The sequence below is a fragment of the Onychostruthus taczanowskii genome, unplaced genomic scaffold, assembly GCF_017590055.1.
Source record: "Onychostruthus taczanowskii isolate IOZ18803 unplaced genomic scaffold, ASM1759005v1 scaffold209, whole genome shotgun sequence".
In the NCBI taxonomy this organism is placed as follows: Eukaryota; Metazoa; Chordata; class Aves; order Passeriformes; family Passeridae; genus Onychostruthus; species Onychostruthus taczanowskii.
The window spans coordinates 158,687-302,865 of record NW_024499340.1 but is presented as its reverse complement, the minus strand read 5'-3'; the positions used below and the strand labels follow the sequence as shown (position 1 = coordinate 302,865).

General features: G+C 38.8%; 1 protein-coding gene across 2 annotated transcripts; it reads left to right on the top strand.

Moving 5' to 3' along the window:
* The first annotated feature begins 82,904 nt into the window (after positions 1–82,904).
* On the top strand, positions 82,905–135,543 carry SLC12A2 (solute carrier family 12 member 2). 2 transcript variants are annotated; one of them, XM_041404111.1, is made up of 27 exons: positions 82,905–83,742; positions 99,319–99,438; positions 100,482–100,557; positions 101,077–101,172; positions 102,739–102,878; positions 103,651–103,761; positions 106,665–106,773; positions 107,185–107,312; positions 107,409–107,493; positions 111,342–111,496; positions 114,745–114,852; positions 115,476–115,599; positions 116,772–116,873; positions 117,946–118,101; positions 118,860–118,959; positions 119,761–119,872; positions 122,155–122,295; positions 122,495–122,601; positions 124,394–124,473; positions 125,790–125,927; positions 126,605–126,652; positions 128,082–128,204; positions 128,365–128,476; positions 128,944–129,030; positions 130,856–130,991; positions 131,678–131,745; positions 132,478–135,543. In XM_041404111.1, the coding sequence occupies exons 1-27, from the start codon at positions 83,242–83,244 to the stop codon at positions 132,611–132,613; spliced, it is 3,399 nt and encodes a 1,132-aa protein (XP_041260045.1). In that variant the 5' UTR covers positions 82,905–83,241; the 3' UTR covers positions 132,614–135,543. The 2 variants fall into 2 exon arrangements, with proteins under 2 accessions (XP_041260045.1, XP_041260046.1); XM_041404112.1 differs by lacking the exon at positions 126,605–126,652.
* Positions 135,544–144,179: the final 8,636 nt, after the last annotated feature.

The window sequence follows — 144,179 nt, the reverse complement described above, 5'->3', positions numbered from 1 at the left end:
AAATTACAGAAAAGCCATCTGAGTTATCAGATTATATAATTTCCTCTGATGAAGTGCACTACAGTGTCTGCAACGTGATGCAGAGGTCCATTATTTAGTAAATTAGTAAGTTGATTATTTTGTGATTCTTTTTTTTTATTTATTTTTTTTTCTTTTGTGCCATTGAAGAGAGGGAAATTGTGGGAAAATCTGTTTTTCTGCATGATCTATCCTCTATCTTTACTGCACATTTGGCTGAGTTAAAGCAGATTCTTGCCATAGTATTGTACAGCCAGTGAGACAAGTTAGCCCAGTTTGCAGTGCCACTTCACCTGGATATGAGGGTTTTATTTGACAGTACAAAGACAAAAGGGCAGGACAATACCACCAGAATGAGAAAAGTATTCTCATAGCCTCTCCTGGGACCACAGATTACAATTGCTGTATTTGATATAGCAAACAAATATATTTGACATACCCTGCACCACAGCTGAGCAAACAGCGAGCACAGTAAAGAAGAAATCTTTATCAAGCAGCAGTTTTAACTACAGCTTTGGTTCTGCCAGTGCCAGGAAGGAAGATGGTGAAAGAAAACAATTGGCCAGCTATAGCTGCCACAGGTTTTGACACAAAATTAATTGCTGTGCAGATAGAGTGATGCTGAAGCCAATTTCTCTGGGACTGTAAAGGATATATATTGATTTATGTAAATGTGGGCACTTCACCTATGGCAAAGGCAAGCCCCATGTTACAGTGAAAAGCTAGAACTGAGCTTTGTTTGTGGAGGAGACTGCAGGAGAGTATGGTAAGATATTTGTGAGCTTTACAAAGTGTAAGGGTGGCTAAAAAAATATTTTTATATGTAACACCAAACATAGGGAGATTCTGATTTTTTAAATTTAACTTTGTGGTTATTACTCCAAGCAAACCAAGCCAGATATAACATCTCATGTGAGTGAGTTAATGTGCACAGGCCATAATCCCAACTGATTCATTCATGGTGGCTTTGATTAATCTCAGTCAGGTTCCTGCAGTGTTGCTGCAATATCTGATGTTCTGTCCCTAAGCACTGCTTTTTCTGTAAGGTTTCTCTTTGGCAAATACTCAATAGCACTGACAGGATCCCTGAAACTCTTCAAAAGCAACAAAATCATAGGAGGCAGCCTGAACTGATCCCATGGTGAAACAGCCCATCTAGGGGATTTTAAAAAAAAAAAAAAAAAAAAAAAAAAAAAAAAAAAAAAAAATCAAACTGTAACATTTCAGGGAAAATCTTGATCCTGATCCACTTAAAATCATTAAGGCTCTTCTGCAGATTGGAGGTAATTCGGAGGTAATTTGCTATCAGGAATAGATAATTAGAAGGGGTTTATTAAAAAAAAAATTGCCCAACTGCTAAATCACATGTCCCCTTTTATTCCCCCATTTTTTCTTGTGTTCCTTAATCCTTGTTCACTAAGTCCTATTATATAATTATTATATACTCAATTTTTGTCTGTTGCCCTTTTTTCAGTAGAGATGACCAGAACTTTGTGAATTATTTACTTAAGAATTCCTGTTTTCTATTCCCAAAACAAAATAATTCAATATGCTTTGAGCACAACTTCGTACCACAGTTAAAAGTGTACAGGAACTTGCATAGGGTATTTTTTAATAATGTTATGTCAACACTACTTGGATTGAAACCTTCTATTGCAAGCAAAAATATGTTTATTCAACCTACAGATATCTTTTTATGTGTAGTTTATATTAAACACATTCATGACATTTCCATGACTTTTGACTTTAGTGTGAGTGTGGCCTCTTTGCTGTTTGAGACCATCACACTTCTCTCTTTTTGCCAGCATGACAAATAACCAATATCTTCTCTACTCCAACTGGTGCATTCATGCCATCTGAAGAATGCAAGATCCATCAAATCAAACTATTTACCTTCTTAAAGTGCTACACGTGCTAAAGTGCTTTACTGCTTAGTGTGTGTAATTACCTTTGATCTCTGCTAACTTAAAGGGAAAAGCAAGGAATCTATCCCCCATGCATTCCAGAAAAAATAACCAAAAAACAACCAGCACTCTTCCATTTGAAACTGTTTGCTCCTGTTCCTTTTGTAGGAACAGGAATTTCTTTAGTCTGAAAGAAATCAGGAACAAATCAAATCAAAGCTCTTTTTTCCTTGTGACATTAGAATAAAACCCTGCCACTCACAAATTACTATGTGTTTTCATGAGTGCTTACTGTATGTAAAAGACTGCATTCAAACTTTTGTCAGTAGTCGGAAATCTGCAATGAAATTGTGAGGGAAATGGGTAAAATGGTAGTTTCTGTACCACTCTGCTCTATTCACCAAGATAAAAGACAGACAGAGTTGTACCTTTGTGGAAGGTTTGGGGAATCTGTTCTACACTTACATGGTTTAAGGCTTTTGTTATGTAACATTAACAAAAATTTGTGGTTTTCTGCTAAGCCAAGACCATTCTAAGATGGTTCTTTGTCACAGCAGAGCACTGCAATCCTTCCACTACTCTATTTCACACAGTGCGGTAAGACTCATCACAACAAAACAAACCCAAATAACATAGAAGTTCTTAATTAGCCACATTAATAGTAAAATCTAGGTGTCACTGAGAGGCTGCCTTAGGTGTGACTTGCTTGTCAGTCTGATGAGGAACTAGACTCTGAATTCTTTGAGCCTCAAGAAATCTTTAAAATGTCATGTAGATGGGAAAGGGTTACAGAGACAGTTGATATCCAACCCTTCTGCTCCTAAAAATTTAATCACTGTGAAGGAATTAGGTGAGGCTCGAAGAACTTGTTTGGCTGCAAAGTGTCATCAACACAGCCTGAATTGTTACTTTTTTGTGCTGGACCCAGACAAGCAGAGGTAGATGAAATCTTTCATTAGAACAGGAATGCATATAATTATGCAACAGCTTCTGTCAGTGACCTGACCTTTTCAGGTTGGTTTCTGTCTTCAGCTCAAAAGGTATTAGATGTTTTCAACCTATACATTAATGTAGTTGTGCCATTGTATACTCATGGCGGATCTTCATGCTGTTTGCCCTCTGGACAATTAATGTGGTGTCCTGGCTGTGGTCTGTGAGCACAGGGGAGTTTGAGGAAGAAACTGAATAAAAAATGATAGCTCTGGAGCTGGTCAGTTTATTATGAACTGAAGAGGTTAATTTATAGCCATTTTCTGTCCTTCCTCCTAAAAAAAGCCAAGTGAACAAAAAAGGAAAAAAATAACCAACCAACCAACCAACTAACCAACCAATAACAGCAACCCAACAAAAAACCAAACCAACAATCAAAAAGCCCAAAAAGCAACACTGAAAAACAAAACAAAAAAAACCCAACCAAATAAACCAACAAAACCCAAAAAACCCAAAAAACCAATCAAACATGAATCAGTTCTGGTTTATTTTCCCCCAATTCATCATTCACTGAGTTATTTCTTAACATTTTTTTCAGCAAAAAAATTCAATGATTCTTGGTTGTCTGAGTAAAACAGATTCAGCCCTGAGATTCACAGGGGTTCTGTCTCAAGAGTTGAAATTTTTGACACGACAGCCCCTCCACTTAGGTTTCAATTAATTTGAGCCACACTCATATCCCTCAACCAGTACAAAGTTTCCCAAGAAATTAAGATCCTATTGATGAAGGACTCTATGTTTCTAGGAAAAAAACCCACCACCTCCCTCATCACTGTAAGAAGCCTTACAGAAACTTCCTGGTGATGCCACAGTAATGGCCTGGAAGGACTGATTTACATGTGAAATGCTTTAGGTAACCCTCAAAATATTTTGCTAAATGAAAACAATATACTTTGCTGCCTGTAGGCTCTAAATCTGTGTAAATCATAGAAGAAAAGAGGAGCCACCCTGAGTGCTAAAATTTTGGAGGCCTTGATTCTTGCTCACTACCTTTGGGAAATACACAATTCCACAACTAATTCAGTATGAATTTCACTTTTTTTCTGAAGAGTTGTAGAAGTGGTTCAAATGTGTTACTGCAGCACAGCAGACAAATTGCCAGAAGCAGAAGAAATACTAAGTGTGCTAGTATTTGTAAAGATGCATTGGGTAGTCTCATATTAGAAATTATGTGGTTTCTCACAGATCTTACTATCAACTACGTTCCTACCCAGTGTTACTCTGTTTCGGCAATTTCTGTCATTTACACTGTCATTTAATCAATTAATCTACTACATAAATTGCTGCATTATGACTGTTTTGCTAGTGCTTAGTGCTTGCCCAAAATGGTATTGTTTCTTCACAGTAAAACTTCTAAAATTGGTGCCAAGTGTAACGTGTTGCTTGGTTCCACCTTTGTTTCATCTCCTCATTCTCCTTCTCCCATTGTACACCTGTAAACAAAATCCGCTATCCAAAGGGTTATTCCAGACCTATGAATTCATGCTTACCAGTTTGGTTAATAAATTGTCAGTTTCAAGATCTGGCCATTAAAAAAAAAAAAAAAAAAAAAAAAAAAAATTGAAGGACAACATGCATTTCTACAATTTTAGTTGCAGTTACAGTTCACAGTTCCCTTTTGGCAGGCTGATGAGGACCGAAGCTGACAGATTTCTTGCTTATTTTCCTTCCAAGAAAAAGTGAGGCATCTTGCCATAGTTGCCCCAAAAAAGCATGGATCTTAGGTGCCGAGTTTTTATTTTATGGAATATCACATCCTCTTCAGTTTTCATGCCACGGGGCTGCATTTGTTTCAGAAACACCACATTTTCTTTGCTTTTACTGAAAAGCTGGAATACCAGAAACGTTTTATTGGGCTGAAAGAGGAGCTGCATATTTGCTGAGGATTGTTTCACAGACTTTTCCCCAATACAGCGGTCTTCTTCCAAGCTTGAGGACTGAGTTTCCCATGTGGGTGTGGTGGTTTAAAAAGGTTCATTCAGCTGTTCCCTGCTCCACTCAACAGCTTCTTGGCCCTGAAATGCTGCTGCTTAATTTCTCAATTTCTTCTTTCTACCTTTATTAGGGTAATAAAATACTGTTTGGATAATTCTCTAAGCCTCCAAATTGAGTCTTCACCCTCAGGCCTACCACAGGAAGGCCTGGAAGCTGCCAGGTATTGACATTTTAAATACCAATAGTGCTGTCCACAAAGGTCTTCTGCTGTAATTACTGTCCTGAATGGTGGTTCATTCATCAAGCTTCTGATTCCACACACAGGAAATTAAAGTCATGACCATGTGCCACTGCTGTGGAAGAGAAAATTTAATAGACTCCTGTCAGAAACGGATGATGGGAAAGAATCTTTCAGAGTCTTTGTGTGCTGTAAGAACTGCACATGTGACATATATTTTAAACATTTCCATGGTGTTCAAGGTGTGCTTGGGAGAGAGGAAAAATTGTTTTCTTTCAGTGAGGTAAACTCCTGCAGAGTGCAGAGGGAATTGCTGTGTTTAACTCCTCGGGCAGCCAGGCAAGCCGACATTCCTGAGTGTTTGCTTCCTTCATTGTTTTGTGCCAGCAGTGATGCTGGAGGATGAGTGAGCCAGAAGGTGCCACAAACACAAAATCATTGTCAAAATGACAGAACTCTCAGGGTTGGAAATGACCTCTAGGACCACCAAGCCCAGCCATGAACCCAGCACAGCTGTGTTCACCTGTCCCCAAGGACCACATCCACACAGGTTTTGTTTTAAGATTTCCAGGGATAATAATCCCAGTGCTTCCCCAGACAGCATCTCCCAAAGCCTCACCATCATTTCAGAAAAGAAATTTCTCCTAGTGTTAAATCTAAATCTCCCCTGGCACAAGGCAAGGTTATTTCCTCTGATCCCTCATTCTGGTTCCATCAGGGAGCTGTGAAGAACCAAAAGTACCCCTCGAGCCTCCTTTTCTCCATGTCAGATAATGGGATGGGAGGAAAAAAAGGGCTCAAGACTTGCCAAGCATGATGCTGTCATTTTGCACTCCCCAGAACAGATTAAAACCACAGGGTAACTTTCTTTGCCCTGGTTTTCAGAAGATCTTTTGCTTTTTGCTACATACACCTTCAGAAACCTCCGAAAATATTTTTTCCCTAAGTGGAATGTTGATTTTGGAAAGAACCAGTGTGGGAGTATCCATTAAAAGTCTCTGCAATTTAGAGCTATATTTATATTTCTAATTGTGCTAAATTCTTGGCTAATAAAATAATTATGAAAATACAGCATACTCAAATATACTCTTGAATTAAATTACATAAGTAAACACACATTCATTATTACTTAATTTTCTTCTTCATCCAGCCAAACTCATCAGATAGCTTACAAAGACAAGACAAACAGAAAGCAGACTATATGGTGTAGACTTTACTTTTTTTTTTCACCTAAAACTGTTTATGGAATTACTCCTGAATAAAGTGGTGCTAAATGTTTTTACCTTTCATCATTTTAAATTAACAGCAAGCATCTTGAATTTAAATTCATTTGAATAATTTTTAATTACTGTAAAGCTCCTAAAAATTAACAGTGAAAAAATTGAAGTAAAACAGCCTCAAACCATAAATTTAAAGATATGAAAATTTCCCATACATGCAAGAAAATGTTTACTTGCAGTGTGAGACACAGGTGACATCTCTAGCATGTATTGCAACACTCAGTGAAGAAGAAAACATTTAATAAAGTCATTTAATGGTTTTTAATGTGATCATTTTAACTGCTATGGCTTTTCTGCTTATGTTATTTCTTTTTGATTAGACACCCTCATATAAAGGCTACCTCACCTAAATAACACCCTAATTAATGTCCTGTATTAATTAGATGGTAATTGAAGCACTCATTCTGAGTCATCTTTAGAATGATAGCAGCAATGACTTTTCTTTTTATCTTTTTTTTTTTTTTTTCCCAATAGGAAGTCCTTCAAGGTGAATATAAAATTTATAAAATTCTGGGGTTTTCCTCTCTCCTGCCATCATCTTCCCAGTGCATCAGTAAACAACTCTGCCGGAACAGAAATTGCAGCCAGGGAGATGGAAGAGCAAACAAGATTTAGTTGGGAAATTTCTTGAATGTGACAGGGACAAGTCCTGCTAAAAAAAAAAAAAAAAAAAAAATCACAAGCCATTCTATAGCATTTGTTCTTCACAGCAAATCACTCTGAATGTAAAATGAGCAGGAGAGGCCAGGAAAACTTCTCCACAAGGACAAAGTGACCTCACAGTGAATCTGCAGCAGAGAAAGAAAGGGCTCTCAGTTCCTCCTCATGTGCACACCCCCACCCAGAAGGTTCTTGTTAATCCTGATCTGACTTGATGCTGATTTACCACAGAAAGTTCAGTAAGGGTCTGGTGCACCCAGTTTGCAGTAAATGGCATCTTCAGCTGGCTGACAGTTCATATTTCACTGTACAGCTGAGGAACAGCCACGTTTTAAAATAGACCATAGGACTTCAAAATAGACTTTGCAGATTTTATCCCCATCATTTTCAAAATGGACCAACGTAACTTAGAAGTTTCTAGTACTGTAACTTTTAGCAAAAGAGGGGAAGCCTCCTTATCATTTGCTACTCACCAGGGTAAGGATCTAAGAACTGGGGTTTGGCCCCATTTTCTTGATTTTCATCCTTAAACAGTGCTGGTCCTTTCTAACAAAAAAAAAAATAAATCGTCAGAAGTTTGAATATCTTTGACTATATAAGCATGTGAGAATTAGTTTTAAGGATTTGGTCTACAGAGCAGGTAAGATAAATAAATAATACTTTTCTTAGCTGAGACCTCTTTTTTTTGTGTGTATAATAAGATGTGACAGATCTTGATAGCTAAGTGGAAAAATGCCTTTAAAGTTAACAAGAAGAAAAAGAATGAAAAGGGAAAATAACATCTGTGTGTTTCTGTGAATGGAATTTAAGCTGGTATGGGAAAGGATTCTATGGTGCTTGTGATGTTTTCTTTGGCTGCCATCACAGAAAATATTTCAGTGGTGAAACCAAAGGTTAAATGCAACCGGCAGGAAGTTATAAAGGTGAATTGCATAAGATGTTTCTGAATAACAGGAGTTTACAACTCCAGCTATTGCTTCTGTTCAGAGTGCTTGGAAGCACTGTTGTACAGTAGTAGGGGTATATAAAATGCAAATTTTAGGGCTTAAGGTGATAAGTTTTTCAGGTTGAGAAGGTACACATTTACAGGATTAAATTTAATTAATATAATAAATGTTATATGACACACTTATTATAATTATAAACACAATATACAATATAATTGTAATACACCATATAATTGTAATATAATTGTATATAATAATATAATTACTACCATATAAATGATGGCATTTCATCAGCTATAACAGTGAAGTATTATACGCTGCTTTTTCTTTTGCCAGACCTGCTTTTGAGTTCCTGCTGTTGAAGCAGTTTGGGAAGAAACCAAGGGAACCTGTATGTGGCTATTACACTTGTTTGGAACAGCAGAATGACATGGCAAAGCAAATTTATTGACACTACTCTACCTCTGCAGTTTCCATGGTGAACACACTGCAGTGCTGCTCCTTCTGCCCAAACCATTCCACTAATTCTACATCCCAAACCATTCCACCTGCCACTAATTTAACCACTCAGCTTTTGAAATGTGAGCAGCGCTTTGAAAACACCCAGGATCGTTGCTGTTATTAATGTAATAAATGCAGCAATGTGAGTTCAGGTGGGAGGCTTTTCTTCCAACATGCCCACGGGCAGAGTGCCCAGTGGGCTGAGAATTGTGACATTTAATGTGCATCCTTATTCAGGTTTTCCACACCGTCTGTATTCCATGCACCTCTGCCCGGCACATGTGATATTTCTGGGGGTGACCAAGGTGTCGAGCAGTGGAAGGATGAAAAGCCACATCTCTGAGCCTGTGAGAGGGGTATTCAGCTTGCATGACAAGGCAATTTTAAAAATAAATGAGACCCAGGAGCCGCACTGGTTGCAAGGAATGCCTTCCAACACCATGAAATGCAAAATTGCACGTGGGGAGGTGTGTGACAGACATTCAACCCCTTAAAGGAGTAAGGGAATATTTTCCCACTGAGGGAATTGGGAAGAGGGAATTTCCTTTGGTAGAGGGAATTCTATCAAGCAGATCCAGCTTATTTCCTGGCCATCTGTAAACATAAATAAATAAATAAATTATCAGCACATACTAGGTGATATGCACTGTAAAAGGCAAGGAAGTAGTTTTAACTCTCCAAAAATTTTTAACGTTTGGCTTAATTCTGACTATCATAGGCAGCTTTTCTCTGTTGTATTTAACACCTTTTCAATGCTAAGATTTTGCAGCTCTTCCAGGAGAAGAGTGAGAGAATCCTTCTTGGCATGACAGATCACACTGAAATTATACTGAGATTAATGAGGTGTAACCATGCAGATATCACATTTCCCATGGCATTTTTCTTTCAAATACAAGACCCACTGGGTTTTCTACTTTGCCCTGAGACTAACAGGGACTTGGCAAATTTTGGCCATCATTTTAAAATGAAGAAGTACAGGAAAACTCAAAAAAAAAAAAATCCATGCAAAAGCAATTGTAAATATTGCTTTTATATATTTATATTAAATACTGCTTTTATATATTTATTTATAAAATATTAAATTTTATATAAATATCAAAACCTGCCAATACATGGTTGCCTCACAAATGTTGGTTCAAGCACACCATAACTTTAAATATCCTTTGAGATATAAATTGATCTGTAGATATAGTTATAGATATATAAATTTCACATGGGCTGAATGAAAATGAGATTCTTGTCAGTTCTGGTGAGGATACTGGAATTCTGCACTGGCAGGAATTCCAATTTCAATCAGAAAGCTCAGATTCCAGAGAGGAACTTTTATCTAGAAATGACATGCTGGACAGGATTCTGTTTAGAATGCCACATTTGCCTCCTGATAGGATTATTTCCTATTAATTTATTTCAAGGTAAAAAAAGAAATGTTCTTTCTCCAGAGGATGCTGGAGCATTGCCCAGGCTCCCCAGGGAATGGCCACAGCCCCAAGGCTCCAGAGCTCCAGGAACCTTTGGACAATGCTCTCAGGGATGCACACGGTGGGATTTTGGGGTGTCTGTGCAGGGCCAGGAGATGGATCAATGATCCCTGTGGGTCCCATCCAGCTCAGGATATTCTGTGACTTAGTGGTTCCAGAAGAACTGCAGAAAGAATGCCCACAGCACCAGGCATTTTGCAATTAATATGGCACATGCAATGGAATAATTCTCAAGATGAAGTCACTGGGCCCTTTTTTTTTTTTCCCTACTAATTTTCATGTTCTATATGTGAAAATCATTGAGATGAATTTGCCCAGCTTTGTTCAGAATTTGGTTTGTCAACAGCCACTAACTAGAGGAGCTGGTTAATAAGTATTTGCCACAAAGCACTTTGCTTACATAGCACAGTGTGGCATGTGAAAATATAGTTTAACTAACCAAACAAAACTGGTATTTATCACATCATGTATTTGGCATACAAATAATATCTAAAATGGTTTTATTGTCTATTATAATTATAAGGCGTTGTTCTTTACTGTGTTTTATTCCATTATCAACTGACAACTGCCTTTTAGTTTTATATGAAATAATAGCTCATTTTACCATGTGAAGCTGTGAAAATGCACATTTTTTTCATTTAGCTCTGGAAGCATTGTCAGGGAGAATGGCTTTCAAGCTGTTCATTAGATAGATGATGCTTATTACTACTTCTAATTTGGACCACAGCAAAGCAGGGAATTAGTTTAAAGCAGCACCAAGCAACCTAATTTTTAGAACCACTCACTAAATTCCTCTTACATTAGCAGGAAGAGTACTTTTGACTACTGTTAACCATGGAGAAGTGGTAATTATATTGCTGCATTTCAGTTCATCCATCATCTGGACGTTCTGCAAATGAGTCTCATTGAACCCATGTGTAACACCACTAGCTCTGGGTCTGGGGTTTTTTTGTGTTTGTTATTTGTATTGTTGGTGTTTTTCCAATTTGCTAATTTGGCCCAATGTATTACAAGATCCAAACAGAATTATTACTTCTGCATAACTTTACAGCTCAGGAAATATAATTTTTGTACTTAGATATTTACCTTGCTTCTTTGAAGCCGGGATGTTACAGTTCAGCTCTCTCACAGAGCCTGCCAAACTTGACAACACCAATAATTTTCTAGGATAATTTCATAGGAGCCCTACTATTTCTGGGAATAAAACTGCATCTCTTTCTCTTAAAAGCAACATCCACCCCATTCACAGGGTGATTTGGGGGAGCTGTGAGAGATTTTGCTTGTCTGGGCATCTCTTCTGTAAGATATTCTGCCAAAAAGATGCACGGGACTGGAGCTTGTTTTGAGAACTTGTAATAATAGAAAAAGGATGACTGAGAATGATTCTGAAATTCAAAGGCTATGGTTTAAAATGGATGGAGGCAGCTGCAAAAAAACCCCTGGTGTCTGGTAAGAAGAAATCATATTTCTCATAGAGGTACTGGCCAGTGTGGAATGATTGTTTGTGCTTTGCTTGCCTGCAGTGAAAAAAACCCAAAAGATAAGGAATTGCCAGCCAGGCAGGTCTGGGACCTGAACCACCCCAAGGATAATACAAAATAATTCAAGAATAAGCCAGAGGATTCAGGGGCAGGACATGAAAAGGTTGTGAAAATACAGGCCTCCAATGAAATTATAGAAGAAAATTAGGTATACAAAGTCTACATGGGAGTGAGGGAAACAGAAACCAAATTAAAAGCAACGTTTAAAGAAACTGAAGAAGGAAGACCAGGAATTTGAACCTGGTGAGCAAAACAAGACATGTCCAGTCCTTGACTGGAATTCAGCATTCCTCTCCAGGTGTAATATTTTCTGATGTTGCTGCCTGAGGCTGTATGACATGCAATTCATAAAACAGCTAGGAGTTCTATCTTACTACCATAGTAAATTCAAATTTAGCTGACAGCTGAGTCACCTCGTTGTTGCATTTCTGCCCTTTATTTAAATTTTGCCAGTTTAAGTTGTTCTTTTAGGGTTCTTATGTGTTATATTTTTTTTCTATACTATAGCTAGTTCTGTTGATACAGTTTTGCAGTGAAATTCACCTTCAATTCAGATGAATTGAACTAGGATTTTGCATCTTCCAGCTACAAGCTTCATAATCATCTGGTAATTCCAGATGCACAAGCAAAAGCAAAAATTTGGAGTATTTGTGGGGGGAGAGGTGGGAGGAATGAACCAGTCTGCTTTTCCAAATTTAGATTGTCACTTTTTGGTGTCTGTAAGGAAAATATTTAAGAATAACATTGCTCATTGTATCTTTAGGACATTTTGCTGTCAGGCCTTGAAATTATTCTAAGACTTTCTTATATTCTAAGACTCTTCTAAGACTTATGTCCAAGACTTTCCTCACCTCTGAAGCTGTGTTGAATCTTACCTGGTGCCCAGAAACCTGCACCTGGGTGCTTTCCTGTCTTGCAACTTGTGTGTTCATTTTATGTGGGGCCTTTTTTTGTTTGGTTGGGTTTTGGGTGTTTTTTTTTCTTTTTTTTTTTTTCTTTTTAAAAGAAATCGAAAAGTGCAAAAAAAGCGAGAATATGGCATCGCCGGGAGAACTGAGCAGGGAGCTGGCCTTGCCATCCTGCAGCCAAAGTTAAAGGCTCTGTGGTGGAAAGCAAACCCCTAGAGGTCACTGTGATCATAAACATCCACAGGGAGATGCAGATTTGAGTAATGTCACGATTAAAATGAGCCATCTATAGAAAGGAGCTTACAGTCAGATTTCTGCCCTGTCCTGAAGTGACCCCTCCAAAGCCGTGGAGGTCACTGCGATGGTTTGGCAGCACAATCCCTCACTCCACACCAGGGCACAGCCCCAAATTGCCAAAATTTACCCGAGCAGAGCTGGGGCTTGTCCTTGTGAGGGAAGGAGGGTGGTGTGGAGGGGGAAGGCAGGCTGGCTGTGGAGAAGGAAAACAGAAAATAAGTGAAAAAAAGTGCTTCTCACAGTGGCCTGGACAAGATGGCAAAGTTTGCCAAGCAGAATGGGCCAGCAATCCACATTAAAGGGGTAAAGGCTTTATGTTGGTGGCACTGCAGAGCAGACACTGTGTTTGGTCTCTGAGTTGCAAACACTGACCAAAAGAGGCTTTCTCATACACTAAATGGGAACAGATCACTTGGAAGTGATCATTCAGAAAAAGTGGAGTAAAAAATCCTAAAACTCGTAACAAATGCTACAGCAAGGGTGAAATAAATATTAGATGATCTGTGCAAAACAGGAAAAATACATTTCATAGCATAAACTGAATTGTTCAGCATCTCATTTTAATGTATAAAGATTCTACACTACATATGGTTGAGAAGCAGTTTATGATGCTGTGCTCTAATCTTGAACATGCTGATGTAAACAAAATCCTGTTATACCTGTATTCAGTCATTGTATTGGTAAAACCCAGATTAATTCACTACCAACCAACTCACTATGACATGGAACAGAAGCAAGTTTGGAAATGTCACAGGGGCTTTATCTAATTATGCAGCAGTTTATTTGGACTTCTGGTTTTTACCTGATTCTCTAAGGATCCACAACATAATTGCATTTTTCCCCAGGGGAATGTGCTGTAATTTGACAGCCAAGAGAAGTATGTGGTATAAAGGTGCTGGAACATCACTGGTTTCATGTTTATGCTTTGCAGACCATGTAAAATTCATATAGACAATTTTCCAGTATATTGAAGCATTTAAAGAGTGTGTCCCTTATCAACAAAGCATAAAGCTGATTTTTTTTTTCTTTTTTCTTTTTTTTTTTTTTTTTTTTTTTTTTCTGGTGATGGCAAGAGATAGAATACACAGACAGATCTTGATTCAACTGGCTGAACAAAACTCTCCCATGTCATTTCAGACACTGGAGAATTTGCAGAGTCCTGTCAGATATGATGCCCCAAGAAAGCAAGGATTTCTGGATTTGCATATGAATGCCATGTGAGAAATCCTGGGGTATCCCAAATGTCACTGGATGCACGTGATTGGACAACTGAATCAGACTTTCACTGCTCATACATTCCTTTAACACTGGTGCTCACTGCAGCATATGAAATAATTAATTTTTGTCCCTTGTGTTGGTATGGACTTATCTCATTACCTCATTACAGTAGTTCTTTGTGTTAACTTCATTAAGTTTTCAACACGACTTCAGAAAACAATGAAAATTCCAAAACAAATTGTATAAGATCTTAGATAACAATGGCTTCAAAAGAGAGCATTAATCAAGACCTAGCCCCTGGTGCCTGAATAACATTCAAAAGGAAACAACAGTGTTTGTTTTGCCTTTTTTTTTTTTTCCTAGTTTCAGACTGTCCAAACTGAGCTGAAGCCTAGGGCAAAATGAGCTCAAAGGAAAAAAAGAAATTGAAACTGAGTTTTAAAACAAAAGGAAAAAAAAAGGGGAGAAGAAGGAAAGAAAAAGAATATATATGTAATACAATATCTCAATCAAAAGGAGCAAGAAGGCCTATGCCAGATCCCATCCCAGCTTCACAATGCTGCAGTGACATGGAATTCTGGAGGATTGTGTTGATCCAATTAAGAGCAGAACTGGTCCAATGCATGATTCTGGAAAAGCCACTGAATTTATTTCAGAGGTATTTTTTAAATATATAATTTTAAAACAGCCTAATGTCTGGTTTTGGAAATATGTTGCTGGCAGTATAAATGAAAGAAAACTTTTGTGTTTTGAAACTTTTTGTCCTTTTTCCCATTTTTTGTGATTGAAATAAGTAATATTCTTGTTATGACATAGCACTTGTTTCAAAAGCAACTCAATATGGTTTCCATAAGAGGCTCAATACGTTAACCAAGGGAATAAACAGCTAGAAAGAAGGCAATAAATGTGATTAGACTGAAATATTACTTAGTATGGGTAGAGGGCTGGCCCTTTCTATATTCAGACAGGGAATTTTATGCAGGGAAACAGTGATTATTTTAGATCCTCTGGCTGAGCTGCCTGGTGAAATGGAATGAAAGACATTGATTAAAATCTTTAATTCTTCACTCAGAATTTGAGTTATTAAAGAGCACAAAGAATATTTTTAATATCTTCTTGTAAACAGCTATTGTATGTTACTAGCTAATAAATTACAGGGTGCTTGCTGAGAATCATTATATACAAAATAAATATACAAAATAATATTATAACAACATTATACATTTCAAAATATATAGATTTTTTTCACTGACACTTTTAAATCATGTACAGAGCTTCACTCTATCAAAAAACCTTTTTATTTTTTCTGAGAGCTAGCATTGTCTTGACTCTGCCTTGTTTTTCTTAATAATTATTACTGTATCTAACAATTTTTCTTCATATACATATAATTGCCCTGTTCAATTAGGAGAGGATATAGAGTAAAGCATGCAAATAAAATGGTACCAAAAACTGATTCTAACAAGCTACAAACTTCGGTTTGCACAAAGATTTACCAGAAGTAGAAGTCAACCTGCTCTTGACATGTGAACACAAGAAACTGTGTGCCAGGCAGCACAGTCTGTATTCCTATTATTTAGGTCCTGGCTTTTCCCAGGTGATTTCCTCTTTGCATGAAGGCCCTCTTCTTTGTAGATTTCTGATTATATTGAATATTAGACAGACAATATTGAAATGCAGACAGACAATTCCCTAACTCTAATTAGATCATAATTTATCTCAAAATCTCCTATTTTATTACAAAATCTTTATTTTAAATCCTTTTTTTCATGGAAAAAATAAATAATTTGCCTTGACTATCTTTAGCAATCTCATAGCGTTTAAAAAACAATTGTTTGTGGCATTTATCAGGCACCAAAGGTAAATGTACATGATCCTATCGAGATATGATCAGATTGCACAGGAAGGGAGAAGAAGCAGGCAGGCAAAGTCCTCTGTCCCATTTCTTCATGGGCAGCTTGCAAACTCACAGCTGAGACCCATTCCAGTTGTCTGCTTTCCCCTCTACTATCAGAATACACTTTTTCTCCCTTTATATTTCTTTTCCCCCCACACCGTTGCACAAACACAACTTTTCATAAACGTGATTCCTGTAGAGATCCCTTTCTCCTGCGAGCATCCCCCCGGCGTTTTGCCTTCATTATTCCACAGGGAGTTTCGCCCTCAAGAGCAGGGAATTGACAGGAAGCAGACCAACTGGAAACAGATGCATGAAAACCGAGTTTGCTGCTTGCCCCGTGAAGGTCAGGGACATCCACGGTGCCTGGGAGCGCTGATTCCCAGGCGGGACAGCGGGTGACATTTCGTCCGCGCGCGGCGTTCCCACAACCCGCGGAGCTGGCTCGGCGCTCGTGGAATCACTGGGAATGCTGCAGTTATCCCCCCTGTGCCTGCTCCTTCGTGGCTGGTGCAGGTTGTTATAAATGAGAAACTTGACTAGGCCAGCTGCGGGTTCACCTTTTAATTGCAAAGACTATCAATCTCACAACAGTGATGTCCAGCTTCCCTTGGTCGAAATTTTCAATCCTTGAGTTGATGTTCATCTTCCTTTCTCAAGCTGCTTTTCACTATTTTGTTAAGGTGTCGAGATAAGCATATTTCCTTGTGATATATTCTAAAGCTATAGTTTCAAAGATCCTTACTACAATAAGCAATATTCTAAAATTATACTTCAAAAGGTTATTATTGCAAAACTCTTTAAGGCTTAGCTACAAGCAGAAGGTTCCTGTTAAACAGCAACATCCTTAAAGCTTTAATTCGAATGCTCCTAAATCAACTTAAGACTTATAAAGGTTAATTGCAAACAAAGGATAGGTTCAAAGGCCTTCTTCCATGCTTTACTCCCTCAGTTATTTATTAGAATTGTCTTTATAATTGTCCCATGGTCAGTTTCCACCCATATCACAATCACAGATACACATGTTGCCTGCATGTACCTGACACGAAACACAGCTTTGTATTTCACAAGGTTATTTTGCTAGAAGAGGGACCGGGTGCTGTTGATTGACACAGGGTGATCCGGCCAACATGTGACAGTGGCGAAGCGCCAGGAGGATTTTCGGGGGCACCTGCTGCTCCTGCCACTTCTCCTAAGCCTGTGACCTCAGCTGCGGCAGGGAGACAGCTGAGTGCCTTCTGCTCTGTTTATCTGTAGCACCTCTTCTGCCTCCAACCCAGCTTGCTCTCAGTTAAATAATAAAATAATAAAATAAATAAATAATAAATAAAAAAATAAATAATAAAATAAAACCATGGAGTCTTCATCGTGGGGAATCTGCATTCATTGTGGTTTTCCTGTAATTTTTGTAGTACTGCTGCAGCATCAGTATTTCATTAGCCAGATTGGGAAGGGTGATTTTTTTTTTTTTTTTTTTTTTTGTATTTGTCTGTATCTACACCATGGAAGACTGGCAAATCTGACAACAGCATCAGCAATCCAAAGCACTTTTCTCCCTCATCTCAGCACTGATGGTTCTGCTTAGACAGAAACAGCAGAATTTCAGGAGTTCCCTACTGAGGATTTGTCATGTCCCTTCACTGCAGCCACAGACACTATTTGGAGAGAAAAAAGAAGAAATCAAGACAGAAGGATTTGCTGATTACCCTCAAACAGAGACGTGTTTGCATTGTCAGTTTGCACAAACCTCTTTCCACTTCTTTTGAGGGGAAAGATGGAGCTCTCCCTTGAGCACAAGTGAAACAATTGGTTCAAATAACATTTATTTTGCAGTACAACTGTAGAGGCTCTGACGCCGCAAGAATAGGAGTCAGAACAATCTTTGTGAGGTAGTATATTCCATTAGGCCAGCTCGTTAGTACATTTAGAAAAAGTCAACAAAGTTGTGAGCGCACAAGGCTTTCCCCAGGTTTGAAACTGCAGTCTTGACTTTAGTTCTTTCCTGTGTCCATGAACTGTCCTTAAGCCACACTGAACCCGCCTTGAATTTTAGAATATTTGTATGACCCCTGCCTGTTCTGTTTAACTATCATTCCATGACTGGCTATGAAGGGTTTCCTCTCTGAAACAGTCTTTAGTTTGTTATATAGTCAAAATGAAGCCCAGAAGCATCATTATACCTACTTGAAGATGCTTATTCCAGGTTTTGGTTTCGGATTTCTGTTGTTTGCATTATTGTTGGTTGGTTTTTGGTTTGAAGGGGGTCATTGCTCTCGTTCCTTCCCTTCCCTTCCCTTTCCCCTTTCCCCTTTCCTTTTATTTTTTCTGGGTTTTTTCCCTTGGGACTTGTACAGAGTTGACTAGAGTTATAAATGGCTTCCTCTTGGGTTCAGTGTTAACTGAATAGGTTCAGGGATAGAAATCTCTTAATTATTTAGGATATTGTGTAGATATTTAAGTGGACAGAAAGTTCAAGCACCTGGGAGGACTGACTGCTCAGCTCAGAGTCCTGAGGTACCTTTAAAGATTAACAATTTGGATGAGCAGAATTCTCTCAGCCCCTGACCTGGACTGCAGGATGGTGCTGTGGGGGTTTTTTGCCCCCTCTCAGTTTTCTTTTTGCTGAGGCAATCTGCTTGCCTTATACCTGTTTTGAGGCAGAAGTTCTTCACACAGGCTGGAAATCCCTGCCGTGATAATTATGCTCTTACAATGACTGCAAACAGCTGTTGAAATAGGAGAGAGAACAGGTGAGGGTGCATGACATATAAGATTCTTGAGCTTGCTATTCCTCAGATTCCCTTGGAGCAGAAGAAATGTTACAGCTCTGCTTTTTTTAATCCCCTTTCTTGTCTCTTTTGGGGTTTTTTTTTGTTTTTTGTTTTTTTTTTTAAATAGAAGCTGAATTGCTCGTTCTTGTTTTTCCAGTTTCTTTAGGAGCTCTCCCAGAGGAAAAGCGTGGGTTGTATAAATCTCCATCTGCCCCAGCTGTGATAACCTTCCTGCAGACACACACAAGCACAGGACAAGAGCTGGGGACCAGGACCTCAGGGAAAGCATTTGAAATCCTGCCAATTGAGCCAGTTGCCTCCTACTCCAGAATTAAGCTGCAATCTTGTCAATCAAGGAGCTAGACAGCAGTGCAGGAAACGGGGATCCAGGGAAGAAACTGATAAATCTACTTTAGATTATTTGATTTGTACAGGACAGCAATTCTTCTTGCTAGCTTTATAGGATTGGTTTTATATAGGAGCAGAGGGACTAAAAAAAAAAGAAAACAACCTTTTGAGTCATCTAACCTAATCCTCCAAAACAATAATTCTCAAGCCCTGAAGAAAGGTAAAAGCACTGAGCTCCAAAGTTTGGGTCTCAATTTCCAGCAGATGTTGGGATGAGTAGGAGGGAAGAGCTGTTGTCTTCACCTGAAAAGACCAAGTCTCTTCCCTCCAAAATATTATTTTCTTGGGGGCAAAAACCCAAAACACAAAACAAAACAACCAAACATACAACTACAAAAAGAAATCCACCAAACCACCACCCCAAAAACAAACAAACAAACAAAAAACCCAAACTGAAACAAAACAAAACAAACCCCCCAACCCCAAAAAACAAAAAGCAAGCAAAAGAAAACCCCCAAAGGCAAACAATCCCAACCCACTTCATACTTACTACTGAAATAATGTTTCAAAAAGTCAGACAGCATCCAAGTGCCTATTACTATAGAATCTGGTGAAGTAAAGTGGGGTTCAAGTTACTCCCATTCAGAAGTACAAAATTATTATGAACATCTTTTGCTACCTCTATTTTCTTGATGCTGAAAATGCAGCAGAGTGTGGCTGCTTCATGTAAGTCTCAAGTCCATAATTTGAGTAGGCAGGACAGGGTTTGGAGTTTCAGTTGACAGATGCTCAAAAATCTGAGATCTGAGTTAAAAACTTGATGAAGACAGAAGCTTGTCAAGATCTTCAGGGTTTTCTATCTTCATGTGAAGCAGGAAAGAAATTTTTTCATGTCTGTTGCCATTTTATCAAAAAATAATAGGTTACTTTCCTCTTCTTTGAGCTTTAAATTAGTGCTCTGCCTTTTGGACTGAGCCTTCTCCAGGTTGGCTTTCATTTCAAAAGACCTGATATTCTTTTTTAAATTCAATTCCAATCTTGAAAATATTCCAATCAATATAATAGGTAGATCACACCAACATCTGAAACTGTTCTCTTTCACAGACGAAGAAGAAAGCAGCATGATAAAAATAATAATGCCTGCTTTTATTAGCTCTATAATTTATTGAATATAATAAATTATTGCAAGGTAATTCTGCTGGGAAGAAAGGAGAAAATAGATAATGTGCTTGTAAAATTGGCACAAGAAAGAATTGATACAAATCCTCAGTTCTGTCTACCACCTAAGTAAGCAATCACAATTTTTTTCTGTTCGGATATTTTAGACCTAGAAGTGACAGGTGAAAATTGATTTTTTTTTTTTTTTAATGGAAGTACTGTAGTGATTTTTATGTAATTTAGGTGTCTGGCTATCTTCCCACTTACTTTGTTGAAGAAAGAATAGACAGACAGGTGCAGTTCTTCTGAGGTAAATGAGATTGTAACTGAAGTAGGTGAACTTGAACCACAATGATGTGGTTCTGGGCCTGTGGTAACCATAACAGATAATAATGTTAAAGCTGATAGAATCATGTATATTTACCTTTGGTGCCTGATAAATGCCAAGAACAATTATTTTTAGAACCCTCTAAGATTGCTAGATATAGACAGGACAAATTATTTTCTTTTATTCCATGAAAAAAAAGGGGGAAACGTTTTTGTAATAAAATAAATTAGGAGATTTGGAGAAAAAATATTATCTAAGTAGACTTAGGGAATTGTCTGTCTAAATCTCCATATCTCAGCAGTAAAATAGACAAATAATTGGGGACTGCACAGGGTTTTTTTTAAATAAAACAGGCATCTAACTAAAGAGGTCTCAACCTTGTTTTGGTAGAGAAATGGACTAAAAGGAACCACAGCATCACTTGAATAAGCAGTGTCAGTTTTAAACTTATATTTGAGGACAGTAATTGAAAAACATGGACTCAGAAATCCTATATTCCAAGTCCTGGACTCACTGTAGGATTTAGGAACAGCTTAAATGGAGCTGTGAAGTGCAAGTACTAAAAGACAGTGGTCACAGTACCAATATTATAAATCTTTAGTTCTTATCTGGCAGTCGGGATTTATTTTGAGCCAGCAAAATGATTAGCTGAACCCTCACCAATATTGAGTCATGGTGGGAAAGGATTAAATGTGTTTTCCTGTGTGACAGAGTGATGATGCCTCACCCAACCCAAATTCAAGAGAGCGATAAGCAAGGAGGTGAGAAGAGGAAAGGTGGAGCGATTTGAGCAGGCCTGAGGCAAAGAGGCCTGGGGGCACTTAGGTCTGGCATGTATTAATTAGTTTTTGAACAAAGAAGAGCCCTAGCAAAGGGGCATGACAGTGTTGAAAGTCACTGTGGGTGTGATCTGTGAAGACATGTCTCTATTTTCCACTTGTTTTAGTGGCATTTAAATAGATGCTTCAGTGTTTTCTTTCATATTGGCAATTTCCTAAAGCAGAGGCTTTGGTTCCTTTACCTTAGGAACATTTGGGGAAGAAGGGTGCAAGTTCATTTTTGACAGAAAACATTCACCTTTGAGAAAGAAAAAAAAAAAATAAAAATAAAGGCAGACTTCCTCCTGACATTGAGTAAAGGGCTTTAATAGATATTTCATTAACATTTGCTCCAGGGGTCTTGGGTTGCATTTTTTTTAAGGCTGCCTTGACCTTTAGAAGCTAAGTTCTTCAAAACCTGAGTTCTGAACACCTTGTCCCTAGAGGCAGCCAGTTTTGGGAAAGTTTAGGAAGCAAGGAGGAGTCCAGGGTGAGTGGGTGGCATGGGGACAGCTTTTGCATCAACAGGCAAAAAGACTTTTATCCAGAAAAACACTTTTGTGTTGAAGTCTATTTTATGGTCAAAAATCAGAGTCATGGAATGGTTTGGGTGGGAAGGGACCTGAAATTCCATCTTGTCCAACACCTTCCACCAGACTTTGGTTTTTCCAACCCCTGGCCTTGAACCAGGCAAGGCAAGGCTTAAAAATAACCTGAATGTGGTAAAGAAATAATTCTTGCTGCTGTCAAAATGAAGAGTTGAAAAGTTCTCAGAAAATTCCTGTTGCCTGGACCTCCTGAGTGGGTGCTGAGGATTCCTGAGGTATCCTGCTCAAGGCTGAACTTGAGGAAATATATCAGTCTTATCAAGCAAAAATACTTAAGGGTAGAAGTTCTCAAAGCAGAAGAAATTAATGGGTGTTTGTCCAAGCACTCCTGGGAACTGCTTCTTATAAGTGAATAAAAAAAAAAACCAGATGGCAGCAGATGACAGTAAACAAACACAAATGCTCTCACAACAGCCAGGGATTATATTGTTCCCTGTGAGGGTTGAAAGTGTCCAAACAGCACTACAGATATGGCTAAAATGATGTCATTGAAAAGGGTGATAACATTATTGTCATTATTATTATTATTAATATTATTATTACTGCAAAGTTTCAAGTCACTACATTGCATTTTTTAAATAAATGTTTCTCTAGAGTTTTCAGGAGCAGCATCAGAAAAAGATCTGCACTGGTCAAAATAGCTAAAATAAATTTGGGTATCACAGGCAAATTCTCATATTGGTTGCATGAGAGTTCAATGAGAGTTCAATTACAAAAGATGATCATGACTGTAGAATTTTTTTACCTTCTGAGTTGTTGAGGATGAAGGACTAGGGTCAACTGACTAATGGTTTATTACTGAAGTCATTAAATAACATGTGGCTTCTTTTAGAATGGAAGAGAAGGCTGAAAAACAGAACCAAACTTTAATACTTAAAATTAAACTTTAAAAATTTAAGGGAAAGTTGTTTTTTTTTTGTATACATGAACAAAATATTCTCGGATGTGGTAATTATTAACCAGTGATTTCTGATTCTGATTTTTTTGTATTTGAATAGAAATATGACTTTATTTTGAAGAGTCATATCCTAAAGTTTTTATTCATTATTCCCCAGAAATAAATATGCACTGAAGCTTTGGCATGTTAAAGGGTAAAAAATTCGTGGAAGGAGAAACAGAGAGATCTGAAAAAAAAATAAACCCCAAAGTACTCAACGATTAATTTTCCACTTTTTCAAATGCTGTTCATGTTTTATTTGTTTACATCGACATGCCCTGCTGGACTCCAACCTCCACCAACTTTCCCCCCCGAATTTGTGACATTTTATCCTCCCAAAACTCACCAAATTTGGCCCTGGGAGCTGCAGATGCTGCACCAGGTGCGTGACACAGGGCTGGGCTCTCACACCACTCAGCACCACTTCTGTATACATGAAAACCCCTTTATCTTGGAAAGGAAGGGGTGATAAGATTAAATGTCCTTCACAGAGGTCTAGAAAAGGTGTCTTTCCTGAGCTTTCTGAGCCCTGCTCCAGGATTTGTCCCTTCCAGGTACTCAGACAGTGACCCTCTCTCCTTGGCGTGTTGGATGCGCAAGTTCCAGACAATAATTGAACAAAAGTATGCAATTATTGTGTTCTCTGGTGAGTTATGCAATGAATCATCAATTTCAGAGATCACAGGAAAGGTCTGAGGATGTCACCACTGACACACAATGACATCAGAGACAAATTGGATTTTTATTTTTTGTCCCCTAAATCACAGCAGAGCATGGGGTGTGTTGTATGCTGGTGCAGAATCATAGGGAAGTTACCTCAAGAGGTATTTTTTTTTCAAAAAGCAATGGCTGTCAGAGGAAAGGAGTACCTTGTTTTGGAGCAAAACTGTGTGATTTCTGCTTTTTCAGGTGTCTGGAGCGTTGTGTGGCATAGCTGCCCTTGCCACAGGGATGGGCTGCTCCATTCCCTGGACTAGAGGCCTGTGGATTTGCATCTTAAAAGCAGTGGAGACTATTTCTAAACTAGAATTTTACATCAGGAATGATTGTTCACATCAGCTGAACTGTTTTATTGTGTGAATGAGATGGCAGGAGATCCTCTCAAGGGTTAATTCTTCTCCTAAGTTTGCCAGCCACTGTATGGATTATATGTTTCATGTAAACATGCAGAGGTAAGTGTACCTAAACACACAATATGTATATATATAAACATATATTCACTGGAAATGGGAACAGGCTGCCCAGGGGAGTGCTTGAGTCACCATTCCTGGGAGTGCTCCAAAATCAAGCAGATCTGGCACTCGGGGATGTGGTTTTGTGGTGGATGTGGCAGTGCTGGGTTGGTGGCTGGACTCGATGAATCCAGAGGTCTTTCCCAGCCTAAACCACTCCATGGCTCTCTGGAAAGCACACAATGACACAAGTGTGCAATTGGTAGATTGCATTTTGTGTTTTAATTATATAGATCATGTATATTTTTAAATTACACACATATATACACAAGGCCTTATCCAATTGTCTTCATTTAAATAAAACCTGGTTTATTCTAAGTAGAAAAATTAATTTTCTACAGTGAAGATAAAGAATTTTTGAGTTTCACGGATGACAAATATTTACTAAGTGTGAATGGAAAGAGCAAGATACAATGCTTAGAGCACCACAGTAATTTCTTTTAGAGAGTGGTGTTACCAATTGAAAATTTCCCTATTCCAAGTTCCTACAGGCTATGTTATTCACTTTATTCTTTAAAAATAATGCATAATTCATAACAACGCTTTCAAATCTGCTTTAATCTGCATTTATGAGATGAAGTATATGCAGCTGTGAACAGTCTTTCATTTAGCTTCAAAATAATATGGCATTAAGCAATAGTTTGCAGGGGTTTATTAACAGAAGTTACAGATGATTTTGATCAATTTGTTTGTCTGTTTATTACACAGCAATTTTTTTACTCCTGAACTGTGTTATTTTCTTTTTTCTTTCTTCTGTGCCAGGTGCAGAATTAAATCAAACAGCACATGCTATAAATAAATTTTTTTAAAAACGAAATAAAATCTGCTTGTCTTCCTTCATTGTTGCTTTCTTCCCCAGTCAGCACTGCCTTATTTAAACAAGTTTGGTCTGGTTAAAGTCTTCCACTGTGAGCTTTGCAGCATGGGCTGTCTGCTGTGCTTCTTCATGTCATGCTAGTGCAGTGTGAGAGTAATTCATGGCTGAACACCCTCGGTGTAACTTTACACCAGAATTCACAGGCCTTTTGTTTGTTGTGGTTTTGAACAGCAGTGGAACTAAACCAACATCCCAATAATTTATTCCTTGGTTCTGAAGAACTGATGAGACATCTGGGGAGAATGAGATTAGATTTTTATTTTTAAAGACTCAGGAATAGATGAAGAAGACTGCTAGTGATGAGCATGTTATACTAAAATAAAAGGTTTTCATCAGGAGAGAGGAAACCCTTAAAGGACTAAAATCAGTTACTAGGACGACTCTCCACCCTACTGAACATTACATTATTGGATTTCTATTTACAATATTCTTTCCCCACATCTAATTGCATATAAGAAGTGATGGGATTTAAGGGTGGATATTATATGAAAATAATTTTAACCACTCCTGATGTTCAGAAGACAGAACACGTATTCTGGGTAAATACCTTATGTTCTCCCCTCTCCTCCTAAACCCTTGCTGAGACTGAACCTCCTGTGCTGTGTTTCTAGTAAAAATAACATCCTAAGATTTTCCCAGCCAAAACCAGAGAATAACACCCTTGTCTTCAGCACTGCAGCTTCACCTCTGTTGTGTCTTTCAAGAGTGACATTCTCATTTAATTGGACTGATATTTGCACTTACTGTGTGCTTTTTACCAGTAATGTTCTTTCCTATTATGACTGGATGAAAACCTTCCATGAATTTTCCACGGTTTCTCAGTGGAAAAAGGATTTCTGATTTGTTTTTTTGAAAAGCCCTGCTGCTCATGAAAACATTCCAGTGCCAAACTGAAGTTCATGGAGGGAAGCTCCTGGCAAGTGCCTGGGTTTCACCTTTAATAATCACCTTGCTCTTCCTGCTGGCTGGGCTTCCTAACCTGTCTTCATGGCACAGCACAGCCTTGAGACCACCAGGACCTTCTCCCCAAGAAGAAAGACCAAGGTGAAGATTCACAGATGGAAACCCAAGTTGTCTGTTGAGAAAGAAGTGGGAAAGTTCAGCCTCTGAGCTAAAAAATCTGTGCTGAACACTGGAAAGGGCTGCTTTGGAGTTTTCCAGCCCAAATTGGAGATTTTCGCGGCAGAGAAATGGGGAAGCAGAGCGGCACGCCCGGTCCTGCTCCCACCTAATCATCTCACAGATAATATTATCACATTTTATTTCCAGCAGCACTGCTGAACAAAGGCAGCTTGGGGAGAATGTGTGAAAATTTCTTCATTTTGGTCCATCACCTCCAGAACAGCCTCACAAATCCCGTGCATTCTTCAATCATCTGTGTTAGTCCCATACCTGTGAGAGAACATTCCTATCTCTGTTCCATAGATTAGCTTGTTTGGGAAGAGATATCTTTACCTGTCCTCTCAATGGTCAAACAGGGGCAGATGAAGGGCAATGGAGAGGAAACTAACAAACTTTTCATTCGTAAACCAAGCCTTGAAGAGAAATAATGCAGACAACAACCCCAAGCCTGATGTGTTTCTTCTTTTTTGGAGACTTTTCAAGGCAGAACATGTAGGGAATGCCTAGAAGACATTGTTCTGTGGCTATGCTTCTGTGGCTAGGACTTGGCCATGGCATCACAGTAATGCCAAATCTTTGATCAGTGTACACAGATGTGCCTGGTTGGAACACCCACATATGTTTTCTGCACTTCTCACACCTCACATTGGGGAAGAGACAGAAACTTTTGAGTTACGCTCCTGAAATCTCCTGCTTTGGGGAACTGCACAAGGACTAGGGGTCGTTTGAGCTCTGAGCTGGAAATACCTATTGATCAGCCATTCTGTGGCTGAGTAAAGGGAATTTTGCCTCCTTTCCTCTGGCCCAGAGCCCCTCAGCATTTACGTGGCACTCAGGCAGGACACAGCCTGCAGTGAGCTCCAAGCAGGCAGCAGCTCTGCCCCAGGAGCTCTGGCTGCTCCAGACTGCTCATTCCTGATCAGCTTTGCCCCGCTCTGCTTGCCCCATCAGGTGGATTTGCAATTCACAAATCGAGCTGACTCAAGGGAACTTCACATTTTTGCTCCCCTCACTCGCTCACACCTGAGAAGATGGAGAGAAGCTCAGTCACTAGTGCAGATCCAGATTACATCTAGGCATTTGTGTTTGGAACTTTATTGCCTTCTTCAGCATTTCAGAGAGTTTCATCACTGCTTCCTTCTGATGGACATGATATGGTCAATTTCCAAGGTATGGAGCAGTGATTCCGTTGGAATGTACCACAGCATGACGAGGAATTAAAGCAAGACTTATACTTTTCAAGTAAACATTTGGTTTGGGGTTTTTTTCCCCCTTTGTATTTTCTTCTAGAAAGCTTTCACCTATCCCACAGTCTGGTGTGCAACTGATTTTTATCTGATTTTCCAACCTTTGCTTCATGAGCAATAGTGAGTAAAGCATCAAATTTCTTTACAGCTCTGTCTGGACCAGAGACAGTGATAAAATCTCCTCTTGTGAAGATATCTCTTGCAGGGCAGCTGCTCTCCTTTGCTGTGAAATCTGCCATGCCTTCCTCCCCAGCTGCATCCACTGGATGATTAATAATATTTGATGCCTGGCCATGGAACCCACACCTTGGACATTTACCACTCTCACCATCTTTTCTTTCTTTCTACACTCTTTGGACAGCACAAGCAAAAATGTTTTAAAATCTCTTGTGTCATTTACCTTACACTCTTGCTTTTGAAATAAAATTATCTTCTATGTGCTTCTTTCCTCTGTTCCTTCTTTCCACCTCTCTGCTGGGTTTGGGGTTGGGAATTTGGTTTGGAATTTGGTTTGGAATTTTCTGCCATTCCCAGACACACCTTTAAGTACATTAAATTATATTTTTTTACGTTTTTGTCATTGCATATCCTCAATTCACACCACCCTTGATGGCTGTCAGCCCAGACAGTTTTCCTTTTCAGTGACTTTTCTATCAACAAAATTAATATTTAGTGGGAGCCTGGTACAGGCACTATCACACAGCTTCTGAGGGATTACAACCTGCCCATTGACACTTTGCATCCACTGTTTTCACCACAGCCCTTATTCTCAGGGTCTAAATGCCAAATAAAAATGTGAATTTTCATCTGCTGCATGTTCACAGTTAGAAAAGAGAAGCTTGGAACATCAAGGTTATTGTGGCAGTGTAAAGACTGTGATTTTTGTTAAAACTTTGGGTTTGAGAGCTCTGTTTCTGAAGGCATCTGACAATACCATTGCCCTTGACAGAGGTCACTTGGCAACCCAAGCACAGCAAATGCTTGTCTGTGACCGTTCCTGACACTGGTGCCTAAGGACCTCAAAGAAAAAAATATCAAGGTATGTAAATAAATGGCAGGAGCCAAGGGTTTAGATTAAAAAAAAAAAAAAAAAAAAGGTACAATATAAGAAAGCTTTTCTCTTATGAGTGACGGGGCCCTTTCACACTTTATCCTCCTGAACTCCTGGCTTTAGATTTAAAAAAAAAAAAAAGGGTACAATATAAGAAAGCTTGTATCTTATGAGTGACGGGGCCCTTTCACACTTTATCCTCTTGAACTCCTGGCTAAAAGAGTAGCTGGGCCTCAGAAGCATATCATGTACTTCCCTTCCCTTCCTTTCCCTTGTTCTTTATTAATGAAAATATTTAGACAAAAAAGGGGTCCTTATTTCCTAACAGTTCATCCGCCTCTCCTGTTTATTCTCTACCTGGTGTCACAGTCCTCGGAGTTTTGGCAGGGTAATAATTTCCATAGCAGTCCTGCTGGGATGTCACAAGCAGAGGATTAGGATTTCAGATTCTTAATAAGTTAAAAAAGAAAGATGAACGCTAAACAAAGACTCTGTCTTCAAGTAAATATCCTCAATAATGTACAATAAGGAAAGAAAAACAGGGGAAATGTCTAATACCTACACAGGGCTGTACAAGAACAGTTTAGCTTTTTCAAACTTTTCCACAAACTCCCAGATGGGCTCCAGGAATGCCATTGCCTTTTGTCTTCACTCTCCATCAGAAAGCTGCCTCGGTATTTTTCTTGGGCAGAGGAAAGTGCTTGGAAAAATTTCAGACTGGCCTGAATAAAACATTAATGACCCTTTTTTTTGCACAGCTAAATGGCAGGATCCCACCTAAAATAAAGACCTGGATTCCCAAAACAAATAGAGAGGATTCCTGTCAGATGGAGGCAGAGCAAGGTGGGTGTGGGATGGGCTGGGGAGAGCCAGGCTATGCTGCTGGTGGTCAAATTGAGGGCTTGGGGCTGTGAAAAAAAAATCAGATGTGGTTCTGAGGGGGCTTTCAGTGGTTTTTTCAGGGTTATTGTCACCTGCATGTGTGTCACACCAAAACAGGGAGGTGGCTTAGCCAAGCACACAAGTAACTGAGCTCATTTTTAGCTTTTAATTCAAGATTTTAATTTCAAGCACTGTGAAGCCTGCAAAGCAATTAGAGTTTGAAGCCATGAACACAAACCTCCAGGTGCAGCTCACCTACCTCAGAAGCAAGTTAAAATAATCCCTAGGGGCCAGATTGTGCCATCAGGATTCCCATGAGGAAGTTGTTTATTCTCCAAGTAAATCTCTTTGAAACACATCCTGTTTAGAGCAGCAAAAATGTGCTGTAAAATACCTACCAGAGAATGGCCATGTGGCAAAAAGAATCCTATGAAAAAACTACGCTTCCAAGTCTAAGTTGTCTAACAGAGTTACTAAAATGAGGCTTTAAGTGTATTTTTACTGTTACCAGAATAATATTTCAGTGATAGCTCTCCAAGTCACAGCATTCCAAGTCTTTGTAGGATGGTACAACTACAGTCCTCAAAAAACTTCATTTTTTTCTGAGACAAAATCATACTGATATAAACCCCAAAATTCTCAGACCTTCAAAAAATAATGTGCTGTTTTCCTGGAATATGTTTCACTGCAATTCTGTACATCATGCAGGCAGATGATTTTATGCATAGCATAAAAGAAGCAGCACAGTTTTTAAAAAGACTGGTATTTTAAACATTACATTTTGTTTTCCAGCAATGACAAGATCTTAGGTTAAACACTTCTCTCCAAAGCACTGGATTGCTTACCCATCTGTCTCTGAGGAAGTCCTAAATTCCTGAAAATAAAGGCCAGAAATAAAAGTGGCCCTTGAGTACACTGGATAAAAGGTCTGCTATGCTCTTGTTCCAGCAGGTTTTCAGGACTGAATTTGCATTTCATGTGTGTGTTACATGGACCAATTAGTAATACTCTGATGAGTTTTCTTTTACGTGCCTGTAGCAAGACATTGTGTAATTTGTTCAAACTGTGGTTTCATTTGCACATGCAGTCATTACAGCTATATTTGCAAATTAAGCATGTATTCATGTACACACGTGGGATAACCATAGACACTTCTTTCTTTTACTGTTTGGACTACATTTATATTTCCAGGTCAGCATTTATCCAGTTTGCACAAGTCTTCCTTCTCTATGGGAACTACTGGAGCCTGCAAAGTACTTACCTAGCCCAGAAAATGAGTTTTCTGGCATTTTTACAACTCCACCTCTGCACCAAGTTGTAGAATATTGTGATGTCAAAAAACTCTCTCCATTGCAAGGTTGCAGTGCAAAGCCCTCCAGAGCTGAGCTATTCCCTCTGGAAGTTTACCTGTGTCAGCACTGTCTAATCACCCACAGGTTCCCACAGCTTTTGGGGTGGAATTCCACAGGATTTCCACCCCAATCCACCTTTGGGGTGGATTTCTGGCTGACACAGAATTCTGCTGGTGTAGGTGGATTTGCAATGGGTTTTACTACAAGTTGAATTCTACCCCCTTTTCCCCTACCCTATGCTAATCATTACACACACAGAGCCAGGAAAATCAGGAAAAATGAGAATTTAATGCCACAGGGGACATTTAGTGATTTGGATGGGTTTCTTTGAGTGGGATGTTTTCTGGGTTGTGGTTTTTTTCTTTTGTTTTTTTTTTTTTTTTTTTTTTTTTTTTTTTTTTTTTTAATTTTTCTTCTTTTACAAGAAATTGTGAGAAATTGATTTCTTGCTGTGTCAAAGGCAACAGGAGAAATGAGAGGTGGGGTGAATAAGCAACTCCAAATTGTTTTCCCCTGCTGTGCCAGAGTGGAACAATCTGTCCCCTGACTGTGGATCAATTATACACTGGCAAGTGGTGGCAGGTTCCAACTGCAGGTATGTGGCCTTAAATAATGGTGCAAAAACACTCTATGCAGGCACCCACTGTGGATGAATTGTGAGTGACTTGTGCAATCTCAGGGCTTTCAGGTGCATGACCACCACTCATGCATTACCCAAAGCATCCTGTGAAATCCCTGGTGTGAAAAAAAACCCTTGGGTTTCTTTCACTGGGGAGAATTTGGTAAAGAACTCGAGGTGGTTTTTTTTGTTTTTTTTTTGTTTGTTTGTTTGTTTGTTTGTTTGTTTGTTTTGTTTTGTTTTGTTTTGTGGGGGTTTTTTTCTGTTTTTTTTCCTGGGTTTTTTTGGTTTTGTTTTTTGTTTTTTGGGGTTTTTTTGTTTGTTTGTTTTTTGTTTTTGTTTTTTGGGGGTTTTTTGGATTTTTTTTTTTTTTGTTTGGTTTTTTTCACAGCATCTAAATGCAGGCAGCAGTAAACACTTCAAAGTCCCCAGCCCTTCCAGAATCAGTCCTGGGAAACAGGATATGGGACTTAGCATGCTGAGTAGTGAAAAAAAACCAAAAAACTCCACCACTTTTATGTAGACAACGTTAAAATAACAGGAAAGCCAGCTCCTCATAGAGCCAAGGATCCCTAAGGAGCTTAAACAGGAATTGTCTTTCTGCAGTTGCACATCTGCAGGTGCAGATGGAAACATCTTTGAGCAGGAGCCACAGAGTAGATTTTTCTCAAGTATGGATGATGGAAAAATGTGTGTTTTGAACGTCAGAGGAACTCCCATAGGATTTTAGGGTGTTCCTGTTTTAAGCTGGATAACCTGCTACCACAAAATCCTGTCCAGTTCAGGATCAATTTAATTTCTTCTTCCTGAAAGACTGGGCTTCAAAACTACTGCTTCTGTCTCTGTGAGGCTGAGGGGCTACAGGCAACAGAAAATCAGTTTAAGATCCATTTGTAGGTGTGTGAGGACCTGCAAAGGTGCTAACAGGGAATCCAGCTGCAAGGATAAAATGGCTATACCTTTTAAAAAATCCATTATGGGAAAAAATCTAGGAATTCCACAGCCTTGCAGTGGCAAATACACCCTAAACTGAACTTTTCCTGCAGCTTCCACTAAGGAAGCAGGTTCAGAAGTGCACAGAGAGGGGGATTCACAGAGCAGGGATCTCTTTTTGGAAGGTCAAATGGAGTTGTTACACCGGACAAAGTTGGGAAGTTCTTTATTTTCTGACTGAAGAGTTAATCCTTGGATGGCCAAAGGAGCTGGATTTAGGCTAGGCATTACAATAACAGCCTCTCTGACAGCTCATTTTAGAACATTGCTTGGTTTTGTTTTGCTTGTTTGTTTGTTTTGATTTTTTGGTTTGGTTTGGTTTTTTGTTGTTGTTGTTTTGGCTTTTGGTGGGTTTTGTTTGGTTGGTTTTTGTTGTTGTTATTTTTTTTTTTCTTTAGATGAATGAAAGATAATCAGGGTTCTTAATTTTTAGGAGTCACTGAGGTCCTTTCATGGAGCACAAGTTAATTTCTAGGACACACAACTCTTATTTCTTTTCGAGCTTTTATCAAATGCATTGCAACTAATCAACCAATTTATTATCTTTACCACAGGAAATTAATGTCCCCTCATTTGCAGCCTCAAACTTTCCTGGAAAAGCATTGGATAATTTGTGGATCAATATAACACCATTCTAAGCCATTTAATGAAATATTTTCATGACACAGATATATGAGACAAATACTTTTACAAAAATATTTTCTTTTGTTTTCCTTAGTGCAGACAATAAAACGTTTCAGCACTGTGCTGAAGAAGAAGAATTAGAAAACAAATTGAAATTTTCTGTTTTCATTTATCAAGATGAAAGGAAAATCAAATGACTATTCAATTTGTCAGATCTGTTTTCTTTTAAATTATCAGTTGTAGAACATACAGCTTTTTTAGGGCTTATGGGATGCATCTGGATTCAAATCCACCTGCTGAGCTCAGGGGTAATATTTAGTTTTGTTGGAACAGGATCTGTTGCTACTCAGAGGAGAGACATTGTGAGTTTAGAGCTGGTTGGGAGTTCTTCTGTTGTGTGCAGGCATTTCAGCTGATCTGAAATATCTAAAAATTACTAGAAAGATATTAAAGACACTTGAAAATTTGTAGTTTTACATTTTCTTTTTTTTTTTTATTTGCTCTTTATTTTTTTTTATTTGTGGTTAATAGTTGCTACTTTAATGTACTGTGAGTTTAGAGCTGGTTGTGTGCAGGCATTTCAGCTGATCTGAAATATCTAAAAATTACTAGAAAGATATTAAAGACACTTGAAAATTTGTAGTTTTACATTTTTTTTTATTTGCGTGGTTAATAGTTGCTACTTTAATGTATTGTAATTCTTCAATTATTCCTCTGCATTATCTTGCAATAAAGTTAAATTATGGAATGTGGCCAATATTAAAAATCCTTGAAATATGAACATCAATTCATAGCATGCTACTTTCCCCTACACATAGAAGATTAAAAAAATTTTTTAAAAAATCTTCATGCATGTTCAATTATTCTTTTTTCCTGTAGAAAGTTCTATATGGATCTATTCAGACTGAGGCCTTCTAAGGCATTGTAATTTTTTGCTTTCACAAACAAACACTATTAATATATTAAGAATTAAGATTAGAATGTCAATGGGGTTTGGTGAGTTACCCATATATCCAAATACCACTCAATTAAAGGTTTCACAGAATGGTAAGAAAGAAAAGTATGATGCCATTAATAACAAAAAAAAAAAAAATACACTATGGGAATTAATCATTTTATCAAAAGGAACCAGCAAGAATACTAGACCTCTAAAGATAAGTCTTTTTTTCGAAGGCAGAGTGTGTCTGTCAGTAATTTACTTCAGAGCTGCCTACAGCAATGACATTTTTAAAGTGTTTATTAAATTTTAAATAGATTTTAAAATTCATTTAATATATTAAACATTTTAAATGTTTATTAAATCTGGACTGGAGGGACTGCTGAGGTTAGTCATGAATTAAGGCAGAGGAGGTGCAAATGACCTCTGTGTGCTGATCAAGCTGTGATGGGGGTCCAAACACTTGTTTAACACTGCTGGCAACCTAAATCAAACACCACACATTGCTTTAGCATCAGCAGTAGACATGCAGGAGTTTGTCACACGCTGCTTTTCTTCCTGAGCACTGTGAAGCTGTGCCACAAAGAGAATTCCTTACACTGCCCTTTAATTTGGACTCCAGCCTTTTCTTTTTCCTCATGTTTGCATTCTAATATCTTCAATGAAAAACTGGTTTTTTTATCTTGGAACTCCCAGGTGCTCTAATAATGCAAATAACAATATAGTGAAGGAATATCTGGAGCAGTAATTCTCTAATTTGTCTTAAAAGAGGGGGAAAGGGATAAAAGGCTGTAATAAAAAAAAAAAAAAAAAAAAAAAAAAAAAAAAAAAAAAAAAAAAGCTTTAGCACACCAAACCACATAAGGAACATGGGGAAAGATTTTTGGCAGGGCTGTAGTGACAGGAAAAGGGGCACAGTTTTAAACTGAGAGATTCAGAGTGGGTGTGAGGAATGAGGAATTTTTGTGATGAGGGTGGTGAGGCGCCAGGACAAAGATTCCGGGGAAGGTGTGGATGCTCCACCATTGGATGTGCTCAGTGTCAGCATGGAGTGGCCTTTCATGACCTGGTGAAAAACATCCCTGCCCATGCTGGTGGGGGTGGACCAGATGATCTCCAAAAATCCCCTCTGAATTAAGCCATAACCTAAACTAAACCATAACATAAACCAACTTTCCTTTCCTATGACAGCTCCCTGCATCTGCATTCACAAGGTCCCAAACCCCTCCAGCCATCAGCCCCTCTTTGCTCCCCCACAACTTTGGGAAAATGCCTTGACCTGGAAGGTCTCAGGTGAGTTTCTGCTGCTGAGTAACAAGGTGGTTTGCCTGACCATGCTGCATGAGGGTGCATTCTTTATTTATTCCATTGATTGTCTGCATCCTGAGAAGGCTGGAACAATCAGGTGCTCACCCAGCAGCGTTGAACAACAGGAACACTGAGTACATTTCCAATGTGAAACACCACCTGAGGTTTCCTTGCCTCTTAACAAAACTTATCACAGATCTCACAATAAAATAAAATGTTTATTGACCTCTTTTCTTTTTCCCCCTGGCCCCAGAGAATGCTGAATTGCACAGGTGAAATAAAACATGTATTTGAGATTGTACTGAAACATGATATTACTGCAACCTTCTTTTGCACTTGTTGCTAAGAGGGGAAATTGCACACAAAGAAAGCTTCTAGAACAGTTTATTGCTACACAAATTTAATTTCATGTAAACAGGAAATGTTTGCCACATAGGGACAGTGTCGTGTTTATATGTTTACTATAAAAGTCTCAATATACATGGTGGAAATGACACAGATTTGCAGCTTGGGGAAAGCCAGTTCCTTCTGGCAGGGCCTGGAGCTTTCTAGGAGGAGATTTTACAGCACTGACCTTTATTTATGGTTTGTTGCCTTGTATCCTGTGTGGTGAAACCTTCAGCATATCTTATCTAAAGCTCTGCTTCAACTATTACGTTAGAAAGAAAATTGTACAAGCAACGTGGGTCTTTATTGAGTTTCCCACTGAAGCCAATTTAAAGTGTAGATACATGGAGTTTTTTTCAGTTGGTATTAAAAAAACCAAAGCATTAGTGAACCACATTGTTAAATGGTGAAGTCTACTGTAACAGAATTATAGAAGTAATTGCACATAGAAATATAGGAGTAAAATATCTGGTGCACTGAGGGAAACTGTACTTCTGTAGAGAGTTGAAGGTACTGTTTCTTATTTCCTTGTAACTATTGTAGTAGCCTGTGGCTTCAAAAATGGGTAGTAACCTGGATTATGTTTTCTTCTTGTTGTGGTTTTCTGGTTTTAAGCTCCCCCAAGCATTTGCATTTCTGCCCTAGGTATGTGAAAGCTGTGACTAGTTCAAATATATCAGAGCTGTCGTGGATTATCCAGCCCTGTCCTGGCTAAAACAAACTCTGATCTCACATTGATGTGGCAGGTTCATGGGACACTTCAATGTAGCACTAACTAGTTCCACTAGATCCACAGCATTCTTGTGCTCAGACACGAGGCTGCTCTGAAGAGCCTCCGAGTCAGAACTGGTTTCTTCACTTTTTTTTTTTTTTCCAGGCAACAAACTTGTTTTAAAACAAGCAGGGAAGTCAAAACTGTAGAAATCCCAAGCACCAACCAATAAAGGAACTCACAAAACCTGCTGTGATAGGGACCATTCTTCAAGGTGATTCAGGTCAAGGTGGCAGCTAAAAAATTGTGTTGCCCTCACTGGTTTAGGTGATTAAGTCCCTCTGAAAATCTGGTTTCCACCCACGTGTATGGTACTTAGACATCAGAACTCTGGCAGTGATTCTTTTACAACCTACATTTTGTTTCTGAAGTTTTTTAGAATGCATGAATTCTGAACCCTCTACTGACAGTATTTCATGTGCTCTCCTTCCTGCTGGGCTTCCCCTTTTTGTTCCTTAACTTTCCCCTAGGAAAAGAGTATGGAAAAAAAAAAAAAAAAGTTGGATACTGGATTTGAAGAGCTTCACCTTTCTCATTGTTTAAGAAGCCAATAAATCATCAAATATTCAACCTCATTCTATGGTCGACTTTAAAGGTTCAATATCTGATCCAAATTCCTCTGTCTCAGTATCATCATAATTGTCAGCTGTCTGCAGCAGTGATAACAATCTGCCTTCACATAAAAATTATGGATAAAAGATAATTAGAACTCTTCAGACAGAGCTGCTCTAAGTTTTAACTTAAGTTTTCCAGCAGGAACTCACACTTGTCAGCTTCAGTTGCAGCTCTTTAACCTGGGTTGTTGGGTTTTTTTTAACTTTTCTAGGAATATAAGCAGCAAAGTCACCAGAGGAAAAGGAAATTTTTCACTTATGCCAAGTGAAATGGAACAGACCTGTTTTTTTAAAGTTTATTTTAAAGGAAAGCCTGCCAGAATAGGTCTGTAGAGATCTCAGACTGGTCAGGGAGAGACATTAGGCTTTTTCCCCTTCTGCTGTCATCTACTCAGGTTTCACTGTAGCTTTAGAAGAGAAAGCAACTGGAACAAACTTCAGAGGAAAGTGAAAAAAAGATGCAGCAGCTGGTAGCAGATTTGGAGTCCAAGGCTCTTCTCCTTGCTAAAATCTCGTGGAAATATTTACCAGATGTACCACATGGTAATAATGTCAGGATAAATCTCACTGAAACTTCTGGGAAATGCAGGTTTCTTAAATGAAAGTACCCAGTTTATAATGTGGTATCAAGCCAGATAATGTCCACCAAAATACACAATAGTAATTGTATGCTGCATTCAGCAATAAACAGAAGTTCTTCTGCTTAACTGTATAATTTAGAAATAGAAAATGGGCACATTTCAATGCCAAAGCAGGAAACTGAGGCTTAATGATAAGTTCATTCATACAATTAGCAAGGTATGGATAACCTTGGGTGAGGGAGCCACTCTATCAGTTGAACTGGAAGAAATTCAGCCACCACACTCATTAGGGAAAGCACTGAAAAATAAACAGAAATTCTGGAGCTCAAAGTTACTAAGCAACTGCCTTAAAGGAACAAATATTAGACTATGCATTTATCCTTATTTGTCCTACTTATTGAATTCACTGCAAAATTATTGCTAAGCAATAAACTAATCTGGGAAATTTCTTAGGCATTATCTCAGTTTTATTCCCAATGCTTTTTATTTGCCTGGGATGCATTTCATTAACACTTTGCAAACATTTATGACACTAAAAAAAACAGACTAGACAAACTGTGGTGTGATAATTCCAGTCAAGTGGGCAAATTCCCTAAGGATGTGAAGACTACAATACTGCATGAAAAAAGCACAAGATCTGTACTTTCTCTCATGTCTGTAGCTGGCTGAAAAAAGGAAATGGAAATACCAATTACTGTTCTACCTCGCTCAGACAACATGGTGGGAGTAATACTTGGGGAGGGGGAAGATTTTTTAAAAGAGAAATTCCGATAAATTTAATAAATAAATTTAAATAAAACCACACTGTGTCTGACCCCTGTGCAGAACTGAGCCACTGAGCTGACCAAGAGCCTCACAAATGTGATGGATCAGTCAGAGCTGCTGTGAAAGCACTTTCCTTCTTTTCCTCAGGTGATTAAATCCCACAGGATGGACAGAGGTATGGTCCTGACCACAGCTCATCAGCAGCTCAAGGTGGAAAAAAGGAGAGGGATGTCACTTTTTGCAAATCAATAGAATTTTTTGGTGGGCTCAGGGAAAACTTTTGATTTTTGTTCCTACCATTTCAGGGCTGACTATAAAACTTATTACAACATGAAATCTCATTCATTCTTTGCAGTCTCTAAGGACAATTTTTACCTCCAGGAGAGCAATCCTTCCTCACAACGGCAGCAGTCTTTCTGCTGTACATTTAATTTAGACTCTCCCACAGACTCCCCAGCCTCTCCCAGAGACTGAATTAGTGTCTCCCAACTCCTACTTGTGATCATACTTAAATCTTTTTTATTGACCTACAAGCTTTTTAAGATCCATAACTTATTTCATTTAATCACACAGTTTGGTGAGGAAAATCCAGGTAGACTTTGTATCATTTTAGGACACAGAAATTCAGTTGTGTGAAGAAGGACATTATGAGATATTAAAACACTGAATGGACCCCATTCAAGTGACAGTTTAATTTTGTCATATGCCATGAGATTATATATTCCATTGGCCCCCTCTGGACTTTAGGAGGCTGTTGAGACTGTATAGCATCAAATTGAAGGTTGGTAGAAAAATGATGTAATTGATTTTCCACTAGAGAAAGCTGCTGTGACAGAAACTTCTTTGTTAAACAAATCATAGCACTTTTGATCTTTTTTTTTATAAAAATAAATATTGAAAAATGTTTAAAAATGTCCAAAAGCCCATTTTTATATTTTACATGAATGTTTTATTAATAATTTCAAAATAACTATTTGCTTTTGGATGTTCTTACAGTGTTTCAAAGGGATTTGAATTCCAAATAAAATGTTTTGCTTTTATTAAAGTAAAATACTTATGTTGATTCAGTTTGGTCTTTACAGACATGTGAAAGTATACCTGAGCTTGAAAATCAATTTTCTGACAAGGCATAACTAAGATTATGACAGAAAATATGAATTAATATATAACAGTATAATAATTAGCAAGATCAATAATCTCACATAAAGCTGTCAGTCACTTAATTTAGTCAAAGAACAAATACCCTGTAGCCATGTAAAAAGTTAGTAAATTCACCATAAAATAAGTTCAAAGCAAATTTACTTTTACAGGAAAGTAAGAGCTATTTCAGAGTCAGTCCTTCTGGAGTGAAAAATCATCATTTTCAAAGCAAACAACATCAGGTTGTACTCAAATAGTCACAAAAGGCTGCAGACTACAACTTCATTTGATGGGTCTTGTATTCACTTCACCTTGAATTTGGAAAAACTGAGACCCAAAGCAGGTGAAATGCACAGCACAAAGACCTTTCAATTTCTGTGTATTTTAGAGGTGAGCAAGCATCAAGGTTCTTGTTTGACAGACACAAGAGATGTGAAACCACATGGGCAGACAGGCAGTCCTGGAGCTGGGAAACTGCTCTGAAAGCCCTGACATCCCATCAGAAAGGAGCCAGCTGTAGGACAGCTGAGGAGCTGCCCAGAACAGCCCGTGTGGGTTTGCTACAGCAACCCTACAAAAACCCCAAAGCGCAATATTTAAAATTTTTAGAGTGGATTATTGCTGCTTATCACCTAGGCCCTGAAGAAGCACAGAGCTTGAGCATAATCTAATCCCTCTGGCTTGAATGAGCTTTGAGTCAGTTGCTTTTTTGTATTCATACCCTTTATTGTAAGTGTTTTCTGATGCAAAGCAGAGTCTAAGTTGGTTGTACTGCCTACTTGCATACAAATGCTGTGGTTGTTGTTTCATATGGTTAGATACCAAATCCTGAAGCATGGAACCTGTCCAAAGATTCCAAAGCAGCATCATATCACGCTCCTTATTGGCCAGCATCCCTTTAACACAACATAATGTATGTGGAAATGTGATCCTGCAAGGAATTTGGTGCTCTAAAACATCCCTCACTCTTTGGAGCATCACTTACCCTTTGAAATCTCTTCAGAGCAATTACACAAAAGAAACATCCTACTTAAACTAAAAAATGTTCATTCTAATTTTCCTGTGATTTAAAAAAAAATAATAATGTGTAGGTTTGTGACTGTGCTGCCTCCCTCAGTAGAGTCCAGTGTAACATTTGCTTCACTGAGGAAAAATTCAGCAGGTTAAGCTAATGTTTAGTCAAGTCAGATGGTTAAAAAACCAAAACAAAACAACACAAAACCACCCCCCGTCTGTACAGTCCCTGTGTAGAACATCTAGAAAATATCTTCAAAAATAATTAATAAGAAATATAAATGTTAAATTGAGCATTTCTGCATGTCTACCACTATTTTATTTCACAGTCACAACCAGCTGAACACAAAATATGAGGTTTTCTCTGTTTAGAATAAACAATTGTTCTGATTGTACCCTACTCTTAATAATTTTTTCCTCTTTGTTCAGTGTGAAATGAGATCATCCCATACATAAAGACATGCTAATGACTCATTTCAACACTTGAAGGAAGAAAATCTCAAATGAAAGCATTGCACAAAGAGACTTTGGCAGCAGGTTTGAACCACAGCAATGCAGCGGTGAACATAATTTTTTTGGGGAAAAAGCCCTTTTAATCAATATTTGGCTTATGATTGGAATGTTTTTATCATTGATTTAATTCCTACATATTTACAAGGTGGTGAGAGCAAAAATGAGAATGATCAAGTTCTATCAGTAACGTTGGGGAATTAGACAACTCATAAACTTGACAACTATTTTTTTCTACTTAATCATGATGGAAAAGTACCAATTCCCAAAGATGTAGCCAAATAAATGGTATGCAGAGGGGGTGTATTGAAAAGGCAGTTGAGATACACAAGAAAATATAAATGACTTTGCAAAACTTAGAAAGTGCTGTCTGAGTTGAAAAATTAGTGTCATTAATAGTGAAGTCCTAAGTAAGTTTGCCAGATCAGTGTGAGAACCACGTAGAAAGTAAATTATTAAGCTTTTCCTGAGCCTTGAATAAAAGAACTGTTCATTTTTAAAGACTATGTCCCTGAAAGGATATGTTTGCACAAGGGGACAAATAGCTTTACACTTTGCATTGTTTTGTTTCCTCTGAAGAAAGTTGTGAGAAAACAGGAAAAAAAAAGCAACATAGGAAGGAAGAAGAGACCCAAAAAATTGCTTTGATATGTGTAAAATGATCTGTTTGTACAAAAAAGCAAGCAAGTCCAGAGGAGGACCACAAAGGGGATCAGAGGGCTGGGCAGCTCTGCTGTGGAGACAGGCTGGGAGAGCTGGGAATGTTCACCTGGAGAGGAGAAGGCTCCAGGGAAACCTCAGAGCCCCTTCCAGGGCCTAAAGGGGCTCCAGGAGAGCTGGAGAGGGACTGGGGACAAGGGATGGAGGGACAGGGCAAGGAAATGGCTTCCCATGGAAAGAGGGTAGATTTAGATGGGATATTAGGAGGAAATTGTTCTCTGTGGGATTGCTGAGGCCCTGGCACAGGGTGCCCAGAGCAGCTGGGGCTGCCCCTGGCTCCCTGGAAGTGTCCAAGACCAGGCTGGACAGGGCTTGGAGCAAACTGGGATAGTGGGAGGTGTCCCTGCCATGGCAGGGGGTGGAACCATTTGAGCTTTAAGGCCTTTTCCAACTCAAACCATTACATGATCCCTTGGAAACACCAGATTCACATGGGTGGATTTCTGCTGACCACCAATTGTATTAAGAATTTTTATACATTATTTATTAATGTTTATGTGTTTAAATGAAAGAAAATGGGGGCTGAGCTTAGGAATTTTGGAAATGATGCAAAGTCTTCCCCTTTTGTCTTGTGTTCACTGGATTCATCTCATGGAGGGTAGAAGAGCAAATATGAGGGAAAAGCCTGGATTATGGGCTCTCTCCCAGACCCTTTTCAACTTGTTTTGGAGTTTTGCATGCTCTTCTGGAGGCAAAGGCTTGCAGTAGCTTTCTGTAAGTGTAGTTTCCTCACTATTGTGTGTACAAAAGTGCATCTCTTTACAATGTAAAAACCAAAATGCAGTGCCTTCAATTACCCATGCTTTAGCCATTTTTCTTGCTGTTTTTCTTTGAAGGCAGCTATCACCTAAGCACGTTGCAGTTTTGTTTCCAAGTCACTGAAAATAACTCAAGATGTGGATAGAAATCTCAGTGTGACTTCCAAAAGCTGACATTTATCTTTAAATTAAGTAGATGTGCAGGGGGGTTGCAAATTCTGTGTAGGTGTATATAATTTATAATTGCATATAATTTATAATTTATATATGCTGTATATACCAGCATCTTGATAAATACTAGTATTGGTTTTCAGGGACATCCTTCCAGGAAGTAATAAGCTCTCCTTGTAGAACAAAATTAATTTCTATCTGACATTTATTGCACTTGCTTACTGGTTTAAACACTCGGGTCATTTCAGGCTACAAAATGGGAAAAAAAAAGAAGTTTGTAGGATTGCTACACAGATTATGCAGAAAGTAAAAACCTATTTCCAAGGTAAAGCTTAAGGCTTAAGCACTTAAGCCCTACTATCAAATGTCAATTATTGAAATATATATATTGCCATTTGTTCAAATTAAAGCAATGCATGGAGAATATACAGATTATGTTTTATTTTTTAACTCTTGCAAGAAGAAGGGCTCAGGCAGATGGGTTTTGCCAGATGTAGGATGGCATATGAGCTAAACAAATAGCTCCCATCCACTGAAAACTTCAGTTCTGCTTGCCATCTTCTTGCAGCTCTCAGGACATCTTGTCTCTGTCTCTATAAATCTCTCCCCACATGAGGTCCAATGTGTGGTGGGATTTCTACTGATTGGGCTCCAACCTGCAAGCACCACAGCACCTGAGACCTGCGACCATTTTCCACTTTACCTCCAGCACCTGTGAAATTATTTGCATTTCAGGCAGGCATGTCACGCAGCTGTAAGTCAGTAAAGACACTTCCCTCTTGTATTCCCTCTTGCCCACATGTATTGCAAGGCAATAGGTCCCTCTCTCTTTTCCTTCTCAGCCCAAGTCATGGGAATTTCCACACAGCTTCCATCCCCAAGGGACCACCCACCCCCAATTGCTGACAACATTTACTAGATACTGTGCATTTCCCAAAGAGGAATGAAGGCACATTCTTTGACCTTTCATTTAGCTCTCACAGCAGCTTTGTTCCACTGACAATGCACGGTCCTGCCTAGCTGGGTTCTGCAAGACTGGCTGTAAAACCAGTTTTAAGGGTGGATGTTTACAAGTGGCATTGCTTGCTCGCTCTTTAACTTCTCAAACTGCCAGAACCCAGGAACTGAGCATCACATTTATGAGTTTAAAAATAAACAGTCGGGATTATTATCCTGTTCCCCCTGCCCTCCATCCCCTCTGTGTCCACCAAAAGCTTCGTGGTGCCACAATGTGAAGCCAGGAGCTGCCATATCCTGAACTCAGCATGCAGCTCTGAGTGCTTCATATTGAAAGGCAGCAGGATGAAAAAAGGCTCACATAGTCCAGATAAAGGATAAGATCCATGAACAGGAGTGGCAGGGAAGTGGGAACATACACACTGAAGCTCCTCAGGCAGCAGACCATAAAAATCACAGGGAACATGCAGGTAGGCAATGATTTGATTGCTTCTTCAAATAGGAGAGTTAGGAAACATCTAGCAACACACCAAACAGAATTACAGCCTTGCAGGTTCAGCTAAAGCAAAAAAAGGAAATACGAAAATTATCCAAAAGTGACCATAAAAACTTAATGGAAGAACAATCCAGGAAGAGCTATTAAATATAGTGGAGAAGACCTTGGAGTGGCAATTACTGGAGGTTGTGACTTTTCTGGGAAAGTACTTGTCCTCGGTTCTTATTTTAGGTATCCAATGTTGAGGACCATTTCCTTTATTACTCCAGTTGTTTTTGTGCTTTTCTGCAGATTTTGAAAAGATAACACTGACACTGTTCGTTGCTGTCATATCTTTTTTTTCTTTTTTTTTTTTTTAATTTCCATAAGTATCACTGCATGATGATTGCTGCCCTATCACTGCAAATACACTAAATACCACACTCTTTCCCAAAAACAATCTATTCACTCACCTCCTTTGGCAATAACCATCTTTATCCCTCTGAATAATTGGGAAGTCCCCATCTCTCTCCTCCACTTTGCTACACTGGTCATACTTCATATCTGATTTCTTTATGCTTATGTGGCAATATCAGTGCAGCAAACCCCACAGACAAGAACTCCCGGTCATGGAACAGCTTCCCTTCACAACAAATCATTGTATTTCTTCAGCCTATTTATTCTTACACATTTTGGGCATTGTTAAAGACTCCATGCAAGCAGCCATTTCTTTGTACACCTTACACAGCCAGTTTCCTGCCGTTTGTAGGTAGAGTGTAGCCAGAACTCATCTCCTTGCTCCTTGGGCAGCTTCCACTCCCCACAGCCTGGAGAAAAGCAGTTTGAGAGGCTACCATGGAATCCACTCCAATCAAACTTGGTATTTAGTACGATCCTACTAATTTATGGTGCCAGGAAGGTCAAAAGAAGCTTTACAAGGAGTTGTGTGACTGAGGAGCTGTCACGAAAAAAAAAAAAGAAATCTGCCTGGTGATGGTGGTGACATCTTCTGAGTGGAGCCTTGGATCCAATGGAAAGAGGAAAGCCCCAAGAGGATTACATAGAATGGCAAAATAAGCTAATTTGGTGGTAAAATAAGCAAGCCCCACAGCAGAGCCTTCAGCACTTCTTATACCCACACACCAAAAACTATTGACTGAAAAGCCTGAAAGGAGAAACCCTCAGATTTTTTCTGAGCTTTCCTCCAAAAAACTAAGGAAAGACTTCTGTAACTGTGTCCAAGGTGAGTAGAGAGGGTCTGGTTTTTTCAGCAGAACACGTGCACTCTCTCCTCTGTGCTAACCTGTGGTATGTGGAGTGTTGGTGCCCAACTACAGACTGACCTGAAAGTTTTCTTGCCTGAAGAAAAGTACAGAAATAAACCCCACATTTAATGTTATGTAAACTCCTATTCAATTCCCCAGTAGCTATTTTCCCATTTTTAAATATTTTTTTCATCTGCTGTGGTTGTAGTAATAGAGTTTTTCACATTGTATTTGTGCTTTTTTGCACTCCCTAAGGATAGGAGAAAAAATGCACCACCTGACTGACTTAAAAGAATGAGCCATACATGGCTTTACCTGCCAGGGACAAAGACAGAAAAGCCTCCTCACACTTTTTTTAGCTTTGAAAGGGATCAATTATTTATCTTTTCCCCCATTCCTGTAAACTGAGAGTGGTAGCACTCCCATATTTAATTAAATGGGCACAAAGAAATATCCAAAAGTCAGATTGAGACCAACCTCCTCTTTTGACTTTGACTTGACAATCATGCTCAAACTAACAGGAAACACTGGAAAACCTTCTCCCCAACCTTCTTTTCTTTTGATAAACCCTCATACACATAACTACAGAAAAACTTCACCGTCCATAGGTGCAGCTTTAGGATTCTAAAAGCAGCTGCAGGCAGACCTTGTTGGGCAGGCACATTCCCTGGAGGACTGAAACAAAATTCCTACGGTGCGATCACAAATTTTGTGACTCCTCAGAATAACCCTCTTTGCTGCAGAACTCTTTGTTTCAACCCTGCTCCCTACTTGAGACACCCAGTCATGGGAAACTGCGATTAAAACCCTCCTCCCAACACACTGTGGGAAGAGTCCTTGCAGTTGCTGCCATGGCTACAAGATATAAGCCAAGGTCATTGTTTGTTATGATTGTAGCTGAGCCTGGTTTTTTGGGTTTTGTTTGTTTGTTTTTGTTTTTGTGGAGGTTTTTTGGTTTTTTTTATTTTGGTTTGGTTTTTTGGGGCTTTTTGGGTTTTTTTAAGGGTGTTTTTATTTTTTTTTTTTTTTTAATCGACAGCTGTTGCATATCAGGGAAATTAAATCATGTTTGAGGCAGATATAAAGTGTAGGATTTTTCTAATTCAGGTGAGTCATGCTGGTATTTCTGTCTGTTCTGTGGTACAATGTCTGATCTCCATTATCTCCACGCTTTAAACACAGAATAACACATTTAATTGTGCTGCACCACAAAAACGGTATCAGAATAACTCTACATAAATAGTTTGAAATAAACTGGTAGTTGCAGAAATTAGCTAAGTCTGGATGCTTGCAAACTTTGACATTCTATAGACGCGTTTTCTAAAACTAATGACATTGCTGGCAATCCGTACTTGCGCTTTATTTAAGTCGTATTATCCTCTGAAATAATCAGATTTATCAGATTTATTCTGTGTGGATTTAGTATCAGTCACTCACAAGCAACTTCAAAAACAAGATCAACAAAGAGACATGGTGTAAAAAATAGGGACCTCTTTATAACTGCGAGGTTGATTTGGCTATTTTTGTGGATACTTCTATTTAAATAAGTTATTTCTAAGTACCTGAACTATAAAAAAATCTGCCATGTACTTTAAATGAGACTTCTATATGTAGGGTCACTTCTGTGCATTGTGAAACCACACCAAGGGTGCAAGAAGCTGGTCCAGAGCCCTCTTCTTGGGTTTCTTTTCAGGCAAAAGTAGAGGTAAACCCAACTGCTAAAGTAATTTAAAGCAGACCCCGAATTGCTTTATTGTGTATGAACTGGAATAACTTCCTTAAGTGACTAAATGCAGGCCAAAATTGCTACAGCAGTGTAGCAGGGCTTTGCTACAGAGCAGAAACCAAAGCAGTAAATGTGATATGGTGTGATTCTGGATCCAAGACAATTCTTCTGGGTAGCTTTTCCTTAGCAAAACACAAGAGAGCTAAAATACAAAAGGCACAAAGGTAATCTTCTGCTTTTTATTTACTTTCCATTTTTTAAAGCCCCTTTTCAAGCGTAGCCCACTAAAATGGATAACAATGGTTATTCAGGTATTCATCACAAAAGTGAAATACTGCCAAGACTTGTATTTCCCTGCAGGAAACTTTCCATACTTCTGTATTTTCCTTTCAGAAATGGTGTAAAACACAGCGCTTCGCATCTCTAGATGAAACTTGAGTGGTCTGCAAACATCTACTTCCTTTAAAAAAAAAAAAAAAGTATGTATATACACACATATAATCAAAACTGTGCTTATCTCCCATTTCATGTGGGCAGTCATGTAATACGTGTTCTTAAATGCATCCATGACCTCAGTTAAACCTTACAGGGCACGCTCTTATTTTCCATCATTTCCTTTCTGACAGAGCTGACACTAAGCCAAGGGAGCAAGAGAGAATCCCTATCTTGATGTATAAAGAAATAATTAAGGACATTACTTTTCTGGGGACAAATCATCCAATTTCAGAAAAGCATATGGAATAGAACACTTCAGAAAGGATCTCGGAGCTAATTATCTCTTTGCTTTCAAGCCTTAGCATATTGCAATATTTCCGAATGTAAACAGACTGAAGGTTTGTTAATAGGGAGAATACTGGATGACAAATTCTTGGGTAAAATTATTTACAGGAAGATAGGAAATGAGTCAGGAATCTCAGGAAAAAATAGCTATCTTACAGGCGTCTAAAAAAATGTCCAAAGGGTTTTTTTAGATGGAGAAAGGAAAGGGAAATGTATCAATAGGAGTTACAAATCACAAATTCCTAGCTTCCTTCTTAGCTGCATACCAACTTTGTCTTAAGTTTTGTCTTAAACTTCTAGTGCTAGGCACCAATGGGCAAAAGAGAGAGATTGTTGGCTTCATTCTCTATATTAAGGACTCCTTGATGCAAGCACCAAATAGAACTTGAATAAGTAATTTTCTCTGCTTCTGAAATTCTTTGGAAATATCAATAGCACTGCACAGAAAAGGTTTCTGAAAGCTGCTTCAGGAGCTTTTGATATGCAATGCAGAATGCATTTTCGTATGCTAAGCAGAATAACAGAATATTTAGTATATGGTGTCTATAGTTTTGCATGCTCAGAAGAATCCAAAATGTTCATGGAGAGAATAAGGAATGTATCACAGCAAACAATCGCTAAGTGACATTATTTAAACTTTGGTATTTAAAAAAACCATGGCCTTCTGGGTGAGGAAAATAAGATTTCAATAGCGTCATGCATTACATTCTTTGGGGATGACTTGCCATTTCCATGCAGCAGCACATGAGGTGGATGTCTTTCTGCATGCTGAACTCTCTTCCTTGCCTTGCGACCCAAAAATACTGAAGACTCCATAAGACTATTTCTAGGACCAAATCAGCCAAGCTGCATTTTAGTAAGAAATTTGAGGTAGATGAAGGGTGGGGGAATACTGTGGACACTTTTTATCTTGCTAAGCAATTGAGAAGAGTCCTCACTCGTAAAACATGAGTTTCAAGGGGACACTGAGTGTGGATCTGTTGGAGGCCAGGAGGGCTCTGCAGAGGCTCTGGACAGGCTGGATCCATGGGATGAGGCCAGTGGGGTCAGGGACAACCAGGGGAAGTGCTGGGTCCTGCCTTCGGGTCACAACAACTCCCTGCAGCTCCAGGATGGAGGAAAGGGGCTGGGACAGGCCCTGGGGGGCTGTGACAGCAGCTGGACAGAGCCCAGGGTGCCCGGGTGGCCAAGAGCCGATGGCCCCTGGGCTGTGCCAGCCGTGGGCGGCAGCAGGAGCGGGGCAGTGCCCGTCCCTGTGCCGGCCCTGCTGAGGCCACACTCGAGTGCTGTGTCACCTCTGGGCCCTCACACGGGGAATGGAGGGGCTGGAATGTGGCCAGGGAAGGGAACGGAGCTGGGAAGGGGCTGCAGCCCCAGGAGAGGCTGAGGGAGCTGGGAAGGGGCTGAGCCTGGAGAAAAGGAGGCTCAGGGGGGCCCTTGTGGCTCTGCACAGCTCCTGCCAGGAGGGGACAGCCGGGGGGTCGGGCTGTGCTCCCAGGAACAGGGACAGGAGGAGAGGGAAAGGCCTCAGGATGGGCCAGGGGAGGTTTAGGTTGGAATTTAGGGGAAATTTCTTCACCCAAAGGGTTGTCAGGCCTGGGAACAGGCTGGCCGGGGAAGTGGTTGAGTCTCCATCCCTGGAGGGATTTGAAAAAATCTGTGGATGTGGCGCTTGGGGACATGGTTTAGTGCAGGCCTTGACAGTGCTGGGTCAGTGATTGGACTCAATGTTTTTAAGGGTTTTTTCGAGCCTACCTGATTCTATGTTTCCAAGAACATGAACCCAAGGAGAAAGGGCTCGCTTTTCCAGGTAGTCTAATTAAGTTTAAGGAAAAGCACATTGTTCAAATGGTTTTAGTGACATAGTGGCAGTAAAAGTTGTTACTGTCCTAAGAAAAGTGAGTCAGGATCCATGTGTAGAAGAGCAGAGCTGTGCAGAGCAGCTGCTTCCAATCTGGAAAATCTGGATATTTTTCAACTAAACTGTTGTCATTTGCTTTAAAAATTAACCCTTTAAGATTAACCAGATCCAGTCTGACATTTTTATTTCTGTTTTAGAAGGTCAGTTTATAGTCCCACAACCCACAAAACCATTCATTTAAATCAACAGGGGAACATCTCTTAGTCCCAGGAGAGCCCAAACTTCCACACCTCTAAATCACTATTCTCAAGCTGTTTGAGAAGGTGATGATTCCCTGGAAAAATAAGTACATATCAATCAAATCTCACTGTCTCAGGCCTTTTTTTTTTTTGTAGTACCCATAACTTAGTTTATTACAATCCTCATTTACAATTACACATATTTCAGCAGTAAAAACACCATACCAAGAGGCTTTAAAGAACAATAAATTTCCATATACTAAGAAAAAGCATAGGCAGATGATTAATGAAGTTTGGTTGCTGTTTTGTTGGTGGTTTGTTTGTTTGTTTGATTGGTTTGTTTTTAGGTTTTTTTTGGTTGGTTGGTTGGTTGGTTTTTTGTTGATTTTTTTTTTTTTTTTTTTCATTTTTCATCCTTGTTCTGTTTTTGGGGTGGTTTTTTTTTTTTTGGTTTTTTTTTTTTTTTTTTTTTTGGTGGTTTTTGTTTAACACAGACATGCTTAGGTTAATTGTTATTATTATATTTGCTGCTGTTCCCAAAGTGCATGTTTAAATTCAGGACTTCTCCTGCATAAAAATATCTCCAATTTTGACTGTGAGAGACACATCTTCTCTTGTGTGATGGTCCCAGGTTATGATTTAGCAAAACAGGCAGAAAATAATGTAATTTATTCTCTGTACTCTTCTTATGCATATATGTTATTCCAGGTTAGGTTACTTCTTAACTTAGTTCAGCTTAGATTACTTATTTCCAAAAGTGCAGAAAAGTATTTTAGGTATGTAACCTGTATTTTAGGTAGTCTATGTTCTTTTGTAAATATCATTAATTGAAAAGAAATATTTAGGGTATTTTTATAAAGAACAGAACAATCCCTACTTTTGCAGTTCCCAGAATGGATGATTATGACAAAATGAATATTCAGCCAGGAATGTTAAGCACTCATTTGCATTATTTACTGTCCATCATTGATATTACATTGCACACAGAGAAAGATTAATTTCCCCCTAGATTTTTTTCTAGTACTCTTATGATTTTAGGACTTTTAATATGATTTCAATATGATCTTTAATATTATTTCATCACTCTCCAAGGTCCTCTACCTATTTGCTTTTGCAAGTTTTTAAAATGTCTACTTCATTTTTGGGTACTTACTACCTTATTTCAAAATCCTGAAAATTATTTAAGATATATTTTTATTTAAGTCTGGAAACCAATGCAAGTGTGTGGAGCCAAAGTCCCGGTCTCTGAAAAATCTGTTCAAGGCAAGTCTTTCATAAGTTTTCCTCCTTAAATTAATGTCATGGATTACTCTGTTCTTTCAGCCATGTAGGCTGAAATAACAATAGCTCTCATTAATTAGTTAATGAGAAGGATAAGAAAGAAAAGAACCAGCTTATCACAAATACATTCAACAGTTTAATCATAATAAGGTGTTCTTATCGCCATGTGACCTTTCAGTGTACAGGACTGAGACAAACAGGCACAGCTTTCTTTATGAAGGTCAGATGCTGTTGAAATTTCTCTTCCACACAGAATTTGTTTTACCCTCCAATTTCTCACAAGGTGAAACCTCTCAACCAAATTCAGTTCAAATATCTGATTCTAGGGTCCTGCTGTTCCAACATTTTTGCCTTTTTAGCTGAAAAAATCTACAAAGACTAGAAAAATTTCTCTAAAACTCCTCTGGAGTAATTTTCATCTATAATGATATTTCAGCCCCAGCTCCTACAAGTGCCAGATTTATCTTTTCCTCATTGAATCAAGAGCATGTTCTGTTTTACTTCAGTTTGATTTAAAGGCCAGGAAGTTGTTTACGACTGCTGATCATCCCAAAACCTGGGTACACCTTAAATATAGTGGTGAGGAGGGAGAACAGCTAGTTTTAATGATATGAATAAAGTTTTTTTAATCACCCTGGCTTATACCAATGGAGTTTTTTTTTTCAATACCACAGCAGCACTTCAAATTTCAGGAAGGACTGAGTTCTTATTCTGCTACTGCACACAGTGAAAAACAGTCTGACCTCTGGTCTAACCTGAGACAACAGGAAAACCATGAAGAGAACATGGAAAGTCAGAAAAAATGTGATATTTTGTTGTTATATAGCCACCTGTTGATGATCTTAATGCGCTTATATACTTAATATTAGCTGTCTTGTTATTTATTTCCCTTTATATATGGTTATACACATTGTCCATCTATAATAACCATGTCTGAGCAGATTTTCCCAGTATAACAACTGGCATAGAGCTATCAAACAAACTAAACTGTTTTACAGGTAACTTATTTAAAGATTCATATTCATGCTTGTCACAAAAAATCTCCAAAACCCCCCAAAAAAAAACCCAAACAAAAAACCACACACACACACAAACCCCCCAAAAAACAAAACAACAATAAAACCCAGACAAAAACAACAACAACAACAAAAAAAAAAACCCAAACAAACAAAAACCACCCCAAACATACAGAAAAAAAACCCCAAAAAACCAACCAACCAACCAACCAAAAGAAACCAAAACCAAAAACCCACACAAACCCCCCACAAGCCTGGGAACATTGAGGGCAGGTTTAAAACCTTGACTTACTAAGAGTAGTACTGTAGGACTTCTGTAACATCTGTTATCAGTGAACTTTCACATTACTGTGGCAGATTCAATGAAGCATGACAATTTCATTTCTCATGAAAGATAAACCAGACAGACCTGTGCAGTTGGCAAAAATTATAAAAATTAGACGATGTAAAAAACCCTCAGGTTCATCTTGGCCTTCTGCCTCTAAAGGAGAAAGTGAGTCCAGCAATATAAATTTTCCACAAAATTAGGACTGCAAAATAAGGGAATATATGAATCATGGAAGTTGTATCTTAATCTTTTATTATGCTTGCATTTTCCCTCAGGACTGCAAGGCATTGTGCTTCTGGAATTAGGATACTAGACTCAAAAAAGAAAATGAGATATTCTTCCTGACCTCCTGCTCAGGAAGTTACTAGAATGGTATTTACTTTCAGTGACTAAACCCTGGGTTAACCATGGCCCAGATTAGGAGGGCAAATCACCTCTCCCAGCTGAAAGTGTTTTGCTTTAATAAATGTAAATAACCAAGCACATTTTTCAACACATGAGAACCTTGAATCGCAGTAATTAATTAATGAGACATCGCAGTTGAAGAAAACATGTCCCGTTGATTAAATTCTTGGATGGGCATCAATGGATTCATTCCTGGGACGTATTAACTTTCTAATTGTCATGGCTCTGTGCTCCCTTGCAGGGAGGGGATTGCAGGAGGCTGAGTGAGAGGCACCCAGCATCCAGCCACTTGGAACTAACACGGAGTGCTCCCTGAATCCAGGAGCACTGCAGAGGGGGAAGAGGAGGGCACGTCTGAAGGCCCTGACTCACAGCTGACACTCAGCCTGACCTCTCTTTCTTGTAGCAGGAAATGGAGGGGACAAGGCTGGGTGTTCCTCTGGTTTTAGATGTTGTGCTGCTGTGGCACATTGACAGGCAAAGGTGACCCAACCCACAGGAGGAAAAAGGGAAGTGTGGTTTCGGTAGTTTTAGAGGAATTGGATGGGTTGACAAAAACTTTTTTCACTGACAAAAGGGATATTTTTGAAAATTGACTAGAAATGAATTGTCAGATATATTTTCCTTCTCTCTTTTCTTTCTCCTCTCTCATCCCAGTACTCTCTTCCTCCCACTGAAGACAACATAGCATTTAGAACTTGTTTTTGCTGTTCCCATTTGAATCCTTTTCAAAGTGAGGGCAGATTGGTAAAGACAGAGATTACTTGTAATATTTTCCTTCAATTTTCATATTTTTATAGTTTGGAAATGACCTACTCTGCCTCACTGAGCTGGATATTCATTACATTTCCTTAATATATGCATATATGCAAATTATTTCAGTGGACTGATTTGGATATGAGTAGGGGTCTTCTGAGAGTCTTTGGTGATCATTTAGGAACATCCCATTCCCCATACTTCCCTTTCATGGTTCCAGACCTTCTAATCTATCTTTTCTCCTTGAAAATATCTCTAGTATGTGGGCAGGTCGAGATGTACTTCTGTTATCATTCTTTGCTCTGACACACAATCTCAAAAATAAGAAATCTGCTACTGCATTTTATCACATATTATTTGCTGATGTAGGTACAAAACATTATTGTGCTAAAGTTAAAAGAATTTTCCAACATCTTCCCCCACTGCTGCATAGACTCCTTTTTAAAAAACTTGTTGGACAACACCATCATCATTGTTTTAAATTAGTTCCTTGATTTTGCTATTTTTTCCCCTACTTTTTTATCTACAAATTATTTGTCTCATGCTATGTTCATGCTTGCAGTTAATTTCTTCTAAATTTTTGTTCTGTTAGGAGGAAAAAAACCCCAAAACTTCTGAAACAAAGCTGAAATTGGTCAATAGTTGCCATTCAGGAAATATCCCTGGATCACTGCAAACATGTAGCACCTACTGCTGTCCCCATTTGGTATGAGGCTGGTGACAGAAATGTTGTTTACTTTATTCTGGAAATGGCTCCAAATGAGCAACCAGGAGTCTCCAGCCTCCTGAACTGTTCTCCAGAATGTCCTCCCTTGGTCAAAGCACAGATTTTCTTATCAGATCTTCTTCCACCCCATGGTGGGTGCAAGCACATGTCCAAGAAATTTCTTTAAAATGTGAGCATATTCTTCCCAGGGACAATCCACAGTGTACCTTTTTTAAACTGTTTTTGTGGCAAGATTAGACGAGCAAAGAAAACACTATATGTTTCCTAAAGGTTTTTAAATTTCCTCTCCAAAAAAACTGCCATTTCTACAACATTCCACACAGATTTCCACTTCCAGGGCCAGAAAAAGTTCTTTTACTTGGCATTATTTGGTATTTTGAGTAGACACATGGTTACAAATCTTTTTTTCTCTAACAAAGGAGGAGCTGGAATCCTGATGTTCAGAATATGCCAGAGTGTTGAAAAGATAAATACCGCTGCTCCATTAACATCTTAATGAACTTACACAAAAGCCCATCAGATGTCTTAAACTCATGTTTCACACATGCTGAACAGCCCTTATGTTTCTTTCAGATTCCTTTGAAGTCCTCACATGCAGAAGACTATCACAGGATTCGGGGTTTTTTTAACCTGAAATACTGAGAGCAGTTGCAGGTCTGACTCCAGGCATGGTGCTGACTGCTGATATCTGCCAGCCCTTTGTCATGAACGTCAAGGCTCCAGACGCTGTCAGCCTTGCAAACTTCTGATCCTGCTGCAGACATGGCAATGAGGAGGAAAGGGAGCTGGGGAAGGACAGAAAGATTTCAAGGCAAAAGCTCTAAAAACAAACTGCAGTTTCCTTCCAGCCCAGGGAGTACACCAGAAACGTCCCTGCCTGAAACAAAGCAGAGGGAGGAAGGGTGAGGTTGAATTTTGTGTTTTACAGTCTATCTCAATTCCACATGAGCATTTGTTATAGATCTGGCCTGGAACATGGTTATTTTTGCATCAGCACAGAAGAGATCAACTTATTTCGGCATTTGCTTCACAAAATAGTTCTGCAGTTTCACAGGTACACTCTGAGATGGACCATTTCCAAGGTCCTTTAAATCTCAGACATATGACAACTATGAAGGAGCACAACTTTCAATCTAAACCCTTCTGGCAGTGATTTTCAAAATTCCTTAAAAGACTGAGAGGAAATTTAGTATTTAACTCAAAAAAAAAAAAAATTCTTGCATTGTAATTTCAGGAATTGCATTTTGTCACACTATCAGACTCAGTGTTTAATAAAATAAGATGAAGGCATTTCATTTTTCCCAGTTCAGGTGGGGCAATTATCTGTAGGGTGATGATAGAGAAATTGCTCTTCTGTGATGTCAGCATACCACAGCCTAGAAGGCTAAAAACATTTTATGGAAATTTTTTCTCCTGACACCAAGTTATGAATTCTGGGAATATTAATACTGTGGCTTGACTTTTTTTTTTTTTTTTTAATCAGAATATCCCATGGGTCAAAGTTGAAAGACATAATCAATATTACTGCCCAGGGCAGACTGGGAGCCGCAGAAAGGATTTTTCAGGGAGAACCTTCCACTGAGTCACGTGGTGTGGAAGGGACCCCTTGGATTTCTAAATTCCTCAGAGTGAGGCTGGATCCAACCCCAGACTCGGCCAACAATTTATGTCTGAATGATTGTATAGGTGTAATTGAACCTTTGGATTAAGGATGGCAAACCAGACGAATGTGTATGAAAGTAAGTTATTTATTATAGTTGCCAGATGAATGATTGTTTGCACCTGGTGGGTAAATACAATGCTCATTCTTCAAAAATCACTGGCCTATGGAACCACACAATACTCAATCTGTAAGAAGAAGAAATGCAAAGCAACCAGCCCAGCTGTGCCAAGTTTTACCAGTTCTCTGGGTGGTCAGGTGTGACTTGGGGTCACCAACCAGGGACTAACACAGAGACTCCCAGGACAGAAGAATGCATGAGCAGAGGGGAGGGAACACCTCCATGCCAATGTTATCAGGGAAATTATTATAATTTGTATGTTTTTCCTGGGGAAAACCTATGAATATGTATGTAAAATATAGTGTATAAACAGGAGCTTTTTCTGCACTCACCAGGTTCAGTATTTCAGAGATTTTGTGCATCCTGCTGAATAAAGAACTCCTGCTTCTTAATTCTACATTGGTGCGAAGGAGTTTTTATTTTTACCTATTTTTGGTAATATTATGATGATGACTGGACTATAACACCTCAATCAGAATTCTTTACTACACAATGCAGGTAGCTAAAGCTACTGTACAGCATAGTGCACTATTTTTGAAATAATATCGAAGCAATTGTATTAAAGCTAGAAAAATCAGTTTTTAAGTAGAGTTTCGTGTTGCTCATCCACACCCAGATGGGGCTAAATCTCTGTCTTTACCCTCAAGGGATAACCTGAAGGGGAGTCCCTTCTCCAGGGAGGAATCTCCATACACACTCCAAGAAGGGGTGTGTGATAATACCCTCCCTTTATAAAGTGGACCTGGGCTTTTACAGTAGCAGGTGATGGACTGTCAGTGGGATGTCCCCAGGCCAGCTGCCAGCTCGGCAGCCTCAGATAAGTTATCAGTAGTGTCACTTGTTGTTCCTTTATCAGGTGCTTCACCACGCCTCCCACATCCTCACCTCACTCTCAGGATGTTTGACTGGTCCCAGCATTATTCAACACTAAAAACACGGAGACACCCCCTCTCCATCCACCACTGACAGGGTCACTGTTTAACACCCACTCCAGGCAGAGCATCCTGCTGCAATTACTCCTCACATTTTTTTTCATCTGGAGCACCTTAAGTGATGGTTTGAACCAAGTGTGGGTTGGAACACTTCTCAGATAGTCTTTCCCTTCTCATTCTCATTGTATGGATGGAGAAGCATTTACAGAGGAGTTGTTTCTTTTGTTGCTTGGTTTTTTTGTTTTTTGGTTTTTTTAAAAGGTCCTTATGAGCTGAGAGCAACATTTCCACCTTCAGAAAGCTCAACCAACTGGAGTGCTTGGATTCTGGGAGAATAAATAGTTCTGATTTAATTACTTACAATGATGTTGTCAATGTGCAAAAAAGATTTATAACTGAAGGCTGTCATACCAGGAATCTGCTAGGCAGAATAAGAAATGGTATCTTAAGGACACTTGTGCTGCTTAAGGTAAAGCAAATGTTGTAAGGCACAATACAGACTTTGAAAAGCAGCATTGGCTTGTTGTGATTATAATTCATATTTATGTCACTTCAGTTGTCACAGACTCAGAAAAGCCTTACAAACTTGAGTCATCCTGGATGACATCCAAATCTCCTACATACAACCTGTAAAAAACGGTCTTTATAAGCATATATCTGAAATATCCTACCCATTTTCTGGAGTGACTGTTTGATATTCTGTTGTCCTTGTGTTGTTAAGAGCCTTCTTTGCATGGCAAATAATATATAATTTCTTACTGCTTTCCTAGTAAGACCTTAAAATCCTTGAAACAGGTAGGAGTCAGCTTCCTAATAACATACACACTACTGAGAAAACTAAGAAATTATTAGGAAGTCACTGCTATTCTGGTACATGGTGCACCACTGAGACGTTCCTGTAGACTGGAATTCAATTTTTTATATAAGCAGTGAGTGAATATGAATGAAGTATTCTCAAAGTACTTAAAACATCCCAGATCTGCCATTGAGCACTGGACCTCCTGGGCAATTTCCCATCAGTAACTCCAAATGAAAAGTGGGAGCCAGAAGCAAATCAAACTCTCAGAACCCTAAGAGCACCCAGTATTGACATTTTAACAGCTGTAGCAGAATTTGAACAATATCAAAAAGGCAGAATTTAGTTTTTGGATCAAAGCTGGAAGAATCTGTGTTTTGCTGTCTCTACCATTCTTGGGAACATTGCTTTACTAGATGTTTTTTAAAATCAGATATAGAAGATTTTTCTGTTTCCCTGGTGCATACCATGGACAATAAATTTGTCACTCGAAATCATTTGAGATCTGACCTGTAGAGGACCTAACAGGGTGAGCTTTATATTCCTTTCTGCTCCCTCATCGGGAACCATTCACTGCCAGCCCAGCTTGCCACTAAAGGAATTTGGGCTGTTTAAACATCCTGAAGTTTGTGTTTCTTTTGTTGACATTCAGAGGGTTTTGTGTGTTCAAATGAAATATGGGACCTTGGTAAAACTCTAACATTCAACCTTATCAGCAGTGTATCAATTTTCTCACGTTGTTTCTGGGTCTTCGAACTGTGAATAAAATGTGCTTTTATACGTGCTTCTAACACACAATCGATCCTCACAGCAGCTTATGAACTGCTGGATTCTTCTAAAAATTATGCTGGCAAACATTTAAGGGGGGAAAGCGTCCTTTTTACAAACTTGTTTGCTCACCTACTACATTGTCATAATCTCCCTTTTAATTGCTGTGTATTTATTGGATTCTGACAAAGAGTTGCAAAACATGCCTCTGATGATTGCATACATTCAAACACATTTAGATAGCACTTGCCTTGAGCAATCAGTGCTGTGAAAGCAATCCTTATGTAAAAGGGGTGAAAAAAACCCTGTAAACTGAAGAGGAGACAATGTTCTGTCATCTTCAGAAACACACAGTCAGTCAAACAATAACACCAACCATGCTAAAACAGTGGAAAAACCCCAAGCACTGTACGTCAGCATTCCAGTATCTTTCACAAATGGTTCTTGCAGCTCCATGACAAGAAGACACAAGACATCAATCTTCTCCCTATCTGCAACAATAAATTCATATGTCACTTGGGACATGTAATTTATCTTTTCTGTCTCATGTGCAGGAAATGTTTTCTCATGCACTAAAATGCTCTGAAATACACATGTTACAGTGCTGTGCCAGTGGAAAAACCTCACTGGTATAGTATCATAATAGTGATAAGTGAGGAGTAAGGTATGCCAGGGTAGATTTCTCTGCTGTATTTAGACATCTGGAAAAACTATTTGCACAGAGTCATCTAAACAGTTGACTTGGTTGCCTTAATGGGTCATCATTCTTTTCTCTTCCTACAAGGAGGTCACCAGCATTCACAGATCACCCTGACGTAACCATTAGTACTGGCACCTGGTTCCCTCTGACAGCAGAAGGCACAAAGGAGGTGCCAGTTGTGCCAAGAGGGAAAGAATGAGGGGAAGGAGTGCAACACAAATTATAATTCTGGGAAAAGGTAGCAGAAGTCACTAATGTGATTAAACCAAAGAATTCCTCAACAAAAGAATGTTCAGGGACCTGCTTCTACCACAAGTATTTGTTAGGATACTGGTGTGTCTCAAAAACACTTCCAGTGCACGGTGGGTTCTGTCTGAAAAGCCCATTAAATAACAGTATTGGAAAGTGTGTGACTGGCTGCCCAGCAATTGGAACATGTGTCCTCCTCCCCGCGTGCCTGCACTGCCTCTTGCTTGAATTTAGTAATGAAGAAGATTAAAGCTGTCAGTTACATATAAGGGTTAAGAACTCCAAAAGGATTTATGATCCCTGTGCAGTCTCCAGGGAGAATAAGCAGACTGCTCCCTGCCAAAACACTCCTAAGCTGCCCTGCAGTGAGGAACATTACAGGAAAAGTACCAGTTAGACAGGGGGAGGGGGAAAAGCTAAGGAATAGGGAAATGTAGCTGTCAGCATCTTACCTGCTGTGTGTATTTCCCTTTCTCACTTCACTGTACTTCCTCTTTTCTTTCAAAAAATGTATTTAAATTGACTGAAATTTAATGAAAAGTTTAATTAAATCAAGTTATGGAATATTAATACATCCTCTGCTGCACATAGAAACTTCCTTAGAATAATGAACTTAAGGAACTCAGAATAATGAACTGCTAAGAATAGTGAACCTACTAATGAAGATGGCTCATTTCTCAATTTGCTTATTCATTGCTTGAGCCAATATTAATAGTTTACTACTGATGGATGAGACAAGTATTATTGTTTTAGCACTCTCCTGGAGAATAGTGTTTATCAAAATGTAATGAAAGGTTACAGTATTTTAGTACCTGAAAATCTCAAAAAATCATTTGCTTTCAGCTCCTCTCCTCTAGGTATTAATAAAAGAAAACCTTCTGGAATTATCACAGGTCAGTCTCCTGTCAAAACATAATCATATCATCTGCCCCTGCCTTTTTTCACTAATCTAGCAGTCAGGAGAGGTCTTTCAATCACTTATTTCTCAAAGTCATCGTGAAGGGGTTTTTCAGAGGACAGAAACCCCAGATGAGGAGGAAAAATCTGTGATTTGACTGCAGGTCTGCAGCTGAGGCCAACTGCTTATGAGCCGCAGCTGTGTGAAGCCTCCAGCTGGAAGAACACGCATCTCTGTAAATATCAAAGCCATCCCTCAACCGTAGTTCACCCCGCAGAGCAGTCTGCATTTCCACAGCTGCATCAGACTGTGGCAAAGGTGATGATAAAGGTTTACAAGAGCTTAAGCTCACCCACACGCTTAATCACGCGATTCGCGTAATTTGGGCTGGCGTTTCTAAAAACTGCCCAGTTGGCACCAAATCTGCTGCACGGGAGCACGGTCAGTAGGGGTCAACCCAACCTTGAACGCAGAGCTGGGGCGGGGTGTTCTTTTTTCATTGCACAGCTTTTCCCCGTTAGTGATGAAGAAGCAGAGTTTTGTCAGCCCCAAAAAAGAGAGGAAAACAAGCCAAAGGGAGGGAGGGTTTCACTCTCTGGCACAGGGAAGGGCCATGACGATTGCAGCTGAGTAGCCTTTTCAGGCATAATGTTGCATGTCCTCACTTGTGTAGCAATTTATATCTTGTTTGCATAAGGTGTGTGAATGAGATGCATCTTTCCTGTGAAATGGGAGCATTTCTGAACAGTTATGTAATAAAGGTATTAGCGTGCGTGTCTGCATGCATAATGCCAAAGGAAAGGGAGAATTGTGGCTGAAACTGGAAGAAAAATTAAAAGGCTTAGAGGTTCTCTAGAACTTCACATTTCTGTACATCTTTTGGTCATGTTTTGGACATTTCCACATCATAAAACACTGGCAAATAGGGAATGCAGTGGGGTGCAAATTGTGCACAACAAACCAACTGCATCTCTGAGCTCCAAGTACTGCCAAAACTGGGTAAAGGAGGGCAAGAATTTGATACCTGTATATATTAGATTGACACCAAAACATACATTCTTAGTGTATCCTCAGTCTGAAGTAATTCTCTTATCATTTCATTGGGTGTTTTAATCAAATGACCATCCATGTGTAACAATTCAAATAACAAAAAACCCAGCAGATGCAGTTCTACCTGGACTGTGCACTTCAGCACAGTTTGGGTTAAATTGGCTGCCAGAATGACTCATTGAACCTGGATCATTGGAAAAGAGCTCTTTTACATTGGAAAAGAGCTCTTCTGGAAGGAAATTAATGAGCTGAAGGTACAATCTAGCAAGACCCAGGATACCAGTATCAGTTCCAAGCAAAAAAAGGCGGTTTCTTTATGGAACACGTGTATTTTTGGATAGCACTAAGACAGTGCCATAAGGAACTGTAGGAGGAGAGCAGATTACAAGCCAGGATCTCAGAAAAAGTCAGAGGCAGGAAACAAGCAGAAGAAACTGTAGGGAGCCTGTCTAGATCCAAAAGTCTCTTTGGAAAGACTGAAGTTAGAAACTGAGAAGACACAAAAACAGAAAGACAAGTTAATATATCTTCAAATGATATAATGCTTCTATTGTTATCTCCATCCCTTCCATGCCAGAGCTAACAACTTCATTGATCTTACAACCCTTTTTTTGTCAGGAAATTAACTGTAACAGTACTTCAGCACCCCCTTTCTCCTTTTAGCTCCAATGCTGAGCTCCTGTGTCAGTCTTGTCACTTTAGCAGCTGACTTGTTCCTTTTCCAGGCAATGCAGGACATTTTAGCCCTGTGTGAATCCCTTTCCAGCATGGTTCCTCCTCCATGTGGCCTAGAAGTCCCAGGCAGATGGCTGACAGCAGTTCACTGCATTTTGTCTCTAGCCACTCACTGAATCTGTAAAAAATTCAAATCAAGAATAAATGCAGTAAAGTGACAGCAAAATTATCAGGGATATACTTCCTTCCAGCACTCCACTGTTGGACACTAAAATCAGTGTACAACAAGATAAAAAATCTTAATATTTCTTGTTTCCTCAAGCCTCAGGATTTGGTTTTTTGCTTAAATTTAACAGTAGTCTCATAGTCAGGTGACAGTAATTCCCTGTAATCCCTGATAAATTCTTCTGAATTTCTTTCCTGTTCTGGAGTATGTAATTTTGTGGGATTTCTCTCAACCTATTTTACCTGTTTGAAAGTTAGATGTCTTCCATAAAATCTAGGTGACTACTCCAATGGAAAGACAGGCACTTCCCATCTATCTTACATTTTTATCTTCAGGTGACTGAATCATCCACTGGAAATGCTTATCTCTCTCTGTTAGTGCACTGTAAGAATAGGCAGGTAATTTAAAATTTATGTTTAAATTTATATGGTTAAAATTCAAATAATTCAGTCTGTTAGTGAATAGATTAAAAAAAACCAAAAACACCTTGTGGACAAACAATCTTTATTAAAAGCATTTCTCATTAACCATTAATGTCCAGAATATGTTTAGAGTGCACTGACTAGACCATTTTATTTTTTCTGGTCAATATTAGGACCATTCAGCCTATGCTGGTAAGAGTTAGAAAGGGGAACATAATAATTTTTTAATCAAAGCCCTGTTTATTGGCAGTGCTCCATTTCAGATGCATGAGATTAATTTTCCTGTGTTGAGGTCTGATACTACATTCCCATGTTCCTATGTTTCTAACCTAGGATGCTGTGTTGAATTATGCTGAATTCTGATACTCTGCTGAATGTACAGGAGCCATAACTATCACAGGAATAACAGTTCCTAGATATCTTTACTTGGCTTTTCGGGATCACGGGATGCTTTTGAAGTCCCTGGTATGAATGATAATTCAAGGTGACCCCCAAAGACACCAGAAAACTTAGTAACAAAGCCTACTTATTCTCAACTTGCTGTTTAAAATATGAGGGTTTTTTTTCCTGTTTTCTAGGATTAGCTTTCTACCACAAAATTGGATAATTGTAATCACAGAATACCAACACCTTGTGCAGCATGTATTCAAGGCAGCCCTGGATGCAGGGATGAAATTCCCAGACGCATTCAGACGTCAGTGTAATACTTGGTTGACTCCCATAATTTACACATTTTCTCTTTTTTTTTTTTTTTTTTTTCATATTCTTTCCCACGAATCATTAACTGAAAGCATTATTTTCTTACTGATACAAAAAAAGCAAACATTATTTCATCATGACCTTGACTTAGGACCTTGTCCACGCAGCAAAGTGAAACCTTGGGGCTACAAAACTGTAGACTCAAGGAAGAGAAAACTTCCATGGCTTGATCCTTGCACAGAGAGAAGCACTGCAGCATCCAGGAAATGCCTGTCTTCCCCAAATTTTGCTTGTTTGTGTTATTTGGAGCTATCTGTCATCTTGGAACAAAGTGACTTCATCCCAGAAACTTGCAACCCCTTAAAGCCAAGTGTCAAAGAATGCAAACAGTAAGGCAGAGAGTGTGGAAGTTTAATATTTACTTAGTGTTTTAAAACAGAACATCTATTCCAACATACGTAGGGATTTAGATGCTGTGGAAAAAGCAGAACTCTCATCTGAGGAGCAATGCACCAGCTATTCTTATCCTGTAGCTTTCCCTCTTCTGCTTTTCAGCTTTAATGAGATTTCACAAGCAATTCTGTTTCCACACCAATTTACACATTGCCATGTCCTTGTCAGAGTAATTTTTTTGTAATTTTTCTTTTTTTTTTGTCTGGAACATTATGGAGAGGAGAGGTAATTGGAGGTTTTGTGGAACTTTGAACACTTGTGGACTTGTATAAAGTTTGATAGTTTCTTGTTTATGTTTCTCATGACTTAAAGAATTGGGAAGCAGGCCCAAATCAATGTTAGGTATATGAACTGTGTAAATATGGCCACATCCCAAAGAGAAGCACCAAGTGTGAGGGAACTGGACACTAGGCAGTTTTTTTGTTGATATTTTGCACAGCAATATATCCTGTAAAAAGGATAATTACATATGTGGCAATCTCACGGACTGTTTTCAGAAACTAAACACAAACATTTAGTAGGTTTTTATTTGTAGTTAATCCATGTAAGTACAGGTTTAGTCTTTTATTATTCAAGATCAAGGCAACAAATATTCAGACACTACTTTCTAAATCCATTCCTTTCTGTTCCATGTTGTAGTTCAGAATAACTCAAGCCCAAAGGACCATCTCAGGCCCTGGCATTTTGATATTTCTCTTGGAGCTGGGTACAGTACTTGGGAAAGCTGTTTCTCAAAGGAATGGCCTTTCAGAAGACAAAGTGAGCACAAGCTTGAAGGAAAAGCTTAGGAGAGGAGCTTATGACTAATCTGATTCAGCCAGCTGATAGGCATGTCTCTTTCTCAAGATAATCAGCCTTCAACCCTTTCCTGGTGGTAGTAATCATTCAAGAAGCTTAGTTTGGACCTGCTAAACCCCTGTACTTGTCATTCACTTGCACTGGCTTCCTCTCATGTATCCCTTAAATTCCAAGTGTTTTCTGCACCAGTCCTCTGCTGTCTCTCACTATTATGGATCTGTCTTCCCTGATGACTGTTAAGTAATGCTTATCAGGCATGTTGTAAGAGAGCCAACGATAAGGAAAGGCTGCCTGGGGCTCCTGTTCTGACTATTTCAGCCGTGGCACCCACAACAGTCTACCTCACATGTGGTTAGACTGAGAACTGGCCAGTCCTAATCCTAACCCTGGTAACAGGGTTATCCTGAGAGCCAGCTCCTGGATGTCAGCAACATCCAGCCCAGCCAGCATCCAGGCTAAATCCACTGGAAGCTCGTGTCATCTGCCTCTAACCCCACAGAGCTCTTTTCTTTTGGCCTCTCCAAATGTTTTCTGGGGTCTAGCCTTTGTGAATTCTTTGAGAGATGGTTTGTAACACCTGGAAGGTTGGTTTGATGAATTCTGCCTTTTCAGCCTAACTAAACAATCCACTCTGGGTGCCTTGGGACATTTGAAGTTGGGTTTTCCATAATGTTTTAGTCCTGGGGAGGCACACTGTTGTTTCTAAATACAAAAAGGTAGAAAGAATAGTAGAGGAGAGTCATTTAAGTATTTCTTAATCTTCACAAGGTTTTCTGCTGGGCCAAGATGGGAAAAAAAACCCCATTAAATTGCTATAATAACTTACATGTCAGTCTCTCTTCATCTACTTATTAATTTTTTTTCTTCAGCAATGACTATAAAATCAGCAGGAACAGGTCCTTGCTCATCGTTGTATAAAATTAAATATGTAGAAATATATATTGTTGCTTTTTTTAGTGCTTTATATCTAAAGTATATTTGGAGCCTCTCTGAGGTACATGATGTCCTGCTTGCAGCCAGACAGCCAGTAAGAAGATCAAGTGTTCTGTTGCAAAACTGACATTCTGAGAACATTGCACCTCCTCAACATTAGCCTGAAAGAATTTACCAGAGTACAAACCTGCATATCATCAAATAAGAAAGATCTTACTTGTTAATGTGGAAGTAAAGTGATGGGTTTATTAGGACAAACTCTAAATTACCAGAATAATTCTGTTTAACAGAGATCAGCCTAATCCAAGTAAACTTCAAGTTTAAAAAATGCTCTGTAGCACCTTGTGTGATGTGATGCTTCAGATCCACCTTGTTCATATCAACACTTGAATGATCACCCTGCACTTGAATTTTAATTCTTAAACTTAAAACACTTGAATTTTAATCCTGCAACAGGATTAAAAAACCTTCTCACTGCTGCTTAGGAAAATTTTCAGAATATTTGCTTCTGCCTCTGCTTTCACCTATCATTTTTTGGGGTTGATGGAGGCATTGGGGTGGCCCTGCACATGGGGTGAGAAGGGACATGTGGTGCTTGCAAAGCAAAGACAGTGGTAGAGGCACAGAAAAACTGATCCTGGCAAAAGTCTCCCAGGGAATTACCTGACCAAGGGGACAAGGCTCTAAGAACATTTTATTGTCATTATTGCTGTCAAAATTTCCAACTCCCTGACTACTGGGCATCCCCAGAATAGTTTAGTACTCTCAGTATTGCTACACACACAACTCTGTGAGCTCTCAGCCTAAGGGACATTCTTTTGTCTCCCTCGGTAAATATTTAATTACTGGCTACAAGCATGACACCCAGTTGACATAAGTATGCACACATCCTGGTGTCCACATTTCCATTACCTTACAGTCACACAATATTTGTGTGTATCATGCATTTTTTTAAAAACATTATGTATCATGTAAAAATCACTGTGGATCATATTGGGTATTTTTCACAAAGATATGTGAAAATCCACACAATCATAAACTAATAATGTTTGGAAGTTAAAATTTAATAAAACTGCAAATGTATTCATAGGCATAAGGAAAATACTTTTTAGAAAACCCTCTTAAAATTCAGAGATCTATTTTATAGAAATTGGGCTTAGAGAAAATATATTCTTGCATTTTAAAATATAACAATGCATGAAAATACTTACACTGCATTGTAACTCTAAGTTCTGCTGTAGTATGTAAGGTTTTATGAAGATGTGTCAAGTAAATTGTTCATATCTGGATCACAGCAATACAGCAAACATAAACCAAGGTTCAAAACACAGCAGAATTCTGCCTGAGAGATTCAACAATTCTGCCTGAGAGATATTTGTATTGCTGTGGTTTGTTTGGATGTGGGATAGCTTGTTCCATGTTTAAAATTGTCAGTAGAAAACAAGGTGAAAAGAAACATGAAAGCACTTATCATTTCATGACAGTGTGGAAAAGATGGCACCATCTTTGACTTTATTTTTATTAAAATCACTGTTTCTGCAGAGAACCACTTAACCTCCTGTGCAACAACCTCCAGCAAATGTCAGCAATTCAGCACCAAAAAATTATGTTCCTGATCAACAAAGCATCTAGTCAATTTTGACAGAGTTTAGATTTGTATAAAAATGGCAAGTTTAAGTGTGTGGCTCAAACTGGCTGCTCTTCTGGCAAAGAATCTTATGTCACATGAACGTAAATATCATAAATTAAACTGAAGCTGATGTCATTCACTTTTAATTTTAACCTTATTCATGCAACACTTAGTTTGAGGTTATTCTACTGAAATTAAGTTTTGTTATCACGAGGCTTAGATTTAAATTTTCACTTAAAAAAAATCCTAACCAACAACATATTTCAATCCACAGGTAATGGTAGTTTCTAATGCAGATTTCTAGCTTTTAACAATATAGAGGATACTGTTTAAATCTAAATGCCACCAAAATTTAGTAAACAGCACACTGCAAACAAAGGAAAATGTTGTATTCCTCAAAGTGCAAGTTGTCAAAGTACTTCATAGTTCTAATAATAGCTTTCTGGCATTAACAACCTAGAACACAAATGACATCCGCTGAATATTTCTTAATTGTGTTTTTGAATTGCTTATGGCTACACCAGAGGATATATTCCAGGCTCTGATTTCTATTAATAGATGCCTCCTTTGGAAAGCACAAACCTCCCTCTGTCCTATCCAAGCTCTCCAGGGGTAAAGAGAGCAAGTCCTCATCTTTTAGACCACCTACTCTCTATAAAATACAATAATCTGCTCCTTTCCCATAATATACAGGGAATGTCCATGTGGATGCACAAGGTGCAGTTCTGTAGGTTCTGTGAAACCCTTTGTGAGCCCTTAAATGCAGCAGTTGAATTAATCTGAGCCAGCAGTTGTATTTAATGCTCTCACAGACTCCAGCATTCCGTAATCCTTCAGGAATAGGTGAGGTTCAGTTCAAAGGGATGTTTATCGCCGTTATCTAAATGTAATGAGATTAGACTCCACTGTAAATAGAATAAAGTGAACTTTTTTACTAGGCATCTATTAATTTCTCTTTTGATCACTCGGAAACAATTCAAGTGCAATCAGCCTGAGCCAAAACCTGGGACTGTGGAGCTATGAAGTTTACACAATGTTTTGATAACAACTGTTGAATTTCAAAAAGTTCTGACAGAAACTTGCAACTGCATTTTAGCTCTTCAGCTTTATTTAACTGACTGAATCTAAAGAAGAGCCAAAGGTATGTAAGTTTTCTCCCCAGTTTTGGGACCCTACAAGTCTAACTTCTAGTCCATATTACAGGAGCACAAATAATCTGTCTCACCATCACTGTTAAGTCTCCCTCTGTTCCTATACCCACGAGGCAGAAGACACATAGTGCATTATCTGCTTCCACATCAGTGCTTCCAAGAGAAAATACAAGATCTATTTTTAAAAGTTAGAAGTTGTAAAGAGGGCAATATGATTTAATCCTGAAAATGCCATGGGATATCCTCCTCAGGAGCTGTAATATTGCAACAACAAAACCAGATATTCTAACATTTTCAGTATTTATTAATAAAATATTATAACTATTGTGGCAATAACACTATTAAATTAATTGCTCTTTTTGTTTAACAAGGAGATAGCCTTTTAATAAGTACTACCCTGTTTTCCCAAAAATGTCCCTGAAAAGTACATACTAACTGCAGACACAAACATTTACATGTTGCAGCTCGTGGTACAGATTTAAAAAAAAAATTCCATGAAAACATATTACGTAGGTATTGACAAGTTGGATAAGAATGCAAAGACTGATCCAGGAACATGTATCAGCTACTTTTGGCATGGAATGAGCCTGACATTACACCTGCCCTGGCTAAGTGAAAGATTGCCTAGATATGGAAAGGCAGAACAAACACCAACAATGACGCCTTCATGTGAGAGGCTGGAGGACGTTGTGGTGTGAGGGTAGGGCAGAGAGAAACGTCTGCTCAAAAGCTCTCCAAGGGCAGAGAATCAAAGCTACTCAAACACCAGATGAGACAGATGCAGTGGGAAATCTACCGTTGCAGGTTTTATTGGACAAACAAATATTCAGAATGTCATTGGGGCAGTCGATTTGTCTTATCCCAAAGCTACAGTTACACACCTTCTGAAAAATCTGTTTTCCTTCCTCCTCAACCTGCCCATTATTGCTCTCTCATGATCTGCACATTTTTCTTGGTCAAATCTGCCTCTCTACATCACCTAGGGCTGTAATAACCCTACTGCTTTTCAAGAGGAGGAAAAAATCAAGAAGAAACATGCACACACTGGATCCAGAAGCAAAGGTTTTACTGTCCAGTGGCAGAATCCTATGTGAAACAGGTCTGTCCTCACAAAACAGGTGACAAAATCCTGCCCTCTCCTCTCGTTACCTGGCAGCGTCGACAATCCTGAGTTTCGATGCAAGCACTGACTAAACCTCTTGGGTTGCATGCCAGCTGCCTAATTTTGCAAAGTTTAAGAACTGAGCTGGCCAATCTGCTCTGCACAGCCAGCAGAAGGAGTTAGGACCTCTGGAGGGAGGGTTGGAACAGTTAGGCTGACTGCCTTCTAGAAGTTCTCCCCCACACCAGTTCCAGGCTGACTCTGGGAGGATGAGGTACCTCAGCTGAACAGAATAATTCATTTCATGTGAACTGAGTCTTCTGTGCAGTAAAACAAATTATTTCCCTCAGAGAATAGGATTGCAAAAGTGAAGGGCTCTTACAGTTAACCTTTAACTGGAATGGCTAACCCAGTGCTTTGTCCTCTGAGGGCAGGCAAGTTCCTAGTGTTCCCATCAGAAGGGGAGGACAAGGTGCTTTGGCACAGATAGATTGTAGGATGCTGGCATTGGGAGACAGTTCCCATGGGAGCTCTGGAAGAGGGTGTTCTATTGCTGTCTTCAGCAAACTACAAAATTCCCATCCAGGCCAGTCCTGCAAGAGAGAAATGAGGAATAAAAGCAGCAAATTTATTCACAGAGGGTGGATTTTTGCAGCCTAAAAGTCATGTTTATTGGTGGTGGCTCTGTAAGGTGGGGAGCAAAAGAAAGACCTGGCTCTAAGTGACTGTGGGGAGAGAGAGAGAGAAAGCAGAGGAAGAAAAAGAACAGGTTTATCCTGGCAGGAGAAGAATGGCAAGAAGGAGAGGAAAGAATTTCCCTGCATACTTTCCCAAGTAGGAACACCACTGAGGAAGCATCTGATTTAGTTGTCTGAAGGTTGTTTGCGTCCTTGAATCTTTGGCCATAATTTGACATACAAAGTAGTTACTCCTATTTTTACCAGCCAAGAAAAAAACAAAATACAGGATTTCTTTTGCAAAATTAAGAAGACAACAAATGATTGCGACTAAATTAGTCACATGGCTAATAATATTTTTGGCAAATGTCTCTGTGTACATTTATAATTTTCTAATATTATACTACCTAAATCAGACTGTCACAATTAATTTATATTTAACTAAAGAACCCCTGCTTTCCTGTATAAGAAATAAATAAATAATAAATAAATAAGTGGGGTTTTGGGTTTTCATTTCCAACAAAGTTTTAATGCAAGAGTGGTAATGTTTTATCTTCCCCATGTATTCATTGCTCTTGTGAATTACTGGGGTGTATTTTAGCTGGTGCATTGTGATGATGAACCTCTAAAGCTTTTTCTGAAAATTCATTATTTTGAAGAAATGCCACTTTACATGTAGAAAATAAATTCTAGCAAAAAGATATTAATTTACAGACCCACTAAGACTCAGAACAAGGTAAAGGGGTATCTCTTACCAAAACTGAAAAGAATTTGAATAGAGGTTACAATATTTCACAGACAGGTCAGGACTAAACCGAACAGATTGATAATGTATTTTGATCTGAGGGTTGGTTTGGGTTTTTTTAAATATTAAGAGTAAATTAGCAAAGCATTTAATTTAATTTACTCAATTTTTATCAATTAGATTTTAAAAAAAGCAGAACAACATAAATGTAAGTTAAAGACAATCTCACTGAAGAACAATGGAAAAATTGTCCAGAAGAACCTAAGATTTTTCTTAGCACTGTGTTTGGCCCTAATATATGCAGAATAAGTCAACTGGGAAAAAACAGGTCTTGAATTTGACCCATGCCCAAGTCAGAATGAAGGTGAAGAAATCAAGAGTGACTTCAATTGTGTGTGTGAAATGTTTAGTGTTCAATCTGACATTAGCCAGATTAAAAACAAGAATTTTGGTGCATCTGGATAGTGCAGAAAGAGGGATAGCAACAGCTGCACAAATTTAAAACATGCTATGTATCATAACTTTTTGTCCTGGATTTCTAAACTTATTGCCTTTAGCCCTGACCTTTCCTTCCTGTGCATACTGGATAAACAGAAAACAAAACTTTTACTGTGGACTCTCACGGAATCATATTTGTATTTATGAGTCAGTTATCTTAAAGTCATTCATCCACTAAAATATGACTTATCAAACGAGTAATTCTTTTCCAGAACTGTAAGGACTACATTATGTGAAGTACTCATAGCTAACATAGCAGTTTTAATGTAATTTTATTTTTCAATTTCATTATTCTAGGTGGTAAAATTCTTGTATTACATCTTATTTTAAAGTCACCCAGGTTTCTTTGAGAAAAGTAATTCCTTCTCTTTGGGAACAAATTAATTTATTGTAGTTTTTTAATTGGAAAAAAAAGTTACTGAAATATTATCAGAAATATGACTGAAGAGGTGCAAACATAATCAAAATTATTAGGTTATGAAGTCAAAGTTGCAGTAGTCACACAGCACTGCTAAGTGTAAGGTTTCAAGTAATCTTATTAGGGAAGGCGTTTCTCGTGTCTTAAATTATATTTAATAATGTCTACATGTTAGTATGAAGATAAAATAATAATATTTTGCAAATTGACAAGACAATTTATTTGTATCTAGTTGCCAAATGCTTGAAATGTCAACACTTCATCAACCTGTTGACAGAGAATTAAGGAATGAGTGGAGCAACAAGCCTTCCAAAATGGCAATTTCAGCATTTACCTATTTTACTCATTAAAAAAAGAGAACACCTGCTCTCCTCTTGGAACATAACAATATATATGTCACTATTCTACCTAAACAGACATAACTGCCTGCTTAACAAAGTAAAGGTGCCATCCATATTGTAATCAAAGTAGGAACTTAGAAAAAATACCCAAATTTTCCTGTCTATTACATTTCTGAATATACTTCGCTTCCCATTAAATATGCTGTGTGTTACTTCCTGCAAAAGTTTCCCCCAAACAGTATGCAGAATTTTTCCTTATATTTAATACAAGAGCATGTTACAATGCTATGGATGGCTGACAGTGTGTGCTCACCCAAGGAGCACGAGCTGTAGGGTCAAATGGAGAAACACAATATGAACCATAAGAGAATCTTCTGTGGAGGTCACTGCCTCTGCCTCTCAACTAGGCTCAGTTGCTAGAAAACTAAATCCATAGAAATTCAATGTAAATATCATTACTCAGTTTTATTTCAAATTTTTATTAAATATACTTGATTTTAAAAAGAGAAAAAAAATAAAAGCAACCAAATTTATAACTTCACTGACAATATTTATATCTGATGAAAGGGGAAGTGTTCAATCTAGAACTCCAATCTCCTTGTTAGTCTATATTTTGTACCTCTTTTTTTTTTTCCCCCTATGCTCCAAACTGCAAAAGGAAGGATTTCTTTCAGCAATCCACCCCTGTTTGTCATGTCTCTCAAACAAACTGCTTGACCTTAGTGGGTCTCAGCAAGTTTAATGCTAAATTCATTATTCAGTGCCTTGCTGAATAGCACAGGAGACAAACACATGCTTACATAATTTGCTAAGTTGGGTGTCTAGCTATGTATACAAAACAGCTATTCAACTGAATATTTGTTTCAATACAGTATAGGTCATTAAGTATTTTTTACAATTCAGTGGCCTAGAGTACTGAAAACTTTAATCTGGGATCAGATACCTTTCAACCTGCTAAAGCTCAAGATCTATTGCTGAAGAAGGCCAAGAAGAAAGAGAGAACAGAACAAGACAAGGAATATAAAATAGGACAGTAGCAATAGCTTTAGGAGAAACAAGCAGATAGGGATTCAGAATTTCTCACAGAAATGAGACAAGACAGTGGCAGAACGGAGGCAAATCCTTGTCTAAGGTGAGTCTCTGCTGTGGAAGGCAGCTGGTCACACAAGGAGCAAGGTTTGTCTTTACAGGGCAAAGAGAAGCACAAATGGAACGAAGAATCAGTTATCATTTCCATTACCAAACAGAACAAAAATATTCTTTGAAGAGATCACAGCATAAAGGGAGAGGAGGAAAAACTGCCGCTTGCTGACAGAGTAAAGAGATAAGAAAAAGCACTGCCAAAAGACAAAATGAGGGGTTTTTTTGCATTTTGATATTCTAGTTGAGAAGGATAACCAGATTTCAAAAGTAGAGGATTTTCAAAAGTAGAGGATGTGCAGAGACAGCTGCAGGACAGTATTTTTACTGCATTTTCTTCCAGTCCATCCTGAAGATTAAGGAGTGCCTAGGATATTAATTCCCTTTGACATAAATGGGTGATGACAATAGATTGTGATGTGTGGGGGTGATGTTTGCCATATGTTTTTTGACACTGTTGAAGGAGTTATTTTTGAAACTGGATAAAACAGACTTTTCAATATGACATGTGGGATGGGAATGAGCTATAGTTACAGCATAAGTTCTCCTCCTTGGTCTGAATGAGCTGCCTACAGGATGTTTTGAAAATATGAACCAGTAAATCAATCAAAGCAGTAGCAAGTCAGTGTCTGTTTCAATGGTGCTTTAGGTACCTTTCATCAAGGGAAAAGCAAATGATAAAAGAAGTTTTCATTTCATTTCATTTCATTTCATTTCATTTCATTTCATTTCATTTCATTTCATTTTCATTTCTACCAGAATTTGCATCATATTTTGTGCTGCCAGTTCAGTTTCCCAGCATTTATAAAGGTACCTGACGTCCACTTTCTCCACCAGATGCCTCTGAACAGGGGTGTTTTCCTAGGAGCAGGAGCACTACATGAGGTAAGGTAGTGCAAACATCATCTGGAAATTCAGTCTCTGAAATCCAGTCTCAGTGTCAGATGCAAGCACGAGGAAATTCAGATAGCAACTTATACACTGATTTTGAGGAGGAATTCTGTCTAATCCTTGCTAAGAGTTCACATATATTTTGAAAGAAAAAGATTTAGAGTTCTAATATTTTCCTCTGCCTGAAAACTGCTGATGTTTTTATTGGTCATTTGGATGGCTAGTCCCTTCTTCCCACCTACCTAAGTCTATGGCATCTGCAAGCTTATTATGCTGCATGTCATCATTTTTTAACTTAATTGATAGTTCTATTACAGTTGAAAGATTGACTGTAGCTCCCTATTTGCCCTCTTCCAGTGCCTTACAGCATTTTGCACACATGTATTAAGCTCCTTCCTATTTGACCCCTCATAAGGGGTTCATAAGAACCAAAACAACCTTTTTCAGTCTCTCATTTTTCCACTTCTAAGAACTTTTATTTCTATTTTCTAAAAAACTGGAAATTTTTGTCTATTGTGCTTTTTTTTTTTTTAATGCAGACTAATCAAACTGTATGATTTCAAATGGAGATGAGTGACTGAATATTATTACAACAATTGCAGAGAATCATTAAGTAATAAAATCATAGAATGGCTTCAGTTGAAAGGGACCTTTAGGATCACCTCAATCCAACCCCCTCCCACGGACAGAGACACCTTCCACTATCCCAGGTTGCTCCAAGCTCTGTCCAACCTGGCCTTCAACGGATGGGGAAGCCACAGCTTCTCTGGGCACCCTGTTCCAGGGCCTCACCACCCTCACAGGTTTCATCCCTTTTTCAACTTTTTGCACCGTTATGGGGGTGTTTTTTGTTGTTTTTTTTTTTTTTCCCTTTGAAACAATCATGTTTACTTGGAAGCGTCACATACATTTTAGCTACATGCTATCTTTTTCAATGAATTTTCATAAACATTGAATTTCCTTAGCACTTCCAGGGACTATTCATTCAGGTCACCCTGAACTTATCCTGGGGAAAGAGTTCAAAAGCATTTTTAAAGATAAGAAGAAAAACTTTTGGATTCTAGCACTACACAAAGACATAGGGCTACTTTTTTTTTTTTTTTTTTTTTTTTTTTTTTTTTAAATAAAACCTTGGTGTAATGATTTTCAGAGATTACTGATAAACTCTTTGAAAGGATGCAGGTGAGTCACTATCTGAGCATTTAAAGACTTCAATAGCACATACAAAAATACCCCAAGAAAAAAGAACACTTGACCAAAATACTTAGCATTGTTCAGGAATACAATATACAGCAACTTATCCTGCCAACATATCTTTAAAAGTTACACAAAGGACCTACAACTAGTATCTGTAATGCAATCTGTATTTCTTAGCCTGAAAGCAAGGGAAAAACAAGTGCATTGCTACAAAACTGCATTTTCAGCTTCCACTGCTTATAAGATTAGAATGGATTTGACTGCCTTCAGTATTAGCAATTTCCCCAATGAATCTGTGGGTGGAACAAAAATGTGGAAATGAAAACTGAGAGGGTATTGTGTGTTCAAAATAATCCACCTCCACTCTCATACAGTAGATTTGATTCGGGCTGTCATCTTTCTATGCCTCAGTTTTCCCATCTGTGAAATGGTTCAAGTCAGAATATGTTCTTTTGCACACTGTATCTTCTTGCACCTTAGTTCCTTTGTGCTCCCACACTAATTTCCTGTTCTAGAGACAAAAGGAGAGAATAGTTATTAAACCTGATTATGAACAAGCTTCCTTGATTCACTCCCAGTGGCTGCACTCCAAAGGCTGGATGCATGCTGGCGCACAAGTGCCCTGAACAGACATCCTCAGGGATGTGGTAAAGGTTCATCTTCCCTGCCTGGTCTCCAAGAATCCCATCCTCTAATGCCAAATATGTACCATATGCATCATAATCATACACCATTCTTCCCCAAAAATCTGAATATGAATTATAGTTAAGGAGTAAGAGATTACACTGGGGACACATGATAAAATTAGTGCATTCCTCCTTTCCCATAATCTTAATTTCCTGAACATGTAAATTCTACAAACTCATACATTAACTACACTTGGTGCTGATGGTATATGGGACACATTTTGTTCATCATATCAGAAGAGGATATCACAATTTCCATTCAAACAACTGGACTTCTCCCTCCACCCTGAACCACCCAGTTTTAAGCTGTTACAAGGCAGGACCAAAACGAGGAGTTTTCTAAACACTGAATTGAGTAGGCAAAGTGAAAAAACCCCAAAAATAAAAGGATGACTGTAGCATAAATTATTGGTAACTTCCACTCAATTTTGATAATGAGCGTTCATAGAATAAGAAAAAAATACAAAATATTAATGGATTGATTGTCATAGTACAAGAAGAATTAAAAGAAAAGGACTAAAAATTAATTGTGTGAGTAGAATGTGGTTGGCTGGCTTGAGCTTCTGGAAATATAGATATCTGTGGACGCTGGTGGGCTGCTGGCCAACCTGCCTCCTTTGGCTTCTTTACAAAACGGGTATTTGCTCCAAAGGACATGCATTTCAGCAGATAATGAATGGGATACAAAGACACAGAAGCTATTTTATCTTCCAGAAACATAATTAAGTAACTAAATGAAAAAAAGGCCCAACCAACCAAAAAAAAAAAAAAAACAAAAAAACCACCAACCCAGCAAACAACGAAAAACTTTGAAAAGGACAAATGAGAAACAGAAATCTTTTAGCTACACCTTTGAAGGGTAACTCATTTCCTTATCCCTGTGTTCTAGCTACCTTATTACTTTAGGCTACAATCTCCAGAAGTTTTATGTCTGAGACATCTTCTTCCCTGTAGATCTAGAGAGCAAAGAGATGAACTGATGAAGGAACTGAAATATGGAAAATGGACTTTCTTCACACAGAGGTGTCAGAAGGAAACTATCAGAACAGGTTCCTAGCTCACAGAGAAATTAAATAGGAGGCTCTCTGGTGACATAGACTGTATGAGCTCTGTCCTGAGCAGCTCAGCTGCTTGGTTAGAAATCAAAATTAGTCCTCTGTAGTGTGGACTGAAGTTACTGAGTATTCAGGCTGCCCACTTGATTTCAGCAGCGCCTCAGTGACAGCCTGCAGCTTCATCTGTGATAAAATTCCTTAGAGACTGAGACATAGAAAATACTAAAACTTTACAACAAAAGAAACATAACCAAAAACCAAAATCACAAAGAGCATAATTTTACTTTGAAAATACATTATACTGCACAAAAGGCCTGTTTGTTGTCTTATTTCCAGAACTGTTGCAGTAAGATCATCTATATTCTCAAATCATTCCTGATGTATCTGCCTATAGCCATAGCACTTTAAAATAATGAATTCCATCTCCCTTTGAATAATTTCTTCTTCCTAACGCATGTACGTACGCACTGCAATTTTCAAATGCTGGGCAAAAAGAGGAGTGAGTCAGACAATAACTTCTCTGAATGATATGTGGTAATTGAAGTTTGTAATTATAAGGTCTGTCTTTGCATTTAATCTCCCTGTGTCACATGCACACCTTGGCAGTGGTTTCTAGAGCCTGTGGGCTTTGCTGGTCTCAACCAGACTGTTACGGGCACGGGATGAAAGGCAGTTTCTTGGGTACCAAGACAACCAGAACTTTAAAGATAAACTAGTATCCTAAAACTAGACATGCGAGCTCACACTCAGGGCAGGGAGCAGGTGCTGAATATCCTTGCTCCAGCTACCAAAATCACACAGTGTTTTGCAGAAACTTACATTTCTGGATGGACATGAGATGTACCCTGCACGTCTCTCCTAAGCAAATGCACTGGTGACAGAGTATTGAAGAAGCTCTCTAAAATATATCTTGCATGTCAGTCTTCAGAGAATGTTAGAAATACTAAAATTTTAGGACTAGCATAATTATGGTTGTGGTCTCACTCCCACCAGGTCCATAAAAACAAGGACAGTGAAGTACTGAAGACACACAGGGACACATGAAGGCATGAACAGAACAAGAAAGGCCCCCTGGAAGAGATTTTCCGGCACCACATCCGGCTGCCAGCAAACGGATTTCGTTTCTAAGTGTCTTAATCATAGGATTTATCTGGCAGCCTTTCAAAAGTGTTGCTGCAATTACCTTTTTTTTCCTTGTAAGCTAGGATTAGTGTAATACAAATACAGGTAAGTTACCACATGACAATACCGTATTTGTTAGGATTTCATCCAGATTTCTTGGAAAATAAATTATTACTTAAACCTGATTTGGATGAACACCTGTAATAATTATAAAAGACACAATAAATAGCACAGTAGGAGAATACAAATGTTAACTCTGCCTCTATTTTCTAAGGAGCAGGAAGGAAAAATTGAAGGAAAGAAATAATATAAAGGAAGCGAAGAAAGAAAAAAGCAGAACAAAGAATCAGGCTGCATGTGAGCCTTGTGGGGGACAAGATGCACAAACAACATTTTTAGATCCTAATGATGACTGCATTAAGGAGCTACTAGCTAGATTACAATCCAAGAGGGCAAATAACCTCATTAAGGTTCAAGTAGCACATGCACAGAGCCTGCTCTAAAATTTTAGCACTGAAGGACTGCATAGAAACAGTGACTTGAGCTTACTCTACAGGACCAAAAAGCACACAAAATCCCCAAATCCACCTATGCTCACCAAAAAAGAAAAAATCCAACAAAATGAGGAAACATCTAAGACAAAGCTTATGAGGAGACTAAAAGGAGTTGAATTCTTACAGGTGCCAATTGCTGAAAAAAAAATAAATTATGGAGAGATGACAAATTGGACCAATCAAGAATGTCTTGAGAAAGGTTGAAGGGAAGTTGGCCCAAACAAACAGCAGGAATAAGGCAAGTTACTAGAGAAAACCTTTTCCATGCAAAAGCTGAAATGTGTTAAAACCAAGTCAAAACAGAACATGAACATGAAATGAATGCCCCAATACAGAAAAAAAAATACAGGAAAAAAATTAAATTAGCACATAAATATGGAACAGCAAGCCCATCAAGAACCTAAGGCCAGTGGATGATGACGATGACAATGATGATGATGATGATGATGATGGTGATGATGATGATGATGATCATAAAGCCCTCAGAGAAGAAAAGGCCCTATCCAGTAGGCAAAATGAGTAGTTGTCATCTGCTTGCACTTTGGAAGAGAAAGACTTAGAATTACAGCTCTTCTGCTTGGCAAAGAGGCAGACAGGAATGAGATCTAGTCTAAATGACCAGGACAATCACAATGGCATAAAGTGTTTGCATTTTCCAGTGTTTCACATTAGTTATCAAATGAGCCCTATGAAGTATCTGGTGTGGCTCACAAATGGCAAGCCCAAAGCAGAAAAAATTTGTCAAAGGATACTGAAAACCTTCACACTTCCTCCCTTTCTAAAGCAAAAACCCGAAAACCCAATTACTAATGTTCTGTGGTAAACAATCGTGGCCAGAATAGGAGTAATTTATTGCTTGCTTTTATTTAATGTGTTATGCTATTTTCTTTACCAATAACACCCAAACTCTCCTGCAGTGCTATTTTAAGCAGCGGTATGTCAGAAACCATTTAATTATGAGCTTAAAGTGAATATTCTTTTTTTTTCCCCTCAATGAGTATTTCTTAGTATTGATGACATTTTAATTGGCAGTTAATGGGAATTTGTGTGCCCTTCATTCTCCCTTACAGCTACAGAATCTCTCACCTTTCCCATGGATTACATGAAGTCCCAGAACCCTGATGAAAACTCAGTTCATTTTCCTCTTGCTGTTGCTGCCAGCTTCTCATACAGTGGTAATTCCTCACCTTTTTGATCCTTTTAATTCTGAGAGGCTTGCATTTTCCTCATCAGTCTTTTCCTTGTGTCCTTCATTCCCTTATCTTTCTTGGGGGCTGTGGTAGCCTCCTCAGCTTTTTGTTTTCTTCAGTATTTAGCGTTATCTCACATTCATACAACCATGGAACTACAGAATGTGAAGAACTGACGCCAGGCAGGCCACGGGCCTTGAAACTGCAGCCAAAACACATCCACTCGTCCATGAAGACTGTCCTTTTCAAATATCTCAATATTGCAGTGTCATCCCACCACCATCAATTGTATAACACCCATGGGATTTCACTAACTGCTTCTCCTCTGCTTTCACTTATTTATATGGGAAACTGACAGAAATTGCCATTTCCAAGTCTAAACTGTTTCCAAACACCTTATCACATGACATTCTATGCAGACGTTGATCAAGAACTGCTTATGTCTGCTTATGTACGGTGGATTTTCTTTGCAAATAATCTGTTGTTTAGGTACTGTTTGCCTTCAGTTCTGAACAGAAATCTTTTATTTTGACTCCTTCCCTTCATTATCTGCTGTTTTACAAGCATTTGCACCCTGACAAAAGGAAAAAACTTCATCATGGCCTAATCGTTTATTTTGCAGTTTGCACACATTTTCTTTTCTTTACACTCTGAAAATTTGCCGAATGTTTCAAATATTTTATCTTTTTTCTTTTCAAATTTGTGTCTATCAAAGAATGTCTCCAGTTATTTTGAAGTATATGATTTTTTCTGTTTTTCTAGAACAGTGTTTAAACAAAGAAGGATCAGTGTACCCATCTTTTTAACCTGCTGAGGCATCCTCAGCTTTTTTAGGCATGTACACATCCCTAGAATTGAAATACTTCTTCCTCTAATTGTTATGGAAAAGCGAGCTTTGTTTCATAGTTCCAGTCCTTTTGTGTTGGATGACGTCACCAGGTTTGTTGTTAATTGAAATAAAACAGTAGAGATGTGTTGAGCTAGAAAATGGATGTTGGCAGACAGAGTTTGCTATGCAGAGGGGGAAAACATACACAACTTCACATCAGGGAAAAAAAAAATATTTGGAACCCAGAAGTACCAACTAAAATGTCATTGACATAAAGAAGTGGCATAGCTCAAGAGGCCTGACTGAAATGAATGTTTGCTTGATGATTTTTAGCAACCTAAATAAGGTGAAACTGTTTTGAAGACAAAGCCCACCTCCCGTGATATTCTGTGAGCTGCTACCTTCAAGTATAAAGACAACAGAAATACACAATGAAAAATCACTGGTGAGTCCCTATTTAAATTCTGACTATGGAAGCTGAAGTATTTTACTCCCATCTGAGGTTTCTTTTCACAAAGAGCCAACTTCATATGCTTTAATGGATTATCCAGGCACTTATGTTCCAGTGAGAGAGAGGAGGCAGAACGACTTCACTTTTCAAATCAAAGAACCATGCATGCTTCTGGAGAAAGAATAAACTTTAAGAGAACAGGGACAAAAACTGCAGCAGAGGAGACAGAAAAAGGCATTACTGACATTAGATCTATTATGCAAGTGGTTTTTACAGTGCAATTGGCAGAGATCCAAAGGCTGGAAGGTAAAAAAGGGGGATCCAAAGGGGGGGTGTGAAGGAGTCCAGGAGGGTGAGGGGTTCAGGGGTGTCTGAGGAACCAGGGGGTGCATGAAGGGGCCCAGGGGTGCGAGGGGTGCAGGGGGTGTGTGAAGAACCAGGGAATGTGTGAGCAGGTCCAGGGGAAATGAGGATGCTGGGGCCACTGGAGCATCTCTCATGAGGACAGGTGAGTGAGCTGGGTCTGTTCAGAGGCCTTGAGAAGAGGCTGCTGAGAAAAAAACCTCATCCTTGTTTATAAATATCGAGAGGGGGGTGCCAGGGAGATGGAGTGGGGCTTGGTTTGCTGATGGTCAATCACCAGGGCAAGAGAAACGGCAGGAGCTGATGCACAGGAACATTTCACCTGAGCATGAAGAACTTCTTCCCTGTGCAGTGACCGAGCACGGGAACAGATTGTCCAGGGAGGGTGTGGAGTCTCTGTCTCTGGAGACATTCCAGAGCCGTCTGGTCACAATCCGATGCCATGTGCTTGGGGATGACCCTGCCGGAGCATGGAGACCGGACCAGATGACCCCATGTGGTCCCTTCCAGCCTGACCCAGTCTTGTGATTTTGTGGGGTGGCTGAGGAAATGGGGGATGTGAGGGGGTTCGTGGGGTGTGTGAAGAACCGGGGGTTTGTTAGGGGATCTGGGGGTGTATGTGAGGGACCAGGGTGTGTGTGTGAGCAACAGGAGGGATGTGAGGGGATCGACGGGTATATGACAGTCCGAGGGGCTGTGTGAGGCACCAAAACATGTGAGAGCTCTGGGGGTGTGTGTGAGGGGAACTGGGGGTGTCTATGAGGGGCCCAGGGGGTGTGTGAGAGGTCCGTGTGTGTGTGTGTGTGAAAGATCCAGGAGGTGTCTAAGGAGATCTGGGGGGGCGTATGAGGAGTCCGGCGGTGTATGTAAAGAACTGGAGGGGAAACTGAAGGGGTCTGGGCGTGTGCACGGAAGGTCTGGGGTGCGTGAGGGCTCCGGGGGTGCCTGAGGGGACCTGGGGGTGTGCACGGGAGGTCCCGAGTGCGTGAGGGCTCCGGGGGTGTCTGAGGGGATCTGGGGGTGTGCACGGAAGGTCCGAGGCTGTGTGTGAAGGCTCCAGGGGTGTGTGAGGGACCGGGCGGGGCCTGAGGGGTCTCGGGGGCTCCCGAGGGGTCCGGGCGCTGTGAGGCAGCGCGCGGTTCCGAGCGCCCCCACGCTCCTCTCGCGAGACGTGGCGGCGGCCGGCGGGCCCGTGCCGGGCGGGATCGGGCGGGAGGAGCCGCCGCCGCCCGGCCGGGGACGCGCTCCCGCCGCCCCCTCCGCCGCAGCCGGGAGCGGGCGGAGCCTGCGCGGCGCCGCCGGTTTTTTCCCCCCCGCATCCCTCCCGCCGCGCCAGCCGAGGAAGCGACCGCGCTCCTGCCTGGGCAGAGCAGGATCGGGTGGAGGGACCGGAGGCACCGTAGGCACCGTCACCTGGCGCTGCGGCGGGGGCGGGGCGCGGCGCTGTGTCTGCGGCAGCCCCGGGGCGCTGCTCGGCCGCTTAAAGCACCGGAGCCGCCGGCCGGGAGGGGCGTTCGGAGCAGTGGCGGCCGCAGAGCGAGGGGAAGGCATGGAGGGCAAGGAGCTGACGGTGGGGTCCGCGGGGGATGAGGGCTCCAAGGATGCGCTAGGCAAGCCGCTGGGTCCCACGCCGAGCCAGAGCCGCTTCCAGGTGGACCTGGTGGCCGAAGGGCCCCGCAAGTCGTGCGGGGACATCGGCGCGGCGGGTAAGGGAGGCGAGGAAGCCAAGGGCAGGTTTCGGGTGAACTTCGTGGACCCGTCGGCCGGCGGCGAGAGCCCCGGCGAGCCCGGGGGAGGCAGCTCGGAGGGCGGCAACGTGAGCGGCGTCCAGAACGGCGGCGACACGGTGATGAGCGAGGGCAGCCTGCACTCGGGCGGGCACCACCACTACTACTATGATACCCATACCAACACCTACTACCTGCGCACCTTCGGCCACAACACCATGGACGCCGTGCCCCGCATCGACCACTACCGACACACGGCCGCTGACCTGGGCGAGAAGCTGCTCCGGCCCAGCCTGGCCGAGCTGCACGATGAACTGGACAAGGTGAGAGCGGCCCCCGGGCTCCCCCGGCGCCGGGGGTGCGGCGGCTTCTCGGAGCGTGTCGGCAGAAAAGCTTAAAAAAAAAAAAAAAAAAAAGCCGAAAGCTCCCCGAGCCTCGAGCAGGCGCATATAGCGCGGGTGCATAGCTTGCGTCTCAGTTCTGTTATATATATATATATTTTTTTTTGTCTTTTCGTGACGCAGTGGTATCCATCCCCCCCACACACACACGTGCTTTTGGGAGATGGTCCCCCAGTGCGAGAGGTATTTAGAGCCGTAGGTCTGTTTTCCCCGTCACCGAAGGGGGGTCTCTTACAGGTTTTCCACTTCCAAATCGCCTCCAGCGGATAGGGTATTGATTCGGATAGGGTATTGATTAGGGGGCTCGCCGTGGGGATCAGTCTGGGAAGGGGAGTGGAAACATTGGGTAGAGACGAAAAAAAAAAAAAAGTAAATAAATAAGGATGCGCTTGCTTTGGTAGCGGCCGGGGATTTGTCTCTGCGGCGCCGAGGCAGAGCCCGCTGGATCCGATGGGATCCGGATCGGATGCTGCTGGATCTGCACAGACACAGATCCTGAGCGAGCCTTCCCAGGGCTGCTCGGTGGCTCCTGCGCCGCGGGCAAGGCTTGAAAAATATCGGAGCTGTGCGTCTGAAGCTTTTTCTATTTTGGACTGCGAGTCCGTGTGTTATTTGAGATGAGTTGACAGTGAGAGCCTTCTTTGCATTGCAGGCTGGCTTGGCTAGAAGACCAGCTTTTGCTGAACGTAGAATTAATTTCCTAGACTTTTTTTAAACTATCGTCCTTAAACTAACTCCAGATAAAGATTAAGCTCTTACAGTGCTATTTCCTCACGGTTTGGAAATTAGTGTATGGCTGTGCTCAGGAGCCTGTGTTGTAAGTGAGGTCTTTCTGCTGGGTTTAGGGAAATAAAGAAATGCATGGGCCACATTCCAAGGAAGTGAATATTTTGTTTCCTGAACTTTTTTTTTGCATCCCGCTTTTCACTCCTTGTAGGTGGAGTTCCATGAGGAAATGCATGTTCTTTCCAGATGTAGCTGCTTCACACCATTATTAGGCTGCTCAGTGCATCAGCGCTGATACATGGGGTTTGGGGTTTTTTTGAGGAGTGGTGGTGATTGTTTTAAGTGTGTTTTTGACACTGTGAAATTGATCCAACAGGAATAACTCGTTGGTGTATTGCAGAGATACTTGTTTGTGACATCTGAGATTAGATGTCAGATTTTAATTACTAACCATAACTGCAAATTACTCATGCCTTCCAGGTCCCCTTTTGATGGAGTTAAATGATGATCTGTGGTCTGATTCTAAGTTAGTATGAAATCGAAATTGGCGATTACTGCCATGTGTTTGGACTTGGGTAAACTATAAATAAAACACATATGTTTGTGTTTGTAGTGCATGTGAGACCACACTGGTTTTCTGTCTTCCTGCTCCCCCAAATTTCTGACTCCTGGTCCATGATGAGATGACCAAGTGTTAGATACTCAGCTTTGTAAGCAGAACATTTCTCAAATTTCTAAGGTTGGCAGGTAGGTTTCTCAGTGTGTTAATGTTGCAGCACTGTGGAAAGCTCTTTGATACCATTAAGATATTTCAGTGCACAATGTAACATATTCCAGAACTACAATTTCTAAAATTGTAATTTCTTTACTAAGAAGAAATTAATGGCAAGTCTGTGGCATAGAGGAGTGGTAGACAACCTAATTACAGGATCATTATCAAAACAGTTTCATAGTGAGCATTAATTAAGTGAGATTATTAATTTCTTAAATGTCATTAATTTGTTCTGCAGTGTGGATAGATGTACATGTGAAGATACTTCTTTTAAAGCCATGCCCTGTCTGTTTGAGCCCCTCCTCCCATCAAATAAATATTGAAGTGGAATATGGAGTTTTGGTTGCATTTGATATTAAGTATTAATTTTTCAAAAAGGTCATGGTATGAACTTCAGAATTTTAAGTGGAAGTTCAGTGGAGTAACTCAAGTTTTCTGTCGCAGAGTGTTTAATGTCCAAAGCAATTAATGTCCAAAGGTGTTAGCAGCTACTTAGTCTTATAGGAAGAAGGGAAGCCATTATTTTTGCTTCCAACTTAGCAAAACAATTTCCAGATAAAGCTGTGAACACAAAAGCTTTTAATAAGGGTGTGTTGTGCATGCTAATAGCATCGGATACCTGCATTCCTAGCAATCTCATGTCAGTCTCACGGGAGTGTGAACTGCATCCCATCTCTGATTATGTACTTGGTTTATGAGCACAGAACCCTGGTAATTTTTAAATCAAGATGGTGCTGTGCTTCTATTTGGAAGATGTTCTCAAGGCTGTTGTGCTTTTTTTCCCCTGTTGCCAGGGGGCTTATTGTCTCCACTCTCAAAGTGACTTCAAGTTCCTTCTGACTAGCAGGTCTCTAGTGTTGAATAATGCTGTGCATTTGGGAAAGTAACTTGACGAATTAACCTTGCTCTTTAGCTGTGGATTTGTACCAATTTATCAGGTACAGCATGTCTGTGCAAGGCAGCTGGTACATCTTAGTATAGTGCCCTTGCATAAAGTTTGCACAACCTTTTGTTGTGCCTCTGCTCTTGACCCAGTGCATCAAGAGTGGCAGATACTTTGTGTAAAGTGCGATCCAAAACTGTTTACCAGCGGTATGGTTCACTGCTTTGAATGCAGCTATTTTATCCAGCAGTTAGAGTTTGTGCCATTCTGTTTGCTTTTAATAGGTAGATAAATGTGAGGCAACATTGGAGCATTGTCGATGCCAGTGCCGATTATAGAACAGATTTTTTATTTTCCTTTAGCTTTGTTTAGAAGCTTCATCTGTCTAACACTTCTACGATTCTGTTCTCACAGAAAAGCAGTGTTGGAAGAAGAGTGACTCTTTGAGGAAGACACACACGTGTACTGGAGGGGGCCCATTTCACAAGGGTTTGTCCTGCAGTCCTGGTGGGATAGGTGTTTGTGTGGTCATTCCAGCAGTGGCTTTTCTGGTAGGAAAGGGATTGTTCTTGAAACTGGCTGTGGAAACACAGCTGGGTGATGCTGCAGTACTCTGAGGTGGATGAATTGCATAACACTGGTCTTGGTTGATCATATTAAACTCCAGGTGAGGGGTCTTGTCTTTTTAAGTCATTGGCTGCAGGTAACTAAGGTGATCAATCTGTTCTTTACCCAGTTGATATGTATTGATTTCTCTCTGCTTTAGAGAGGAGAGAGAGGATTTGGTGATGCTGTTGCAGTTGCTGTCTTGTAAAGAGAATGTGTTGCAGGAGCTCTGGTCTCTGGAGATGTTGAGGTGAGAGGATGTTTATTAGCAAAAAAGTGAGAGAGAAGTCAGCATACCATGACATGCAGGTTTTTGTTGCAGTGGTGCCCCCTGCCCTCTTGAGGGGGATCTGTCTTCTGACTATGGGAAGATTAATAGTGTTATTTTCTTAAATTTTTTTTTTCTTGTCTTACAGTTTTTCTTGGGTCAGTTACATCTGTACATAAAGATAGAGCCAGTAGAAATACATGCACATGCCTTTGTGCTCCTCAGTTTATCACTACCATGTCTTTCATAATATCACAGACCTTATTGTTCTGACAGTACTCCTCTGTATACTGGTAGGGTATTCAGACCTGCACACTGTAACCCACGGAAATAGTTGAGAATTTTTCTGTATAGCATTGAGTGATTTGGGAGGTTATGTTTTTTTTTTTTTTCCTTTAAGACTAGATCTCGCTGTATATGAGTGGTTTTGATCTTTGTGCAGTCCCTCGCAGCTGTGGTGAGTGGATGTGGTGTGAACCAAGCCCTCTACTGGCAGCTCTGCTCTGCTGTTTGTTAAATACTCACCGGGAGCGCTGACAGGGTAAGGTACTGATCTCAGAGGAAGATCCTTACACCACCTCCACCCCACCCCCATCCGGATCAAATTATTAATCAAAACAAAAAGGAATCCCAAGGTATTTAAAAACACAAGTGTGCTTTGCTTCCTCCCACACAAAAGGCTGTGCACCTGTCATTTGGATTTGGAGACAGGTGTAAGAAAAAAGGCAATTACTGGTAGTCCTGATACAAATTGAGGGGGTTTTTTGTTTGTTTTTACTCAGGTTGGATCACATAATTGTTTTCAGTTGTCTTTCGGGCTTTCTTAAGTATTTTCTCAAGCACTGCAGTTTTTCCTCTGACCTGATGACGTCAAATGTTTAACATAAGCACAGTGAAAAGATCTGTGTATGACACTGCTTTCTAACGAACATGTATTCTGTCTTGAGAATGCTGAACAACTGCTGCATCTCTAATACTTGTTTAGTTGTATTTTCTTTCAATTCGTGGTTTATGTTTGCTTAGCTGTAATGAAAGAAGAACTCAGCTAAAGATGCATAAAAAGCTAAAAGATGACTGTAGGATACCAAGTTAGCTGACCCTGTTGTGTGAGGTCTGTCTCTAGGAGCTCCTTCCTTCCCTCTCACAGAAGTTTGAGACCCCCTTGCAGATGGTTTTTATTGCACCACCTTGCTGAATCTTGTCTACAGTCTGGAGAACTCTTTCTTTCTTCAGTCCCTGTTATTTTTAATTTAAATTACATTTCCTTCTTGCTGTCCTTCATATATGTGAGCAGAATTTGAATCTTCTTTCTGAAGTTCACTGTACTAAAATTAAACGAGAGAAGCTCTCTTAGTCTTGGTCTCAGTGCTGTTGTATGTCCCAGAAGCCTATAATTGGTAACTGTTCTTTCATCAGTTTTAAACAGCAGTGACCTTAATGCACCTGTACTCAGTGTGGCTTTACTTGCATCATGCAGAGGAATGTTTTTATGCTTTTTCAGCCTGTGTTGAGAATCCTCACTTTACTTACCCTGATACCCCACTTAAGCACAACTATTTTTATCAAGGGAAAAAATGAGTGTACTGCTCTGTTTGCAGCAGTAAATAATATTAGCATTCCAGGAGCCGTAATTTATAAAGACCATGTATAATTTGTATTTTTTTGTTGCATGATGCTTGTATCTCTTGAATCTTTGATAAGTCTTTAGTCCAGACGCCCATGGAATGCTAAAAAGCATGACCTGTGTTCAGCAAACTGCTAATATTGTTCTTACTACTTTTTTTCCCCCCCCATGTCCCAAGGAAGCTGGAAATAACTGAACCTTTAGCAGCTTATATAGCTCACAGCACAAGTGTGGACTGCTGCTGAAAGGAGTGAACTTTTTACTGTCACAGATCTTAGTTGGATCTGATACAGATCTGATCTGGTTTACAGAAAGCCTACACCCCCTCAACTGCAGAATCTTGCACTGCATGTGGTGGTTCAGTTCCCTGATCCAATACTTAAGGGCTCTCCACAGTCTTTTCATTGCACACAGGCATCAATATAAAGGTTTGAGTGTGCACTACTAATATAAGTATATTCATTTACTTTAAAATTGTATATACATGTGCTACTGTACAAATAATGTGTATAATAGTACAGAGTAAAACTTCAATAGTGATATAAAGATGAAATTCACACTCCCTTTTTTTTTCTTTATTAACATTACAAAAAAAAGTGTCACACTCCCAGTGGACTGTTCCAGAGCTGGTTAAAGAGGAAGGCTGCAGAATTCATCTTCAGATTAACTTTTTTCTCTTTTGGTACTGTACTTGATTAGATGTCAAATGATTTTCATTCTTGAAGAACATTCTTCCAGGGGAGGAGCTTGGCAAGATCAGTATCTTGGAGTAATTTTAAACTAGTGTACTACATCTTCAGTTGAATTCTTCAGATTTTTTCCTAAAGCCTCATATAATACTCATTCATGAGCAACCACAAACCCATTTGCCTCACTACTTGGTATAGGTGATAGCAGTCACACTATGGTCATTGTTGTCTATTAAGAATTTTTTAAATTAGTTGGCTTCAAATTATTTGCCTTTCAGAGTTTTGGGAGCTGTCCAGTTTTTCCAGCTTAAGTGCAGATTGGTCTTTGATTTATTTCTGCATTTCACCCTACTGATTATACCTGACAAACTTACTGTCATTTCATTTATGCATAAAAGTAACCTTGGATGTATTGTCTGTGCTTTGTAAACTTGACTGATTTAAGGATAAGGTGATAAAAATAGTAAAGAAAGTCTAAAAAATGAATTTAAAGTTCCATTTTAATAAGAGGGATTATCTCTTGCATCTTCATTTTGTTAGTTAATTCCCCTTCTTTGAATCCACTGTTTCTACTTCAGATGATTCAGATGTTTGGGTTTTTTTTTTTAAATTCAAAGAAAATAGCTCTGTCTGTTTCAGCTGTGAAGGAGCTGTGATGCTAGTCAACTTTGTCTGTCAGTCTACATGGCAGAGACTCTTAAGACTATTCTGAGTAATACTGCTTTTGAACTGTAAGCAGTTTGGCAACTTTGGCTGAAATGTGGTGCTGTGTCAGTGCAAGTGAGTGCTTTTCTGTGTGAATGTACCAGCCCTGCTCACTGCTGGCTCAGGGGCTGTGCTGTAGCTGCACTCACCACTTCAGAAGATGACATTAAAAATTCAGGTGCTACTTAAACGATTTTTTTTAGGATTACTTCAATGGGCTTTTTAGTCTGTTGTAAGCCAACAGGTAAAATGTAATTTTTCAGGAACTTACTACATTGGAGCTAGACTTTTTATGGAAATGGGATTTTTTATTAGGGTTTTACTATTGTTGCATGGGGTCATTTGCTTCTGTGTCCTACTTCTTGAATAGAAAGTGCACCATATTTTGCAGAAGTAGATGAAAACCAAAAGCTGTTAAGAGCAAGAATGCCTCAAATTAACCTTCATTTTGGGGTGGAGAATAGATGACTTGTGTGCTGGTTTTGGCTGAGGTAGAGTTTATTTCCTTCCCACTAGCTGGTGTGGGGTTCTGTTCTGGATCTGTGCTGGGCACAGGGTTGGTAATTCAGAAATGTTTTTGTCAAGGCCTTTCCTGTTCCTCCTGTGGCCATGCTGGTGAGGAGGCTGAGGGGGGAGTGGGAGGGGACACAACCAGGACAGGTGACCCAGATTGACCCAAGGGATGTTCCAGGGTATGTGGCATCATGCTTAGTGTAAAAAGTTGGGGGAGAAGAAGGAAGAGGACATAGGGAGTGATGGTGTTTGTCTTCCCAAGTCACCGTGATGTGATGGGACCCTGCTTTCCTGGAGGAGACTGAGGAGCACTGTCCAACCATGGGAAGCAGGGCTTTTAATGCCTTGTTTTGCTTTGCTTGTGTTTGTGGCTTTTGCTTTCCCTGGTGAACTGTCTTCACCTCAACCTGTGAGTTTTTACCCTTCAGTTCTCTCCTCAGTCCCGCTGGTGGAGGAACAAGTGAGTGGCTGCTTGGGGCTGGGCTGCTGGAGTTGAACTGTGATGACTTGGAAGTGTGATGTGTCCAAAACAACTTCTTGCTTGACAAGACTGAAATGGATTCTCTTTTGTACTTAATAGCAGAACATTGTATTTCTTGGACTACACTTGGGTATGCTAAACTTCTCTGCAGGAGGCTTGCTAATTGGATTTACTTCAGCTTTTATGCAATCAAGTGCTGAATCTGCTTCATTCAGGAGTGTATCAGGCTTCTGTGTTTCAGATACTCATGTGAAAACTACCCATGTTCGGAGCCTGGACTTCACTTTTCCTGTGAAGTGTGGTTTCTCCTTCCAGGACAATGGCTGTCCAAAGGAATATTGCATTCTGGGCACAGTAAGGAGTAATTACTTCCGTAGATCATTCAGGGTGCAGTGGTGGTTCTGGGAAGGGTCGTACACATCAGTGCAGAAATGAAGGTGCATTCTTGAGGTGTGAAGTGGAATGCATGCATTTCTTTCCCTTAAACTGAAGGGATTGGTTGCCCGTACACTTGTGCAGGAAGTCATGCCTCCTGCAGCTTTCTGTTAACTAGAACTGGAGAGACTGGAAAAGGAAATTTGGGCTTTTTTGGGGGAAGTTTGGTTTTTTGGCAGGAAGGCCTTATTTTAGCTACAAAATTTCTCGGAGTGCAGGCCATAAGCATTTGGGTTTTCCACACTGCAGAGCTACTGACCAAAGGCCTTTTCTCATTTGTTTCTGATTTTCATTATCAGCTTGCCCCGAATTTTCATACCCTTCTGTGCTTAGGAGGGATGTACGAATCAAGATGTAAAGAATGCGGGGAGGTTTTCTTTATTTTGCAAAGTGCTCTCATTCTTTAATTGATGTTTGTGCTGCAGGAGGGAAAGCAAATATTATTTATATTTCTGATAGGATACTGGTCTTGCATACCTGTAGATGTTAACAAAACTTTGCTGCTTTATCACATGTCAAAACTGCTTCAGAGGGATGTAACCTTCGTGTAATAAGGTTAGAGATTTGTCAAGAAAAGTGTTCATGTAAGACGTTAAAGTAGTGCTAATCTTCATAAACAAATCTCCTACTTATTTGTAAGTATACCACCTTGAAAGAAAGGATTTACAACTAAGCTGAAATCAATTGCCTGAGTAAGTTTCCTGATTAAGTCTTGCTAACTTAGTTAATACATCATATTACATGGAAGAGCTGGGGGATGAGTGGATGATTATCCCTTTAAAATAATTAAGGATGGCTTTTTAAATCATTATATATACAAAATATATATGCACACAGATAGAACCCACTCTGTTTAATGTTTCTCTATTAAAAGTAGTATGCAAGACAGAAATACAAGCTGATGGCAGAGACACATAGCTAATCCTTCAGTTGACATGTTAATTGCAACTATAAATTTCTTCTGTTTAAAATTGCTGTGCTGCAATCACAATACAACACTCTTTAATTTCAGCTTAAGATAACATTAACATTCAGTGTTTGATGCAATCTCTTTTAAAATCTCTGGAAGTAGGTGCCAAAGGCATTTGCTACTATATTTTAAACGTATAATTGTAGAGAAGGTAATATAGTCAAAGCACTTAAGTTTTGGTCTCTTGGCTGCAAACCTACAAAGGATTTCCTTTGATTGAGGTGAGCAACCAATGATTGTAGCTGTTCATGTTTGATTCCAAGGAATCCAAGGTTTTAAGAACTGACTGTGTTTTATCTGGGCAATTTATCTCCTGCTGTTTTAGGTAGCTTCTGGATGCTATTTAATGGCTTGGTAGGCTTTTTTAAGGTTATGACTGTAAAGACACTGGAGTGGGCATCATGACAAATTTGCTAATAGAAGTCAGAATTCATTCCTGTTTCATCACCAAGTAGTAAAATACCTAATATGAATGCTGAAATTTCTGAACTGCTGTCAACAGCAATGACTAGTCATTGTTCCCTGATACTATTAATTTTTTGAGTTCTTTGAAGAAAATGCTAAGAAGGTGTTAGGGAGACTGAGGTGTCGTGAACATGTCTTTGTGCTATTTTTTTTTTTCTCTGTGTATTACCTGGCTGGGTCTTTTTCCCCACTGGGAGCAGTGATAATCAGTCAAGATTCCCATATAACTCCTGAAAAACTGGAGCATCTGAATCTCTTTTGTTAGCTTGGTAAACTATTTTAAACTAACAAATAATCAGAAATCTGTCAATTGCTCCAGGTGTTCTGTGGAAGATAGTGGCTTTCTGAGTAGCAATTTCTAAGTGAGGGGTAACCCCTGTCTTAAGTACCAAAGATTCAGATTGTTACATCTGTTTTAGAATTTACACTTTCATTGTTCTTTCATCGGTATGAGGCCAGTTACAAAGCATTAGTTGAGAGTTGTGCATTCTTGTTCTTGGTTTCCATACCTGTCATCCTTATTCCAGCACAGCAGGACTAGTTTACAAAATACTGACCAGTCAGATTGTTCTTTAAGAGAATGTTACATAGAACAAGATTTTTTAAAAGTCATTACCTGTGATGCTTCCTCCCTCTGGAGTTGTTTGTTTCCCTTACAGGAATACAAACCACTTGAAAACTGTCAGACTTGGCAGAATTGTTTCCCAAGTTTAGTGTTAAAAAATCACCATGATTTGTAGTTTACGAGCAAAGTTAGAAATAGTATCCCAGCCTCTCTTGAGAAGTGGTTTCCTGACAAAATGGTTACAAACAGTAGTCAGTGTCACCAGCTTGAGTCAACGACTGGTGTAAACTTCTATTTCCTTCTGTTATTTAAGTACCGAAATACTCTGGAATCTCTGGCAACGAAACTCAAGGCTTTTCTTGATAAAGGGTTTATCATAAGACTCTCTGGTGTCCCTGGGCAACAATATGAGTAAAACCACTCAGTGGAGATTTAGGTGTTTTGTAAAGAAAGCTCAGTCCTCTTGATCTCTTTCACAACTGTAGATAAAAGCAGTAAAAGATAAAAACCAGCTTATCAAACTGACCCGTAGACAAAACCTGGAAATTTTATGATTACAAACATCAGCATGCTGCAAAAGTAATGTTTAAAGAACAGATACATTTGATAGAGTTTGGTGTCCTTCAGACAGCATTTAATACCTAGCTTATTATTTATTCTTTATCAGACAGCATCACACTTGTACCAGTACAGACTGTTTTCAAAAGTTCTGTTATATAAGAGGTAAACACCATAGCAGCAGGATTATTCTAAATGTATTTCTATGCATGAAATACGTTTAGCACTTCTAAAGTCTTAGAAGACTTCTGCTCCTTGGAAGTGTCACAGGTGGTGGGAGCTAGGGTCCAAAAGTTCATTTGCTCTTTCAAGGAAAAGATCTTTGGTAGTGTTTAAAAATCCTTTGAAGTGCTACCATCATTTGAGGCAAAATGCCTAGTAATTCTTATGTAACTTGATAGCTTTCTTTATTCTGTCATTTTTATTACATCTATGTTCTGGCTCAAGTATCCTTTAGTTAGAAAAAAAACAAAGCCAACATTTATAAGCTCTTTCTTTCATGTATGTTTTGAAGTGTGTTAATTCTGATAAAAACAGGTTTTGTAGCCATAGTCTTAGTAGTGTGCAGGGCTGGAGTTGAGATATATGGGAGTATAATCTCTCCAAGTAATGATTCTGCCTCTGACACAGATGGCCTGCTGCATCTGGATCAACACATTTTACTGCTTCTTCCCTTCCACAAAATAAGGAACATCTTAAAATGGCAATGCCTGCAAAATTAACCTTTGAGAGATGGAAACAAGAAATCATGGTTGTAAGGGCTAGTGAGCAGGTTGGTAGTAGAGCTGTGAGCCTCAGTGAAGGACTGCAGAAGATGTGTGAGAGGGCGTAGAATTGTTCTGCCAGTACTCTGGGCAAAGATGGTTCTCAGGGTAGGTCCCTTCATTTTTTTTCTGTTTTCAGTAAGCGTGAGAGACCTATGCTCATGAACAGAATACAGGTATGTAATGAGAATAAAGTATGTATCAGGATGTAGCATCAGAATTTACAGTGCAGGTACAAAGCAACTTTCAAGTGTAAGCAACTTGATTAGATGTAGTGGAAAGCCATTTTTATATTTCTTTCCAGAAGCTGCAGCTTGAAAAGATTAGGCTCTTGATTTTTAGCATTATGATAATATAAACTATTGAAACCAGCTTCAGTACTGTATCCTGCCAAGATGAGAAGAAGCTGCTTTTGTGAAGCCTTTCTAGGGAGTTTGTGTGAGAAGAGCCTCATATTACATGGCATGTGCTGAATCTGTAATGGCCAAACTTGAGGAATGGGAAAAGCAGTTAATTGCTGCAGTCTGAGATGCTTCTCTGGCCTCCTGGTTTTGCACAGGACTAATAGCAATGGGAGGGATTAACTGAAGAAGTCAGTGACTACTTGGAACACACCAAATCAGGCAGTTCACAGTGACAGCAATCTGACTAGAGAGCCAGAAAACAGTCTTACATACAAATTGCTGGTGGTCCTGCTCTTGACTTGTGGCTTCCAAGTTGTGATTCTTGAAAAGAAGTAAGACTTCATGTGTGTTTATTCTGGTATTACCTCATACAGTGCAACATAGCCCAAGTATGTTGCCATTAAGATGGGATTTAGATAAGTTCACCACAAAAAAAAAATATGCTGCATGACATGCACCACTGTATTTCTTAAATAAAGCCATTTTTACTGAACTTTTTGATGCACCAGTGTATTACAGGCTGTGTGTGAAAAATCTCAGATCTCCTCTACCAAAATATCAAGTATTTTCTCATTACTAATCTATGTCTAATAGATGTGGAGGCTATTCACAGTTGTCACAAATGACTTATTGTTATGATCCAACACTGGAGATGAAATAGTAGATTATCTGTGTAGGAGCAGAAATTAACTGTTTCTTGTCTTAAGTCCTCTCAGTGTATGGTAGAATTGTCAGCATGTAAACATATGTTATTTTTCCTTTACCAGTGCAAATTAATACCATGACTATTTTTGAACTGATTATTTTTGTTTTAAGAATTGCGTTAATAAGACTGTTTCTGATCTGAAATGTTAAACCGTCTTTTCTTTCCCCTTTTGTTACACCCCCTCCAAATCCACAGTGTGTTAGTGTTTTTTACTGTTTATGAAGATCTTATCACACATGTATTGGCTGTTCTAAAATAGTGCTAGGGCAGTTTTTTCCATTCAGTGTCTGACTTGAGTAGAAGCATTGTTTCCTCATGAACACGAGCATGAAAAATACTATGCCTGCTTGATTTACAGCTGAAACCACAGTGGTGCTTTCTTAATATCGCCTTAGAGGGCTGCACTTGGAGCCTTCTGGAGTGAAATTCTTTTGTGCCCACACTCTGTAATATCTGTTCTCAGTGGTGCTTTATTGGGCACCCACCAGCACTGATAACCAGGAATAACCTTTCAGTTATTGCATTTTGCTTGTGCCTCAAAATATTTTCCTAAGAAATATTGCACAGTGTGGAGAGACAAGACATACAGAACAAAACTTTCCTGTGTTCACAGTGTGCAGTATCTTGGAGCTGATCTGGTAACTGATAACCCATTATCTCCTGCCCAGAACACAACAGGCTGAGCTATGGGCTCATTTGAGCACTGCAGGAAAATGTGTAGCTGCCACATGGTGGTTGAGGTTTTGGGGTGACATTTGGGGGTCACATTGGCAACATGTGCAGGTTTTACCAATAGTTGGCCTGTCATGCTCACATGATGAACTGTGTGATCCTTTCTTAGACTAGATACAAAGATATTTCTCCACCTTCTTACCAAACCTGAACATACAGTAAACAAACTCCAAACTTGTTCAAAAAAAAAAGGCATTACCCACTTTAGGCACATTTCACTATTTTAAGACATAGAGATAAAGATTCCTCCTACCGTTCCTTGATACTCCCTGACCAGTCTTCTCAGAGAACAATTTTGTTATTTCTTATTACAGACACGATGCGTGTTGTTGTAATAGCAGAAGATTTTATCTAATGTTGGCAAGTTCTTTTGGCCAAAGCTTAAAAATTGTTTAGATAATTTGAATGTGACTCCTTTTATGTAATGGTTTAAAGTAGAGTTTGTTCCAAGTATAATGTGGTGGTTTTCTGTGAGGAATAAGAATGGGTTTTATATGAACAAGTAGTAAGTGGTTGTACTGTCTCATGCTTGATTGGAGGTTTTGGCATAGTTATGAACATGTTTATAATCTGCCCCTTGTTTTAATACATTTTTTCTCTTTGTTTCCTCCCCACTTCTGAAAGAAGTCATAAAGGGATACATTAATGCTTATAAGGTTTTTTACATTTTATTCTGCACTTCTAAGCTATTGGAGCAGGGTAGGTGATGGGCTCATCCCTTCTGGCATGAGCCTCAAGCTTGAGTAGGAGATGTTTTCTTAGTTCTGGTTCAGGCAGGTCAGCATTTCTGAAATGTAGCAGCGTTGTAATTCTCTTTTTAGTCCTCACTGTTCTTACCACTCTAAATGATTATGTGCTGCTACTGGATTTGGCTTGAGTGCCTGAATACAAATAATCAGCAATCAATAGATTCATCTGGTCAAAGGCTGTGCAAATCTCCCAAGAATTACAGCCATTACTTCTGTCCAGGAAAGCTGCAGTTCAGCAAATTGGATAACTCCTGATTAAGTTTTTGTTTGTCCTCTGTTTAGTGTATATAACACAGTATATAATACATATACACGCACATGTAAGAATACATATATATAAAACTCATAAGCTGTGTGTGTGTTTTTTTTTTTTTTTTTTTTTTTTTGTTTTAATTGTAATCCCTTCTGGAGGCAATATAATGTACTCTTTAAGAGTGTAAACTATTAAAAGGTAATGATCTGGATACCTAACAGTGCAAGGCTTGTACCTTACAGGATCACCAGATGTGTTGCAGGTGTATCTGTCTCTGTGAGAATGTTGTAGTTCCACATCAGTGAGAGAAGCACTGGCATGAATCTGTGCTGCTGACCTTTGGATAAGGTTGACATAATCTGCTTTTAAAAATCTGGTTTGTATGTTTACTGCTGATTATAAGAGTCTATGGATGACACCCTTCATAACTGACAGGTTTAGAAATATTTCCTCTGGACCCTCTGCTGAGGATATATCTGGTACTATTGTATCAAGAGTAGAAAGAATTTGGTAAAATACCTCACCCTAATCTTTATTAGTTTTTCCCTGCATATGTTAAAAGTCTTATTTGTGTCCACTCTATTTTGTGTCTTCCATAGCAAATGTGGGTTTTGCCCTTTACCTCATTGAACCTCTAATTGTTTAAATATTTTCTGAGCCCTGGGATACAGGCAGCTTCAGAGTATGCTGCTTGAGCTGGTTTGTTGAATGTTGCTCAGGGTCTTTCTACTGTATCCATTCTTAATACTTGTTGCCTTGGATAAACTAACATACTTAGCTTAGAGTGCTTCTTGCTTTCTTACAGCAAGTGTAGGAAATGTTTGAATTTAAATGTTCTGGTGCTTGCCTGGTTTGGCAAAACAAAATTGTCTTTTAAGCAAGCATATATATATATATGTGCGTGTATACACATATATTTTGAGTTTATATTTAAAGTTGAGAATTTCTCCATTTTTGAAGTTGAGAGCTGAATTGTAAATAAAAGACATAAGCTGGCTTTTGTCCATGGGGCTGATGTTTTCTCCATCTGTGATCCTTCCCGTGTAAATGGAGAGCAGTGTTTGGGGAGAGATTTCTCTTCCCTCCTTTTCCCTGAAATGCCAATCTCCCATCCCTCTTTCTGGCAGCATCACCTTACAAACAGTAGTAGAATAGTTTGCAGGGAAATGAATAATTTATTTCCTGAAAAATTGATCAAATGACAGCTAAGTCTGAACCACAGGAAACGCTACAGCAGAGACCAGTAACTTGTGATGGAACAGTCTGTGCTTTCAGATTAAGAAGTAAAATTTCTTGTGCATTTGAAATCTTCCAGTTCTTTTTCGACAGACCAGGTGTTTGACTTTTTTAGGCATCTGGGGCTAATTCTTAATTATATTTACCACACTGGCTGTTAATGGTTTGCTCTTGTAAGTTTGTTTTACATTCCTTTAAATCCGAGATGTGCGTCACGCAAGGGACGTAAAGGAGCGACTCAAAACTTCTGCCGTGTCATTCTTTTTATTTTTCTGTTTACACAAGTAAGATGGTTTGTTTGTTTTTTGTTTTTTTTTTTTTTTACAGGTAAGTTTTGCATGCTCACTCTGCTCTGTCAGTCACACAAATACAAACTTTTTTTGTGTTTTCAAAGGAGCCTTTTGAAGATGGCTATGCCAATGGTGAGGAGGGCACACCAGCTGGGGATGCAGCTGCTGCTTACACACCTGACAGTAAAGGGGTGGTCAAGTTTGGCTGGATAAAAGGTGTGCTGGTAAGTTTGATATATGGTTCTTCAGTTTCTTACAGGTGCTGGTCTATTCTTACGGATCTTTCCTACCATCTTCTTTGTTGACAGGCATTGTGGTAGTGTAGTATAAAGATTATATGTATGAGAGGTGTGATAAATGCCATAATTTTAGGAAGGGTTTCTCCTATTTCAACTGAATTTTAAGGAAATAAATACTTCAGGACTTTAAATTCTTAAGGGTTTGTGGTTTCTCGGCACAGGTTTTAAGGGTTTTCATGTTGCATGATTTCCAAGAAGGAAAGATACTGTAGTAAAAGAACACATGCTTTACTTCTGTGGTTTGGAGAGGTTATCTCCTTTTTTTGGATTGGTAGGATTGGTACCTTACTCTTCAGGGAAGAGAGAGACCCAAGACCTGGTTTTAGTCTCCTGTCTGAATTCTGTACAATACAAGCTCTTATTTTTATTGAGGTCTAAGAGTTGTAAATACAAGGATTAAAAAAAAAAAAAAAAATGCACGCCTCTCCATCCTGTTATTGTGCAGATGTGTTGTAAGATCCAAAAGTTACAGAAATGGAAACTTGCAGCAGGGTTTGTTCTTTTAAGAAGAGTAAGTTATTCAGTAGGGTGTTGCTTTAGTGCTTTTGTTTTTTTTTGAGAGAGAGAGAGAGGTTTGTGGGAGATACAAACTGAGGTTTTAGACCTCACAATCATTATAGACTTCTATCTTATTTTAAGTCATGTATTCCATAGTGTGAATTTTGGATCCTAAAGGTTAGGGTCTAAATTATTATTATTGTTTGCTTATGGCATACTGCAAGTGTCAGATGTTGAAATACTCTTTAACTCTGTGTTTAAGGTAGTAACTTTTTAATCATATTGAAGTCCTTTTTTTTTAACCAAACTTAAACTTGTGTGATAACATTGTATTCTTGTGAAATTATTTGAAAAATGGTGAGGAAATACAACAAGACAATTTCAAGAACATTAAAAACCGAAATAAAAGATTAGTGAAAATGACTGCAGATGCAAGAACTAATCTTTGTTAAATTTCTGTTTTGTCCTAGGTACGATGTATGTTAAATATTTGGGGTGTGATGCTCTTCATCAGACTATCATGGATTGTAGGACAAGCTGGGATAGGTATGCCGTAATTTTATTTCATTACTTTGAAATGTGATCCACAAGACATGTTGATCCTGAGCTTTTACTTCAAACAGGAATAGGAAATTACCTTAATATTGCCAATTTTTATGGTAATTTATCTTACCAAAAACTTCAGCCAGTTACTTAGACTTTTTCATTTAGGTACAAGACAAATATTTTAAAATTTACATTTGTGAGTCTTCAGTGAACTGTAGAGATAATCTTTTGAGCTCTAATTATTAAGCCCTGCATATGGACTGGGTAGTCTATAAGCATTTCTTTTTAAAGGCTTAACTTACTGTTGGATTGATCTCTAGCACAGCTCTTATCTTGATGATTAAAGAGAATCTTTGCCCAGTTTTATATTCATCCTGATAGGGGAAAGAGGTAGCCTTTTGCTTGAAAGTAAATTTGTGTTCTGTTTGCAAGACTTGAGTGTTTAAATGAAATTAAGCTGAAGGTTTGTGCTCTTTAATACTTCAGGGCTTACAGTGTTTTCATCTCTTTTCCCAAAAGGTCTCTCTGTCTTGGTTATTGGAATGGCCACTGTTGTGACAACTATTACAGGACTGTCTACTTCAGCAATAGCCACAAATGGGTTTGTAAGAGGAGGTAATGCTATTTTCATGAAGTTTTTAAGCTTTCCTCACTCTGGAGTGCACACTTTAATGTTGCTGAGGAGCAAAGCCTTCCGTGTGTTCTGTGTGATTAAACAGTCACATAATTAACAAAAAGTCAATAAGTAGCCTACTAATTAGACTTGAACTAGTACCTTGCTTTTGTGCTGTAAAAGGAACTTTATTGGTGTAAATTTTTGTAATACAAACAGTTTTAAGGACACATATCCAGGAATGAGTAGGGTCTTAATAATTCTCCTGAGCTGCACTGGTTGGTTAAGAGCGTGCTTGTCTGTGTTCATGTCCTGAAATAAACCTTCACACAAGTAACACTGCAAACTCTCAGTTAGGTCCAGCTTTCCTGAGGGTGATGGTTTTCATTCTCTTCCATGGTTTATGTGGTGTTGTCAACTATTTTTGGAAATGGTTGGTGCCTCTGACACCATCAAACTGCTTCATGACATTACACGACTGCTACTAGGAAAAAAATATGGTGAAATTAAAGTACAAGCTTATAAAACTATCTTCATTAAGATTGAGAATGAAGAGAAAAGCCTCACTGTCACAAAGTAAACGGATCCAATGGGAAAAGTCAGCTGTGATTGTTAGCATTATGTCAAGCTTAGTTTCTGAATGCCCTTCTGTTTTCTAATTCTGTGATGTATATTGGGTTGTCCCACTCCTATAGGAGCTTTTTTTTTTTTTTTAAAGTCACTCTTCAAAAATAGTACTTCATTAGAAAATCTGAAGTCCTGAATTGGAAGAACTGTAGAATTTCATAGGAACAATTGTTCCTATGAAAATGTAATATTACAGTAAGATTTTTTTTTTAATGTTACATAAGAAATACAGACAATGGCCAAGCTGGGTACATATATAGGATTTCCACAAGAAGTCTAATGCAGTGAAATTAAGTATTTTTTGTTAAAGATTTTTGACATGCACTCAGTTACTGGAGGATTTTGTTGCTTCTAGAAAGCTTAACCTTAAGTTTGAGTAATAAGCCTTTGCTGCATTTTCTAAACTTTACCTTCCTGTAATACTCGATCTGATTTTCTTTTGTCATGTGGGATTTGTTATTTTTGTCCAGCTCAAAAGTACAAAGAACAGGCTCTTGAGGGTCCCACTGGAGGGCAGAAAATTCCTTTAACAGCAGAGCTTTTAGAAACAGGTCTTCAGAAGTTTGGAACTTCAGTGGGTTTGTTGCAGTCTGCTTTGCCAGTTCCTTGATCTTGACTGCACAAGTGCTTTGAGCAGTTTGAAGTAAAAAGCCCCAGTTATCCTGCAGCTTGTGTTCTACAGTTTTTAAACCACAGAACTGGTTGCATACCTGATATGCAGTAATATGAGGTGGTCTCTTTGCCTAAGAACTTGAAATACATTCCTAAAACTTCAGCACATCTGTCCCTAAAATACTGAGTTAAGGGTTATTTTCTAATACATCAGGGAATACAGAGTGAGTAGATTCTGGCTTGTGTAAACGTTAAAGTGCTGATGACTGTCTGTTATAAGCTCTATCATGTAGATACTTTTTTGTCATTTGTATTTTTTTTTCTTTCAGGAGGAGCATATTACTTAATTTCCAGAAGTCTGGGCCCAGAGTTTGGTGGTGCCATAGGACTTATTTTTGCATTTGCCAATGCTGTGGCAGTGGCAATGTATGTTGTTGGTTTTGCTGAGACTGTTGTCGAGTTACTCAAGGTACATGTGCTTATATTGATTATACTTTATTTGTAAAGTTTTTCACTTCATATAGAATGTTTGAGTATGTACAGTATATACTTTGTATGTAAAGGTAAAGATTATACTTGGTTTTTGATTCATCTGATCATAGAACTGTGTGGGTTGGAAGAGACCTTTCAAGGTCACTAGTCCATCCCCCTTCCAGGTAGAATCACAGACTGGTTTGGGTTGAAAGGGACCCTAAAGACCACCCAGTGCCACCCCCTGCCATGGGCAGGGACACCTTCCACTGTCCGACGCTGCTCCAAGCCCCATCCAGCCTGGCCTGGGACACTTCCAGGGATCCAGGGGCAGCCACAGCCTCTCTGGGCCCCCTGTGCCAGAGCCTGCCCACCCTCATTGTGAAATATTTCTTTCTTACATCTGGCCTAAATCTGTTGTCTTTTAGTTTAAAACCATTATTCCTCGTTCTGTCACCACAAGCCCTATCCAAAAGTCTGTTCCCATCTTCCTTGTAAACCCCTTTAAATATTAAGTCATCACAGTAAGGCCTCCCTGGAGCTCCTTTTTCTTCAGGCTGAACAGTCCTTATTGTTTCCATTTGGAAGATTCATTGATTTAAAAACAAGGTAAAACCCAAATTACTTGTATCCTTAAAGGGAATTTACAGTCAGTAAACTTGTGGTGTGTAGATTAACTACTAATAAATTATAGTGAATAAAATGCTGTTCTTTAGTAGGGAAGGTATTTTCCTGATGAAGTACATGACTGTGTATTTTTGTTTTGTTAGGAAAATGGAACGTTGATGATCGATGAAATGAATGATATCAGAATCATAGGGGCTATCACAGTGGTTATACTGCTGGGCATTTCCATTGCAGGAATGGAGTGGGAAGCAAAAGTAAGGATTTCCCATCTTTTTTTAAAATTCTCTCCTTCATAATTTTGATTCCATTTTTGTACCTTAGCTATCTGGTTTTTTTTTTTAAAGTATATTCAGTGTATTCAGTATTGCGTGATGGTACATTAGAAGTCAGTTGACTTTAATGCAGTAGCACTTGGTCTGGCCACTAGCATGTGCAGCTCTGAAAAGCATTTCAGCTCTTAAAACACTTCACTGGAAACTTAAGCATCTATGAGAACCTAAACTCCAGCATAATCCACTCCTAATGACATTGTCAAATAGATTAATGGTATTTCCCTCTTCTGGGCAATTAAAGCACAAGAGAAGGTAAGAACTTCAGCATGAGAATTTTCCTTTACTTAAAACTTTAGGCAAATTCTGAGGCTGAAAGCACAGGGCTGGCTTCCTTTCTCTTTCATTCTCTTCTGGTTTGGTTTTCACCTGGAAACAGCAAGACGGTAGGATGCATTCGCCAGACCGAGCATGGAGAAGGGTTTTGAACACTGGTGGTGGTGAATGTGTAGGAGGCAAAATCTCCTTCCCTCACCTTGTGGCTGCACAGTCTTGGGTCAGCTCTGACTGGAGAGATCTTAACAGAGAAGCTCTTCTGCCTTACCAGTTTTCTGCTTGACATTATGAGGCAGTGTAGGTTGCTCTCTGGTTCCTGCACCTTGTAGGCTTTTTCTGAATATCTGTCCTTAATGTGCTCCAAAAAAAAAAAAAAAAGAGCCTCGCACTGGGGCTTTATTCCCAACTTATATTTATATCACAATAGCTCCTATTTTTCCTTTTTTCTTCACTGAGAAGCAGCTGAAGGAGCCTCCTCATGAAGTGGTGTAAGTTTCTTGTGCTCCTACATCAAGAAGATGGTGCTATTCATAATAAAAATGAGAGAGGGTTTTTTATCATTGTTGCTTCCAAGAAATAGGGATCCTAGAAGAAGTGAATGAAGATGTGCATTGCTTTGATCTGCTGAGGAGAAAAGAAACTAACAGAAATTGACTTTGGCATGAACGTCTAAATTGAACTTCTGTAGAAACTGTTTACCTTTCTCAAGTAGCCCTTCACTGTCTATAACTTGAATTTTTGATGCTCTCTTTATCCACCCAGCTGCAAACAATGCTGACCTCCTTATTCTGAACTGTTTTGAAATAATTATTTGTTAAGAATCCTCTGGCTGCCACTTGAAGTCACAAGTAGTATCTTCATTTTGCTGTGTAGCATGAGCAGTTCTATAACAATAGTTTGCATGAAAATATGCCTGTTTAATGTTTCTACATCAAACCTGAATTGTGGTATTACTGCAGTACAATCCTTATTTTAGGGGTAGCTTTCAAAAGTCCTGTCCTCAGTGTAAAAGTCAAGACTTGGTTTCTCTGTCATGGAAGGAGGCAAGTGAGAGCAATGATAGGCAACTGAGCCTGTCAAACAAGCATTTCATGTGGGCTAACATAGAACTCAGCACAGCAAAACAGCAGCGTCTCCATCTTGATCTGTGGTGTTGTCCTATGCCTTAGCCATGCCTTAGAGAATGCCTTGGAAAATGGAGCAGGGGAATCTATAATAATGCCTTTGAACCAGATCTAAAAGTGAAGAGAGACTGGGATTGATTCCAGTGAAGTTTGCTTTTAAAAATGGCTTTTTAGAGTGTGTGGTGTTTACTACTCGCCTCCTTGTGTTGAAGTCTTAGGAGCCCTTTCTTTCAGACTTTGGAATTTAAGTAAGATACTCAGCAAACATCCCTAGCTTCAGGGAGATGCCTAGGTAGGTTAGTGGAAAAATCCACTTGTGGCAATTGTTCTGTAATAACTTCATGTTTATGTTTGTTTTACTGAAGGCTTCTGCAAGCACCCAGCTGTATCCTCACACCTTTAACCTGTTCTTGAGGCTTTACAAAGGTTTAAATACAAGGCACAAACTGTTTTCTTCAGGTGGACTTCTGACTCTGCTCCAGGCCGTTTTGCTCTGTTTATCACTGTTCCACCCTGTTTTCCTGAGAGGCTGTGTGAACTGAAAACTTTGTTTTGTAGGCGTGAACAATGCTACAGTGATACAGCATAGTAACTCCTGATCCTGGGCCTGAAAAAGGTCTGTGAATAGCTTCCCCCAAGCTACTGGCATTTCCTTTTTAAGGAATCAATCACCCAAAAGATAACAGCAGTGTGATTGCTTATTTAAATGAAAGACCTGAACCATCCCTTCAGTGCCTAGATTTATCTTTGTACACACTTTTGAGGTATGGGATGGTTTAAAGTACTTGTTGTTCAACTTGTAGGGCTTATAATAGTTCTGCAGAAAAGTGACTAAAAATCTAGGTTGTAATAAAAGTAGTTTCAAAACTAGGAATTAACAAGTAATTGTTGTAGTTTGCAATTTAATTTCCTTAGTAAGGGTTGAGAACATGAGAATGTAGCAAAATAAACTACTTCCTTGCATAAAATAGGAAACAAAAGCTATTTTGTTCTGGATGTAATAAAATTTTTAGGAAATACCACATACTAAAGTATAAGACAAAGGATGACCATGGCTAATAATGCGGTTGTAGTATTTGTGTTGCATTTGGCTATTTTCATGTGAATTTCTTGAATCTTCTCAAATGCATTCCTTCTGGAAGGCTTGTATATAGAAAAATTAGTCCTTTTAAGCATTTTGCTTTAGAAGTATAGTATTTGGTAATAATAAACCTTTCTGATTAGGCAAAAAAGTTGGAAATTACTCCTATTTATTAATTAAAAATCCTTGTGCAAGTTCTCTCCAGCTTTCCTCATTTTTTTGCAGAGAACATGCTGAGAAGGTGAAGCTGAATTTGGAATCAAGTAAACATTTACATTTTATAGCAGAGCACTTGATACTGTGAAAAGAACAAGTTCTCCTGTCTGACAGCAGTCATTGTGTTTCAGGCACAGATAGTCCTGCTGGTGATCCTCATACTTGCTATTGGAGACTTTGTCATAGGAACATTTATTCCTCTGGAGAGCAAGAAGCCCAAAGGTTTCTTTGGTTATAATGGTATGTTGGAACAGTTTAAAGTATGGTAAACAATACCTTTCTTTGCAAAATCAGCTGCTATAATTAAACATCCAATATATCTAACAGTCCTGTTCAACTGTGGAGACTTTTTTCCTGATTTCTTCTACCTTCTGCAGTTGGGTCAAAACTTGAGTATTGCTTAATATTGAATATATATTAAATTTTAAAAAGCTGGATTATACTGCAAGTATTTTTTCTGCATTTAAATCTGCTTAAGTTTACTGTGTTGACTTCTACTTTGAGTTGAAGTGATGAATTAGGGCTTAAATATTCTACATTTAGTTTTAAGAAGATTCTGTGACTGCTGGCATTTTTACTGGTCTGATAGTGGCTGGAATGGGTTCATACTTCAGCTTCCATGTGAATATTGGCTTAAATCTTCTCCTGCAGCTGACATATTCATGGAAAATTTTGGGCCGGATTTCCGACAAGAGGAAACTTTCTTTTCTGTGTTTGCTATTTTCTTCCCTGCTGCAACTGGCATACTTGCTGGTGCAAATATCTCGGGGGACCTTGCGGTAAGTAGTGAATTAAAAACATAATTCATGTTATTCATGACCACTCAAGTGTGCATTGACCTCTGTCATCACTGTCCACTGATGTTTTTCTTTCAGGATCCACAGTCTGCCATTCCTAAAGGAACGCTGTTGGCTATCCTAATCACTACAATGGTTTACGTAGGAATTGCAGTATCTGTAGGTAAATAGAGAATGTTTTTAACTTTATCCTTTCACATTTGTTCCAAGGATGTGTTTGGATATGGTTTTATATAATTTGTTATGCAAAGTCATTATGTAATTGACTTTCCTGCATGGGAAAGTAATAGCCAAAGGTTTCTGGTTTTTACAGTTGGAAGATTCAGTTTTCAGCTGGTTTTATAATTACATGAAATAACTGATGCTTTTCTAAGAAAATTGACTGCTTCAGACTAAAGATGACTGAAGACTTCTATCGGTGTTGCCTCATTGTTGCAGTTACTTACCTTAAAGGATTTACAGTTTAGCAGTGGGATAATCCCTGGATTAGAAAAGCATGTTTTCAGGAAATACCCACTGAAAAAGCACATGTATTGTTTTGAGGATTATGGTAATCATCCACATACCTGCAGTGAACTGTGGGATGATCAGGCAGCACTGTGGTGAGGATGCTTGAGCAGCAATTCCCAGTTGAGGGAGGAGACCAAGAAAGGCCTTCAGTTCTCATCAGCCTGCTTTTGGAAGCATTCATGTTCTTGTGTAAAGAGGAGAAATAATCACAGACTGATCTGAGTCTTCTCTTCCCTGTCTTTCCCACCCCACAGTTGTTTGAAATCCTTTGTAGAAGTCGCCCTGGGGTTGATACCAGTTTTGCTGTAGAGCACCAGTGGTTTACTATGTTTTTCCCACACATAAAATAATTCTAATAACCTTAAGATTACAGGACTGTAATTGAATCATGCACATTTCTTGCCTGTGATCGGAAGTATTTTTTACTCATGTCACATAAAGCAGTTTCTGACAGCAATAATAATTTTTATTATATGAAAGACCTTGTTTTATAAGGTGTGGTGCCTTTTGAATGAAATTCTCATTTATAAGAGTGCCATTGATCTTACCACTAATGATACTTCCTTTTCAAAGATACCAATCTTGCTAGTCTGCCTCTGTTGGCTAACGTGGGATTGTAGCTCTGCCAAATAGTTGCTCTGTAGTGATTGTGCTTTATGCAGCATAATGAGCTACACTCATTTCCTAATTAGATTGACTTCACAGACCTCTTGCTACCAAATTTGAATCCTTTGGAACCTCAACCCACACAAGACTTAAAATTATTGTTAATACTCTCTTATTAATGGAATACTTTGATCAGCTTCCAAACATGAAAAATGCAGTATAAAAACTGACAAAAGAAGCAGTTTGCAAAACTAACTGGACGTGAAATTGATTAATCAGAAATGTTCTGCTGTGAACTGACTTACGCTTTGAATTCTGCTAGTTAGAAAAAGGCAGCAGGAGTCAGAGATCATGAGTGAAATTTAGCTCCTTTTGAGGCATTGGATTAGGAATAGTTGACAAATACATATACTTTTATTCCTTTCCCACAGTGGTAAGCAAGTCACTAAAGATTTAAAGGGGCTAGTAAATGGTACAGAGTAGTCACATTTGAAGAGAAGGAAGATGTTCTGAACTTAACTCACTATATATAGACCCTGTAGTAAGTAGAAAGGGCTGAAAGAAGGAAAATTACTGATCCTGCTGCTGGAGGTAGGCAGCTATTTCAAAAAGGTAACTGAGACATTGGTATGCCGTTTCATAATTCAGCAAAGGACTACTGCAGACGTGAAGGTGGGATGAGGAGGCAGATTTCACAGGCAAATTTGCTTTAAAAAATCTTGGAAGATACATTTCAAAGAACAGCATTTATCGTTTTAAGAACAAGGGAAGCTCTAACCAAAAAAAAAAAAAAAAAAAAAAAAAAAAAAAAAAAAAAAAAGCCAAAGTTCTGAGTAGCATTAAGACCTGCTTCCTGTGGTTATGAAAATAAAACTAATTCACAAGAGCCAAACTGTAGGTGTTTACAGCGCTAGTAAAATTAAATGCTCTGAACAGCAGTCTGAAGGGCTGAATAACTCTGGAATTCATGTATTAAGGAGATAGCTTGATAGAGATGGCTGTAAACTTTCTTATGCTTAAAGCCTGGCAAAGCTCTATTTCACTTCGGCTGGAAGACTTTTTTTAGGGAAAATGCTGCCAGAATCATAAAAATAAATGAAACTTTTTTTAATGAGTCTTACAGAAAGTAACGTTTATTATTGTTACTTTTATCTTAGTGTCTTCTGCTGAGAACAGAGCCTGCCTGCCTGGCTTTGTTCTACATTTTCTCACAGTAAGGCCCACATTAAGTTTGTTCCTACTGCCATGTCTCTTTCTGCCATATTTTGATTCCATATCTGAAAGTCCTGCAAAAGCTGAGTTTAAACTTTGACAAAATGAGGAGGAGGAGGGCTGTGATAGTGCACTGTAGATATTTAATGAGTTGTTCAGTACAATTGGCCTGCCACTGCAATCTCTTCACCAAGAAAAGGTTGTTTACAAATAGTTCAGCTGGGAAGTGTGTTGTCAAATCATTGCATACTGATTGGATGGCTGGGGCAAATACTTGTATAGTACAAGAAAGAGAAACATTTTCCTCTTACAGTTCAACATGAAAACAATAAAAAAAACCCCTCAGCTCCTCCACATACGCACAAGAAAAGCATAAGACAGGTGTTTAGTGTAGGAAACTTATTGTTATTTAACCAATTAGGCATAATAAGTAACTAAAAAAGAAATGAGGAGTGGAAGGATTAATTAATGTCCACCTACTGGGACCAGGTGTTGTGGTGGGCTGCTAATCAAGTTCTGATGTCCCACAAGAATTTAAATATGGTATAGCTAGTCAGGAATTAATTTTCCCCATGGAAGAGATGCAGCATACATAGATGCCTAGGAGTATTACTGAATGAACTGGCAGCAGATCTCTGCCTTCTTCCTTTGGAAGTAGGTAGTTTAGGTCCTTAGCTGTCACAGGGTTTTGTTGCAAGGCAGTTCTTGTCATTCAGATTCCTAAAAGATTAAAGAGAGTTTTATTGACTCTGTTGACTCTTCCCCACTCCTTATTTAATTCCAGTCCCCAGAGTATTTCCTGGTGTTCAAACAGTTTGATTACCTCTACTATTAGACCACAGAACATTAAATAATACTTAATCTGATCTACTTTTTGTCATATATGAGACAAAACCCCCTTGAAATAGAAGACTTGATGGTCTTTTAGTACTCTTTAGTTTTTCTTAATACTTACAGACAGAAATACTGTTTCTCCAGCATTTTCTTGACCAGGAAAATTAAAAGTAATCATAGATGAACAAAAGAGAGTTGGTTTCACCAAGAAACCAGCTGAAAAAATGTCATGGTCACCTAGGAGATGGCTTACTTAAACATTGGGACAGGCTTTCATGAAACTTATTTTTTTTAATGGCTAAGTCATAGTGACTGGGAAAAAAAACATCTGCAACAGAATGTATAACTGTCTGCAAACAGCAATACACACAAAACAAATCTGCACTCCTCTAGGAAAATTGACCAAAAGAGAAAGTATGAAGTCATAAAACTGTAAAATGGCTTGGGTTGGAAGGAACCTTGAAGATCATCCATGGCAGGGACGCTTTCCACTGTCCCAGGCTGCTCCAAGCCCCAGTGTCCAACCTGGCCTTGGACTCTTCCAGAGATTGCGCTCTTAAATTTCTGCAAGTCCGTTGACATGGTTTTCCTTTGTGCTAAAACTTTGTCTCTTCCTACAATCAGATATATTAAAAATCTGAAGATTGTTTCAGCCAAGGGAGCAGTTGTTCTGTGTGTATTTGTTCTTCATAGTGAAGATGGGCTAAGTACTGTAGCGTGTTAAAAAACTAAATGTGGCATTTTAATGTTGCTGTGTGAGATTATGCTTACATAAAAAGGAATTAACACGTATCCTTAAATTCAGGTTGAGTTTGTTAATGCTTTTTTTTATTGTTGTGTCCCTTGTAGGTTCTTGTGTAGTTCGAGATGCCACAGGGAATGTTAATGACACCATTATCACCGAGCTGGCAAACTGCACTACTGCAGCCTGCAAACTAAATTATGACTTCTCATCCTGTCAGACAGGGGCAGGGTGTCACTATGGGCTGATGAACAATTTCCAGGTATAAAACTTCCTCCTTAATCTGTATATTGGATTTTGTGTTTGGGTTTGTTTGGTTTTCTTGGTGGTTTTTTTTTTTTTTTTTTTTTTTTGGTTGGTTAGTTTTTTGTTTTTTCCCCTATTTGGTTGTTTAGTGTGGGGTTTTTTTTGTTTTTGGTTTGGTGTTTTTTTTGTGGGGTTTTTTTGGTTATTTGTTAAAGTGAATTTTTTGTGGGATTTAGTTGGTTTTTTGTTTGTTGTTTTGGGTTTGGGGGAGGCTGTGGGTTTTTTTTCAGAAGTAACGCATGGCATGTGTGGGAAGGGGGGTGTCCACATTTGTGCACTTCTCCATTTCATTTCTGTATGGTAAATAACTGAGAAACAATACTGCACAAACTAAAACTAATCTCTAAGGTGAGGAAAGATTCTTGTATTTCTCTTCCAGCTTGAAAACAGGCAGGTTCTGGGGCAGAAAGTGCCAGTTTGTGTTCACAGTGTAATGACTTCATCCCTTCAGGACACTCTGTGCTGCAGTCAGTTCTTTTGGCAAAGAATGCATCTGAAATTCTGCTGGGTCAGCTCAGGGTTTGGGTGTGTTCAGGCAGCAGATGGATGACTTGTAGTATGATTTACCTGTGGAAATCTTAGATTAGGAGCTCTAAATGAGGCCAGGAGGTGAGACAGGCTTAGTCAGACCTGCCTAGGAAGACCATCTTTAGTTTCTGTTACAGTCAGTGTATTACAGGTCCTCACAGCTTTCTGATATTTCTGTTCAATGTCAGTGGTTATTCTGTGCCCACGCTGTCACCTGGTAGAAGAGTATTTTCAAAAATTTGTTCTGGGCTCTGTAGCCTCAGCCTAGAGCTTCCCAACAAAAAGTTACAGCTTTGGGTAATTAAAATGCAGGGTTTTTTTCAACTGTGGATGAAAGTTGAAAGTTCAATGAAACTTAGTTGTTTTAGTACAGCATTTTTGTTTTGCTCCAGCGTGCTGGACCAAGGAACTGAATAGTCAAAATATGGTATTTCATGATCCCAAATGTTTGAAATTTATGAAACTGCCTTAACAGTAAATGCCAGGCAAACATAATGAGGCCCTTATCAGCAGGAGCTGTATGTCAGTCAGCACACCAGTGGTTGCAGGGCCACTCTGCCCTTTTCTGCATGATTTTGCAGGGATGAAAATTTCAGTGCTGTGGGTGGCTGCCTTTGTGGACTCCTTGGTTCATGGTCAGGAGGTCTGGATTGTGTTGGGGATGGAGGGAGTGGAGTTTCACACCATGGCATGCTTAATTCTGCTAGATCTTGTTCCCCCTATATTCTCCTAGCTTAGAGAAGCTTCCTAAAGTCACTTAACTAACCTAAGGCGTAACTAGCTAGCTTTTAAAATGTCAAATATTAATTGCATAGGCTTTGCTGGGGTATCTCTCAAATTTATAAAACAGGGTAATAGTCAAAAATAGAGAGTGTCAGTAATTGGAGGCATTGGACAGAACCTAGAAAGACAATGTACAATATGAGTCGGTTGTCGGAAGCAAATAACAAGTTAAGGCAAGTGTAGTAAAGTAAAGGCATCAAAATATTTTACATATGAGAGGAAAAGTGAGGGAAACTTGAACACAGATTCCCTTCATAATGAGGGAAGATGGATTAAGCCATCCTTGCAGGGAAAAAAATTTACATACTGCTTCAATAAAAATTACTGTGCATTTGTTAATTTTGTTGCTATAGCAAAAGTTTTTCTACAATAGTCGTAAAGCATTTACACCTCTTAAATTTTATTCTGTAACATAACAGGATTATTAGAAACTACCATTTAAAACTGTAACTTTTTCTGTTGCTCATAAAATTAAATTGAATTGTGGCATAGGAGAGATAGCTTAATAGATGTGTTGTTAAGTCTTATTCCTCTATGATTATAGGCCTGGCATGCCCTTTTTTTTTTTGTTATAAACTTGTACATAGGCTTCAGGAAGTTCTCTCCTTCATTTGTTACGCTACTCTGACAGAGACTTTACTCACATTTTTTGGAACTTCATTTATTAAATTTCTCTTTTCAAGCAAGGCATGCCCCGGACTGACCTGTGAAACCTGATGTATGTAGTGCACAGATTCAGCTGGCTGAGAGGCCCAGCTGTCACTCAGTCTGGTCTGGAGAAATCCACTGAATTTTACCATGAATTTAGCCCTAGTGAACAAAACTCCATCAGTCATCTATACATTATATCTGAAAACATCTGACCTAGTAAGATTTATTTAGACAGCAGGATTTTACAATTTCAGGTGGCAATAACTTTAAAACAGGAGACTTCCGTTTTTTTCTTGCCTTCCCTCAGTCACTCTCCTGATAATTTAAATGAGATTGCCAGGGTGAAAAAGGCAAGTGCAAATGATGCAGAACCACATTGTGCTTGAAAAGCACCCTGAGGAGTTTGGTCTGTTGACTAAAATTCTTCAGCACTGGCTGTCTTAAAGCAACTTCAGCTTTTTTTTCCTATAAAGAAAAGTATTATATTAAACCATGAACATTTTTTAATTACACACTTGTGTATTTTAAATCACATGATAGATGCTAAGTTGCATGCAACTATGGTACAGAAATAATCTGTAGAAAAGTGGAGTCGTAGAGTGGTTTAGGTTGAAAGGGGCCTTAAAGATGATCTTCCAATCCACATGCCATGGACAGGGGTGGCACTCACTTTTTATAATGTCCCTCTTTTTTGAGGCCCCTTGAGGTACTGGAAGGTACCAGCTCATTACTCACCCAGCTTACATTTGATTTCTGTCACTGAGATTACAGAGATGTGCAGGGATTTGATCTTGTGGAGATAGGAAGCAAGTTTGTCTTGACCTTCTGGTTTTGACTGGGGAAAAAAATCCTAACTTAAAATTATGGAGATTCCAAGAAAAGCAGTTACCAACATGTTTGATCACTTGGGGTTTCTGAGACCATGTTAGTCAGCAGTAGGTTAGTTGGACTATGTAACACATTCTGAAGTATTTCTTCTTCCATTACTTCCTTTTCATCTTCTTATGAGCCCATGAAGACTTTTGCTCTTGATAATGTGAGCTTCAAATTATATTGTGTAAAAAGCCACCATCTCTTGTCCTGAAATCAGGATGCATTTATATTCCCTGATCTGTCTCTAGTTCATTCATTTATATGAATACGTGATATTCAGACAGTTTTTCTGTTTGTGTAGCTAATGGTGCCATCTGTTTGTGTGGTGTAGTTTTTTACATATTTTTTAAAAATTACTTTGTTTTTCAGGTCATGAGCATGGTATCAGGATTTGCACCACTGATTTCTGCAGGTATTTTCTCAGCCACCCTGTCATCTGCATTAGCATCTCTTGTGAGTGCCCCTAAGATCTTCCAGGTAAGTAAGGGAAGAAAACAGTAATATTTTGAAGAATAATCAATTTTGAGTCATGATTTTTGGAAGGGGACTCTGGCATACTGCCATCATTATCCATATCAGATTACATCAGTGGATTGTTCTGATATTTACCTGTTGTTTAGAATGGGAGAACAGTTTGTTACTGTTTGTTGGGGTTCCTGAGCATATTTTGCTTGATCTTCTCTTTAATTATGGAATCTCTTTCTCTGCCTTAATTTGCGTTAAAAAAAGTTAAGTGGGGGGTCAGTTGTATTGATGCAGAGAGCTAGTGTGTATATTGGGCAAAGTTCCACTTCCTGAGAAAATACAATCTGTAAGAAAAGACTTTTTGTGATTGTAAGACAGTAGTCAAGTACAATAGACAGCTACTTACAGAAGAGCAAATCTGCTTCTTGTAGGTGGGCATTACTGAAGGATAGAACAGCAGAAATGCAAAATGTCAAGATGCAAAGACAGTGGAGAATACAATTAGTCCATGGTGGTTATAAACTATCAGGAAGTGTTCAGAAAGATAGTATGCAATGGGAGATGGCATGAGCAAAATGCATGTTGACTCTTGATGTTTTGTTGGGTTTTTTTTTATTTTTAATTTTTCCCATTAGGCTTTGTGCAAGGACAGCATTTATCCAGGATTTCAGATGTTTGCTAAAGGCTATGGGAAGAACAATGAACCACTGAGAGGATACATTCTAACATTTTTAATTGCTCTTGGATTCATACTGATCGGTTAGTTTGAAATTTTAGTAAAGATCAATCACCTTTTGTCCTTTAGAAATCATTCCTTGCATGTTGTGGACTTGATGACAGGGTCCTAGAGATCTAATGCACAGCTTAATTGTAAGCCAGCATTCTAAATCTGGTTATTTTGAGGCTTACTTTCTCCTGTCTTCTAGATAAAGCTCTTGTCAAGAGCTGCAGTAAATTTTAACTGTGCTTCTCTTTTTAATCATAGGTATCTGTCTTTAGGTGCTATCAGTCAATAGAAATATGTCCTTTGCCTGAGACAGTGTTAACATCCTGTAAATATGAAAAGTTTATTTCAGATTTTTAATAATGACAGCTTCAGTAAAATACAAACTTGCATGAGCAATATAATTTAAAATGTTCTTTCTGTTAAGTTACAAATAGTAGAGCTGAGTGCTGGCACTGCTGTTGCTAAAGGTTCTCTAGGTATAATTAATTACACGTGTTCTCTGTAGGTGGCAAACTAATTGTGCTGTGTCCATCTATGAGTCCTGTGCCAGTGCTTTTAACTTCTTTTCCCAGTTTTCTCTGTCCTCCTTCCTCCACATCTGCTTGAGGCAGAGATACACCCTTGGGGTCCCTGCTGAGCCATGCCGACTGGAAGCTTGATTGCAGCTAGAAACTTGCAGACTAGGATGGCACATTCTGCATTTTGATCACTTTTTTTGTTCTCATTTTTTTAAATGATGGCAAGAATACACGAAAATGTTTTGTACTATGCTGCCTCAAGGAAAGGAGAGAGCATCAGGTTTTTCCCTCTTACTGAATGGGATGTAAGCATCACTGTTGTGATGGAGTTGGTCTATAATATTTAAATCTACTGGAATTCTTCAGAACCCAGTGTGTTAGTGCACTGTTTGATTCAAGCCCTGCTGGGAATGAAATTTGCTCAATTAGTGATCTTGAAAAACTAGGTAGTGCTTCAAGACTTGGTAGTGCTTATATTTTTCAAACTGAAAGCTACACTTCCCAACTGTTAAAAAGATAACTCAGTAAATAGTTCTGTCAGCAAAAAGGGTAAACTGCATTTCCTTAGAGTGTATAAAAAAATAAGATTCTTTGCGGCAGAATTTTTTTCACTGTAATCTTCAAAAGCATTGGGTGATACCTTTGATAACCGCTTGCTTTCTTTTTTTTTGTTTTTCATTTTACAGCTGAACTGAATGTCATTGCTCCAATTATTTCTAATTTCTTCTTGGCCTCATATGCCTTGATTAACTTCTCTGTATTCCATGCTTCTCTTGCAAAATCTCCAGGTAGGAACTACTCATGGCATTAAAAGCTTAATATGTTGTATTCATGGGTCTTCTGAAATTTTGAGAACTGGGTGAATCCAGCAGGGCTTGGGGGCTGCTAATTTTGTCATTGTTGCTGAGGGAACACAAGATAATTCAGTTTATTCAGAAACTTGGGAAGAAAGTGTTTTTGCTAATTCAGTAGCCGGTGCTGGCAAACCACCTTTTGTTGTCTTCAGTTTCTGTTAATGTGTTTTGTCTTTTACACAAGAAGAAACAGGAATTGCTGGTGGTATTGCCCCATTTTTATAGTTTTTATTCTGGGTTAAACTACAGGAATAAGCCAAAACCTGGTACCTGCAAAACAGATGTACATTATTCCCAGTCCACATGCAGTTGTACTGGAGTAACTCCCCTAAAAGCTTCTTAAGTTACTGAATGGGTAGATTTATTATTTTTCTTCTCAGATGGTGGGTATAACAGTTTGCACAACAGTCCTAACTTTAATAACTCTGTATTTAATACATTTGTTAATCTTGGATATGTTTGTGGAGGTGTGTATACCTGATTTTGTATAAACTTGTGGCAAATAATGTAAAATACTGGCAGTCCAGTACTTGGATATATCCAAGTTCTGTTTGGATATACCTCTCCTTTTCAGGTAGTGAGAACTTCTATGTGAAAACAGTAAAAACACACAACTAAAAACAGTAGTATGTAAGAAACTGAGCTATGAGATGATTTATGCTTTTTTACCTTGCAAGGAAAAATAGAATGCCAGGCAACCTGGTTCAATAGACATACTGGGACAAGCATCCTCAAACTTCCCTTCTGAGCTGTGCTTTTAGGGGAAAAAAACAGGAGCATTTACATATCTGTGTGAGAAAGCTGTAAATTCATTTGAAAGGTGCTGGAAAATGTAAAGCATAAATGTGTCAGTCTGCATTTTGTACAGCACTGAAAGTCAGATGCTTACTTGTAATGGATGCAGAATACCAGATGATGGGAAAAAAATGCAGTGCTTCTTTTAAATTTTAAATTTAAATTAATTTTCCCCCTCTTTTTCTACCCTCCCAAATTTTATTTTAACTAGGTTGGCGGCCTGCTTTCAAATACTACAATATGTGGATTTCTCTCATTGGAGCTATTCTGTGCTGCATTGTAATGTTTGTTATTAACTGGTGGGCAGCACTTCTAACCTATGTAATAGTCCTTGGGCTTTACATCTATGTCACTTACAAGAAACCAGGTATGTACAGGGACTTCTTTTGGTTGTGGAGAGGGGAAAGAAGGGAAAAAATTATAGCCTTGGCAGGGAAAAACCCCAGCTACTTCTTTCTGTTTGGACCACTAGATTAAATTTCTGTTTCAGCCTTTTTAGTTGTAATTAAATGGAATTTTTCCTGTGTAGTAATTGCTGTTCCCCTTCCTTCCAAATTATGAAGATGCCGCTTAGGCATAAATGTCTCAATGATAATTGGAGGAAAAGGTGCATATGGAAAATGGTAAATTCATTTTGGCTATCAAGAGATGTGTATGGGAGGAAAAAGATGATAGTGGAGTCTCCCTTTTCCTCAAAAATAATAATCTGAAAGGATCTGCTTAATCTAGCAGTTTTCCACTGAAAGTAGGTGAATTTGTTTAGGTGATGTTTTGAGACTCAGTTTTTTTCTTTGCTGTGGTATAAAATAACTCAGCAGAGCATCAAGTGGTATTCTTTTGACTATGAAGTTGTTGTGGTCTTTGAAATATGGAGATAAAAAAAGCCAGTTACTCCCTTCATTAATTCATACTCCCTTTTTTGCTTAAACTTATACAGAAATGTTATCTTTAAATATAATTATTGCCTGTTAAGCTGTAGGGTTTGTTGACTAGTATTGTATAAAGTGTAGCAGGGTGTAGCTTAAATCTGTGGGTTTAGTCAGTGTCCAGCATTCATTTTGTGTTCGTGTAGCTTTACAACAGACAGCTGTAAATAACACATTGGAACCTCAAATCTTTGAACAGATGTGAACTGGGGATCCTCAACTCAAGCCTTGACTTACCTGAATGCTCTGCAGCATTCCATTCGCCTCTCAGGAGTGGAAGATCACGTGAAAAACTTCAGGTAACGCTTAAAGACAGAAAATTCTGTGTTCACTAAGCTGCTGTCACGAGGTGTGCTGTCAAGGTTTCCATGTTCATCTCCTGTGATTCATCCAAGTAAATGGAATTACAGATTAGGTGGGATTATTAGTAAAGGTGCCGTCCTCTGAGGCTGTGAAGAACCTGGCAGCAACACAGTTTTCAACAAAGCACCCATGAAAAAGAAATGGAGCAGCTAAAGAGATTGAGAGAGATTACTTTAGGGGATTCTTATGGTATCACCTGTTAATTATGATGGTGATGAAAAGTGATCTCCTGTAATGACTTCTGAAGTTTGGACACTTCCTCTTTCAAAATTGATTTTAAAGTTGTCTTTGACTTACTTGCACTAGGTTGGCTCTGCCTCCTGAAGGAAGGTAAAGTAAAAATCAGCAGATGATTCCATTATTTCTGCTGGACACAGAAGAATATAAACTACAAAATGCAAGGGGTGTCCTTTACCAGTGGGGAAGGAAAACTTAATCCCTCTGACCTAGTCTTGTCTAAAATCTGTTCTGCAGCTTCTTAAATGTGTAGATTTTCAGATTTAATGGGATTACTGAATTTTTATGCAGTTAGTCATAGATCTGCTGACAGTTGGGTAACAACTGATCTTTTCTTAATTTAACATAGTCTTACAAAAATGGATGAGGTTATTAAATTTACAGTGATGAATATGTTGTTATGGCTAATATTTGGAAGAAACTTTTCTGTTCATAAAAAAGCCCCAGAGCTCCAGACTAATTTTAATTCCAGGCTTCTTTTTTCCCCCTTAAAATTCTAGACCTCAGTGCTTAATTATGACAGGTGCTCCAAATGCACGTCCAGCTTTGCTTCACCTTGTCCATGCTTTCACCAAGAATGTGGGCTTGATGATCTGTGGCCATGTACATATGGTAAGTTTGTTTTGTCTTTTCTTTACAAAGTTACCTTGGTGGTGTTTTTCTTCTCTCTGCTTTGGGGTTTGGTTTGGTTTTTTTAACCTGTTTGACTTTGTTTCTGGCTCATGTTTAAGTTTTGGTTCATTTATTTGTTTGGGTTTTTTTTATTTTTTTTTTTAATGAAATCATCATTAGACATATAAAAGTGCATGAAGAGATTTACTGGTAAGTTTTGCTAATGTATGGGTCATCACTATGCCAGTTAGGTGTACTACAGGGAAAAAAATGAAATCATCATTAGACATATAAAAGTGCATGAAAAGATTTTACTGGTAAGTCTTGCTAATCACTATGCCAGTTAGGTGTACTACGGGGAAAATTTTGTAAAAAATCAGTATCTTTGATAATTTGATGCTTAAATGCTGAAGGACTTTTTACTTCTAATTGAAGTGAACATTGGGATATTGATTCCCTTGCAGAGTTCTTAAAAAGCCTGGGAGAAAAGAAACCTTCTTGAGCAGGGAGGTCAATATCAGTGTAGCCAATGCAAAAATTGCTTTTAACCTTCCAAGTAGCTTTTATTCATTCAGTTATCAGATTAATTTATCAGATGTTTCCTCTTCCCTTTCTGACCAGCCCCTGATATTTCACCAAGTATCCTTGGGCGTTTTTGTCAGAACATAAAGTGAGGATGTTTTTGCAGAGGTTCTGCAAGGATATAATTCTAACAGTTCTTACTGCTTAGTGTCTGACATGGCAAACTTGAGTGGTTTTGTGATGGTGGGAAGGAAGCAATTTTCAGGTAACTTTTCTTCAGAATCAGCTTGTCATGAGTTTTGTTGAGATACACCATGGCTGTCATACAGTGATCTGTACCAAAGCTTCCATTTAGCTACAGAGAGGCTGTGGCATCTCTGATAAACTTAGATAAATCCATTTCACCACACTGGGATTGTAGTTTTGCTTCTTATCTGAAAGCTAAACTTCTGTCACATCACTAAGAACAAGTGTGTGAATAAGAGATGTAATCCAAGACTGGCACGTGTCACCTACTCAAACTTCTGCAAGGCCTTCAGCACAGTCCTGTGTGACATTGGCATCTCCAAACTGAAGAGACCTGGGTTTGAAGGGTGTGGGATTGAGTGTAGGAGGAGTTGGCTGGATGGACACAGCCAGGGAGTTGTGGTCAGTGGTTCCATGTCCAGCTGGCTGGTGATGAGTGGTCTCCCTCAGGGCTTTGTTCTGGGGCTGGGGGTCTTCATAGATGACATGGACAGGGAGAGCAGGGCCACTCTCAGCAGGTTTGCAGCTGTCACCAAGCTGACCATGCTGGTGACACACCTGGAAGGTTTTGGATAAGAACATGGATTACTTTTAAATGTGTTTAAATTTATTACGCTTACCAAGCCTGACTTGCTTCTGATCTAATGAGCAGATTAAAGCAAATCAGCTCAATGCAGTTCACATACTCTGTCTTAAAAAGCTTTTAATTTCTGTCTATATAAACTTAATATTTCAGTGAATGTGAAAGGACAAACGGAGTAATGCCAGGGAGATATCACAGATGTAATCACTGCCTTTTAAAAGTAGGGCTATACAAAAAGAATAAGGTGGTGTCATCCGTCTTGTAGGAAAGCATCTCTGAAGATTTTTTTGAGAGCATATCCTTTCCCTACTTAAAATTACTTTCCTACAGGAAGGGTGGCACTGCCTCCTTCTTCAGTATCTTTGCCCATTTGGTTGAGGCTGTGTCCTTCTGCAAAAACTGGGCTGCTGTGTTCTTGATTATTCCTTGTCCTGTATTCTGCATTTTGATGTCTAGGAGGAACACAAAAGATTCACCACGACAGAAATAACACAAAGGAAATATTTTAAAGAGGAGGTGACTTTGACTGCAGGATACAAAGAGTCCCATAAAGTGTAGTATTAAGTCATCCTACATCTGTGTACATTTTTTTACAAAGCCCTTTTCTTTTAAAACTATGTTAATGCTTTGGAGGATAAGCTGATGCCCACCCCCTGGGGAAGAGGGTTGTGCTCTGCAGGAACAAGATTGCTAAAGTCTGAGCAACCCTCTTCCTAAAGATGGTAAAAGTTTTTTCAGTTTTTGCTGCTGATAATGCCTGGTACTTTGTGGTTTGGAGTGTTCCTGATAGTGTGAAAGCATGTTTTCAGGTTCTCGGAATTTGAATTTGTTTCCAGCAGTGACTAAAAAATTGGGAGGGGCTTTTTTACTCCCATTACTCATATTCCTAATTCTTGTTCCCTCCCCTCTTATTATTTCCTTCTGTTGAAAGGGTCCTCGGAGGCAAGCCATGAAGGAACTGTCAACTGATTTGGCTAAATATCAGCGGTGGCTAATTAAAAACAAGATGAAAGCTTTCTATGCACCAGTGCATGCAGAGGACTTGAGGGATGGAGGACAATACTTAATGCAGGTATTTAAAAAAAAATTGTTAAAGTGCTGAAGATGCACGTCAAAATCAGAAGGGGCTTCATACTTTGAGATGCATTCCTTTTGCAAAATGGTCTTAAAGCTTTGATGAAAAGTACTTTACTGTTCTCTTAAGTAGAAAACAGAACCTTTAGTTGTGTCAGTAACATGTTTTTTTATAAAATACTTCTTGTTCTTCTTAGGCTGCTGGTTTGGGTAGAATGAGACCTAACACCCTTGTTGTTGGATTTAAGAAAAACTGGAGAGAGGGTGATATGAGAGATGTTGAAACCTACATCAATTTATTCCAGTAAGTAGAAAATACAAAGTTTTAGCTGCTATGTTCCATTTCAGTATGTTTGGTAGTAAGAAAGTTCTTAGTTACATGAAGTCTCTTTCAAGTGGATCTAGATTTTACATTCAGCTGTCTTGAGCACCTTGGGATTTTTCTGATATGGAAATTAGTAAGCAAATCTGTATATTTTAAGCAGATTAGAAATCTCCATAATAACTTTCTGCCTCAAAAAAGAGTTGTGGCAGAGGTCTGAGGTTTGAGAGCTGTTGTCTGAAAAGGAGTAGAAACACTTTACTCACAAGATACAGAGCACTGACACCCAGGCTAATACAGAAAGGAGGAGAGAAGGGAAATCCCAGAGTAACTTGACAGTACTGAAAGGCAGACCAGTTGTGGCTGAAAAATTTAGTAAGAGTAACTTGTGCTGCTACTCAAACACTTAAGGGAAAAAAATGCTTATTTTACTTACAGAGAGAGGTTTTTGTGTTCAGCTGAAGTGCTGGTTCACCCACTTCCTTTGTGTTTTGTATTTCTCATTTTCCGTGCTTTTAAAAGAGAGAGAGAATGGGGTTTAAGGCTTTACAGGCAGATATTAGGAAAGGACCAAAAAAAATCACCTCACCTAGGTCTTTCACAGAAAAGCAGGAGCACCAAATACAGTGGAAAAGTAAGGAAACACATTGGTTAGTTTTTCTCTTTTTTTTTCTATTTTATTTTGGGATGGCTTTTGCAGGAAGATCTGTCAAGGTCAGCAAGTCATGTGGTTCTCCACATCCCTAAAGAAACCTCAGGAGGTAATTGCAGGTCAAATGTATTTCTGGAAAACTAAAAGTTTCTGAAGCACACAAAATAGAAACACATCTAATCTCCACAAATCTAACACTTTTAATAATGAAATTAAAATGTTCACTAATAGACAAAATAAATGTTAAATCAACCTCAATTTTCTCAATTTTTCTTAATTCTTCTTGCACTTATAGAATATATTGATACTCAAACGTTTCTAATCAAGTCTTACTACTTTTAAAGGAAAGTGTTTAATTAGTGAAATCTTGAGAAATTTCTCACTGTGGAAATGATATGGAGGGAGTTCTCTGATTTATGGTTTTTTGTATTGAACAAGGTATTTATTTGTGAAGGTTGGTGGTTTATGACTAATGCAAATGGTATGATATGGTTAAGTTCATCTTTATTCTTGTCTTATATTTTGGGGGTGTGGTTGTTACCAGTTTTACTGCACTTTTACTCAGCAATTTATTCAGGGTTTTTGCTCTTTTCTAGTAATGAAGTTCTCCTTCTTTATTTTTGACTGGAGTGAGTTTCACCTTTATCAGATGTAATGGGACTGGGCACATTACAGCTAACTTACAGCTAATTTGATACTAAATTGCATCATCTTAGGTGTTTTTAATACCCAAACATTTTGGAGAGATGTCAGAAATCTTTAATCCTCAGATCAAAAAGATCTACTCAAATCCCTTTTTTGATGCGTGGAGATAAATATCTATATTTCTTGGTGGATCGTACTGTCTGTGCAGAACTTGAGTGACTTATTCACACTGATTCAATCACTGTTTACATAGTAGAGAGAGGGAGTAGAAGGAATAGGTATCCTTTCTAAATATTCTTTTTCCTAAAATGATGGTCAGCTAATGTTTTGGAATTGAAACGGACGTTCTAAAACAAATTTATAATTTGGGACTTCCAAAGGCAGTGCTTAATCAATGGAATTTGTTCAGGGAGGGTGCATTTTTCATTTGGGAAAGAAAAAGCTTTAAAACACTTTAATTTTGTCCATTTTGTTTAGTGATGCCTTTGATGTTCAGTATGGTGTAGTTGTCATTCGCCTCAAGGAGGGCCTGGACATTTCTCACCTTCAGGGCCAAGGTATGACTTTGTTCCATCAGGTGAATTTGCTGTTCTAATTCCCTTCTAAAACTGCATTCTGAAAATACTAAAGCTCAGTAAAAAAAGGAAGAAAACATCACTGCTGTGGTACAATAAGATTCAGTGAAATTAGTAAATCTGAACTGTAAGATAGTAACCCATGCTCAGCAGCAGAACTTGGATTTTCTCTGTTTCACATTTTTGTATTTGCAAATTGTATACAGCTGCATCCAGAGAGAAGATCTTCCAGAAGATCTGCTACTTTCCTGAAACTAATTAGTGATGCTGGCAAGTTGGCATCAAATCTTTGGGGCTCAAGCCCAGGAATTGTAAAACCACAACAAATACTGCACTGTGCAGGAAAGCCATTGAGTTTGGTGTGTGTTGCCAACCCCTACACAGGCTGGTTTAGGGACTCTGATTCAAATTTGGAAAGGTTTTCTCTGTAGAAGACTTGGTTATGCTTTCTGAGTAGTGTTCTTAAGTGGAATGGTGTAATTTTAGTTCAGTTCCAAGCTTGTGGGCTTTGGTGCAGCTGCCCTGATTTGATAATGTGCAATTTTTTTGTGGCTTGCTCCATACAGTGCTGCTGCCATGAGGAGAAATGACACAAGGAGGGGCATCCCCCCTGAAAAAGGAGGTTCCTTCACTGAACAGATGAATGTTTCAGTATTTGGAGAGAGTCAGGGAGCCTGTCACCATGTGCAGGAGGGCAAAGGAGTGTTAGAAATGGCAGTGAGTGAACCTGCAGTGTGGAAACAGCACTGCTGAGAAAACTGGGAATGTAACACCAAGGTGTCAGCAGGATCTTGGTACCCACTGGGGTCTGTGTGAGTTTGCTTCAGCTCTGACAGCTGCTCCACAGAAGCCAAACTTGGAAAAAAAGGCTTGGCAGTGACACGGACACACGTGGTCTGTGCCATGCCTAAGGCTCATCTTCCTCTTGGAGTTAAAAGCAGAAACAGAAAATATTTCACTAAGTTGTTTTTTTTTTTTTTTTTTTTACCATTTTCTAGTTGTAGTTCCACAGTGTTACCTAGCTCTGTTTTTAGGAGGTGTGGTTGCAATCAGCACCACAGCCTGGGAAAGGAACAGAAAATGACAGCTCTGCTCAGGGGAGGAGCCTCTTTGTGCTCTGAGGAAGTTTACAGAATTTTTTTTTGTTGATTTTCCCCCCTCCTGCCCTCTTTGCTGTGGTCTAACAGTTGCAGCAGCATGAAATTAATTTTAAACCTGACTCAGTATAGGAGCATACCTCTCTTGATGCTATTTGTAACAATTCAGTGGTTTCTAATAGGTGTTTTGCTTTCACAAAGATTTGCTGTCATCCCAAGAGAAGTCTCCCTGCGCCAAGGATGTCATAGTAAAAGTGGATTATAGCAAGAAGTCTGAGACAGACACTTCCATAGCTTTTGCTCCATCATCCAGTGAAAGAACTCCTACTCCACGCAAAGGTAACTGCTAGTTGGCAATGAACCTTGAATTCTCACTCTTTCGTTCCTTCTCTCTCTCTCTTTGCCAGGGATTATTTAGGGGATTTTTTTTGTCTGTGGAATAGAAGTGTTATGATTTTATAGATGTTGATGTCTGATCTCTTAAGTACTTTGTGTCAGATCTTTATTTTATGTAACATAAATATTTGTTTTTAGTCCCCTAAATAAACCAGCTGGTAGGCAATGATTTACAATGTATTTTCTTGGTTTTGTTACTGAATTTGAGGGACAGTCAGAAGTGCTTGAGGACTGTGGCCCACATCTGTATGCTATGAGTGATGGGAAGGCTGCTAAATTTATGGAGTTTTTTTTCATCTCAGACTAGAATATCATGTGCATATTAACAGATAGAAATCATTCAAGATACTTTGACATGATAATAAACAACTTTATTCTTTTCTTACGAAGCAAAAGCCTTAATAGTTAGATGGGTAGTGGAGGTATATATAACTTTTTAGAAGTAGGAATGAATCTTAGGATTTGGTAGACTGCATTTGTGTGCTTTTTCTCTGTGCAAAAAAATACCTGCTTCATTTCACATCTTTATTTTCTATTTTTTTCATTTACATTTGTATTGTTTTCATTAATATCACAAAGGAAATTAACCTTTTTATTTTGTATCTTTAAAAACCTTCCAGAGGAGGATGAGGATGGAAAGACTCCAACACAACCACTGTTGAATAAAGGCAGGCATTTTCCATGTTTTTTGTGTTAAATCATTCTTTCACATTGTTGATTTTAGTTTTCCTTTTGTAATTCTTTCTACACCTAAGTACCAGAGAGGAAAACACCAACCATGCAATGTTTATTTTTTATTTTATATCTGCTTTAGAATGTGCTTCATCCATAGGGACTAGGCTGTGGGAAAAAAAAAGCAACGTTGTAGAAATTCCCAGAAGAAGTTGCTACTGAGAAAGGATTGTGCATAAGTGTAGGAATTAAAAAAAAAAAAAAATATATATATATTTTTGTAAAGTAACGTTTGAATGTATTCATGACCTTTCTGCTTTCTCAGGAAACAGCATCTGATGGTGTAGTGGAAGTGCTCTCAGTTTGTCTGTGTACCTTCCAAAGTCATGGTTGTTGCTCTGTTATTTGGAAATAGTTCAATATCCTCAAAATTAAGGCTTAGTGCAGCTACCCAGTGAGATGAACATGTTGAAATAATGCAAACTAGTCTTTCAAATCAGCATTTTGAGAAATTAACTGAGCAGTTTTCACTGACTTGCTCTGAGTTAATCAGGTATTTTTGCCTTAACTGCAATTCATCTGAACTGTTTTGACATTTTCTTCGTAATTTCAGCAGCTAGAATCTTTTGTGTTTTAATAATGGAAAGTGAGATTATATCTTGAAGCACAAGATTGCAGTTTGGAAGAAGTCCCAGTATGCAATAAAGTAGTATATTAATGTAAATCAATCACAGATGTGCTCTAAATTAAAAAAATTCCTAATAAAATAAGGACAGAGACAAATGTCAGACTCCTGGCTCGTGATCAGATTGAGGTTTTAATTAAGAGAAAGAGGTTAGGGATTTTTTTCCTGCAGTTCAAAAATGGGATCTGTATTATTCTAACTGAAATGCTGTTATTCTCTTGTTCTCAGTAAATCAAATAACTTTGTTATGCAAAACAGTACTTTTTGTAAAAGGGCCCAGTATGCATAAATAGCTTTTCATTTCACCACATGCTTAAATAAGTCTGGATTTAAGAAGAGAATTTCTTAGGACATGACATTTACTTGTAAAATCAGTTAGCTACATATTTTTAGGGAAGTTCTGTCATTTGCAGGAGGTAGAACATGGCCTAAAGCTCTGGAGCAAAGTTAATTAAATTGTCCAGGCAAATGTCTGCGTAGGGACCTCACACATCCTTTATTTCTCAGATGCCTGCTAAAAGACTTCAGCTGCTGAAATTATGAGTCTCTAGACACCCTAAATACAGCCAGTTCAGTTTATATCCAGTCAATCAAAATTTGGAGCTGGGTTGGGGGGTGCAAAGGAAAATTTTAATTTAAAAGTAGGTATATCACACAATGTTAAGTGTTGCATTTGATGATTTTCAGAGTGATTAAGCAAAACACTTCAAAACCAAAATTTCACCATATGTTTTTTCCAGATTCAAAGAGCTCATCCTCTCCTTTAAATGTGGCTGACCAAAGACTTCTTGATGCCAGTTCTCAGTTCCAGAAGAAACAAGGCAAGAGCAATATTGACGTCTGGTGGCTCTTTGATGATGGAGGTAATGTGTTTTATAATTTAAAGCCTTTACATGTTAATTAAAAAAAAAATTGGAGTAATTCTGGATTAGTTGTTAATAGATACCTGCCAGTTAGTATAAAACCTGTACTATGTAACAGTGAAATTTTCTAAATTTGTCTGAAATTCTGTTCAAATCACAGGCTTGACACTGTTGATTCCTTACCTTATCACAACCAAGAAGAAGTGGAAGGACTGCAAGATCAGGGTGTTCATTGGTGGAAAAATCAACAGGATTGATCATGACAGAAGAGCGTAAGTTTGCCTTAAAAATTCCATTTCAAATGCTGATACAGCATGTTACATTGGATTACTTCTCTTCCTACTTGCCTTATTTCAGTTGTTCTTTGCTGGAGGGGTGATTATATTCTGTTGCCTTTCTGAAAAAAAGTTCTTCTTTCCCCCTGATTGTTTTTGAATGAGTTACCTCAAACTAATTTTTCTGCAATATTATCTGACACTATTTCCAAATATTTTCTGAGATCATCTTCAAGAGAGAGCTCTTCTCTTATTTAAAGCCATAAAGCTGTTTGGGGTTTTTTTTTTTCCAAAGGATGTTGTTGATTTATAGTCATATGCCAAATCAATTTGATTTTTGTCTTTGTTACATTTAAGATGCCTTTTTTCTGTTTCCTAAGCCAGTGGTTTTTATTACCAGTCTGTTTAACCTGTGAAATAATTTAAACTATGATCATGTCTAAAGGCTTGTTTTTCTGATGCAGGATGGCCACTTTGCTCAGCAAATTTCGGATAGACTTCTCAGACATTATGGTCCTTGGGGATATTAATACTAAGCCAAAGAAAGAAAAGTAAGTATCAAAACACATCTTGTTTGTTCATTGAATTTGTGATGTCTTTATTTTAGAGCAGTTCAGTCTTGCCTATGTATGTTATGGTACAGAAGATCATGTGTTATTCAGTGTTTCACAAAAATGTGGGAAATTAATTAACAATAACTCCCATGTCCAAGAATATAGAAATCTGTTTTCTTTTTTTTAATCTCTGGTCTTAGATTGTAATAATAAATTCAGAAAAATGAAGTTAAAAAAAACCCAAACCACTAAAAACCTGAATTATCTAGAGCAATCTTCTTTAAGAGAGATGTTCACCAAAACGTAAATCATCTGAACCTCATGATGTCTTAGTTTAGTGTAAGAAGGCTTGGTCTTGAAATAGCCTGATTTGGGTTTTTCTTTTTTTTTTTTCCTTCTTTTTTTAACTTGCTTGGACTTTGAGTGTACACAGGAATGATCATACACATGATATTTCTTACTTTCAAGTTCAAAAAAGCATTAATTGTAGATGGCTTTCAGCACAAATTTAGAACAGAATGTGTATTATCTAAAAATATCCTCCTTTGCCATTATCCCCCTTTCCCCTCAGGCCTTCTTGAGTATGCTGAAGTTGTAAAAATATCTTTTAAATGGGCATGCATTTATCTCTGAGAGTCTTGATACACCATGGAAATTGGGAAGTGTTATTTTAGAACTTGGCTAAATGCTGAAGTTATTGTGAGTTCTTTTATACCCTTTTTAGTAGTTTTTTTCTTAAACGTGTAGAATACATTGAGCAACTAAAACAAAGGAAAACAAAATATAAAACAAGATATTTCTGGCACTGTGGTGCTTTTGGATATGCAGTTTCCAGGAGCCTGCTGCTGTGAAAGGGGTAAACTCTGATGCATCACAGCTGAGATCCTGGAATCATGTGGAATTATTTTTGTTTATTAGAAGTGATCCATGGATTACTTCTGAAAGCATTTTACTTTCTGTCTCTGTGGATACATCCCCACAACATATCCAAAATATTTCTAAATACCATTTAGGTATTAACAACAGCTGGGAACCATGAGGAGGAAGATTAATTTTCAGCAGGTGCTGTGCTGTATAATAATGTTATTATTAGATCTCCTTTTTGCTCAGCCAAAGAATAGCAGATCACATTTATTTTCTTTCTTTTGATTAAGGTGAAGTCATTGTACAGTAAAGACCACCAAGGGTACATATAAAGATGTTTTGTTTCTGATGTGGGTATTTCCTGGAGGAAATGTAGGTAAAAAAAGTAGGGTAACATGGGTTCTTCTTTCCAGCAGAAATTAATTCCTCCTTGATCTTCAGAAGGTTTTATTCTGAAGTTCTTGCTCTAATGTCCTGGTAAATCCAAATTATTCATATTCTTACAAGTGCACCAGGAAGACTAAGTTAGGTATCTGTGTTTTTTTCATTTGAATGTGGCTCCTGGACTGTACTGGAAAGAGATAAAAGAAACAAAATAAAAATATCAAAGCCAGAATCCGAACAGCAATGGCATGAGACTTGATAGCTGATTTTTACTGTAACATTAGTTAGTTCTCCTAGTTATTGTCCCCTTTTGAGGGATGGTACTGTTCAGCTTTTAAAATCAGAGGTAAATTTCTGAACTGAGTAAAGCTTGAATTGTGTGGTGAATTGTTTGCTGCATCACAACGTCTGCGTGTGCAAAAAGCTGATTTGATGTTCCAACTGCAACAGGCAGGGGAGAAAAACTTGAGTACATATTGGCATAGCAATAAAACTTAATTTCTGATACCATGAAAATAATTCTTGACATAAAAGCTCCTATTTGCTCTAATATTTGTTCATTTAATCCTTTCAGTATTGCAGCTTTTGAGGAAATGATAGAGCCCTTCCGACTTCATGAGGATGATAAGGAACAAGAAGTTGCAGATAAAATGAAGGAGGATGAACCATGGAGGATAACAGATAATGAGCTTGAGCTTTACAAAACAAAGGTTCTGGCTTTTTTTAGAATGTTATGTTAGTTAAAATTTCCTTCTGCTTCTTGATTTGTGGTTGTGATAACAATGAGTTAATTCCTGTTATTCTCTCTCTTTCATAGCATTTTTTTATGAATAGGAGATAAAAAGTAGCATTTAAAACCATTGTAGGCAAAAAGGTTCTGCATTTGAGTATCAGCAGGGTCCAGACTGCTTTCCTACAGTATTTCTGCAGTTAGTTTAGAATAATTTCCTCTACAGCAAGGTCTTCGTCACTTTTTTTTTTTAATCTAAATCAAGATAATGTTTTTTGCTTCATTATTTTTAAAAAAACACCACTAATCCAAACAACACTTTGTGGTGCAGAGGAGCAGTTAAGGGATTGGCATCTTTCCCAAGCTATTGTGCACCATAGAGACACAAAAGTATTTGTTCTCAGGTGTTTCTTTGCATGAGAAAAGAAATGGCATCCTGTAATAGGGTAGCACTTGGCTTACTTGCACATTCTGAGCTTGCTGCTTGCTTTTTTCCCAACCTTACAGCCATAGGTTTTTTGATAATGAGGAATTTTCACACTGAGGTGGACGTACCTGCTTTTTATTAATTACTCATTCCAGTTGGTTGTATCTTTATTTTTTTAAAAGAACTTTTTGTAGTTTTTAAACAAAAGCTGTTCCTAACAAATTTAATTACATTTACAGACTTACCGACAGATCAGGTTAAACGAGTTGCTGAAAGAACATTCAAGTACAGCTAACATAATTGTCATGTAAGTAAATTACTTTAACTTGTGGTGTTACCTGAATTGATATGGAGCTATGATTCAAAATATAAATATAGATCAGGAGCAAGTGTTTTCCTTGGCATAATCAAGATTTCATTGCTGACTGTATTTAGTATGTAGCCACTGTTCTGCTGAAGAAAAAAATGCCCTTTTTATTGCTGTGCTTTTGATTATACTGCTTTAGTTATCACCTCCACATTTGTGGTGCAGCTCAGGATTCTCAAATTCTCTCTACTCCTTTTTGCAGTTACTCCCCTCTTTCTCAAGTCCTTCCTTTGAATTCCTTTTCTAGAGGATCTCTCTAGATAAAATTAAGTCATTACCTTGCTCACAGATTTTTTGGGGGATTGCTTTTAGTGTGAGCAAGCAAGAGGCAGATTTTTTGTAGGTTGTAGGTTTCTTACTGCTGTATTTTAAAATGCTGAAGATGAGGAGAGTGTCCTCAGCTTAGGAGGATTCTGCATGAAGCTGCCTGAATATTAAATGGTGTTAACAGGCCAAAACTGAGAGGAAATAGATGTAAATGCCTGTGATGTTTCAGACACAAACTTTCAACCCATTTATTCTGAGGAGGGTAAAAAATAAAATTAAGAAGATTAGGAAATTTGACTTAACATTTAGATCTTTCTAGAATCATCTGTCATACTTATTACGATCTGACTCGTACCTGGCCAGGTTTTTCTGCTCAGTGAAATTTCTTTCCCTTGTGGCTTGCAGGAGCTTGCCAGTGGCACGGAAAGGGGCAGTTTCCAGTGCACTGTACATGGCCTGGCTGGAAGTTCTCTCTAAAGATCTGCCACCAATCCTCCTCGTTCGTGGGAATCATCAGAGTGTCCTCACCTTCTACTCCTAAGAGTGCTGCAGGTGGCACAGCTGGGATGAAATGGTACTGCAGTGCCCAGGGGAGAGTGACTGCCGTGGTCTACAGCTCATTAACATCACAAAGGCAAAAAGTGACTCTTTCACTATTTCACTGACTTGAAAGCACACAAGGAAAGTCACTGTATTTCTAAAGTTGTGACATCTTCAGTTTTATTCTATATTTTCTGTAATTTAATCTTGCTTAATGGGGGAGGATTCCTTGTTAGACTGAAGAACAAGACGAGCTTTTTGTTTGCTATTTGAATAGCAGCAATAAAATGTTGTATTTTTGATCAATGAAAGGATTATAGATTTATAAAAGCCTTTTAGCCTTGAGGTGCCTTCTGAAATTAACCAAATCTCACCCATACATCCTATTTTGTAAATTTATATAGAATGTCAAAATCTGCCTTCAACTAAGAGTTTCGATCAGACTTCCTTTAGTTTTTAGTCTATTCCATATTACAATAAAAATGAATGCTGCTTTTCAGTCTTCCATTGAGCTATTAGTTCTTAGTACTGTATGTTTTCTATCGTCAGAAAGTTTTTTTGTTTTTTAATTTTTTGGTTTTTTTGGTTTTTTTAATAATTATATCTGTTAGATTTGAAGGTGAGAATTGGGGCAGGTCAACTGAACTAAAGCAAATCCCTGATGTTACTGCCACTAAGTTTTGTGACAGTTAAAGTAAAACTAATTCTGCTTGTAGAGAGGGTCCTTTTTCTCAAATTTGACAGTGTGTACTACTTTGGCAGTAGTCTGAGACAGACAGCTGATTTTATCTACCTTGGCAGAGGGTAGTTTCCTCTTAGTCTTAGCTCTGCTTGAAATCAAGCTCATCTTGCTGGTTGAGGCTTCTTATCTTAATACAAATAGGAAGCAAATAAAAGACCTGTCCTACTTCTTGGCCTCTTATGCTTTAGTGTCACTTTCAACTTATTTTTGACATAAAACTCAACTTAAGGCTTGAATGGGGATAATATAAGCAATGTGATGCTATCTAACAGAAAACAGTAAACACTATGTGGAATTGTGCTATCCAGTATGAAATGTAAAAGCTGCAGTTCTCTCGCATTTTTCAACAAATGGTTAAACGGACCACTAAGTTCTTAGGAGAGATGTTTTTAGGTCAATTCATTCAGTTGTCAGAAAATGGATTTAGTCTTATTAAATGATACTCAGGTTTTATCGTCTAGCAGTTTTGATCTATTCCATACATCCTACTTTATACATTTTCTATGTTCAATAAAGAAACTGCCAGTCTTGTGTGCCCTTTCATTGTATATTTTGGAAACTTCATAATTTAGTCTACTGAAAACACCTGCAAAAGAAATTTCACTTGAGCCTTTGTATAAAGGTTAGTAATGTGAACTGTTTTTTAAATTCCTAATATTTTTTTGGATAGAAAGGATTGCCTAAAAACATTTCACAAGCTTTTGATACTAGCATTGGACATGCTACTGGATCAGTTTACCAGTGGGTGAGTGACTTTCATTTAAGGATGCACAGAAAAGGTTTTTTGGTTGTTTTTTTTGTTTTTGTTTTTGTTTTTTTCTTTTTTGTTTGTTTGGTTTGAGTTGTTTTTGTTTTGTTTTGGTTTTTTTTGCTGAATACAGGATCAGATTGAAATGTAAGTGTTCCTTTGGAAGGACAAAGTATAATCATTGCGTGGCAAGGTGGAGCTTCAACTTCTTGTGATTAAAGATAAAAATACACTGTGCAGTGTACACTGTTGTCAAGTTCTTGGTAAACTGCGAAAAATCCTTTGTTTTCTTTTTTTTTTTCTGCTGTTTCTGTCAATTGGATTTGAGACTATGAAATAATTTCACTTTTTCAAAACTTCTAAAGAAAAACAAACATGCATGTCTTGCTGCTAAGTGTGAGATAACTGATGCCAGCATGAACCCAGCTTGTTATGATAAAACATTGTAAGACAAGACAGACAGTGTGGGGTCAGAGTGATGTTTCCTTCCAGGTGAGGGGATGTGGATCAAACTTACCAACATAAATATCACAGGTTTTACAGTGTTTTGTAGGGGATAAGGTGGTCACATTGTGCATTTGGAATCATTGCCACATTTCTCCTTGTTTTGTGGGTAACATTCTTTTGAGCAGATGGACAGTATGGCATGGACTTAGTGCTGCTATCTTAAAAAAAAATACAAAAACAAAACGTGCACAGGTACACTTATTTAAAAAGGTTTATTTGCCCATTCAGGAAACCATTGCTTGTGATCTGTAACACAACACAGAAACCAAATGAAGTGTGTGTATACATGCATATATGTGTATAAAATTATATAAAGTATATCTAAATATGCATAATGGGGATAGTTAAGGTCATGTCTGTGAAATACCGTAGGATGCTTTTCACATGCACTCTCAGGAGTCCACTAATGCTAGGATGAGGGCAAGTTCCAAGATTATTTGCTCACTTAAATTTGAACAGTTAATGGTAATTGTCTGCAACAGATGTCAGTTAGTGGCAGTCACTCCAACTCCTGCTTTGATTTTGAAGCCAAATTTACTTACGTTCCAATCATCATTAATTAAGTGGATAATTAAATCACTTACACATGGCAATTCATACTTTCTTGTAGATTAGGTTCCTTTGTATGGGTTTAGAAAGACAATAATAGCTGGTGAAAATCAATTATTTATTTGTTCACTTGTATTTAGGTTTCCTTTTACATACATTCTTTTTATATGCTTTTTTCTGACATTACATATTTAAAAAAAATAACTAAAAATAATTTAAAAGATTTGAGCGTTAGTGGGTTGTGGCCCACTTGGTTTGAGGATGTAAGATTTGACACTGTACTGTAACTGTCCCACACAAATGCTTTTCTAATGTTTTAACGTAATTATTGCAGTTAATACTTTGTACCAGGGGGATGTCACTGCAATAAAAGAAGTGAATTCAATACAACTCTTGTCTTAACAAAGCTTTCTGATTTTTTTTTTTTTAATGGGATGTAATGGGAGTCATGTTTGTAATTCAACAGGTTAATGCTGAATTTGGTTCCTGACATGAATATGCTTATTGCTTCCATCTAAACAGTACCTTTGCAGTGGAATTTGCAAAGGACCAGTGAAGCTTAAAGCAGTTCATGTGTCACTTAAGACCAAAGCCATGTTGTTTTTTGGGGAGGAATGTTTGCCGCTCATAGGTCTGGAAACAACAGTCACTGCATAAGAAATTAACCATGTAAAATTGTAAAACCTCGAAAAACTTGCCATGCTTGCCAGACAGCACAGACCCATCCTCAGCCCCTGGTGTGTCTCAGCTGCAGTGGTGGTATCTGAAAATCTGCTCCAATTCATTTTGCCCCTGAATGCAGAGAAGGACTCTCTTAACTCCTCTTTCTCCCATTAAAACAGAACTCCGCTGGGACATGGAGTGTGCTGTGAAAAGAGCTTCCTCAGACTGTTGCCAAGTTGCTTTGTGAGCAATACATGTTTGTCCCTAACTTCAGTACACTCCACTAAAAAGTACTGAACATTTGAAGTTTAATAGCATAAAGAAAGGGTGAGTTCTGTTGTTGAAATCCTACAGAACACCAAAGAACTTCCTAATCCCATCAATTTTGGTATCTGATCCCTGCTACAGTCAGAGCTCTTCTGCATATCCATGGTTAGTTGTGTTTAAAGGAGTGAGGATTGGAGGCCACGGGGAAGGGAAAGCTTGTTAAAAATGCCCTGCCAGCTCCCACAGCATTGGCTCTACCCTGGTTTATTCTGTGAAGAGGCAAAGAAGGTTTGTAGCAGCTTTTTCTAAATCCTCCTCTTTGCTTGGAGCAGGGTGAAGAGGTGGATCTGAATGACATTGCCTTGTAATTCATACCTTAGTGACCTCAAGCATGTGTTTGAAGGTAAAAAGTGAGGATTTGATCAAGGTTGGCTCGCTCCATTACTGCAGAAGAGTGAAGGCTCACACTGCAGGGAGGGACTGCTGTGATTTTGGTTTAAAACAGGGAGGCAGGACACCCTTCACCATGGTGCTTGTTCTTCACCACCCTCGTTACAGTCCTCACACAGCCCCTGTGGGGTCCTGTAAATCCCAAAACCTGGTTTGTGTTCAGCTGGGGTGGCAGCCAGGCTTCAGGCAGCAAGTGGAGCCCCTCGAATCTTCCTGCTGTTCTGCCTTTGCTGCTGCAAAGCAGGTTTCTGGAGTTAGCTCTGGCTTAGGTTGACAGAGGCTGATCCCTGTGTTTAGGACAGAGAGAGATGGTCCCAAGCTTTGAGGGTTGACCTGGAAGGAGAAAACAGTGAAGCAGCAGCAGGGAAGATGTTTCATTCTCCAAACATCCCCAGGGAAGATGTTTCTCTTGAAGTACAGGAGGCTTCCTACACCTAGAGGAGCGTCTGGTGCTGGCAGGCTGTGCTCCATCCCTGGGGCTCCTCTGGACCAGCTGCACCCACAGAAGTCACCAAGGGAGCCTGTGCTGGCTCTTACACCCCTGTGCTTACTGATCTGAGAGAAAAAGGAACCTGAGAGCAATTTCTTTGTCTCTCTTTGTCTCTGCCTGCTGTCTCTTCCAGAAAATGTTGGCTTTCCATCTCCAGGAACCCTCTCTGCGCCAGGCCTGCACAGCCAGCTTTAACTACACCTCACGGCACAACAGGGGCCAGGGAAAGGGAATCCCTCAGGATTTAAACTGTCAGACCGTGTTAAATTCAACTTTTCAACACATCTTCCTCGAAAGATCTCTCAGTAGTGAGCCAATGTACAGAGAGAAAACAGCGAAGGCCTGCAGGGAAATGTCGGCCTGCTCTGCCTTGCTGACAGTGGTGTAAAAACAAAAGTGAAGCAGCCTGTCCTGTGGCCCTCACAGCCTCTCACCCCTTGTTAATTGTTGACAGCAATTAAAGGCAGTAGCTCCTGGCTCTGAGACATGTTCCTCACAATCCTGCTGCTTCCCAGGATCCAGGGGAAACTGAGCCCACTGAGCTGCAGCCAGAACAAACTCCAGCGTGAGGTTCCATGTCCAGGTGCATCCCCTGGTAGCCCCTCAGGTCCATGCACAGTGATAATAAAGCTCCTGCTAATGCAACACCATTTTTAATGAGGGAAATCCTATTCCTGTACAGTTTCTAGGAGTTCCAGCCAAAATCATATCACCAGGTGGCACCACTGCCTTTCAGCATTCCGTGCAAAGCCTGAAGCTGCCCTATCAAATGCACTCTTCCTGCCCTGTTCCACTGGTTTCATGCATTAAAAAACTTAGTACTTTGAATAAACAACAAATATCGGCATAATAACATGGTTTTCCATACTTTTTTAAAAAATAATTTTGACTGGATTGGTGAAGGGTTTAATATTAATTCTGCGAGGCCCTGTGGGGAAAAATACTGTGGTTTTGCTCCTGAGAGATGCAGGATCCCTCAAACAGAAGCTGCCTGATGAGTTCAAATAGATTTTTCACCAACCTTGCTTTTCTCAGTGGCTCTTTCCAGCTGTGTTAACCTTAGAGAGCAGAAGGAGAAATGCTGCAGGGCAGAGAGAGAAGAGATGTTAGAACACACTGGCACATCCCATCTAGTTTCAGAGTGATCTGTGACATTCCAATAAGGCTTTTTACTTCAAAAGTAACAAACAAAAACTGTCTGCCACTTCTAACTACAAAAAAGAGCAAAAAAAACCACAAAAAAAAAAAAAAAAACCAAAAAAAAAAAAAAGAAAAAAAACCCAAAAAAAAAACCCACCAAAAAAGCCACCAAACAAAAACCAACCAAACAAACAAACAAGCAAAAAATCTAGACAAGAGAAAATGCTTTGTGTCATCCTGAAATATTCAGGTACTGGCTGTTTAAAGTACTGAAGGAATCTGAATCGTGTACCAGTAAACACATTTTCAAGTTAATTTAGCTTGAAAATAACTTCATCACTCTGTTGAACAGTTTTACAGCTACTAAATCTTGGAACATCTCTGCAATTAAATTTGTCTGTGCAGAACAGATGGTAACATGGAGTCAGTCACGAGCAAAGTATTTCCACAGGCTCTGGCTGAAAATGAAAGAGCTGGGATTAGCCTTGAAGTATCCTCCCTGTGAGGTTACTCATTTTTTCAGACCTAGCTGTCTGGCTGGATGGTTTAACCACAGCATTGCAAATTATAGGGGACTTTTGAACAATTCTACTGTACTGCTGTTACCAATTGCATACAACAACATTTGCAGTAGTATTAAATATAATTGCACATCAAGTAAGGCGTGGGACACCTGTGCAAAAAAGAATTTCGTAAACCCTGGGGGCAATTTAGTGCATGGATAGCTGTGCTGAAGAAAAATTGAATAAAAAAACACTTGATAAGGAGCAAAAATATCAGCACAAAAGTCAGGCTTGCATTTTAAGCACCTGGAAACCATGGCAGGTCAGAGCCTGCCAAGAGGAGCAAACAGCACTCTGCAGAGTCAAACAGGGACAGCTATTTGCAGAATTAACAGGTGAAATCAAGGATAACCACACACTGGTGAGGGCTTCCATGTGGGATTTTGGCTAACCTTGTACAGATTGCACTTTATGGAGCGTTGTTAAGAGTATTGTTCTCATTAAAATCTTCCTGTACCCTTCCAGCATTAATGGTGTTAACTCAGTTATGGCAGGATTCATGAGGAAAGTTCAGCCTTTGGCAAAGGCTTGACAAACTTTACTGAGCACTCTTTATTCAGGATATTTTTGTTTCCATTGTATTGCAGGGCTTGGGTGTAGCTTTCATGTTCTTGCCATGTTTGTAAGGATCTAGAAAAATGAGGTTTGATTCTCAGCTGAGACTTGGAATTGCAAGGTTACGATTTCCTCTCTAGCCAGAGCACAGATCTCACTTTTTCCATCCTGTTGGCCAACCCTCAAACCCATCAGTCATTCCAGAAAACCCATCCTGCCCCGGACACAGAACATTCCAGCATCAATTTGTGGGTTTGGAGTCTGTGTTTGCAAATGCATCCGTGTGCCATCACTCCAAATGCATCACAGTCTAGAAGTTTTCACTTTCCCAGGATTAAACAAGGGCAGTAATGAAACCAATCTTCTCCTACTATAGCTTTGGCTGTATGTAGTCAATTTCTAAATAAATGGCAGTAAGCTCTGAGCTGGTAGTTTTGTCATTGTTCTGATGGTAATTAACCATATCCTATGGCAGCTTTTATGCCAGGAAACAACTTAGTGGTAGATTTGGAATTGAGATTGAATTTTTTTTATTTTAATTTTTTTTTTTTTTGTCTTGCTGTGAATAATAATAACACTTTCTCTATCTTATAATGGGAAACACTTTTTTTTTTTTTAAATTTCTTTAAAATAACACTTTAAACTTACTAATTGTAATCTACTTTAAAACATTCCTGTGGGATAATTAATAGTTTCTGATGAAGAAAAAATCAAATACATAAACCAGCTTGTTCTTTCAGTCCCTGAGCATAAAGGAAGATACTTCCCAAATCTAAACAAAAGCAAGCAAAGATTTGGAGTTCCGCTGTACAGTCCTTTCAAACTGGCCTGTGGTATGTGGAGCTTGAAGGAATAACAATGTTCATCCTAAGATCTCAGATTTTCAAGATGATTTTAGTAAAAGTGAGGCTGCTTAGGTCACATTGTCTGACAGGTTTTGGAAATTGGTGCTGTTTGTCCTCCAGGTGCGCCACTCAGAGCAGTTTTTGGGGATGGCCTGCAGTTTTCTGGGAGGTTGCTTGTTTGCTTGTTTTAGGAAGCAGGAATATTCCTGTTTCTTAAGAGATGCAGGAGAAATTTGTCCCCTCTCCCCACTTGGTCTTCTGAGCTGTGGGAGCACAAATATTTCAGGTGTGTTCTTAAATGCTCCTGTCAGAACAGAGAGGAATAGAATATGAATATAATAGGAATAGAATAAGAATAGTCACCTGCAAAACTGCTGCAGGCATCTCAGGTCTCAGCTTAGGAGCTGAAAGTCATGAAAATTTATGTGTCTGCCACCAGAGTAGCTGTGAGATGATCTGCTGGAGCGAACTGGCAAAGACGAACCCCAGAGAATGAGATCCTGCGGTTCTGAGCTCTGCTTTGGAGAGGACATCAAAAGTGCTGTAAGGAAATAACACATCAGGACAAGGAGGTGCATGGATGCCTTCTCTGCATACTCATTTTTATTTTTTTTAAAGCACTTTGTACTATGGAAGGGCTTAAAGTGGTTTGCCTTCTATTTCTCACTGTTTTGTTTTTTTTTTTTTTCTTTTTCTCTTTCTTTTTTTTCAATATAAACTATGGAATTTAGTTATGCTATGGAATGCTTGATATTTGATCACTGAAAACTTGGGGTTTTGACAGTTTGTGTGGGCCATAATCCAAATTCTGCTTCCTCTTATTTTTAACAATCCTCGTTTTTCTCTGGGTCACTTTAGAATATTTGTTTTTGGTTGCCCCCCCCATAACCACTTTGTTTGGTGCAGACTGCATTCTACATCTGAATGCACAGTTCTTTGTATGTTACTGCATGGCTGAAATTGAAAAATTAAGAAAATAAGTTATTTTTTTTTCTTTAATTAAGTAGCAACACTATACAAAAGCAAATCTAATGAGATTTCTTAGGAAAGTGGTGGTTGTTTCACAAAAAAAAAAAGTATTTCTATGATACATAAATACTTTCAGTATTTAGTTTGGAGACAAAGAACTTGACAATTAAGAGTGATTTCTTCTCATGTATAGAATAAATTTCTGTATTATGCATTTTGGCAAGTATTGCCTGGCTAATGGAGAAGGCAGATCTGGCACTGTGATTGTAACATTTCTCATGTTCTGTGGATAAATAGCTATGACCCAATTTTCTGTCTTTGCTTTCCACAAAGGACAGGTTTGTTGTTTGTGGTTTTGGTTGTTTTTATTGACCATGCCAAGTTATATCCACATTTTTCTGTCCTTTACATCTTCTCACTTGCTGGGTTTTTTTCTGCTTTTGTCAGCATGGGTGTTTTCATGGGTGTTGAACATAATTTTAAGGAAACAAGATCTTTTCATGCCTTTTCTTTGCTGGTGCTCCATTCAAGGTTTGGTTGCTGTGGTTTGTTTTCCTTGGGCCCTTTCTGGCCAGGAGCCAGCTCAGGCCATTTCATCACCTTCTGCTCAGTGCTGCTTCAGCCGAGCCTGGCTCCTTCCCATGGGAAACCAGGTTTAGGCTGAGGAAGTGCTGGGTGTAACTCCCTCCATCCAGCAGGAAAAAAAGACCCATCTGTCTTTTTTTCACTTCAAAATATGAAAGTTGGTGGAATGTGGAGCTATTCACATCAGTTTGTGATTAGCTCCGTATTCCACCATCATATTTTGAAGTGTGTGTGTGTCTTTGTAAAATTTACATCTGTGCTCTCAGCAGCTGAGAAGTTGCTTACAACAATAAAATTTATTTCTGAATAAATCTTCTGCTTCCATCTTGGCATCAAAATTTATGTTCCCCAACAGCTGCTGTTTAGCCAAAAAAACAGCTGTTTTGGGACTGGATGGATCTCATTATTCTGTGGAACACTTAGAAATAGCATTTCTTTGCATCATGTGATAGGAAAGAAGAGGAATTTCAATCCGTTTAATTAATGGCATGTCTGGTATACGTGGTATTTTCCATGGAGGGATATTAATAGATGAGCTACACCAGGAGCCATCCCAGTGAATCTCAGCTCTAATTCAAGAGCAGCTATTTGAGACCATCACCCTGTGCTTGGTCGGTGTGAAAATAGCACACAATGTAGGGATTTCACTGAGTTTCAGGCATGCTGAAATAAAAAAGCCTAAAATGCTGTGCCTAAGAATTCAATGAATGGCTCAGAAAATGGTTTTCCTACAAATTTCAGAGGCCTGTGGAGAAACACACTGCACTTCCAGAGGTGTGGCTGCTGCTGGCAGAACTGTCTGGTGATCAATTTTCCTGATCAAGACTGAGGGACAGGGAGCTGAGGGATCTCAGCAGTGAGTCTGGCCTTAAAAATACTGCAGTTGGGTTGTTTTTTGTTTTTTTTTTTTTTTTTTTTTTTTTTTTTTTTTTTTTTTTTTTTGTTTTAATTCATCTTATCTAAGCTCTGTGAGACACCTGATAGATTTAACAACAGGCATTTCAAGCTCAATCTCTATTCTTAACTACGGGTTTTCAGTCTCCCAGCTGTGTGTTTGAAACAATGCCATGAAAAGGAGGCATCCAGCCAAACACTGGCTGTCATTTTACAGCACAAGAATATAAAATCATGACACAGAAATTGTTAAGCTAATTGCTTGGGTAATTTATGAGTAATTTAGATGAGGGGGGAAAGGAACTCTTGTGATTATCACATGTTGTGGGGTTGCAGACTTCATTCTAGAGCTGAAGATTGTGATTACCCCAAAAACTAGGGCCTGGAAATGAGGGCAATTTGGATTCAATAGCAGGAGACTGGGGCTGGCATTCTAATCTTAGTTTTAAGAAATTAAGTATAAAATATGAAGGCTATACGAGTTTAAAAGCCCATTTGGAAGAGGGAGGAATTGTTGGATTTTGCCAGTTTGTCCCAGAATTACCAGATCTGACATTGCTTCTTCTGTGGCTGTGCATACACCCAGGTGAAAATAAGTGCACAAAAACCTCATCTTCCTACCCAATTACAGCACACCAGATGTGTTGTATCTTGCATGTTGACTTTTACCTTAAACCTAGCATTTTTCAAAAAAAATCCAATGCTCATCTGAATGTTATGCTCAAGTGGTTATTTGATGTTCCCCCTCCCCACCCTCTGTGGGGCTTTCCCCATGCAGAACAGCAAGGTCTGGAGATATGAAAATTATATTACAGAAAGCAGAGGCTTTTGCATTTCCCTCACGTATGTAATGAATTCTTTTTGCTAAATAAATAAACTGGGGGTCAGATCCTGTTGTCTTGAATGCATATTTATTCCTTTGATTCAAAACCACAAGCCAGGCCTTGGGAACACGGCTCATTTTCAGCTGTGAATTTGGTGATCTGGCCTAAAATTCCAAGTATTCCCAGAATTCAGGCGTAGTGGTGACAGAACAAAAGGGAATGTCTATCTAGCCATGTGCTTATTTGTGGTGTTTTGGTTTTGAATGGTGTTTTTTTTTTTGTTTTTTTTTTTTGTTTTTGTTTTTTTTTTGTTTTGTTTTGTTTTGTTTTGTTTTGTTTGTGTGTGTGGGTTTTTTTGTGGGTTTTTTGGGGTATTTTTTTGTTTTGTTTTGTTTTGCTGTTGTTGTTGGTTTTTGGTTTTGGTTTTTTTTTTGGTGTTGTTGTTGTTTTTGGTGTTTTGGGTTTTTTTTGTTTTTGTTTTTGTTTTTGTTTTTTGGTTTTTTTTTGCCAGCTTCTTAGTAATCTTGCCCAGGGACAAATGTTAGTGGCAACTGACAGGGGTTTTTGACTCTACATTGTTCAGGAAATGCTAGAGGTTGAAACAGAGCTATACAAATATTTCTATAAGCATATGAGCAATACAGAAATACCAGAATTGGACTAAACTGCAGAAAAGTGTCGCATATTTACTTTAAGTAAAAACATCGTTAGTCACGGGATTTTAAAATGTAAGAAAAAAACCCTGCTTGTGTAACAAGTGCTTTTTGAGGCAGCAA

Coding starts and splice junctions, on each gene's coding strand:
- SLC12A2 (XM_041404111.1), top strand. CDS start 83,242: ATGGAGGGCAAGGAGCTGACGGTGGGGTCCGCGGGGGATGAGGGCTCC. Junction 103,762..106,664: donor GAATGGAGTGGGAAGCAAAA/GTAAGGATTTCC, acceptor ATTGTGTTTCAG/GCACAGATAGTCCTGCTGGT. Junction 114,853..115,475: donor GTGCCCCTAAGATCTTCCAG/GTAAGTAAGGGA, acceptor TTTTCCCATTAG/GCTTTGTGCAAGGACAGCAT.